The 144,179-nt window shown below is 45.9% G+C and overlaps 1 protein-coding gene and 1 pseudogene across 1 annotated transcript; both read right to left on the bottom strand.

Moving 5' to 3' along the window:
• Positions 1-24,442: 24,442 nt before the first annotated feature.
• On the bottom strand, positions 24,443-121,136 carry NUP50 (nucleoporin 50). Its single transcript, XM_086952742.1, has 8 exons — positions 120,817-121,136; positions 110,430-110,501; positions 89,595-89,678; positions 87,904-88,078; positions 81,938-82,570; positions 57,702-57,786; positions 54,738-54,856; positions 24,443-24,818 (listed from the first exon to the last, which is right to left on the bottom strand). Exons 2-8 carry the CDS (start codon positions 110,496-110,498, stop codon positions 24,604-24,606), a joined length of 1,380 nt encoding a protein of 459 aa, XP_086808868.1. The 5' UTR covers positions 110,499-110,501; positions 120,817-121,136; the 3' UTR covers positions 24,443-24,603.
• An 8,077-nt stretch (positions 121,137-129,213) lies between these two features.
• On the bottom strand, positions 129,214-129,956 carry LOC147733843 (homeobox protein Hox-A3 pseudogene; annotated as a pseudogene).
• Between the last annotated feature and the right edge of the window lie 14,223 nt (positions 129,957-144,179).

Raw genomic sequence — 144,179 nt, 5'->3', positions numbered from 1 at the left:
TTGGCAAAAACATAGCAAATACACGGCCTGTCAATATGGGTGCTCCGCAAGGCTCCATTTTGAGCCCTCGCTCTTTAATGTCTATATATATGACACCTTTGGCCAGAGTGATTAGAGCGTTCGGCTTTGAAGTCCTATCCTACGCAGACGATACCCAAATCCTAGTCACTCTAGGCCCGGACCTTAATGAGACAAAACTCTGCTTCAAAAATTGCATGATCGAGGTCAAGAATTGGATGGGTATCAACCATCTGCAGCTTAACGGCAATAAAACTGAGATCATGCTTTTTGGCAAAGCAGTTGAACACTGGGCTCAAGACTGGTGGCCAGTACAGCTTGGTGACTGTCCAACCCCCAAGGAATAAGTGCGGAACCTGGGTTTCTACATGGAGAACAAACTATCCATGAAGACCCAAACTAACCACATCGTTGGAACCTGTTTTGGACTCATGCGCAGTCTGCGCAAAGTTTAAGTAGTTTCCAGCAGAGGCACGGAAACCCTTAGTGCAGCGTCTAATTATAAACAGGTTAGACTACGGGAATTCACTCCTACTAGCGATAAATGAGCACCCCCTGAAAAGACTACAGGTTCTCCAGAATACTGCAGCGCGGTTGGTTTCAAACCTTCCCCGAGGATCGTCTTCTGCCCCATGCCTCAGAAGCCTCCATTGGCTCCCTGTTAAGTAGCGAATCATGTTTAAAACACTATGTCTGGTTCACAAACATATGTACGGAAATGGCCCAAAATACTAGTCCCATAAGCTTACATGGTACGCACCTAGAAGGCAACTCAGATCTAGTACTGAGTCGTTGCTCACTCCTCTGAGAATACAAACCTCCAGAAATGGGGGTCGTGCTTTTTCCTTTCTTGCCCCCCCCCCCTCTTCCCCCCTTTCTGGAAAAAAATGCCCCTGAACCTGCGCACTACTTCAGAACACAGCTGCTTTCGTAAGAAGACATGGCTTTTTGCAAACTAAGCTGTCCACCTCTCAGAGACATCTGCAGGCGCCATGAGACTCTTTGGATGTGATATGCGCGTGTTACAAATGCCTTGGACTTGACTTTTCATAAAAGTGGAATATATACATATTGCCTTCCTTCCGGTGGTCACCAATAGGTAGTTATAGTTACAACCTAGTTTCCATAGGAAGAGGACATTTTCAGGGTTGTATATCTTTGGCACCGCTTGATAAATCTCCATGAATTTTTCCAAAAGAATTTTCCCAGTACTTCAGATTGAGTCTGGAAGGTTTCAGGGTGATCCGTCAAGCGGGGGAAAAGAATAAAAGGGGGGGGTTACCAAAACATGCTTTCCCCATGCTAATTCCCATAGGACTCCACCACAGGGGAGAAAATTCTACCAGCAAGGCCGAGGGCACAGACATCTGACACTTTCATGAAATCAGGCACAAGAACATTGCGAGTTTAGCAGAGAGGTGTTTGCAAGATATCGGTTTGCTGGCCATAGTTCCAAGACCCTACGCACATTCACATACTATAAAGTAGAATACCTGGGTTGAGGTTGTTTTGACATCCAAATGCCCCTCAGAAGTTTGCATTAGAAAGGGTGTTCGCCAATAGGCTTACCTTCCACTGGAAGGTGCCCTGACAAAATTGCTGATCTGAGAGATCAGTAAGCCAACCCAGAGGTCGCCAGATCAGACAAAAAAATAAATCATAAGATAGCAATCTGCTCCCTTAGGATCAACACTCTGTTACACCAACCACACTATACCGCCAAGCATAGAGTTTATGGGTGTTTGCAGACAAGGCCTGCCTGTTGAAGTCAGCAGCTTGCTGTGAAATTCCTTGTAAATTCCATCTCCATCTGAAACCTTCCATGATACCAACGCGACTTCCTCGCACAATATCAATGAATGAATTCAGCACATTGGGTCCAACAATACATCCTGCCCAGCAGCGATTTTTACTGGTAAAACAAGTCATGGCTAGAATTACAGGGAACCAGGGTTAAGCCCTCCACAACAGTCAATAGATGGATCTCAGTTTTCTGACGTGTGACTTGAGTTAGGACTCAAGGGATCATTATGAAATGCAGGAATGCATAACCCCGGAACCGATACCAGTCCTGGAGAAATGCATCCGTTGCCTGAACCCAGAGATCCAGGCGCCACCTGAAAAAGACTGGCAATTTAGGCAGAATGCAAAAAAATTCCACTTTGAACGGGCCCCACAGGTCGCCGAGGGCGAAGATTTTTAGGTGTAGCCTCCAGTCACCGTAGTCCTTGAGGTAAAAAGAATGCCAACCTGCTACTGTATTCTTGTGACCTGGAAGACATTCTCCAATGATAGAGATCCGATGTTGGAGTCAGAAGTGGCAGAAGTCCTTGGCAAACTCCTCCAAGAACTTGGATTTCATCCTTCCCAGCTTGTTGACATCACACCTTAGATGTTGTCCATATTCAGCAGGATCCAACAGACTGTTCTGGCAGGGACAGGACCCCTATGGCAAAGGAACCCACCAGAAGCTCCAGACAATTGATGTGGAGGCCTATTTCTGACTCAAACCCCCCAGTGGAGACAGGACCACACCTCGCTCCCTAGCCCCATCTGCTGGCATCTATTACTATAATAATTTTTGGGGTGGTGCCGAAATCTCTTTGCCATGCCAGGATTATATGTGGTCTAACCAGGTCTTCTCGGTCCTGGCTTCAACCGACAGGTTGATTTTTACCGAGTACGTCAAACTCTTCCTGAGATGCTGAATCTTTAGTCTCTGCAGGGCCCTGTAATAGAGAGACTCAGGAAAGATGGCCGGAATCAAAGTAGTCAGAAGAGCTACAATCCTAACCATGGATGTCGGGGACAGAGTCTGGCTGCACATAGCAGACCTCAATTTCTTCTTGAGTGTCCTAATTTCCTGAGGGAGAAGAATCAATGGTGTCAGAACTGAGTCTATCTGGAAGCCTAAGAACTCCAAACGTTGAGGGAACCAGGACAGATTTTGTTTGGTTTATGATGAAACAGAGGTCCTGCAAGAGCCGAACGGTCCATGACAGATTAATTAGTACAGTCTGACTTTCCTGTGCCATCAAAATGAGGTTGTCTAAATAAGAGGCACACACCTTGCCCTTAGGGATTTTACCAATTGTCAGTTTGGTCTCTCATTGTCCCCCTGGTGTTTCACCAAAGGACATCGTTTTGATTTAAAGACCACAACTTTGCCAGAGAAATTGCAGAAATCTCGTGTGTATGAAAAATGGGGACTGTCCAGTATGTGTCATTCAGATCTAAAAGGACCTTTCAGTCGCCCTCTTGAAGAATGTCTTTTAATAGGTAAATTCCCTCCATCTTCAAATGACTGGAAATATTCCAAGCACTGAATTCTCTTAATTTCATTGTTAATCGTAAGCCATCCGTTTTCTTTTCTACCAAGTAGATGGGAAAATATGAACCCGCTGGGATGCAGGCCAGCAAAGCTAATGGCCCCTTTCTGTAGGAGCACTTGATTCTTGAAGACTGCTCATTTAAGGAAAAATACATCTTGTGGGAGTGGGTAGGGATATTGTGGGGTTTTGTAAAACTCCACTCTCTACCTCTGGACCAATTCGAGAACCCATGGTTCTTGAGTACTTGGTCGCCAATTATTGATCAACAGACAAATCCTGCCCCCAAAACCAGCTCTGAAAGGGGAATAATTCTCATCTGTAGCGCCAGAGTGTTGGATTGCTCCCTTTTTCCCTGTGATTCCCCCTACAGAAGCGGTATCTGGCTCCTGCAGCATGAGGGGGAAGAACGCTGTTCCAGATGTGTCATACTAACCCCCTCGGCCTCTGGGGTACTATTCTCTTTGGTAACCTTGGAAGGGGCCAGAGCCTTACAAATGCCCCCTGAAATGGCAGGCCCTGCCAAAAAGGGTCAGCCTGAAGACTTTAATGACTAATTATGCCTTATCCAAAGTACTGTAAGTGGATATGAATTATGCGAGATCCTTCACGAACAGAGCCTCAAAAAGACGGCCCTTTGCTACTAGACCGGCTTCAGAGGAGGCTAAATCATTCAGTTTGGGCTCTATATGCATGAGGATAGACCATCTGTACCCAGTCAAAATCGCCAGTTGGTGTTCCCTAAAAGGAGAGGGTCTCTTTGAGCCCATCCCACTGGGACATCTGGATCCACAGAAGAATGTGTCTTTCGAGTGAGCTCTAAGATTTTTGTCAAGGGGTCTGACATGTCTAGTAACTTGTCTTGGCAGTTACGCCACACACTGTCCAAACCCTTTTTAAGATCCTTGGAATACTCCTTCTTGAAGGAGACCATTATAGGATCGACTTCTAGGGTTTCAGCAACTTTTCCTGGGAGGTCAGGTCTAGAACATTTCACGTAGAGTCAAGGCCAGACCTTTCCGAAATGGACAAATGTGTGCTTGCACATAATCAGCCACTTCCTGAAGCTGAACCTAGTTGGTTACGCTGGGGTGAACAATGTCAGTGGGTTCAAAATCCAATGTTTATGAAGACAGAGGTGACACCTATTGCGGAGGTTTGCCTACTTTAGCTAGGCCAAGGTTCATCTTCTAGGGTGCTGTTATTGGACTGGGACAAGGAAGAGGCATTTCTTCCTGATGATGGGATTCAGGGTAGGCAGACCTAAAGCGGAGTATAATTGCATAAATGCTTAGTGAAAGTTCCCAAACACCGGACCAGGGCTTTGACAGATTGCTGGACGCTACAGTCTAAGGCATCAACCATGTCCTTTTACAGTTTGTCCTCAGTCTCTTCCTACTAGGCCTCTATATCCACCTCATAGGGATAATTCAGATGCACAATGAAATGAGCAATATAAGAGGGGACCCAGGCAATACAGTAGGCAAAAAATATATTGGGTGTGGAGGGAGCCGCCCGACAACACTCTAGGCAAACCCTACTGCAGATTTTCACAATCCTGATCAGGGTCATCACTGGGGAGCTGATGAGGGGACAATTGAATTGTAGCGGGAGATTGCGGCTATTTTAGTCATCTCCTTCAGCATATGCGATCTTTCAAGGATTGCGGGTGTTGGCGCACAAGGTGCCTCCATGAAAATAGAAATGCACTCATTGGGCAGTCCGTTCCATTCTACAATACTATAAACAGTGTTACACGCCTATTACGGATTAGGCAGGTGATCATAGAACAATAACTAAACAAGATATTTGAATGTGCAGGGCATAGAAGAGGTTGGGAACCCGCTTGTTCTACAGCAACATAGCGGCCCCAAATAACATACCATATTAACAATTAAAGAAGATGCACCTAACTGGCTGTGCAGCATCCAAGAAAAGGGAAGCAAAATAGTGGCAACAGTACCTAAAGAGCTAGCTTCATGGCTGTACTGTTCACGGGAAATGTAGTTTTAAGTTTTATCGGCCCGAATACACTGCAGTTAAAAAAAAAATGTAATAGAGAAGCATAATAAGAGCCAGACATAGAATTAGCCGCGGGCAGTGGCAACAGGAGTCACGTTATTTGGGGGGAGTCACATGTCACTGATCATAGACTATCTGAAAGAACTCATAAGGCATGACTGATTCAATTGCACTCCTAAATGTTATACTGGACTGGAGAATTATGTACTATGAAAAAGGCCACTAAATAGAAAAATAATCAAACATAATGAAATAGTTTTCAGATTCTTTTTAATAATTTACTGTGCCAACGACATGTTGAAAAGAAGTCAGCCGTCATGGAACAGTAAAGTATGATTAAATAATGAGAAAAAAATACGGCTGCCAAAGCAGTACTCTGCTCAGAAGTGTCGGACTGTAAAAAGAGGCCCATCTGCAGTACACGGAGTGGCCACTCCTTCCCAGAAAAACACAAAAACCTATTAGTGTGTGAAAGTTAAAAAAAAATCCAGTTTTTTTTTTTTTTAAAGGAAATGATAGCCCACCACCCCTGGCCCAACGGGGGCTAATATTTTGGCAATTACGTACATAGTTCACAAGCTAAATAATGCCACTCACAGAGGAGTGCTAGTGGCTAAAGTAGGCGTACTGATTGTCCCATATATCCTGTCCCATAAGAAAAAATTCAATGAACGTTTCACTGACCAATTGATAAAACCTCAGACTTAAAGCCCCTTTCTGTATATTATACAGGTTTTATTTAATTAAAAAAAGGTCTAGAAGGACTAGCTAAAGCGGTCTCAAAGGGCAACTGCTACTGTGCTTGGCTAGCCAAATTAAATTAGCTGTGTTTTCAATATCTTCTTGCAAATTAATTTTTTCTGAAGACTCCGGCAGGTGCATTGAACTGAATTACGACAGAATATGATTTACACTAGTCGCCCAGTTGCTAAAGCAGTAGTTACCATAAGAATAATATTGTGCAAAAAAACTATTCCTCAAGCTTGCATGGCTATCTCAAACGAATAGGTTTCTCAATTAATCAGTCACAAAGCCAGTAAGTCCGCATAGCACAGCAAAGTCCTTATTTGTAAATTTTAAAAAAATATATGGTATAAGAATCCCGCAAGCAGTGTTTATTAAGCAAACCCTAAAAACAGCCTTTGAGGAAAATAAACAATTTCGAAAGAGTTTAGGTTTTATTTTCTCTATCCTTTACACCCTAATTAAATGGTCCAAGTCTTATTTTTAGATTCTAGAATGCAAGCATCTTAAGATTAGACATACTGCTATAGAGTATAGACTACAGTAAAATGTATAAATTGTATTTAATTAAATCTATATTTTAGGCAGACAGCTGAAGGCGACCTGAGGTTTGAGCAATTTCAATCTTGATAAAAGAGCGCTTTAATACCTTAAACTATTTGGAGAAAAAAAAAATAGATGGAGGGATTTATATTATAACAGCAAAGCCAATAAACCGTACGAATCGAAACACACAAACTGTGCAACTGTCAATATAATTTATTTTATTGATTCAGAATTCTGAAAAGAACTGAATATCTACATAAAAACATTACACATTAGCAATTTGCCAACACACAGGATTCACAATTTTCATCCAGATGTTAGTTTTCGGTTTACATTTTTTACATAAATCCACACGACCAAAAATGTACCATGTCAAAATCAATCAATACAATAGTTCAGTCCAAATTTATCTACCAAGATAAAAAGTGAAACATTCAGACTACTGCTCTGTGTTCCAATGCATATTCGACCTTTACGGTCACAATACATAACTGTACAACTTGTTTTACATGCACAACAGGTTAAACATTTTTCACCCATGTACCAGTCAAGCAAAAATGTCCACGTATAGTGTCCTTACGTGCACTTTGTTTTCCAAAACAAGCGTCTCAGAAAATGTGAAAATTAAGCTTAATGCGTGCAAGGTTTGCTTACAAAAAATCATGACCTCACTGCAACATTCACATTTTGTGTAAAACCAAATGTCCCCAGCAAGGATGTGCAGTAGTTGCAAAATGGAATGTTAGCTACATATTCCTAGGCAACACATGCAACAAAGGAGCATTAGAACAGTCATTTTTGGCTCAGTTTATATTGAGTGAGGCAAGAAAATTAAGCGTGTTGTGCTGTATAATCTTCAACTATTAAAGAGAATCATCCAGAAAACCTTCAAGCATGCACTGAATATACATTCATTTTTATTTGACTTTCGATCACTTGACATTCACTCATGTACAAGACGTGTCTATACTAAGCACATTGTAATTAGCAATGACATACTGAAATTACAATATTTACTTTTTGCACACTTTCACGATCGATGGTGCTTCAAGTAACAGGCTTTATCTGTAGGCCACAGGCCGGTAACGTTAAAAGAAATGGTAGATCAAACTACTGATTCCTTAATGATGAAAAGCGACAACTTCGTAAGTAACTGTCACACAAATTAGAAAATAAAGCACAAACATTCTAACAAAAGAATCACTGAACAGGCAGCATGTATATAGAGGTATCAATTTCCATGTTATTCATCAACTTTCATTTGTATGGTCAATAAAAGAGGAATCTATTATAAAGCCCACTTACACATTTGTGAGGAGCACATTTTATTCTTAATGCAGACATTATCAGAAACCTGAAATCTTTGTGTTTGGAATCACGCCTGCAATGGCAATCTGATTAAGACATCTGGTTAAGTGACAATAAAAGCTTAAGAATCGTGTTCTTTTGGGAAACCTGTACAAAACACAGATTCTCCAATAACAAACCGGTTCAACAGTGACATATTTGTGAAAGTTCTATTTCAAAGTTGTTTCAAAGGCGATGCATATAATTTTGCACATGCGAACATGTAAAGTCAGTCACCACTTAACCTTATATAATTTCAATTTCTGAAGTAAAACATCCATCACCACCCAAATTCTTTTAGGATACGATATCTGTCAAGAGTTAAAAAAACAGAGCAGCCTTTTGTATTCAGGTGACTTACTGATTACCTAATTAAACCAATTAGACCATAAAAACACAGCACTGGTAGCATGAAAACTTACAACCTAATTAGCTTATTTTTGTGTATAAGGCACCATTCAAAATGTGTTTGTTTCAATGGCAAGTTTTAACTTAAAACTTACCCTGTAACTTAACCCTGTCTCCACTCCAATGGTGTTTTTATACATTTCTCTATTCCTTACCAACTTGCTAGTATTTTGCAAGGCACCAGCAGTAGGGCACACAGGCAGTCACACATAGAAATCCATGAAAATCTGTTACTCAAACACTACAAACTTCTTCCCTAACCCTTAAATGAAATTTTGATAACTGTAGATGAATTTCATAAGTGTTCTGATTATTGGTACAGGGCAATAGCAAGTCAGACTCTTTGTTCAGCTAGACTTAAGTTACATAGCGCATTGTCTTTGGACAAAGCCCAAACCTTTGAATGTGAGCAGGTCACGCCAACGAGGCAGATGGAAAAGAGTAGTATTTAGCTTCTTGTATGAACTGTACACTTCAATTTTTACAATGCAAAGAAGCCCAGTGTCAATTTAGAACATAACTGAGTTTTCGAATTGTCAAAATTATGCAAAAGTACTTGGCGTTTGAAGCACAATTCATTTTGGGACTCTGCTCAGCATTTACAGGTCTCATAACAGGCCAACTGCAAGTGGTGGTGGTGGGGGGGGGGGAGGGGGGGAGGAGGTGTTGAGGTGTGAAGACAGGAGACCCAACATAATAAAAAAAATAAGTGAAGATTCCTCATAGACACTATTATTCCCTCACCACTGTTAGCCCACGATCTTCAAATCCCAAAATAGCTCTACACAACATAGAAATCCACTCCCCTCACTGCAGCCATCATCAACTCCTGACTCGGAGGGTCCAGTCGTCAGCTTTTGAAAATGTCACAGAAAAGGCTTGCCACAGAAAAAATACACTGCATATTTGCAAAGGTGACCCCTCGCTCCCAACAATGATACTTAAATAGATGGATATGCTTTTACCACATATCAAGCTGGTAATCGTGGTTTTTGTTTAACAAAACAAAACCTATTCCACATCATAAGCAAATTCTCAAAAAGGGAGCACCACTTAGCCACCTGTAATATTGGCTACTGGGTTGGCATTGAAAAAAAGAGTAACCCTCAGGAGTTCTATTACAACTAACACATGGCACCATTACTGATGGCCATTAACGGTATACTATCCAAGAATATTACTGTGGGGCCATCCGTCTAGTTTAGTGAGCAGATACTTCATGGAGTCCACACACCACCTGGCTGTGTAGCTACCCCTACCTGAATAGTCCTAAGGCCACACCCCAGACTTGCTCCTCTCAATATAGTAGTGGGACGCTCTCTGGACTCCAGTGCTGGCACCTCTCTTCCCACTTTGGGTTAATAAGACTTGGAAATTACCAGCCAAAAAAACACTACTTGAGGTTAAACTCAGATACCACTTTCAGCATTCAAGTCCACTGTCAGCAGCATGGCAATGTCATGGTGAAATTTGAGAAATGGATCCTCAGAGAAGGTCTGAATTTCTATCCTCTTGGCTGAGGTAACACCAAATAACATTTCCCTAAGATCCGAAATATAAATTGGCTCAAACACCTTTGAAATGAAGCACATACACACCAGTGGACAAAGACTTTGTCTCCAAGCCTCTTCCCGAAGCAGGTTGTCACACCCAGATGCACTCCTACTGATTCATGTTACAAACCTGCTTTGGCAGAGCTCAGATTTGGAAACAGTTAATGCAGCTTGCTCAGCATCAGATTCTCAGACCACCAGGCACAGAACATTTCCCATTTTAGATCGTATTTAGAGCTGGTAGATTTAGCCATGAAGTTGGCAAGTCCATCCATGCACTTCCAGGACAAGCTCAAAGCCCAAACCCTACCACGCTAAGACGGAGGCATGCTGGGCTGTGATGCAGAATACTGCTATACAGACTCTGGAAGAGACTGGTTACCAGCAACTGACAGCAATGGACACCACAACATGTGAAGCAGCTTGGGGAACAGAATTTGCTTTGCGCAATTCATGGGGTAAAACAGCTGGGATCAAGAAAACAAAATTCCTGAAACCTATAGGCAAAGACACAGGAACTGCTTTTTTGACATGTCACAAAGAGCTTTATCCATCGGACACCCACAGGTGAACAGGACAGCCAATTCCAAGTTTATAGAGATCCCACTTGGGAAACTCAGACAACAGCTCGCTGTATCTTATGCCTATCAGATGTCAATATGTTAGTCCTGTGCTTTTCTGGACAGGGTCAGAGCGCCTGCCACCTTGGTTAAACATGCGTAACAGTTGTATTGTCTGTCGTATTAGAACACTCACAAAACGTACATGAAAAACCTACAGCTCCAGCACATTAATGTGCAGCTTCTTTTCAAGAAGAGACCATAACCTCTCTAGTATAGTACACCTCTAGATATAACGAACAATCACCCCAAAAACATGCCTGCACACAGACTGTCAAATGCTAGATCCACCATTTAAGGGTTGGATTCATTACATAAATCTCATCCTACCAATCCCTGTTGCCTAAGTTATTTTTTAAGCTCTTCCTGCATGCTGGATATGAAACGGTGGTATGCTAGCGTAAGGTGACTTAAGATCTATCAGAGAATAAAGTATTTAGCTGTTACTTTGAGAAGACTCCCATACTGCTAATTGACCTCTCAAGCAAAACAGCAACCAATGTCCACTGATTGTATCCTGCAGCACCTGAAGTCCAGGCGTGCTGAGCAAGAGGACCTCGTAAATGGGTCCATGAGGGACTTCCTAAGTTGACAGCCATTAACCGACACTTTCCCTTCAGTTGCATTTCTGGATGGCTTCCACCAGCCTCCATCGGTCCGCAAGGTAGGGGAGGAGGCAGAAAGCCCTGCCTGAGACGATAAGCCATAATAGGCACCAGCTTTGTCAACACATTTGAGGGCTGTTAACTGCTTATGCCCTCAGACCACTACCCCCGAGGAACCTCAAATGCTTTAAGTGGGTTGGAATGTGGAAGTAGCTGTTTAAGGTTAAATGAGGAAATAGTGTCATTGCATTGCAGATAGAGGTGTACACCCTACCAAAATATTCAATAGCTACTCTTAAATGAACTATTCGACGAAGCAAAGCCTTCATCTTTCTTCGGCACCAGAAAGTGCTAAGAGTAGCGCCTCCAATTTATATTCCTGCACCAGACCTGGTTACTTATCTATGCCGAATGGAGCCTTTACCCCAGATGCCAGCTGAAACACAGACATTAGGGTTTCTAAGATACAAGCTTTGTGGCAAACTACCTATTCTCAGGTCAAACTCATTTATGAGTGCATCATGTTCTTTTCGCTTCACACATGGGTCTGCAATTCTACTCTGCCACAGCACAGTGGTGATCTGTAGCCCTGAGGTTTTCAGATGGCTTTGGGATGGGCTAGAGAAGGTACACTGTTGCAGCAGTGGAAGTGGACGACCTCTAGTTGAGTGAAAAAACTTCCCGGTCTGTGAAAGAAAGATAGGAAACTCCCAGTAGTCTTTGCTATGTTGGCCGTGAGACCGGAGAATCTCACAGGCCCCTGCATGTGACATAAAGGAACAATGTCCAGAGACACTTTCATAGTATTGATGGAGACTAACCTCCTATCTTCCAAGACCTTTTTAGATACATGCAGTTTGTTATAAAAATAAGTAATTTCATCTTCTATTACTCCCAATCATATCTGGAAGCAGAGCCACTTATTAGGGGGAAAAACATCCTGGATAATTCCAACACGTGCCTTCTACCCACCACAAAATCAAACATAGCACCTAAGCAGATTTCAGGACTGTTACCTATTCTTCCTAAAGAGGATCAACAGCACACAAGCAGGGTTCTTGAAGAAAACGTTTCCCTTTTTCCAAATGTGATACAGGAGAGGGGGCAGAAATGTTTTTTCACTTCTTGTACAGTTCAAAGAGGAAGCCTACAGCTTTGGCTATCAAATGCACGTTCAGGCCTAACTCTGCTGATACTCTGGCCAAAAGCTCTAATTAGGACATTATCGTCGAATAGTGATGTGGCCATGGGCAAGAGGATACAGGATGCAGAAGATATGCTGGTCTAGTTTATCAAGGTATGTGTCCTGGGGTAGATTCTCAGACCACACCGGTCAATCTCGTGGGGGTGGGTGGAGGCAAGGTGGATGGAAGAAGGGGATTTGACCACCACATAGAATATATGCTTGTCTAGTTTCCAGAGGTCAGTGTGCGGGGATATATTCTCACAGATCACACCTGTGTGTCTAGTAGGGTGGAGATGTAGGTCAAATGGGTGGAGGCCAGGTAAAGGGAAGGATAGGGGATTTGACAGCCAGTGTCAGATGTCCTAGTTCCTTCTCAAAGGTAAGACTCCCAAGAGTGCAATCCTCCTAGTCCTCAAAGATCTACTTGGATAGTGGTGACCCTTCATCCTGTGTCAAATGTCTTGCTCAAGGGCAGCATCTTACAATCAACTAAGCAGTTTCTTTTTTCTGGAAACACATTCTTTACTTTTGCCAGTCTTTCTGTACCTTTCTGCATCCTCCTGCATGCTTGACACATTTTCAGCCATTAACATTAAAGTTGATGCAGACGTGATTCTGCTGAGACAGCTGTTGAGGAATGCTAGGCTGAGGAGATCTATGGTTTCGATGCTTGTGTGCGATTGTGAAAATGTCAATGCCCCCATCAGAGTAAAGGATCTTGGTCCCTGTAAGATTGACAGAGGATTTGGAGGCATTGAGGGGGGTACAGGGGGTGAAGTGACGTTAGTTTATTTGGACAATTGTTTCTGGCACCAGAGAACGTTCATGAGTAATGGATGAATTTTGGGAAGGCACAAGACAAGAGAAACAATCCTGCCTGGATAGTACTTTCCCTTGGAGGGGCTTCACATGCACACTCAGAAAAGTGCACTACGTTTGATGTTAGTATGAGAAGGAAACTTAACATATTTCTTTTCAAAGTCAGCCTGCTGTTTCTTTCCGTTCTTGTTGTTGAAGAAAAGATCTCGGATATTACACATTCTGTTAAATCACAGCCCAGGTACAGGCAGTAAACAGGTAGATGATGCACATATCCAGATGTTTCAAAGACCACATGGGCATGAACTGCAATCATTTTCTTAGCTTAAATAATACATTGACAAATTCCCTGAGGTGCAGGACGCACCAGAACACCAAATGGAAACTTACAGTCAACTGAACCACTTAATATACTACTAAAAGGTAGGAATCTGAAAAAGGGAGATTTTAGAGGTATCACAGGAGGATCTTACAGGTAACAGTGGGTTAATTAGCATGGAAAGGCAGCCATTTTTGGGGGCTTTGCTTAAAGGTGTGACATGTGCCATGTTTTATTACAACAGGAGTCCCAGTGTGGCGGAGAATATTCAAATGATCAAAGATCTACAGAATATCCAAGGTTTGAGAACTTTAATTACTAATCTTTAATTTTCAGCATAATAGAAAAGCTAGCCATTTCTCAAACTCAACAGTAACTAGATCAACAGCCCGATTGATACATTTCCTGGACAAGGCAGTCCTACGTGGTTAGTGTTCTTTTCCAAGATGGATTCAATTTGGTATAGGACGGCAAAGATCAAACTAGCGTAGGTAGACATAGCGGACTGTATGCTCATGTGTAACAGCGATTCCTGGAAAAGCAGACCAGTATAACATTCTGAAACCTAGGGCTCCATTACACTACCACTGCCAAATCTATGATGAAGCAAGGACTTGTTTTGATCAATTATACTGTGAGGCAATTTGACAACTAAATCTTCAGTTTTAATCACCTCCTATATAACAAAGATATACAGGACAACAGTCACAGGTAAAACCAACTCACAGCTGGTTATGTATTCACTTCCTTTTAAATATCAAACTCACAAGAACCCTTTTTGAATAACACAAAAAGGTAGAAAACCGAGCATAAATTAGCTGCACATTGAGAAATTAACTTTGTCTTCGCAGCCAAACGAGATTGATTCAAAGTAAAATATTCAATTATTTTCTAAATGCTGGCTTCTCATCCACAAATGCATTAATAAGCACTATTTCGGGTATTTGGATTGTCCTAAAAGACATGAAAAGTTTGAATTCTCAATAGATATAACATTTATAAAGCACCTATTTATTACAGGAAAAATACACTTCTATGTACGGTGTCCGAGTAAAAAGAGCCCAAACACTAGGTAGGAATAAACCCATAAGAAAAATCAGGGTACCTTCAAAAAGCTAATTTGAGAAATAGATGTGCGGTGAAATTCTCGTTAAAGCACGTGGTATATAAATGACAGGGCATACTCATTTAAAGGCCATTTCTATTATATACACAAGAGTATATTGTCCGGTGTAAGGTATAGCCCATTTCTCTGCTTTAAGGCTCCAGCTGTAGAAAAATGTGCTTTAATTTAATCTCATTGGGGAACACAACTACATGCAGTCCTAAGGAACTTTAATTCAATGTGTTGTCCAGTGCTCAATGCTTTTCAGCTAACAAATTTACAACTTAGACAAAATAAATACCAAATCAATCGATTAGTACATTATTTTGCAGCCTGGGTTTAACCATTTAAATGATTATATAAAAAAAGGTATAGAAATGTTAGTCAGTGTAATGAACTCAACTCTAAAATAGAACACTTACTAAAGTAGACTCACCAAAAGCTTACTCTAATAATCAGATTACTAACTTGTGCATAATAAGGAGCCAAGGATTAGCTTCATGATAGGTGCAATCTTTTCTGCCACTCAAAGGATCACTCGCTTTAATTCTCCACACACAAGTAAATAAATACCCTTTTCTGCCAGAGTAGAAAGAGATCGGCATAATGTGATATATATATATATATATATATTAAATAAAAATAAAAAAGTCCCCTGTTCCAAAACGACTTTTAAATTCAGTTGAAATAGCATTTATACACACAACACGTCTAAGTCATTATCAGCTTTGAAAATACAACAGATTTTACCCTAAACCAGTGTGATATATTTTGGACCTGAAGGAAGACTTTGAGGTAACCTATGGTGAATGGCACTTTCCTTTAATGTTTTTTGTTTTTAAGTTTTGAAGACCATTTCAATATCTATTTTTGTCTTCCACTGGATTTACCTGAATTATGTAGAAAAGTAAAGATGAGAGTTCTCCGGTCATTTAGTCAGTTTCAAAATACAAGTATATTTTTATTATACTAAAGTCTTCAATGCCCCTGCCTATTTAGGTTTACACTCCACATTGAAGCATCTCATTATAAAGCATCATTCATGGTCTTGATCACCCAATTAAATGTAAACTGATTTACAGGAGGTAAAACCACATTACGACCAACGAGACCGAGGCATACAGATTCTCTCAATCAGTGAAAACAAGTCTACTTCTTATTTGGAAAACAGGAATATGAAAAAGATCACGAATTTCACTTTCAATGCCAACTTATCCAAGTACAAGCTACTGGAGCAGGGACTACTTAAACATCGTACCATCTTTGTTAACATCCTACTGTGGTACATTACTTACAAGTTAGGCATTTAAATTGGTCTCGCATTCCAGCATCTGTTGTCTGTACTGCGAACCACAATCCTGAATCTAGTCCCAGCAAAGCGAACCGGATATGAACAGTTGAAAGTGGTACAAAGGGAGGATGGGCAATGTTTAAATTCAAGCGGACTTCATTCGGTCCTCCTTAACGATTGTGAAGTTGCATTCTGGGATGTTGACAATTTTAAAACAGTCTTTACAGAATTCCGAACACTAAACTTATATCATCCATTAATGTGTCAACTTATGTTTTGCCATTGCAAGTGAACTTTATTAAAATAAAAAGAATTTGAGTTTCTTAAATATGCTATTTAGATCTCACATTTTACACAGTGAACAGCAACCCTAACACAGGATTTTTGGTTGAACCCTCCCCCCCCCCCCCTTACCAACAGAACTCCAATAACCAATAGTTTCTAACCTGTCGGTGTAGTTTTGCAGCCTGAAGATCTTTCTGGATTCACTATGCTGTGCATTATTCAGACCCCCCAGGATATAGCGGCATGGATTGGCAAATTTAGCGGCACAAAAATGAAAATTTAGCGGCATAAAAATGGAAATTTAGCGGCATTTTATTTTGGGTTTTTTGCAACACCAAACACAGATATCTTACTGTTTGGGTTATTTGACAACATGGAGCCTAACCTAGCAGATCTTTACACTTTCTATAACCACCAACTGGGGCTACCATCCTTTTTGTGCATGTTTCCACCACACACAGTCTGCACACCTTCTCCGCCTCTCCCTCTGCTCTACCCCCCCGACTTTCTGCCTTCCTATGTCCCACTTCCATACCCTCCACCCTGTCCTCCCACTACAGACCTCACCTTCCTCTGCCTCAGCCAGAAGTCATAACTTCTATTTTATTCTATGTTTGCACAGATAATTCTCTCTCCGTCTCATCGACAAGTTCTTCCAATCAACATCTCATGACTAATCTCCCTCCATTCTTTATTCCTACATCCACCCCCGCTCCATGCTCTCCCTCTCAAGTTGAAACCCCCCTGAACCCATCGAACAGCCTAACTTTCCGTTTCCAGCTCTTCACTCGGTAGAAAATAAACAGCCATTTAGGGGAGAGCTTTACAAATGCTATCATTCACAACGCTTTGTAGAGTAAAGAAACTGAGGAGTAGGAGTTTATTACCCATGCGTACTCTTGTATTCTTGTTAATTCTATCCAGTAATTCTGGGGTGCCACTGACATTTCTGATTGGTCCCAGAAAGACTAATGCCATAAAGTAATGAATCTCTGACGATGACCCACTACAGGAACACGCGGCTGAAGGCTCTGGAACCAGTCAGGACCTGGGCTGCTTGAAGTGCCCAAAGAAGACAAAGAGCCTTACAGCCAGCATGGAAATAACACTGCTGAGTCACTCAGGGCTTGCAATTAGGGCAGAAGCCTGGACGTTTTACCCGCGACCTTTTACTGCCTATCAGTAAACACGCAGCCCAGGGGGCCAGTCGGCCACATCTCCACTGCCCCCCTCCCACCCGGGCAGCGCTTCTTATTAACGAAGCTGGTTTTACACTCTTAAAACTTGCCTACCTTGCTTATCTCCCTATGTGTGCGGCGGGCCCCCACCAGCTTGAAGGACGGACATACCTCCTGTCTGTGTTCTGTTCGCCGGCCGGCTTTCCTCCTGCTCAGAGTCCACTTCCCTGGTCTCCGAGAAAGAGTCTTCGTGTGTGTCGCTGCCGCTTCGTGCTCTCCCCCTCTTGCTGGTGTGGTGCTCGTCTTCTCCCTCTCGGCTGCTATGGTCTTCTCCCTCTCTCGGCCGCCGTCCTCGACCTCCTGGCTCCTTCTCTACTCAGAAACGGGCGGAAAGACGGCGAACACGGCAAATTTCGCGGGCTTTTGCCAAATATCGCGGCATTTCCAGAGATCGGCCGATTTCGCGATTTTTTTGCAAATCGCGATAAGCTGGAGGGTCTGATTATTCCGCGGTCTAGTGGTTGGGTCCAGAATCGTAGTCTTTGTTTTTTTTCTTTTCTTCATAGCCCAGGTGGGCTTTGACGTCCCGCCTTTTGGTGTCCTTCCTGTGGCGTCGGCAGGCTTCCTGCGAAAGCTCCCACCCTTGGGAACCATCTTCGGATTCTTTTTTCTCGTTTTGTGTTTTGTTTCCGAATCTATGGCAATGTTTAAGTAAGTGATTCACCGCTTTAACCTCCAAGGTGTCTGTTTGTCTTGTCTTTGTTTTTACCACCTTTCTCTCTAGCCTCATTTTTCTGGCGGAGGCGGGTGGGTTCGCTAGTGAATCCAGAAAGATCTTCAAGCTGCAAAACTACACCGACAGGTAAGAAACTATCGTTTTGCAGCGTGAATCTTTCTGGATTCCCTATGCTGTGCATAGACTTTGTAGCAGTTTGTTATATTTGTGGCGGATGGGTGGAAGAGGAGCGTTGGTTGTTGAATATGTGTTGAAGCACTTTGTCCCACTTGTGCTTCCTTGTTCATTTGCATATCCACACAGTAATGCTTTGTGAACGTGTGCACTGAAGCCCATGTTGCCGCCAGGCATAGGTCTTGAATGGGTGCGTTAGCTAGGAATGCTATCGTAGCTCCATTTTTCCTGGTAGAGTGGGTTTGTGTCCCCTCTGCCAGTTCCTGTCCTGCTTGTTTGTGGCACAACTGTATTGTTTGTGCGATCCATCGTGCAATTGTTCCTTTAGTTACTGGTTTTCCCATGAAACTGTTTGCGAAGGACACAAAGAACTGCTTTGTTTTTCTGTGTCCCTTAGTTTTTTCTATGTAGTGCATGACTGCCCTTCTGGCGTCCAGAGTGTGCAGTGCCCTTTCTGCACTTGTGGCTGGTTTCTGGAAGAAACTTGGTATCTGTATTGTCTGGTTAATGTGGAACCTCGACACCACCTTTAGCATAAAGGGTGGGTCCTTTCTCATCACCACCCTATCATTGTGTATCTGGATGTAGGGTTCTTGCAGCGTTAGCGCCTGAGTTCACTCACCCTGTGCAGCGAGGCGATTGCCACTAAGAACGCGGTTTTCATCGTTAGCATTTGGGAGGCCTTGTGAATTGGTTCGAAAGGCTCTTTCATGAGTTAAGTCAGGACTAAATTAAGGTTCCCTGCCAGTGATGGCACCCTCTTTGGTGGTGCGATCTTTTTTGCTCCTTCCAGAAATCTCTATACTATCTGTGATGTGAAGAAGCTCTTGCCTGTTTCTCCTCTAGTGTAAGCGACTATCGCTGCCAGGTGTACCCTTAGTGAGGAGGAGCTCAGGTTTTCCTCGAGCAGGTGCGTGAGGTACTTAAGCACTGTTGAGTTCTTCTGCATCCTCTTGTGCAGTTTTTCCTTTCTGCACCATAGTGTGAACCTCTTCCACTTTGACACATAGCACTTCCGTGTGCTGGGTCTTCTTGCTTCCCGCAGTACCCTCAGGGTGCTCTCCGGTAAGTTCAGTTGAACAAACTATGTCCTCAGGAGCCATGCTACTAGGCGGAGGCCCTCTGGCTCTGGGTGCAGCACCTCTCCGTCTTGCATGGAGAGTAGGTCTTTCCGTCTCCCGAATCTGTGGGGTGCACTCTGTGTCATCTCCATTATCTGTGGGTACCAGGTCTGCCTGGACCACTGCGGTGCGCCCAGTATCAGTCATGTTGCTGGTTCTGCACTTGTTGAATACTTTCTGTATCAGAGGGATCGGCGGAAAAGCGTATGCAAATGTCTTCGACCAGCATATCCATAAGGCATTCCCCAGGGACCCTTCCCCTGGTTGCCTGGATGCAAAATTTTGCATTTTGCATTCTGGCGTGTTGCAAACAAGTCTATTGACAGTGTTCCGCACTTACCGAACAGCTTCTCTGTTTCCTGTGCATAAAGCTCCCACTCGTGGGATGCCGATGTCTGTCTGCTGAGCCAGTCTGCTTCTACATTGTCCTTTCCTGGTAGATATATGGCTTGCAGATCTATCTTGAGTGGGATGGCCCATCTCCACATTTCTTGCGCTAATTTTGAAAGCGGGGCTGATTGTGTCCATCCCTGCTTGTTTATGTAGAACATGGCTGTTGTCTTGTCTGGATCAACACTTTCTGGTTGTACAACTTCGTCTGGAAAGCCTTTATTTCGAGGAAGACTGTCTTTAATTCCAGGTAGTTGATGTGTTTTACCAAATCTGCTGGTGTCCACAGACCCCTCACTCAGAGTTTTCCCATGTGAGCGCCCCATCCCTTCTGGGATGAGTGTGGTGATGGTCCGCGTTGGTGGTGTCAGAGGCTTCCCCCTTCTTATGTTCCATCATGCCATCTCTTATTGCACTGAGTGCGTTACAACCACTAGATCTTCCCAAAGACCTGTAGCTTGTGACCATTGTTCCTGTAGCCATTCTTGGAAAGGTCTCATGTGTAGCCGTACATTTGGCACTAGATGTATGCATGACGCCATCATGCCCATTACTTTGCTCACCATCCTCACTGTCAGTGCTCGCCGTCCTCACTGTCAGAGCTCGCCCCTTCTGGTAGAGTCTCCTTTAGCAGCGCTAGCGTTCTCTTCTCGCTAGGGAACACCTTGTTCTGTAAGGTGTTGATCTGTGCTCCCAAGAAGACTTTTACTTGTTCTGGTTTCATTGAGGATTTCCCCCAGTGGATGGAGAATACTAGGCCCATCAGTGTATCTGTCACTCTTTGTGCGTGCAGCTCGCACGTTCTGTACGAACTTGCTTTTACTAGCCGGTTGTCTAGGTAAGGGTGTACATGTATCCCCTCTCTTCTTAGGTGTGCTGCAACCGCTGCGAGGCACTTTGTGAAGACCCTTGGCGCCGATTTTAGTCCGAGCGCCAGTGTTGTGAACTGGTAGTGGTCTTTGTTGATGACAAATCTGAGTAGATGCTTGTGCCCCCTGTTCATTAGGATGTGCAGGTAGGCATCCTTGAGATCTATGGTAACCATGTAGTCTCCCCCCTGTAATTGAGGAAGTATCTTTTGTAGGTACGTCATCTTGAATTTTTGCGTTCTTATGTACTTGTTTAAGAACCTCAGGTACAGGATGGGTCTCATAGTCTCGTCTACCTTTGGTACAAGGAAGTAGGTGGAGTACACTCCCCTGTTCCTTTCTTTGTAAGGTACTGGTTCAATGGCCTGCTTTTGCAGCAGTTCTTTTGCTTCCTCTTGAAGTAGTTCTAGCTCTTTCCTTGCTAGCGCCCTTCTTTTAGTTTTTTTGTTTGGTGGTCTCCTTTCCAACTCTATGCAGTACCTGAACTGTATGATGTTGAGTACCCACTTGTCTGTGGTTATTTTCTTCCACTCCTGGAAGAAAAGGTTTATTCTTCCTCCCACCGGTGTTACATGTTCGCTGATGTTTAGCTCGCGTACCCCCTTGTTGTTGTATCGGTGCTCCACCCTGGGAGTTTTTGCGTGGGTGGGCACCTGTCTCGTGACAAAGTCACTTAGAGGCGGGTTGTTGACCCACTCTTCTATTTTGTCCACGTCCATTCCCTCTCCCGCGAAAGGACTGGCCTCTTTTTTTGGTACTGCCAGGGTTGTTTTTTTTGCCCTTGCTGTGTCTGGGTGTCGGTCTGATGGGACTGCTGGAACGCCTGGTGCAAAGTTCCTGGCTGGTTTCCTCCCCTCCAGTTGGGGTGGCCCTGAAGTTGTTGGCACGTTAGCCCTCCTCCTTGCCGTAGCTGTAATGATGGGAGTCCGCCGTGACTGATCCCAGAATGTAGGGCGGGTCTTTGGAGGAATGCTTGCACTTCTTTTCTGTCCTGTGTGCGATGGCTTTGCAAGTAGCAGGCTCCTGGAAAGCCCCTCTCCCCTGTACCTTGATGCTTTCGAGCATCGGCAGGAACTGGCTCCTAGTTTGTGTTGGGAGCAGTGTTTCAAGGAGGAAATCTGCCTTCTGCCTTCTCTCGTCGAGCTTTACAACGAAGGCTGTTGCTGCGTTTCTGATGACGGTTGTAAACCCTAATGTCATCAGGCGGCGAGGGACTCGTTATCCTCTGGACTCGGTGTCGAGGTCTTGCCACTCTGTCTTGTGTCTCCGAAGATGCATTGCCCAGGATTGTCCTCTGGTCATCATCCCCCTCCTCCTTGTAGTAGGAGGCTTCTTTTGGATCTTCAGCCCCTCCGGGCTTCCAGACTGTCCTTCGACGTTGTAGTCTTCTTCCTCCGTTATCTCGACAACCTGTGGTCTTGGTTTCGCCGGGATTAAGAAGTCCTTCATCCTGGCGTCGAATTCTCTTTTGCGCTGCAGGATGTTCTTCATTTCGGCTTCGAGCCGTCTTTCTTTTTCATTTCAGCGGCGTGTTTGGCGTCGAATGGATCGGCCGCCCACTTCGGCGGATTGGTCAGTGTCAAGGAGACTTTCGGCACCAAGGCGACTTTCGGCACAGAGCTGGGCTTCGGCCCAGAGCTGGCTTTCGGGTCTTTTAACGGCACCAAAGTGCTCTTCTGGTCCTTTCTTTCGGCGTCGAACGTTCCTTTTCGGGGACGTTTTGCGACGTCTTTTGCTGTTCTCCAGCTTTCGGCGCCAGGGAGTCCCTCTCTGAGAATCCGCTGTGGCTGTATGAAGCCCCGGACGCCGAAGCTTTAGGCGTCTGCGCTTTCGAGGACTTGCCCTCGATTTTTAAAGAGTCTGGATCAGACTGTCGAGTGTCCTTCGGGGCTTTAGGGGCCGTCGAGTCTCCTACCTGTTTAGGAGTCTTCTTATTGGTCTCTACGACCGTGTAGTCGTCGTCTTCTCCGGCGATGTTGTCCTCTACGTCTGTTGAGAGCCCCGGGTCTCGAAGGGATGGTGGCTGGCCCTTGCCCTGCATGCTGGCGTTGGCCATCCTCTGCCTCGCTCTAACTCGAAGAGTTTTCGGCATGAAGGCGGAGCAGGCGTTGCAGTCCTTGCTCTCGTGGTCGACCGGTAAGCAGAGGTTGCAAACCGGGTGCTGGTCCTTCTGCGCGTGCTTGTGGTGGCAGTTACGGCAGAATTTGAATGGTGTGTTGTCCATCTCCTGCGTTCAGGGGGGCCCCTGAGCGTGCATTCTCCAATGGACATCTAAGTTCTGGAAGTTCTCCTGTTCCTTCTTCGTCCCCTTCGATAGTGTAGTCTCTCGTCGTCTTTTCCAATCTTATTTCGTCCAAAAAAAGGCTTTTGGTGTCTTCTTTCTCCAAAAATGTCTGGAGCCCTCTCCAGACCCAACCGTGGAAAAAAGAATCTGAAGATGGCGCCCAAGGGTGGGAGCTTCCGCCGGAAGCATGCCGACATCACAGGAAGGACACAAAAAAAAAAAGACTAAGATTCCGGACCCAACCACTAGACCGCGGAATAATGCACAGCATAGTGAATCTAGACAGATTCACACTGCATAACTGCAAAATACTGCAGCAGTGTAATTACACATCTAAAAAAGCAGGCTAAGGAAATTTCGAAATTCCAACCAAGCGTTGCTGAAAGAGGACCTTTCACCATGTAACAAAGTGCTAGCAACATCACTTTCACAACAGCAGAAAATGTGTAGGCACCTTAGTGACAACTTTTGCACGCATGGATTACAACGTTTTTGCCGTCGCATAGCTTTATCTTAAAGGCACAAACCAGGTGTCGGCACTTTTCATACACCGCATCTGTTCTCTAGGATGCTTTTACAGATGTGCTTGAAACAGATGAATACCTAATATGAAACCCTGTAACTGCAGCAAAGAATTGTACCAAGCCCATCCACCTTCTCTTCACTATTGTAGACTAATCTGGCACTCCACGATAGAAAATAAATGGGAATATTTTTTATTGACAACACCCTTATAACCCTCGAACAATAGAAAAAATAGAAATGCAAAGGAACAAGCCCAAGTGGCTCAAAAAACACGAATAGAAAAAATAGAAATGCAAAGGAACAAGCCCAAGTGGCTCAAACAACACTAATCAACATTACCCAAAACATATAGGGAAACCACTGCAAATTTACTGCACTGCTACTTCGTGAGTTTATTTCTAACAGTTCTCTGTTTTGGCTTAAGACAACATTTAAAGTTTCAGGTTTAACACTGACATTTAATCTCTTGGTCTATGTTCACTAGGTTCAAATGTCAGTGTGTATGTTCCGGCAAGGGTGTATGTGCAGCATAGTTATGTTTTACCATAGTTCAGTACTAGCCTCTTATAGAAATATCATAGGAGCCTGGTGTAAGAAACTGATTGAAATGAAGGTTGGTGTTAACGTATATTTTTAATGATTGCACCCCCACACAATCAAATAGGAAAAGTCACTGCAGTGCCAGACCTACTGCTGAATTGAACAGTCAGTTTGGCACTTATTCAGGTCTACTAATGCAAAGTAGATTTTTTTATTTTTTTTAAAGAAACGAATCACATTCCACTTTCTCATATTAGAAATGTGATTAACACCTCAAAATTCACTTAAAAATAAATAACCTTCCTTAAGATTACTTTCACACTATAGACTGTCCACGAAATTTAAACAAAATTGCAAAATCAATTTTTCATATGAGACAGCATAGGGGTGTTGTGTTAGAAAGCAGAGTAGTTAGACAGGAAATAACATTCTTGTGTTAAGTTAAAAGCTTTTATTGGCCAATAAACCTTTTGTGATACAAAATGTAAAATTCAGAATACCTATAATTTTAACATTGCAAATTGTTCAGCTTTACCAAAAATAAATTTAAAAAGAAATGAGCAGCTTCTTGGCAATTCCGTGAAGTATTTTACTGAGATCCCCATTCCTCCTTTTTCTCCATTAAAATCTTGTGCAGCTCATCAGCATCATCACTGGTTTTCACTCTTATCAACATGGTAACCGGGACGCTGGGATTCTTTTCATCAATGGGAGGGTTTGGTACACATAGAACAATCACGTTATTTTTCCCCGTTCTTGAGCAGGCCATCGAAGGCTGGACCAACACGTTTAACAGAATATTACCTACATTTGCAAAACAAAAAGTAAAAAAGTGCATGTTTTAAAGGAAAAGAAAACAGCCAAGAATTTTAATCTTCAGCATGACAAATAACATTCATTGTGCTACTAGTACAGGCACCTTGTCCAGAAAGGTTGCTTTAGGAAGCTGGCTCTGTATATACGACACCAAAATAAGCTAGTGCGCACAGAATCCAAGGAGTCCCCGGAGGTATAGCAGAGGCTAAATTAGTTAAGTACTAACAGCTCTCTGTGTGGTAGTGCGGGCAAGCAGTTAGGCTTATCCAGAGGGTGTGTTAAGCATTTATTGTATTGACTTCATCTAGGACTGATTAAAACACACTCAAACAGGGAGCTTGAGTCAGGGAGCTCCTCCAAATATTTAAATCGAAATGTGTGGCTATTGGGACCTATGGGGCGGGCATTTGGGGCTGGCAGCAAGTGGAGGCGATACAGCGAATCGAGAATAGGTTCCTGCGATTCATAACCGCTACACTGAGGAGCACTGCTATATATTTCTTACATGTCGAAGTTGCTCTGATTTACATCACGGACATTATAAAACTAGCCCCTGTTTTACTTTGGCATAATGTCTGGACCAACCCTGCCACAGAATTGAATAGATCTATTATAGAGGACTGTTTAAGTTGTGATGGGATGAAAAATATTAAATGGCTTAGGTACATTAAGAACTTTGTCAGTGAGATTGGCCATCCTGAATATTTTACCGACCCAGCCTCACTGGAACAGCTCTCACGATCCACGCTCAAAAAGATCTTGCTGGAACATTTGGAATTGCAAAGGTGGAAGGGTGAAAGGAATAAAAAAAATCTGTCATGAGCCACGATGAAGTGACATCTCAGAGGGGTCCTCAGTTGTATCTTGTAATAGACCACCCCTACAGCATCGTAGGCTCCTGACATACTTCCGCCTGGAAACCTTTTATAGACTTGTATCATTCCCGAATTGCAATGACTGGACGAGAGTAAAACGGCATTGTCTCTGTGATGACAAATCATTCCAATCAAATATACACTGCACTCTTTTCTGCACTTTATATAGCGTTCTAGACGACAAATCTTAAAACCCCTCCGGTTAACCTGGGGCCTAAGGAAAGCAAGAAACGCCTATAATAAACTTAGGTCCTTAGATGATTGTTTTACCATCAGCACAGTGAGCCTCTACTTGAACACAATTTTAAGAGAGAGAAGGACCATCGTCATGGGATAGCAAGATCTAATTAAGTATTTTTAACTACTATGTAATCTAATTGATTGTATTGTTTTATCCTTTAACTTCCTTTTATCAATTTTTAAAAATCTAATTTTAGCAATGTCTAATTCTGAATGAAAAGATGGAATTTTAATTGTGATTTCTATTTGTATACTTTTTATTCAAATTGAATTCACATTTCATAAGTCTTTGAACTTGAACACTCAAAATAAATCCAGACATATTAGGCAAGTATAAAAAAAAAGTATACTGATGTTTTATTTAAGAACAAGTAGGACTTGAGACAGGTAAGTAAAGTAAACTTTTAAATGCAAGACTGTTCAAGGAAATGCAGTTGTGGTTAAATTGGCAATTGTAACAGGTTTGTATCACTTTAGAAATGAGTTTGAATTATACAGTAAGTATGGATTAGTTACTTACCTGTAATCCTAGTTCTCTTCCAGGGGTATACTCATCAAAGTCATAAGCACTGAATAGTCCCGCCCTCGTGCGGGACCCCGGAGCAATAGCCAATAATATGCATATATCTACATATATATATATATACATACATATAAATACACATATAATACTATATATATATCTAGATAATATGCATTATACATATGCAGCCTAAAATAACCATACTAGGCTCAAAAGACTGCCCCCAAAAGCCTGAAACAAATCTTTACATTTGTAAAATAAAGACATATAAATGACATTATATGAAAATGCAAAGAAGAAAGCACTGCCTTTGTTGTCTTTGAAACACACCACCTTTATTTTCAAAGGTAAAACAGGCAGGACCATAGAGGCAGCTTTAGCCTAGATAGGCTGCATTGTAACAATAGGAAAAAAACTGGCGCCGTGCCTTTAAGACCTCCAGGAACCTCCAGGCTCCCATCATGCACCACAGGTGACAGTTAGGTCAGTTCTTTTGGACGGCGTATAACAGTGTAATCACAGCATGGGTAATGCTAAACACAATCAGGTCTGGTATTCGTCCGGGGAGGAGGGTGGGTGTGCTTATGACTTTGATGAGTATACCCCTGGAAGAGAACTAGGATTACAGGTAAGTAACTAATCCTTCTCTTCCAGGGGATACTCATCAATAGTCATAAGCACTGAATAGAGTAGCAAGCCCATCCCATACCCTGCGGACGAACACCAGATCCTCTAGACAGCACACTATTATGTGAATTACCCAAACAAATTTCTCAGTGATGCCTGACCAACTTGGGCATCAGCTTGAGCATCAGAATCGAGGCAGTAATGGCGGGCAAATGTGTGAACCGACCGCCACGTAGCTGCCTTACAAATTTCATGCACAGGAACATTTTTAAGCATTGCTATAGTAGCAGCCTTCCCTCTAGTGGAATGAGCTCTAGGTCTACCCGTGAGCTGCTTTCGTGCCAACTGATAACATAACAGAATGCATGACACAATCCATCTAGAAATGGACCTCTTAGTAGCAGGAAAACCCGTTCTTAGAGGACCGTAGTTCACAAACAGGTGATCAGTCTTTCTGACACTCTTAGTTTTATCAAGGTAAAACTTCAGAACTCTTTTCAAATCCAAAGAGTGCAGAGCTCTTTCTGCTGCAGAGCTCGGAGTAGCAAAAAACGTAGGTAGTGTCACTGATTGATTTATGTGAAAATCCGAGATTACTTTAGGAAGAAATCTCGGATGAGTCCGAAGTACCACTCTATTCGCATGGAAAACGAGATAGGGTTCTGTTGCACAAAAAGCCTGAATCTCGCTCACCCTGCGCGCAGATGTGATAGCTACAAGGAAAGACACTTTCCACGAAAGATGTTGAAGAGAAGCTTTATGGATAGGTTCGAATGGAGGACCCATCAATTTAGACAAAACCACATTAAGCTCCCAAGGAGGTGAGGGGGCCCTCACGGGAGGATATACCTTCCTGAGACCTTCCAGGAAATCCTTTACAACTGGCATTTGAAAAAAAGAACCCTGAGAAGGGGACTTACGATATGCTGTTATTGCTGCCAGATGTACCTTAATAGAAGAATACTGCAAACCTGCTTTAGCCAAAGAAAGTAAGTATGGTAACAGTACCTGTTCCTGACCTCGAATCGGGTCATGACCTTCAGCTGCACACCAAGTGAAAAATCGCTTCCACTTGAAAGCATATGTTCTTCTTGTAGAAGCCCTTCTTGCCTCCTTTAAGATGTACATACAATCCTGAGAAAGACCTAGGTGACCATACTGGACGAACTCAGGTACCATACTGCTAGCTTCAGGGACGGCAGGTTGGGATGGAACACCCTGCCGTTCTCTCTCGTCAACAGATCCGTACGGCAAGGAAGCCTCTTGTGCGGCACTTTGGATAGACACAGGAGATCCGGGTACCACCATTGGCGAGGCCAATCCGGAGCCACCAGAATCATGTCTGTCTTGTACTTGTACAGCCTCTTGATCACCAAGGGAATGAGTGGAATCGGTGGAAAGGCATAGAGCAATGTCTCTGTCCAGTCTATCCACAGAGCATTCCCCTTGGATCCTTGTTGTGGGTACCTGGATGCGAAGACGCGGCATTTTGCGTTTTCTGCGTCTGCAAAGAGATCGATTTCCGGTAACCCCCAGGTTTGAAAAACGTCTTTTATTACTTCGTCTTTTAAGACCCAGTCGTGCGCTTCTGCGAAGTGTCTGCTTAGTTCGTCTGCTTGGACGTTGAGGACACCTGGCAGATGTACAGCTGTAATTTTCATACCCCGAGCCAGAAGCCACTTCCAGATTGCTTGCGCTTCCAGCGACAGAGGTCTGGATCTCGTTCCGCCCTGCTTGTTCAGATAGTACATCGTTGTTGTATTGTCCGTCTGAACAAGCAGAGAGGATGTCTTGAGCACAGGAAAGAAAGCCTTGAGAGCTAGATGGACAGCTCTGAGCTCCAACATGTTGATGTGATACAGCTTTTCTTTCTCCGACCACACTCCTTGAACTTGAAGTGACTCTAGATGAGCGCCCCAACCCTGCAGGGACGCATCTGTCACCAGAGATCGTTTGGGTATGTCCTCCTGAAAAGGTACTCCCACAACCAGATGATTCCGCTGCATCCACCATTGAATGGAGATTCGCACCGCCAGAGACAGTGACAGTTTGTCTTCCCATCGGTTTGAAAACTGGGACCACTGATCCTCTAGTGACTGTTGCAGAGGTCTCATGTGTAACCTGGCGTTTGGAACAAGGAAAATGCAAGACGCCATGGATCCCAGCAGAGACGAGATCTGTCTGGCCGTTGGTCGAAGAGTCCTTAACATTGTTTGGCGCTTGAGGAGAATGGATGATAGTCTCTCCTCCGAAGGATACGCTTTTGCGTCCTTTGAATCCAGAAGTGCGCCCAGGTAGTGGATCCTCTGTGTGGGATTGAGGATAGACTTTTTGAAGTTCACGTGCAGACCTAGTCTTCGCAGCTGATGAATACAGAACGTGAGATTTTGTTGAAGTAGAGCTGGAGATGCACTCTTTAGCAGCCAATCGTCTAGATAGGGATAGACGAAGATATGCCTCTTTCTCAGGAAAGCCGCTACGACTGCCATGCACTTTGAAAAGGTGCGAGGAGCTGACTTTAGCCCGAAGGGCAAGACTGCGAACTGGTAATGATTGGTTTGTATGCAGAACCTCAGAAACTTCCGATGTTTTTGGGCAATGGGGATGTGAAAATACGCATCCTGAAGATCTATGGAGCACATCCAGTCTTTTTGATGCAGAAGTGGGGTTATTTGATGTAACGCCAGCATTCTGAATTTTTCTCGTCGGATAAACTGATTGAGGCGCCTGAGATCTAGTATAGGCCTGTACTCCCTGCTTGGACCTTTCTTTTGAACTAGAAAGTAACGGGAGTAAATTCCTTTTCGACGTTGTGTCCTTGGGACCTCCTCGATGGCTTTCTTTTGGATTAACACCGACACTTCCTTTTTCAAAAGGTGAAGACGATGGAATACAGTCTTTTGAGGAACAATCGAGGGTGGTGGAAACTTGAACCTGATTGCATATCCATTTTGCACAATATTCAGCACCCATGCGTCGTTTGTGATGTTTTTCCACTCCTCCAGGTAAAAATGCACACTTCCCCCCACCGGAGTGGTCAACGGGCTCAGGGGAAGCAAACACTCACTGCTTTTGCTGTTGCTGCTTGTTTCCAGGAGCAGACTGTCTGGAAATTCCGCCTCTTCCTCTACCAGGACGACGCTGGGAGAACTGAGATCTTCCTTGATTTTGTTGTGAAGACCATTGAGGGGTTTGAACCCTCTGCTGGCTCTGTCTCCGATCATAAGGACGGTATTTTTTCTTAAAATTGTCCTTTCTCTTCGAGACCTACAGCTCTCACAGTATCCAACTCTGTCTTCATTTTTGACATCTCGTCGTCAGCATGAGACCCAAAGAGCGTTTTCCCATTAAAAGGCAGGTTTAGAATGCGTTGCTGGGCTTCAGGTTTGAGTCCCGTAAGTCTTAGCCAAGCTGAACGCCTCGCACAAAGACCATGAGCATAGCCATGCGTGGATAGATCGGAAGCATCCGCAGCTGCGCTAATCACCTGATTAGACACTAGCCCACCTTCATGAAGTATTTCCAAGAAGTCATTCTTGTCTTCTTTGGGAAGTTTTTCTGCGAATCTGGATAAGGAATCCCAAAGAGAACGGTCATAGCGACCCAATAAAGCGGAGGAGCTGGCAACCTTCATGTAGGAAGCAGAAGTGGCACACATCTTCTTTCCTACCGAATCCAAAGTCTTGCTATCCTTGTCTGGGGGAACCGACGAGGACGTTGATCCATTCTGATTTTTACGTGCCGCTGAGACGATGACCGAATCAGGTTGCGGCTCCGCTCTTAAAAATAACGGGTCAATGTCCGGAGCCCTGTACTTCTTTGCGATCCGTGAGGGGACCGCTCCCAAAGAAGCCGGTGTTAAGAACTTATGTTCGGCAGGTTCCAAAAGACCTGGAACCAGAGGAAGTAAAGGTCTCGATGATAATCTCTGATGCAAAGTTTCGAAGATAACTGTAGTCTTCGCAGTAGAGACAGGCATCTCTATATTGAGTTTCGCTGCTCCCCGGCAAAGAACCACATTGAAAGTGATTACGTCATCAATCGGCGATATCCTGCTCGGAGGAGTCGAAGATAACGTAGGCGAGTAATATCTCTTCGAATTCGTAGATCTTGTAGAGGATCTCGTATCACGTTTCTTGGATCGGTGATGTGAGGACCTCGGAGAAGGCGTCCGCCTTCTCACGGAAGGAGACTTCCTCTGCGGAGTACGTTGTCGCCTTTCAGGAGACTGGATCACTCGAAGAAGAGGTGACCTTGATCTTGACACGGTTCTTTTCGACTCTGGCGACCTGGACCAAGACTTTGGAAGATTGATTCTCCTAATCTTCCAGTCTCTAAGTTCTCCCAACCATCGAGGAGATATGTTAGCTCCTGTAGGTGATGGAGCTCTTGAAGGCTCTGGAGAGATCTGAACTATATTCAGGTCAGGGGATGAAGAACTCCCAGAAACAGCCACAGAAACCTCAGATCGGCCTTTAGAAACCGTTCTAGGTCGTTTAGCTGCAGGCGACGTGGAACGTGGCCTTTTCAACGTCGATTTTTCCCGAGACGATCTTCTCGGCGGCGACCTCCTCGACGGCGATCTCCTCGGCGGCGGCGACCTCCTCGGCGGCGGCGACCTCCTCGGCGGCGGCGACCTCCTCGGCGGCGGCGTCCTCCTCGGCGGCGGCGTCGTCCTCGGCGGAGCCTTCGACGTCCTCGGAGTCGACCTTCCCGACGTCGAGGGTCTCTTGGGTGATGGAGTCAGGCGCTTCGACGACGAAGTTTTTCTAGGCGTCGTGTGCCTCGACTGATCAGGGCTCTTCGACGTCGAAGCCGCCAATTCCCGGTTCGATGTCGATGTCATAGCGCCTCTTGACGGCGGCCTTGACTGACTTTGAGCCTCTCGACGGCGAACGTCGACGTCGATGAGACGACGTCGAGTCCCGTCCTCTCGTAGTCGTAGGGGAGCCAGACTTGGATCGCCTACGCTCATGGCGTCTCTCACCTCTCATCGACGGCGAATCCTTCTTCGACGGCGACCTCGACGTCGACGGAAGACGTGACGCTGATTTCGACGATTTCGAACATACCGGAACTCTAGAAGAAGATCTGTCCCTCGAACTCGACGGGGAACGATGTTTTCTCTTCTCCCCTCTTCCCTTATGTTCTTTCCGCTGAGGAGAAGGTTTCCTGGAGTGAAGTTCTTCTCTTCCACTCACGGTTTCACCTCTGTCATGCAGGAACTGAAGCCTGCTCTTCTCCCTCTCTCTTAAAGTTCTGTTTGATAACTTGCTGCAATGGTAGCAAAGCTCTGGCTTGTGTGTGGATGGAAGACAAGCCACACAGACCGAATGAGGGTCTGTTTTAGACATTTTTTTTTCCACAGGCCGGACACTTATTAAATAAGGCAGGCATTTTGACTGGAAAAAAAGGTCAAAAAAACCACAAAAATTGTAGAATTAGTCAGGAAAAGACTAAAGATGTCGAGTAATGACAAAAAATTGAAAGAACTACCAGAAAAAAGTGAAAAAGAATCACCAACTGGCGAGCTCAATGCTCCAGGATCCTCACAGAAGGAGCCGGAAAAAAGAACTGACCTAACTGTCACCTGTGGTGCATGATGGGAGCCTGGAGGTTCCTGGAGGTCTTAAAGGCACGGCGCCAGTTTTTTTCCTATTGTTACAATGCAGCCTATCTAGGCTAAAGCTGCCTCTATGGTCCTGCCTGTTTTACCTTTGAAAATAAAGGTGGTGTGTTTCAAAGACAACAAAGGCAGTGCTTTCTTCTTTGCATTTTCATATAATGTCATTTATATGTCTTTATTTTACAAATGTAAAGATTTGTTTCAGGCTTTTGGGGGCAGTCTTTTGAGCCTAGTATGGTTATTTTAGGCTGCATATGTATAATGCATATTATCTAGATATATATATAGTATTATATGTGTATTTATATGTATGTATATATATATATATATATATATATGTAGATATATGCATATTATTGGCTATTGCTCCGGGGTCCCGCACGAGGGCGGGACTATTCAGTGCTTATGACTATTGATGAGTATCCCCTGGAAGAGAATTTCAGGTTACTTTTTAGTTAATTTGGGATTACTTGACGTACTGGGGATGGTATGCCTAGATACCACATCTTTAAGTCATACTTTGCAGTCTAGTTATCTTTTCTCCATACAAACATCAGTTCAACACTTCAGGCACAAAGACTCATGGGTTCCTATGGGAGAAAAATGATTATCGGTATCACAAGTAAGTAAACGTCTTGCAAGATTGAGTTTGAGGTTAGGCCTAAGGTTCTCCAAGGTCCAGATAGGCACTCAAATTGCACCACCAGCGGCAGCACTAGGGGGGGCGGGTGCCATATGCCAATGGGGCACCTCGTTTGGGGGCTGCTCACGGGCAGGCCACTCCCAGCCAAGCTCCTAGGGTTAAGGTCAGGGCAAAGGGGGGTCCCCAGTCTGCGCCAACTCCACACCACCTGCAGCACTATTGCGGCCAGGTGAAGGGTGTTTAGGAGCGGTCGAGAGCCCAATGGAATTTTACGGAGGTTGGCAGTTTTGGATTTTGGCTTCAGGCTCGGTACAGGAAGTCTTCAGGGATGAGCCAAAAGCAGGGCAGGTAAGTTGGAGGACAATGGGACTTCGGTGCACCTCAGGTCCTCTTCTCCATGGTGCAGGTCAGCCAGATGCGGGGTTGCCTTTTGAGGCTGGATTTCACCTTACTGGAACACTTGCGGTTGGGGGTGTCTCCGTGCAGAGGCTGCAGGTGATGTCAAAGGGTCCTGGAGGGGTCAACCCACGGTTGACTCTGGAGCACCGGGGGAATCACGCTGGGAGCGGTGGGCCACTTTGACTCTGGCATAGTTTCTTCTTCCTCAGCAGGCTCAGAGTTAGTCTTTGGAGTTTCTTTTGAACAGAGCTGCTGTTCGCAGGAGATCCGGTCTTTGTTGAAGGAAGTCTGTCCTCCCAGGGCTTTTGGAGGTCGCTGGCTGCAGGACAGGTCGACTTTTGGCGCAGGATCTCTGGAAACTGCAGACGGGCTGGTAGGGCTAGGAGCAAAGTCAGTTCTTCACTGTAGTCTCCTCTGCTGTGCGACTCCTCCCCCATCCTTCTTTGCAGGTTGTAGGAATCTGCTTTCTGGGTGCATAACTACCTCCTAAATACTCTATTTAGGGGTCTTGGGTTAGTAGCCATGAGCTACTGACTTTAGGGTGACTACAACCTTTGTGTGCTCACCCTACATGGGGGAGTGGGCTCAATCCCCAAAACTGACTGGAGGGTGCCTGCCAGAGTGGGCTTCACCTTTCCTCCCCCACCTGAGGGTTGGGTTTAGCAGAGGTTGGCACACCTGAGCTGTTCTAAATTTTTCCCGCCCGTCTTCCTGCCGAAAACGTTGGGATACAGGAAGGGGGCTTGCTCCTGATAGCAGAAGAGGCCGAGTGTCGATTTGCAACGGCGGAAAGGCATTTGAAGCTCCCCCGCCACAGATGGCTCTTCCTGACCTGGGGAGATATGTGAACCCTCCGCCCAGGAATGGCTTTGTTTCTGGGTTCCAGGTGCAAAGGCTCCCACCCGAGGGGTCCAGGGACTGGTCTTGTCGTGGCAGGCTGGTGTGTACCAGTCAAGGAACACACCAGAGGCTGGTTGTTTTTTGGGGAGCATCCCCAAGATGCCCTCTGAGTGCGGTGTAAACTAAATCTCACATTGGCATCAGAGTGGGTTTATTATGCGGAGACATTTGCTACCAAACTTCCCAGAATTCAGTAAAGCCATTATGGTGCTGTGGCGTTCGTAATGACAAACTCCCAGACCATATACTCCTTATGGCTTTACTGCATTACAATGTCTAAGTTTGGACTTGACACTGTAGGGGAAGTGCTCATGCAACTGTACCTCACCAGTGGTATAGTGCACCCAGCTAGAGGGGTGACTTATCTATACCATAGGCAGTGGGTTATAGGCATGCTACACAGGTATATGTGCCATGTAGACTAGTCCCTTTTCTCTGCACCAAAACACGCAGCCTGCAATGGCAGTGTGTATGTGTAAAAGTATAGGACCTCGAAGGGTGGCACAATATTTGGCCTTCCCTGGTCACAGTGCCCATGGTACCTTTTACAAGTGACTTGCATGTGGCCTGAGGGGTGCCAATTGTGGGTACATTTGTGCAGTTTGGAAAAGAACACACTCTGTGAACCTGATTGGCAGAGACCCAGGGCATCAGAAATCTGTCAAAACATGGGGAGGGGGAAGGGGATGGGGGTTTACTGCAACAGAAACTCACTTCGTGCCTGAGTTCGCGCCTGGGGCCAGGCGGGCTGGTCCCCAGTTCTTCTTACCCCAAGTAAGCACTCTATTCTACTCATACCTTAATGTCTCTTAAACCATCTAGGAAATCCGGTCATCACACTTTACCCCCTGACGCCCTTCCTTATCTACACTGTGGTATTTGTCATCCTGCCCACCGTAGGAAATTGAGCGTCAGGACGGCATCCTCGGATACTGGGGTGTCTAAATCTACTCCCTCGGAGAATGAACTAGGCTTTCTTTTTCAATGCAAGATCCCCGATTACAAATAACACCGCCTTCAGGGACTTTGTGTCATTGAGGAAGCCCTCCTGGGTTTTCATTACAGAAACCTGGATCTCGGAATCCTCCGGTCCTGACCTCGTTGGGGCAATTCCCACAGGCTATGCCTTGACTAGGATGGATAGAACTGGGCGAAGAGGTGGCGGACTGGGTATATTACACAAAGGCTCCACTATTTGCCGAATGGAACAGCTCTCTACCCCTGCAGATCCCTTTGAGGCCATGTATTTTTCTATTAACTCCACTCCTACAGTCTCATTTTCGGGCATTTTATTCTATAGACCCCCAGGCCCTAGAACCTCCTTTAATCAAGATCTGTTGAGGCTATTAGAACCCCTGATTGATATACCTAATCTCACTCTTTTGGGTGATTTCAATTTTCATCTAGAAAACTTGACCTCTAGTGATACTCGGTCCTTGATCGAAACTTTGCGCGCCTGTGGCCTGACCCAACTCCTGGATAGCCCCACACACTTAGCAGCTCATACACTTGATGGTGTTTTTTCTAATGATCTCAGATTAAAGACCGGCACTCCAATCCCTTTGGCTTGGTCAGACCATTTGGCAGTGCCTATTGAGCTTAAAATCCATCACAATGTCCCCTTCCGTTCTGACTCCAAGAAATGGAAACTCAGAAGGAACCTTAGGGATATTCATAATGAAGCACTCGCACCGTTTTTGAACAGCCTTAGCCCCCCTGCTAATAATGACACCAATACTGCTGCAACAGAACTCTTTAACATCATCACTGAGGCCTTAGACATCTTAGCCCCGCCAAGCAACATTACTCTGCCAGAAAGAGCCCTTCCGCACCTTGGTTTTCTGACAGACTCAGATGACGGAGACAGGGCTGCAGAAAGCAGGAGAGGCTCTGGCGCGCCCATCTGCATTCCACTGAGAATAAACAACGAAAATTTATTTTAAAAGAATATAAATGAACAATTATTGAGGAAAAAAAAGCGGCCAATTGTCTTAATTTGACCTCCTCATTGAATTCTTCCAGGGATCTTTTTAAGATCATTGATTCCCCCTCTGCCCCCCAGAGGGTGGATTCCATAGTGGAATCCCTGGAGCTCTTTAATGAAATTTCTACTTTCTTCCACTCTAAAATTGCCGACATTTATAGTTCTTTGGAACTCCTCAATCGGGAGTGAGATCCCTTTCCTTTCCCTCCCCCGGCCACCGTAGTGTGTGAACCTGCAGAACCTGGATCTAGCCTCTTTTCCTCTCCTCACCTTAGAGGAGACTAACCGCCTCCTCGACAACATCAAATCAGGTTCCCCTCTGGACCCCTGTCCGTTGAAAATCCTGAAGACCTGCAGGGAGGTGATTCTGCCCACCCTTACCCATTTCCCTTCTACCGGCCCCTGCCAAAATACTGGAAGTCCATCTCAACCACCATCTTACCACCTTTTTGGATGACTCCAATCTGCTGGACATCTCGCAGCATGGTTTGACGAGCCCACAGCACTGAATCCGCCCTTACTGTGGCGACTAATAACATCCGCTTGAAGGTTGACAGGGGCCATATTACCCTCTTGGTCCTACTCGACCTGACGGCAGCCTTCGACACTGCCACCCACTGTCCTGATTTCCAGGCTCAGGGAGATAGGTGTTGATGGTTCTGCCCTCAGTCTTAGCATCCTTTCTTCATCAAATGGGAGCAGAGTGTGAAATTGGGTGATTTTTTGTCCCCTTCTATACCTGTGCAGTGTGGGGTCCCCCAGGGATCTTCCCTAAGTCCCACCCTTTTTAATATCTATGTGGTCCCACTTGCCAGGGTAGTGAGATCCTATGGGTTTGAGGTATTGTCGTATGCCGACGACACACAAATCATGGTCTCCCTAACGGAATTGGTGAATGATTCTGCCCTCAAGTTTAGATCTTGTATGGAGGCAGCATCTCGCTTGATGGTCCAAAACTTCCTAAAACTCAACGGAGAAAAGACAGGTTCTGATCTTCGGGTGGCCAGGACATCTGGTCAAAAGACTAGTGGCCGGACTCCCTTGGGGACTGCCCTCTCCCTTCCCATTACGCCAGGAACCTGGGGGTCCTGATTGATACCGCTCTCTCCTTTGTCTGGCAGGTCAGCAGGACTGTGTCCACCTGCTGTGGTGTCATCAGGATCCTCAGAAAGATTGGACCCTATCTCTCTCCTGAGGCGAGGAAGCAGGCCACTGTGGCTATAGGCTCTTCGAGACTAGATTACTGTAACGTGCTGTATGGGGGCATGAACAAGAGTCTTGTTCACCGCCTACAGATGGTCCAGAACGCTGCAGCCAGATTGGTCCTCAATCTCCCTAAGCTCTCCTCAGCTTCCCTGGCCAGGAAAGACCTTCACTGGCTGCCCGTTCAGTCCAGGATTTCCTTTAAGATTCTTTGCCTTGCCCACGGGGCTATTTATGGCCCTGGATCAGAGGGCATCAGGTCTCGCGTAGTCCCCTACCTCCCCAGTAGAGCCCTTCGGTCATCTACCAAAAATCTTCTAGTTCCTAGATTTGCCAAAGCAAGATGGGGAAGTAGGGCTTTCTCCACCTTGGTTCCTAAGCTCTGGAATTCTCTTCCTCCCGATCTAGTAGGACAACCTTCCTAGGAACGCTTCCGCAAGGATTTGAAAACCTTGCTTTTCCGAGAGGCCTACTCATAGCCATGGACCCGGTGAACTGAGACCTGTTACTTTGATATCTGCATTGTCTGGCGCCTTGATGCCCTTGGGCTAAGTTGCGCGTTACAAATCCTCATTCATTCATTTCCTACAGTCGCGTATAGCTAAAACATATAGACTGCATTTCACGATCTCTTTTCTATCTTCTGTTTAGATGGCATTCTGCTCAAGGGATTCTGGGACATTTTAGGAAAGTGAAGACAACAGGATACCTGACAAGGGTCTAGACTTTTTGAATGTCTACTTGCATGAGATCTGATAGTCTCTCCGGTTATGCCAGGAGTCATACCAGGGTTTGAATTTTAGCTATGCCATGATTTTGTCAACTTTCTGCAAATATACATGACTGGGAGTAGCGGGAAGATGTAGTTTTAGGGTTGGAATGCCCTTTGAGTCTGAGCATGCCTACAAACCTACATGTTTATGGGGTTTTCGCAACTCTTCAGGAGTGTCTCAGGAATTCCTTGATTTCAAGTTATTTGGAACATTAGGAAGGGCCGGACATTTACTCCTGACATGGGCAAAAGTAAAACTTGCCCACGCTCTGCTAGTGCCAGGTTTTGAAGTGGGAAAAACTTTTAGACTTGTCCCCCACATCTGGTATAGGAATTTTCCTTCCTCCCCAGGCTCCAAGAGATCTAGTGCGACTAGGGACTGGTGTCAAGGTCTTAGCAAGTTTGCTGAGGTAGCCCCTATAAAATGTAAGTGGAACAGGGAACCGCTCCGCCCCTCACATCCTGCCAAAACCTTGTTCCCCTTTGTCTCACTGTCTGGGAGGAAGACACAAAGGCCTACTGTCAGCTATTCACATGTGACACAGGCTGAAAATGGGGAGGACAAAAAAATGTTTATAACAGAAGGGAGAGTGAGGGAATTTACATATACAAATGTGAGGTGGGAACTCCTGGTCCCCGGAACTAATAGTAATAACAAATGAAGGAGTGCCCCCTAGTTGAGAGGAAAACAGCAATTAGCTCTCTCCTATTAGGTATGGTTAGGTAAGCACAAAGTGCCCCAAACCCGTTAACTGGACAGTAGTAGTCCTTTAATAAGACCCCTCACTCACCAACCTGGTTGGTGACATGCTTCATCATTGGGGTCCCACCCCATAGGCCGAGTGCCTATAGGGTGTTCTACGACACCTGACTACAGTGGAGCGGGATATTGTTTTTTGTTATATGTGCTAAATTTTAATGAGTGAAGGTATATTAAAAAGGGCCAGTACTACTCCGTTCAAGACTTGATTCCTGAGCGTCTGAACCCTAAATAAAACAAATGTGGCACCTGTGCCCAATTAGGAAGGCGTTGGTGTCTCAAGAAGTGTGATATATTAAAATTATTTTAAAAATAGCTAAGTGTGCTATGTGACAAATTATAAAGTAAACTAGGTCTACATGTTTCAACCAATATAAAAAAATTCTTTGGTTTTCGTCAGGACCGTGTAACTTACAAGGGGAGGTACAAACACGCTAAGGCGCGCCCTGCCCACATGTAATTTGCAGACCACAAATAAGGGTCTGAATGTAAAAGTGTGTTCAATCCTGGATTCAGGAAAAACACTTAAAGCGGTTACTGTCGCTTCCTGGGCTTCGGATGAACCAAGACGGCGATTCTCCGTCACTTTTGAAAGCGGTCATCTGTCGGTGAAACCTACTTGGTTCCCGTTCACGAAGCCCCGATGAGTAGTACTGGCCCTTTTTAATATACCTTCACTCATTAATATTTAGCACATATAACAAAAACAATATCCCGCTCCACTGTAGTCAGGTGTCGTAGCACACCCTATAGGCACTCGGCCTATGGGGTGGGACCCCAATGATGAAGCATGTCACCAACCAGGTTGGTGAGTGAGGGGTCTTATTAAAGGACTACTACTGTCCAGTTAACGGGTTTGGGGCACTTTGTGCTTACCTAACCATACCTAATAGGAGAGAGCTAATTGCTGTTTTCCTCTCAACTAGGGGGCACTCCTTCGTTATTACCCTGAGGACAAAAAAATGCCAGCTTTCTAAAAGTGGCAACTTCAGGATTGGGACTTAAAAATCTGAATTTACGATTAAAAAGGATTTTAAAATTACAATTCTTTTGAGACCAAAACGTGACATTTCTACCAGTTTCCCCCCCCCAAAAACAGATATCACTTACTAAATGTAATAAGGTAATTAATGTTATCCTATGGGAGAGGTAAGACCCCTAGTAATGAAAAACGAATTTGGGATTTTTTCACTAGGAGACATGTAAAAGTACATATCCAATATTTTACATGTACTGCACCCTGACTTATGGGCTGTTTAGAGCCTACCTTAAGGGTGACTTGTGTATAAAAAGGGAGATTTAGTCTTGGAAAAAGGTTTATTTTGCCATGTTAAATGAGCAGTTTAAAAACTGTGCACAGGCTGCAATGGCAGGCCTGAGATGTCTTAAGTTGCTAATTTAATTGGGAGGCACAATAAATGCTGCAGGCCCACTAGTATTATTTAATTTATAGGCCCTGTGTACATGTTGAACAAGTTACTTACCTTCGGTAACGATATATCTGTAAGAAACAGTAGTTAGTATTAGATTCCTTACCTTCGAATATCCCCAGGCGTCAGTCTGGATCCGGAAACTTTCGTAGCAGTACCCCTGCGTGTCGGTAGGCGTCGTCTGCAGGCGTCCCCTGCGGCTCCGCGTGATGACGTCGCTGGAGTATATAGACGCTGCCTCCGCGCGCTGACGTCAGTTCTTTGTACACAGCTTTTCCGCGCCAGAACACGCAGAGCCATGTAAGAACCAACACTGGTGCCATTTGAAACTAGGGCCCCGAAAGGGATGTCCCTAACCCTATGTATCAGTTCGCAGAACGGGGAGGATGGGTGGGGCGGTAAGGAATCTAATACTAACTACTGTTTCTTACAGATATATCATTACCGAAGGTAAGTAACTTGTTCATCTGAAAGAAACAGGTTAGTATTAGATTCCTTACCTTAGAATAGATACCCCAGCAATACTAACCCCGGTGGTGGGTCTGTGAACCAATACAACCTTACACCAGAAAGTCCTGGAGGACAGAACGGCCAAAGAAGCCATCCCTCCGGACTTGACTGTCCAGGCAGTAGTGCCTCGCAAATGTGTGCAGCGAGGCCCACGTAGCCGCCTGTCAAATGTCCTGCAAGGGGACTCCCCGGCCCAGGGCAGTAGTAGCTGCCGTGGCCCGAGTGGAATGGGCCCTCAGCCCAACAGGAGGCTCCTTCTGAGCCAAAGAGTAGCACGCTTTGATGCATACAATGACCCACCGAGAGATGGTCCGTTTATGCACCGCCCGTCCCTTCTTCGCACCCACGTAGCCAACAAACAGTTGGTCATCCACCCGGAACTGGCGTGAGCGATCCATATAAAATGAGAGCGTACGTTTTGGGTCTAGACGATGGAGCCGCTCCTCATCCTTTGAAGGATGGGGAGGCGGGAAGAAGGAGGGTATGGTGATGGACTGCCCAATGTGAAAAGCAGAGACTACTTTGGGCAGGAAAGAAGGTCTAGTTCTCAGAACCACCTTGTCTGGATGAATGGACATGAAAGGAGGTTTGACAGAAAGAGCATGGAGCTCACTCACTCTCCTGGCAGAGGTGATGGCAACCAGGAAGGCCGTCTTTAAAGTCAGGAGACGGAGAGGACAGGAATGAAGTGGCTCAAAGGGAGCACACATCAAGAAGGTTAGAACCAGGTTCAAGTCCCACTGAGGCATCACAAACGGAACAGGTGGATACATGTGTGTGATGCCCTTCGAGAATCTTGTTACAATAGGGGACTTTAACAAAGAAGGTTGATCAGGCAGCCTCAGAAAGGCCGAAAGGGCAGAAAGGTAGCCCTTGATAGTGCCCAGAGCAGAGCCCTGCTGGGCAAGAGAGAGAAGAAAGAGGAGAACCTCGGAAAGAGGGGCAGAAAGAGGGTCCACAGCCTTTGCTGTGCACCATGCCACAAATCTGTTCCACCGGCAGGCGTATACCGACTTAGTGGAGGGACACCTGGCTGCCAGAATCACATCACAGACTTCAGGAGGCAAGTCAAATGGCCTCAACTGTCGCCGCTCAATCTCCACGCATGGAGGTGGAGGCTGGACAGGTTCGGGTGGAGGACCGTTCCCTGCTGCTGCGACAGAAGATCCTCCTGAAGGGGCAGGCGGATCGGGGGACCGACTGACATGCTGAGTAGCTCGGGATACCAGTACCTTCGAGCCCAGTCCAGAGCCACAAGGATGACTTGGGTCCTGTCGCGCCTGATCTTCAGAACTCTGGGCAGAAGTGGTATAGGCGGAAAGGCGTATAACAGACCGCAACTCCACTCGCGCCGAAAGGCGTTGCCGTGCGAGTGCCGTCTTGGAAACTCCAACGCGCAGAACTGATGACATTGCGCGTTCTCTTGTGGCGAATAGATCTAACCAAGGCTCTCCCCATTGCAGAAAGAGGCCTTGCACCACGCCAGAGTTCAGACGCCATGCGTGATCCATCGAGCACCGATGACTGAGTTCGTCCGCCCTGGCGTTCAGAGAACCTGCCAGGTGTTGAACCATCAGTCACGCCCTGATGTTCCAGCCATTGCCAGAGGCGCAGAGCCTCTTGGCAAAGAGTCCACGACCCCACCCCGCCCTGTTTGTTGCAGTACCACATGGCGGTGGTGTGGTCTGTGAACACCTGCACTACACTCCCGCTGACAAAGGGGGAGGAATGCCTTCAGTGCTAGACGAATCGCCCGTAGCTCCAACAGGTTTATATGGAGCCGGGACTCCGCCGGAGACCAGATGCCTCTGATCTCTGCCTCTCCCAAGTGGCCTCCCCAGCCCTGGAGGGACGCGTCCGTCACAACAACATGCTCCGGTTGGGGAAGGGAGAGGGATCTGCCCCTGACCCAATCGCGGTCCGTAAGCCACCACTGCAGTTGTCTCGCAGTGCCCTCCGAGATCAAGACATGGTCGGACAAGTTGCCCTGATGCTGGGCCCACTGAAACTTCAGGTCCCACTGCAGAGCCCGCATCCGCCATCGGGCATGATGCACCAGAAGGATGCAGGAAGCCATCAGCCCCAGCAGCCGCAGCGTCAACCTGACCGAAACCCGGGATAACGGCTGGAAGATGGGAATCAAAGCCTGTATATCCTGGACTCGCCGTTCCGGAGGATAAACCCGAAACTGCGCCGAGTCGAGAACCGCTCTGATGAAAAGGAGCTTTTGAGAGGGACACAGGTGTGATTTCGGCACATTGATGGAAAACCCCAGCTCGTGCAGGAGGTCTGCCGACATCTGAAGGTGGTGGACGACTGTCTGGGGCGAGCCCGCCTTCAACAACCAGTCGTCTAGGTAGGGGAAGACTGAAACCCCTAACTTGCGCAGATGGGCTGCGACCACTGCCATCACCTTTGTGAACACCCGTGGAGCGCTGGTAAGGCCAAAGGGGAGTACGACAAACTGAAAGTGCTCTTGGCCCACCGTGAACCGCAGGTAACGCCGGCAGGACGGGGATGTGAAAATATGCATCCTGCAAGGCCGACGCTACCATCCAGTCTTGCGGGTCCAGAGCAGCCAAGACCTGAGCCAATGTCAACATCTTGAACTTCTCCTTCCGGAGGAAGCCGTTGACGTTCCTTAGGTCCAAGATAGGACGTAGGCCCCCTTTGTCCTTCTTGGGTACCAGAAAGTAGTGGGAATAGCAACCACGCCCTACTTCTGGCCCAGGAACGCACTCGATGGCCCCCTTGGCCAAGAGGGCCGTAACTTCCTCCTTCAGAAGTGTCAAGTGGTCCCCCGACACACGGTGGTTCTGCGGTGGCATGGCTGGAGGAGTGGTCTCGAAGGGGAGGGAGTAGCCCCTTCGGACGATCTGCAGCACCCACCTGTCCGAGGTGATTATGCGCCAGTGGGAGTGGTGATGGCTAACCCTGCCACCCACCGGCGTCACGTGGGCCTGAAAGCACGGACTAGGGGGATTTTGTGGCGGATGCTGCAGGGGGGGGGGGGGGGGGGGGGGGGGGGGGGGGGGAGGAGGGTGGTGGAGGTGTGGTCTGACCTCGCCGGTTGTCCCCGACCGCCTCCACGGCCGCCACCGCGTTGATAACTTTATTGCGGCGCGTGGCTGGCAGCACGTGTGGGACCACCCCTTCCTTGGCCACGAAAGGAGCGAAACGAACCTGTTTGCTGGCGCTGGGTCGAGAGACCCAAGGACTTGCCCGTGACCCTGGAGTCCTTGAAGCGCTCCAGAGCGTGGTCCGCTTTGCCGCCAAAAAGGCGACTGCCATCAAACGGCATGTCCATCGGAGCCGCCCGGAGCCGCGCGGGGACAGCGTCGAGGCAGGAGCACCCGACCCGCAGGCCCAGGAGGAGACAGTTTCCTCATGGCCATGAGGAACTCCTTTATCTCCTCGGGCGCCGCGCCTTGCCCAGGGACCGTAGGGTATGGAGCAGGCCGCGCCGGCGGCTCACGCGGAGCCACCCGAACCCCCGGCCGCGTCGGGGGTACGATGACGACGCCCCGACTTCTTGTGTTTCCTAGGAACCAGAGGAATGGTGACTACTTCCGGAGCGTTCGTGACGGCTCCGTGACCGCTCGCTCGACCGCTCCCTTGACCTCCGGCCGGACCGGGACCTCTCCACGCAGGCCGACACCCGCGGCTCGAGTAGCTTGCGGGACCGCTCCCGCCTAGCTTTACTCGTCAAGGCCCGGCAATAGACACAGGCGTCCACGTCGTGGGCGGGGCCCAGGCACCGGAGGCAGAGTCGGTGATGGTCTGTGACCGACATCGTGCGGTCGCAGTCATCACAGTTCTTAAAACCGGGCATCCTACTGGCACCGTAAGAAGAGTCAAAAAGATCAAAAGATCAAAAACTTTGGTCAAAGACCGGAGTACTGCACTTCTTGGATCTGCGCTAACTGGCGCGGAAAAAAGAAGAACTGACGTCAGCGCGCGGAGGCGGCGTTTATATACTCCAGCGACGTCATCACGGCGCACGACGCCAACGACGGACGCGGAGCCGCAGGGGACGCCTGCAGACGACGCCTACAGACGCGCAGGGGTACTGCTACGCAAAAGTTTCCGGATCCAGACTGACCCCTGGGGATAATCTAAGGTAAGGAATCTAATACTAACCTGTTTCTTTCAGATGTAAATCTTTACTAGGGACATATAAATAAATTAAATGTGTCAGGTGTGGCCCTATTTGAACCATGTTCAGAGAGTAAACACAAGCACTTTGGCACTGGTTAACAGCCCTAAAGTCAACCAGAACAAATTTTAGCAACAACAGGAGGCGAGTAGGCAAAGTGTGGGGAAAGAGACCACCCTAGGGGCAGTCGGGTCTAACAACGATCTAAGAACAATTTCCAGGCCTACTTCTGAAAATCCGGGTGAAAGTTTTAAATCTGTATTAATACAAGGACATATTGCAGAGATACACTTATGCCTAAGGGTTGAGCCCAAAAAATAAATACATTCAACAGTTATTTCAAGTAACTAACTTGCGTGCCCTCCATGCATAGTCAAATATGTCAGTTCAGTTGTCATCAGTAATGTGATCAATCATATCACAGAGCAGGTCATGAGTGTTCTAATATACGAGGTCATAAGCAGTGCATTGCGAGGGTCCAGTTATAGCTACTTGAAATACCTAAAACTATGCCCAACCTCCAGTGGGCTTACAACCTCCCGCCTGCCCCCTTCTACATGGATGCCTGTTTCCTGTTGCCTGTTCACTGCCACTCACAGTAGGCCACACCCCTTTGTTTTCCCCCAAAAGAATTTTGATCTGGCAGGTCTCCCGCAGAAGCCAGGGGGAGGGGGCCCTTATGCTTCTGTGAGAATCTGGGGCCCTGCTGGATCCTGGTTAGAAAAGATTTGTGGAATTAATGCTCAAAGGTTTTTGTTCATCCAGTCTTGGATGATGGTAACCACCAGAAAGCACAAAGCTCCCAGACTGCCATGGTTACGGATATTTATAAGAAAGAAAACCATATGTATTTGTTTAAATATGGAAAAAAGAAGCTGGTCCCGAGTAATGCTCAACACTTGTACAGCGCTAAAAACAACAAGGCATCCAAGACCAAATAGATCCTGCTTAGTAAAATAACTGTGGGATAATAGTAGCTGCAGCTTGAGTCTGTCACAAAATAAACTCGATACATACAGATAAAATGAGTGAGTATATATATATATATATATATATATATATATATATATATATATATATATATATATATATATATATATATATATATATACACACAAACAGATTACATCTACCAAAACACTGCTGGTGAGGCTCAACTTAGAGGTACTGTGCGGACTGCAGCCGAGGGAGTTACCTGGAGGCCCTGGGAGGGGGCGCGGGGCGGGGTGCATGGGACTGATGCACAAAATATTGTTCACAGTGAAATTAGGCAAGAGTTATGGTTTCCAAACCGCAGCAACAGGTTGGAAGAAGTTGCTAACTCTCTTGGTATCTTCCCTAGTGGGTCAGTGCAACAAGTACGTATTTTTTTCATACCGATAGATGTCGATAAAATGTTTAACTTGGAATATAAGGGGCGTAAATGATTACCTTAAATCCAGGCTGGTGCACGCTTACATTACCCGTCATCATATAGATGTCTGCTTTCTCCAAGAACTTCATCTTACTTCCCACATTGGGCCGGGCCTGCGCGCTAGGTGGCATAGCGAAGCATACACCTCGCCGTATTCCAATTACGCAAGGGGGTGGCTATTCGCATACGAAGGGGGCTTCCCTGGCCGCTCAGCAAGGTCACAGCGGACAGGGGCAGGTTTGTTGCCACAGGTACACTATACTCAACAAGCAGTCTACGGCCCAAATATTGGATTCAATCAAGGAGAGATACTGAGTGGGCGGAATCAGTGCTTTCACACTGGAAGACATGGAGGATGTTTCATGACATGGTAGTCTGATTTGGCAGCCTAATTTAGAGTGCCATGTTATATGGGTCCAAGTTCGGCGCAAATTGCGAAGTGGGCCTGGTGTGTACTTCATTGTGCCTAAATGATCTGGGTGCAGGCCAAGGAGCTTTGTGCGCGCTACCTCCAGCGCTTCCCCCATTCCCGCCACTGCTGCCCCAAGCCCCGCCCCTCTTCCCGCACCTGTTCTCCCAGCTGAGCCTACCTCCCCTACATAATGCAGACTGATGGGCCTGGACAGTGCCCAGCGCCAGAAAACCGCGGCCCCCGCGAGTGCCACAATACCAGACTACGCCCACTTCCTCCACGGACTTGAAACTGGCCGATCATCAAGCTGCTTTCAGGCCTGCCCGCCACTCACCCATGAACCCTTCACCTGCCGTGACTGCAGTTTCACCAGCCGCTGAACACCCGATGCACCACCCCCCAGAGCTGAACGCAACCACCTAAGTTGCATACTACTCAACACCCACTCCGTCCACAAACACGCCGAACTCTGGGACCTACTCGACTCAGCCTCCCTGGACGTCACCTTCCCAACAAGAGACTTGGATGAACCCATCCTTGGCACCCAACATCGCCATAGCCATCCCAGATGGATACAAGATCACTAGAAGGGACCGCACCAACAAACCAGGAGGAGGAATCGCCATGTCTACAGAAGTACTCAGAGTCTCGACCTGCACGACAGACACCCCCAGCGCCGCCGAACACCTACACTTTCAGATCCACACCGACCCCAACACCACTCTGAGGCACACTCATCTACAGACCCGCCCCCCCTGAACCACGTTCATCGACGCCATCTCCAACATAGTCAGCACGCACGCCCTTGCGTCTGCAGACTACATCCTCCTCTGTGACCTGAATTTCCACCTCGAGAAAGCAGACAACAGCAACTCCTCCACTCTGCTTGAGAACCTCGGACTCAAACAGCTCGTCACGACCCCTACCCACACCACCGGTCACATCCTCGACCCCATCCTCTCAGCCAGCAACCACCTCACCTTCAGCCACACCAATGAACTCCACTGGACCGACCACCGCTGCATCCACTTCACCTTCAAGAAACCCGCCGTGCACCACCACCCGCCAAGGATCCCCTACCGCAGCTGGAACAACATCACGGGAGACCAGCTCATCACCACCCTCGCGACTCACCGACGAACACCACCGACACAGATACAGCCGCCAGCAACCTCAGGAAATGGATGGATTACTGCGTCAATACGCTCGCCCCGATCAAAAACCCACAAACGGGCGTACCGACAAAAAGGCCAGCTGGTTCACCACCGACCTCCAGGAAACTAAGCGGACTTGCCGAAGACTTGAGAAAAGATGGCACCACGAAAAGACACCGGAAAACCACACGGCCCTTAACGCCATCCGCAAACACCAACAACTCATCGGAGCCACCAAAAAGACTGCCTTCAAGGAATGCAACGCAACGCACAGAACAGCAAAGAGCTCTTCAACATCGTGAAGGAGTGCTTCAACCCCAGCTCCAAATCCAAAGACATCCCGCCGTCGCAAGACCTCTGCAACTCCCTAGCCACCTTCTTTCACCTCAAGATCGCAGACATCCAGAACAGCTTTAACACCCAGACCTTCCCAACACCCACCAACACTGCAGTACCAACGACCCCCAGCCTAACCAACCACCTGCTCTCCTGAATCCACGTAAACGACAAGGGTACCATCAAGACCATGTACACCATCCACTTCGGCTAACCAACCGACCCCTGCCCTTACCACATCTTCAACAAAGCAAGCCGCATCATCGCTCCCCAACTTCGGGACATCATCAACAGCTCCGAGACCGCCACATTCCCAGAAAGCTGGAAGCACGCACAGATCAACACGCTACTCAAGAAACCCAGAGCGGACCCAAAGGACCTCAAGAACTTCCAGCCCTTCTCCCTCATCCCGATCCCTTCGAAAATCATTGAAAAGACAGTCAACAAGCAACTGACCCACTCCCGAGGAGAACATTCTGGACCAGGCCCAATCCGGCTTCCGCAGGAACCACAGCACCAAACCCGCCCTCATCACTGCCACAGACACCAGGACCATACTATACAATGGCAAAACCGCGGCCCTCATTCACCTGGACCTCTCAGCCGCCTTCGACAGTCTGCCACCACACCCTACACGACGCCGGACTACGTGACAAAGCCCTGTACTCGATCACCTCCTTCCTCACCAACAGAACCCAGAGGGTACTCCTCCCGCTCTGAAGCCACCAAGATCATCTGCGGCGTACCCCAAGGATCATCCCTCAGCCCCATCCTCTTAAACGTCTACATGGCTCCACTCGCCAACATCGTCCGCTCGCACAACCTCAACAAAGTCTCCTACACAGACGGCACTAAACTGATCCTCTCTCACTGATCTTTGGCAGTTGGTTAACAGCTAGGTCACAGGGTGCAGAACTGGGGTGGCGATTTCAATATCTCACTTGATGACAGCTAGGACAGGTCAAGTTCTGCGCGATGCACACCCTAGGGCTATGGAAACTCAACACACATGTCTGATCAGGGCCTCCAGGATATTTGAAGGTGGTCCTGCCAGGGGCAACGCGAGGGCACTTGTTTCACAGCTCCACATTGTTCGTGGTCCCGAATAGACTACTGGCTAATTTTGCAGGTCATTAAACTCTGGGACGCCAAAGCAATTCACTTTCACACACGCTCTCCGACCACGCACCGGTCCCGTTAGAATTCACGATCTCCAAACTAGCCCTGAATAACTTTACCTGGTGCCTCCATAGTGGAACACTTCTGTACAGTGAATTCAATGAAGAAATTAGAGCTGAAATATCCATTTCACAACAAATACCACTACTGATTCTTCACCCTCCGTCATCTGGGAAGCATTCAAAGCTGTGAGAAGGGAGGTATGCATCGCCAAGCAGATCAGCATTCTGAAATCAATCTGCTCCCAATTGTCCACACTCTCACAGCAACTGAAAACCCTGGAGGTAGACTACAACAGCTCACACTAACTCGCCACCCTGCTGAGATTAGGGAGAAAATCTCTGAATGTAACACAGAGGCCGAGCGTGAAGTAGAACACCTATCAGGGACGCACAAGCACAGCGCTACAGGTAGGGAGAAAGGCCTGGGAAGACTCTTGCAGGCATCCTAAAGGGCACACATTCCCTCACCTACATATCTGAATTAGAAGACGCGGCACGCTGTGCACAGGATTAACCACATGCCATACTAGATACAATGAAGAAATGCCATGCCACCCTATATACTTCACTGCCAAGTGGAGCTACTGACCTCTATTTAGATTCGATGCAGTTGGACTGGCTGGAGTATTGGCACAGAATTTCCTGATATGCCCCTTTTAACCAAGGAAATGATACAAACCATTAACTCACTTACCTGTGAAAAGGCGCCAGGGCTGGATGGCTTAAACGCCACTTTTTATAAAGAATTCGCAGAATTCTTGGCCCCAACCTCCTGGCAAATGAGGACTCTTCTGAATGGCGTCCCTCCGTTGTGTGAAGCGGTCATCACATCTCTGCTCAAATATGATAAACCGCCGCACAGGTGCAACTCCTCCAGACCACTGCCCCTCATCAACAGAGAATAAAATTCTTGCAACCACCTCCTGCCACTTCTGCCCAAAATGATCAGGCCGGGTTTATCCTGAGGCGATCTACTTCCCGTAATCTGAGAACACGGTTCACAGTGATGCACAATCTTCACCCCGAGGTACAAGCAATTGACGCTCTGTTAGATGCCATCAAGGCATTTGATTCCTTGGCAAGGGATTACTGGTTTATACTTTCACAGTGCTTAGGTCTCAGTTTTACCTCCCTCAGATACATACGACTTCTATACAACCTCCCCACGGCCTGAATATGCCAAAACTGGCTCTTATCCGAGCCAATCCCCATAACATGCGGCACCAGGTAGGGCTGCCCTCTCTCACCCCTCCTGTTCACCATTGCCATGGAGTCCTTGGCCGCTAGGCTCAGGCAGCACCATGTGCAACGTGGCATTGGCTTCCCCTCAAGGGGCCTGATTATATCGATGTACGGCGATGACATAACCCTCTATATATGCTACCTGTGTGAAAACCTTGCCCCCACACCTTTATTCAGGAAATGATTGGGTTGGGTGATTATCCGGCATCAACATTAATTGGAATAAATTCATGACAATCCCTCTTACGGATAACACCTCCCCCTTCCACACAGATGATCCTTTAGCCTGATCCACAGGCCCATTGCGCTACGTGGGCATCTGGGTGAGTCGCGACATCCGGGTCCTATGGGCTGCCAACTATGGTCGCTCTATAGACTGGCTCGAGAACAGGATACCAATCTGGTCTAAACTTCCTCTGTCTCTCACTTAGTGCATTGCTATCACCAAGATGGTCAACTTACCAAAGTTTCTCTCTTTCAGAAAATCCCACTGCCACTTACTCGTGCAGTCTTTCAACAACTCCGGTCTAACCTAATCGCTTTGGTTTGGGCTGGCAAGCAACCCCAAATCTGCTGGGAGGTCCTGACCCTGCCCTTGGTGCGGAATGGACTTGGTGCACCTGATCTGGAGCTATATGCCAAATGCGCTCAAGCCCAATTTTTCCATTTCTGGATATACCTCACTCTATTTCAACAACACTTGGTGATTGAGAAGGAACGTGCAGCCCCACTACTTCTAAACACAGGCCTCTATGCTCCCTATAAAGATCTGTGAGGTGAAATCAACACCGTATAAGGTGTTAGATGGGCCTGGGAAGGGGGTCAAGAAAAAAGTAGGCCTCACACGTATACACCCCATATATCCCGCTCCCCAACAGCCCAATGATGCCGCCTCTCCAAGAAACATACTCTCACAGGAGTGCACAACGACTGCACCGTAGTAAATTCTCAGACATCTATACAGAGTAGGAGGGGGTTATTTAGATAATCCCCCTCATTGACCCACGCCCGGGGAATGCATCAGACAATTATTGTATTACCAAATAGGAGAAAAAGCGTCAAGAGAACAACCCCGCATCTCCAGCTCCGCCCCCAACCCTGCCCTTGCTTGAACAAATACTCAACACCCCCCCTGCTAATCACACTATTCTACATGGGTGGCCAACATATACCCAAGATAGAACTTCGAGTTAAGACGCAATGGGAGTTAGACCTGGGCCCGGACTTGAGAGACACACTGGGAATTCTGTTGCTGTCAATTGGAAAGCTTCTCTCCCAACTACAGACATAGGTTAATACACTTTAGCTTTCTGCACCGCCTCTATCGTACCCCCAAGTAACTTCATAGAATAGGGCTGTTAGACACAGGGAGTTGCCCAAGTTGTAGAGCCCCAGGAGCAGATTTCCTTCAAATGGCATGGGGAGGTCTGGGATTGCTGAGATATTGGTCTGCAGTGTCCTGGGCCATTCAAACCAAGGCAGATTTCCACGTTACGGATACCCCAAAGGAGGGTCTCCTTGTAATGTGAAAGAGGTGCCTCCCACAAGACGTAAACTGGTGGCCCTACTCTTGATCCTAGCAAAAAGAAAAGTGGCTATGGTGTGGGGGTGGTCACCGCGCCCCTAGGGAGCAGTACTGGCTCCTTGATGCAGCGTACTGCAGCAATCAATCTCACTAGTGGGACATGATGCCATCCAAATCTTGCCCCAAGAATATTGGGGAACCCTTTCTTGGTAACCTAAAGGCTAAGGAAGGCCCCAGCGAATTGCCCCACATGCCAACTTCTCCATTCAGGTGGAGAAGATACTCTAGATTACACCCCTTTTATGTCGATTACCCGATTGTGCCCGGTCCGGTCAGGGACAGCAGACAAGTTCACTTATCTGTGTCAAGAAAACTTGATGCCAATATCACTTATTTGCCCTATAGGGAACTACCACAGGAACTGGACCGGTCTCATCTCGCTGGTGACCCCACAGGCAAATATAGTATGACCACCTTACAGACACCTTCCAAAGTATCTCAGTCATTGAGTGATGCCACTTGTGTTGTCACTGGTCGTTTTTCTGTTACTTTCATCTGATTGTTAACTATGTTGCATTGAAGCCATGTATGAAGACCTAACCATTCACATATTCCTACGCTTGGCCCTTTTTAGGCCTCGCACCTGCGACGCATCGCGAAGCGATGTCGCAGCAAGACCTATAGTCGTGGAGTTTGATTTCAAGGAGACAGGAGATGGGCATGCGCAGCATGCCGTAATCGGATCAGGTCGCGCGCGTTCAACATCTCCCGTCTCCCTTGAAAGGCTCCAACACACAACCACCCCCCCTGCTTTCGCTACACACACACACACACACACACACACACACACACACTGAGACACAGCCCCACTCACCGCATCGGCACCCCTCGGGACTTCTGCAGCCTCTGCGGGGCTCGCCCTCGGGCATGGGAGCTCCGCTTCACCCCTGCTTCTCTGGGCTAGCCACGGCGCGGGCTTCTCGCAGAAGACGGAGTCCCGCCCCACGACAGGTTTCGTTAGTGCACGCTCACGTCTAGCAAATACGTTTTTTTTTACTGGGAGTATCTACATTTAAGTAGATACTTGTTTTTCCAGCGTGCAGTCTCTTGTTGCAGCTGTCACGAACATTGCCCTCCCTCTATCGCCCTCGCTCTATCCATCCATCCATTTATCGCCCTCACTCTATCGCATACCCACAGCATCACTCAGCGCCACCACAGCATCAATCTGTGCAACCATTCAACAACTGGTTCAAATATGTTCTCTCAATGTTTCAAGCTTTATTACAAACGTCACAAAAATATGTTAATATTTCACTACTGTTCTTGGATTTGTCACAATAAAATACGCTGAAAATAATCTTCACAAAAGTTATTTACAAAAGTTTAAGCTATTGCCCCTATAAATTACAATAACTTTTAAGTAACAATTTAAAAAAATTAAAAGCCATTGTTATTTGTAATATCAATACATCTAAGTCACGTAAATACAACACATATTGCATTACAAATGCTATAGGTGTCACATTTGCGAAAGTTACAACTATTGGCATTGTAAATGACAAAGCTATTAATTTCGCTATTTTCAAAACCAACACATAAAACATTTGTCATTTACAATACCAATAGCTCAAACTTTCCTAATGCGAGACCTATTGCATTGCAAATGCTGGTTTGTATATGATAAATGCCAATAAATAAATAAAATAAAAACTGAAAAGCTGGAGCGAAGCAATAAAACATTTTGACTGCCATATGAACAGATTAACTTAAGAATATGCCTGCTGCAAATTAGATTACTAAATCCTACAATAAGACAACCATCTGCAAAGACAAATACTATTCATTTTAAACTTGTTACGCATAATCATTCAAAAATCCACAAACTACTGGGTTTACCAGATTCCATATTTTATTTAGAGCATTTGTCAATAACTTCATAGAGACCATTTGATGGCACAATATGCATCCAATCTCCAAATTATAAATACTCACCTAGATTTGTATCTGCCCGCACCAACAACTGGGTCTTCTTATTTCCTACTGGCTTCAAGTGCAGGGTGCCTACTCCCTTCTCTTTGAATTCGTTCTCTTTTTTATAAAACAATTTGCACCTGAAAAAACCCACAAATTTAAGTTCCCGACACGTTTTCGTTTAATGAAATCAAAAGCAATTTCAGTGAGCTGTTTACAGTACAATATGAGGTAAACAACAAGCAAATGAGGAGCTGTTGTGGTAATTTTAGATTAAAACATAAAAATCACAGGACTCAGGACGAAAATCTACATTTGATTTGGAATGGAAACAAGCAGGGTCAGGTAAAGGCTGTAAAGTACATTGACATTTGAGGGGTTCGGCTAAACTAAAAAAAAAAAAACAAGATGAAGCCAAACCCAGAATTTAAGTTTGCACCATTGAAGCAATAAATTTAATCTAAAAAAAATAAGAAAGTATGTTGCATCCACAAACTGCAACTTACATGGAAAAGAATATTTAAAAATAATAATAAAACAGGTGAAAGGTAGGTTATTCATTCTCCAGCTGAGGGATCCTTACATAATTAGGTCTTTATTCACACAGTGATTTTTAAAAAACGTACAGAATAGGTTTTGGCTATATATGCCTTTTCAGGGCAGATCGAGTTACAGCCAAAGCCATATGGGACCACCCGGAAAAGAACAGAGGGGGAGAAAAGTTTCCAAAACAAGTCTCCTTGTAGGATATTTGTAAATTGAGGCATCTGCAGGAACGATCATTCACTAGAAGCTCTCTGTAGGCAGACCCAGAAAGGAGAGTGTCTATACATCATTTCTTGTGGATCTGCTGAATAGGCAAACCAATTTCACATTGATAAAATGGAAGATATATTCATTGAGGAGTGTGAAATAGTCCCAGGATAAAACCAAAACGAGGTTGACTAAGCCCCAGGAACAAAAAACAAATGACAAACAAGCATTTGCAAAGCAATGTCTCGCCTTTGGGACCTTCTATGTATTTAGCTATGCAGCACATTAGCCTGGGTGCTGAAACATCTAATGTTCTTCAACATGTAGGGAAAGTAAGCACCAAGCTGCGCAACACACCAGGTATGGGAACACATGGAGAGAAATGTTGCCTTTCAGCAGGTAATGGTATAGTACAAAGCTAGGTTTTTAATTTTTAAAAAAAATCTGCGTCTTCGGTGATCATATCACTGAAAATACATTCTTTGAAAAAATATTGTAGTCTACGGGTGCTTGTGGAAGACAATTTCTATGGACTGGAATCTAGAGGATGCTAAACTGATTCTAGTATATTGATGACCTCTGATGGTCGTTTTCTATCAAGAAAGTTAAGAGGCAGTTGACAGAAAAAAAAGTTTCAGCTGAAAGTAATTCTGGTATTTTACTGACCTCTGCTGGTCGTTTTCTATTAAGACCGTTAAGAGGCAGATGAACAAAAAAAAAACACCACTAAGCGTAAGCAGACAAGTCCTAGGGCTGATCTCCAGAGCCCACAAAGTTCATACACATAAAAGTATACCCTAAAGCAGTGTTTCCCAAACTGGGGTCTGGGACACATTCCCAGGGGGTCTGCAGGCAACAGTTTTAAAAGCACTGCAAAGTTCCTTGTAGAATTAGAAGTTTTTGAGCAACAATAAAAGTGTCAAGATAACACCAGTGATTAATGTACCTGCTGGAGAGAGAGATGAGGTTTGTCCAGTGGTAAGTATGACTTATCTAATGTAGCACAGAGGTTTAATATGCCTGCTGCAAAAAACGTGTACCATTCATTTTAAAAAACAGTATTTTATGTGCATAGGTCAGCGGTTTACTGCTTTTGTCAGAGATTCTTTTGTTATTCATAAGAGACAATCAATCTAGCACAGCGACCTATGAACTGTCAAAGAGCTGCTTACACACTGCATGGTACAAGTTAGTAACTTATGTTTTTCCCAGCCTTTCATTATCCTGATGCAGGTAAAGGAGTTTATTTGGGTGGAAATACATTTTTATTGTTAGTCAACGCTAACCATTTTGTTATGTTCTGAATCCTGAATTAGTGCTTTTCCAGACCAGGCACTCTTTAAAAATGCCTACCAGTATGAGTGACATGTGAACCCTACACCTTGTAATCCCCTTTACCTTATGTAACATTTTCTCTACACTGATTTACAAGTATGATTCATTGTCTCTATGTGTCTGATGTAAAGTGCTCTGACCCTACACTGGTATGAGAGATGCTATAAAACAAATTGAATTCATGTGTCAGAGGGGCTATGGAGAAATGAGAGGTGCTGTTGAATATGGCCTGCCCCGAGTATATACACGAGGTCTCGAATGCTCGACCCCAAAGAAAAAACATAACAAGGCAGAGGCCAGTGCAGATAACTCCAAGAATAAGCATATTGTTGGTGCTTAGTGCAGATCTGAGAAAGCAGAGTTTCAAATTCTCAGTGCCTTGTAGGTTTAGAGTACCATGTCACTTTAGAGAAATTTCTAGCCAGTTTCTCCTTGCTAAGAGGAGTCTCGAATCCCCCACAGGAGACTGAGTCTGGCAAATACATGGTAGTTTGTGGTGTTGAAGTAGAGTGAAGTATAGGTTAGGAGTATCAGAATTAGAATGTTTCAGGCCTCAAAAAGTAACGGAGGGAAGATAGGAGAGTTATCAGATTGAAGAACGTTGCACCCATGGTGTTTTACAAGCAGCCACAATGTGGCTTTGTGGCATGTCTTTTTGTGAGAGCAAATATTAACAATAAAATTAATCTATCACAGTGGGTAATTCTAGATGCATCCAATAGAAAGCAGGACCTACCAAACCCAGGGGTTTGCTGAATCTTTCGATCCTATATATGTGTATGCATATTGTTAACGTAGCTGCTAAAATGCTAAATGAAACAGTGACAATCTCATTCATCTTTGTAAAATATCCTTACTGATTATCAGTTTAGACATGGGTCCTTGTGCAATACCTACTTCTTTGAGTAGAAGGCATCTTCTTCCTTCACTTCATTCACTACTGCTTTGGGTGGCTCCTCACTTTCTTCATTGCCTTCTTTATCTGTCATAAAAAAAAGTGTTTTTAGCACTGTGAAAGCACCATGTGTTCTGAAACCGATCGCAGGGATGAACAAGAAATTAAGTATACTTTTTTCATAGCAGAGTGGATCATTCATTACGAAACGTGGTGGTGCAGAAAGGATTGCGTCATCGCATGGTTGTGGTGTTCTGTAGTGAACAACCTAATTAGGTTGTCAGGATCAACAGAGGTCATCTGAGGTGTCATTGTGGGAAGCACAAGCCCTTACACACCAAAAGGTGTCATGCATCATCATTGGGATGGGGCTGTAATGCCCAAAGGGCCCCACGAAGTGGCTCTTTGCTGGTGATGATTTCTATTGCCTCAGTCTGGTGTCAGAGGCCGATGTCCTTCAAATTTGGTGGTGGTGGGGGGCGGAGGAGGAGACAGGGAGGAAGAGGAAGGATATCATGTGAAGGGCAGATCGCGAAGTGGAAGGTTAAAACTAAAGGTTTCCCAAACCACTATTCCTAAACTCAGTATCCTGGGCTCATTTGAAAAATGTATAGGCTTCATTCATAACCATTCTTCATTCATTAAATTTTACTATATGAATTGATGCATGGTCGGTACACCATGAAACTTAATACGCTGCAGCTCGGCTGTTAGCTTTGGGTACAGAGTATCCTTGAAAAACCAACAGACGCTAAATATCTTCAAGACCAGGACACTAATTGACATAACCGTATATTACTTACGTAAATCTGTAATTAGGGCAAACAAAAATAACAGATAAAAACCTTGTCACCCATTTATATTTTCCTCATTTTCATTTACTTTTTGATTTCAACAAATAGTTTCTTTAGGAAAAAACTATCGAACTAAACAGCTGACCCCCTCTTAAATTCAGAATGTTGTCAACTTTTCAGAAAATGCATCTCTTCAGGTTCACCCATGGGTTTCACACTTGTTTCCACCAAAACTGCAAGTTGGAACATCCCACAAAAATAGGAAAACTAGATAACCACTTAGCAAATTGAGGTTGTTGAATCAGGGGTTAAATGTTGCACACAACGACATGTTTTCATATTGCAACCACTGTTTTTAAGGCACTCCCAGTAATGCAAACGGAGTTCTCAGCAGAACAGTAAAGGCTTTGCATGAATGAATCATATACAAGTTTGAACAGCTTATACATATGGATACAAATCCTGCCTTAGTTAGACAATCCTCTTGGACAGATGATTCATCCTGTTGGCTGCTTATCCAGTGGATAAAAAAAATAATCCACAATCTTACGTATAAATTTAGCTGCAGACGTTATTGATTTAAGCAGACCAAAACCCTCAATTTCACTTAGGTTACTTATTCCTAGGACAATACATTCTCATTTTGTAACCACCATGTTAGCAGAAGTTACATCTCCTTTGTAGTATTCATCTTGAACCAGTTTGGGTATACTCCTCATCATCCAATGTCACTCAGATGGCATTTCTTTGAGAGACACTTTTTCAAGGTCTCTTAAGTATACAGAACGATATAGCCATTTTAAAATACTTTCGCAGTTTTATTTTTGGAAAATGCTTAAGGCATGTGAGAAATGACCCTACTTTAGTTATTCATTAGAAAGAGTGAATAGTATGTGACGACTCCACCAATAGTTCTAGCCTTGTTCACTATCCTAATTGTGAGATAGTCAACTCTTGAGTAAGGTTGCTGAAAAGGAATTAAACAATATTAATGAACAACCGTGTGCCCAACATAATAGGCATACAAGGGGCGGTATAAGGAGAGGCACAGATGTTTCTGTATCACACAAGCAAATCCCTGCAGCTACCTCCTTAAGCCACTTCATATTTAATTATTCTTAATGATGTCCCATCTCGCCAGCCCAATTAGCCCGAAAATGTGTCTATTTTAAGAACTTCGGCGCCGATTGAGTCCGCCCACCATAGTAGCGGGATAGGGACCGCCCATCTCACACCCCTATTTATGATGCGATCGCCTAAGTGGCGGTCGCATCTAGCAATTTAACATTGCGGTGGGCGATGCTGGCTGCAGCACCCGCCGCAATATTAAATGGCCAGTTGTGCATTCACCTGCACAACGTGGCAGACACTGCACGGTGCCTGCCACCTTGTGCATGTAAATCTTGGGGGGTACCATGCACAACTGCCCTCCCCGTCCATGAGGGGGCGCGTAACGGGCCCCCCAAAGCCAGCTGACGCCAGCTTTTCCATGGCGGTTCAACCGCCATGGAAAGGCTGGCAGACGCCAGCATTGTGATTGGGCGGGTGGAGCCTGCTAGGCACCGCCACCATATCCCGGTCAGCTTCGCCCCGCCAGGCAATCGCAACGATTGCCTGTGGCGGAAGCGTGGCGGGTGTCTTTGCGCCGCACACGCTTGTGGCACGATTCCCCCCGCCATCCTAATGTGTTGGGGGAGGAATGGGAGCCAGATGGTGGAGGGACTGCCACCGCCGGCCCGGTGGTGTCTCCGAAATCATAATGAGTCCCTAAGATCGTTCGCTGGCTTGCTATGAGGGTGGGGAACACACAACACCTGTTTAATGAAATGCTAATGGTAAGAAAAGTTCCATGGGCAGGAAGTCACAAAAATCCTGCAATAGCGACTGTGCAGTGGTCAATTTTGGTAATCATAACTATGCAGGCCACATTCTAAGTAGCTTAAGCCTCTCGGCCCAACATTTCAGTAGGATTAAGGCTGTCCCAATAATCTTTTTTTGTTTATATACACCTGAGGATGTTTGAAAATTAACTGAGGCGCACTTGAAAAGGTAGTCACTAAGGGGGTAACAAGACTCAATAGAATGTGATTACCCATAATCGTTTTGACCTTCTTGGTCCACTTAAAGAAAATAGATTGATGCATACCAAGGCATACTTTGAAATATATTCTGTCCCACCTCCAGAAAGCGCAGCGGTTGATATTAGTGTCCCAAATGTAGTCAGTACATCAGATGAAATCCCTTCTACTAATAGTTAAGTCCGATGGGAAAGACCAGCTAAGGGAAATGTAAGGTTGGCATCATGTACTGTTGCTGGGGTTCAAAATAAGCTTACTACTTGCAACTAGGTAATCAGTATCTCAGGGTTTAAGGTTGTTTGTATACAAGAAACCTGAGCAGTTAAATTTACTGTGGATGGGTATACACCTTACCACACTGCAGCAACACCTTCTAGTTCAGGGAGAGGAAAAGGCAATCTAGTTATTCTCCCATCACCCCTGCCCTCAGTTTTTGTGTCTGGGTATTGTTGAGCTAGGGTTATGAATAATTAATTTTACAACAACTGGTCTGGCAATCAATGTGGGTGAAGCCCTTGAAAGTGACCTGGGGAAATACTTATCAAGTAGAGAATATATTTATGTTGCTTGAGATGGGGACTTTAATGCCCATTTATGCTGTATTCCCTCAAAGGTGGTCTGTGAAATAGAGGATAATTGGACCACTCATTTTGTATTTACTTATGCGACAAGGTAGTAAATTGATCAAATGTTGGAGTCCGTGGCTACACAGTCATTCCAAAGTGCCTGAGCTATCATAACCAGATTGTGGTAGAACTATGTATAGCTCTTTTTTTGTTTAAATTTGTTCATTGGGTTTTAGGTTGCAGTTTACAATCATCATGACATTAATTACGCATTACAGTTGTATATGTGCATAGGCATACAGTATCAGTACACTCCAACTAGCCTTCCACCTACAGTGTTCAAGTACTGATCAGTCTATTCAAGTTGGTCGGTCCGTTAGTGTTCCCCAATTTAGTCCCCTGCAATGTCAGGAGCTCGCCCCTGAGGCAAGCAGAGACTATCCGAGTTGAATGACCTACTGCGTTTAACATGGTAATGACCCTGTGTTATGTTGGTCCTTACTCAGTCTTTCCCACTAGTGCCGACGAGGCGGGCATGATGCACATCTGCATGTGTAGTCATGGCATTCTGGTCTATAGGGCTTTCCAATAAACTATTGGTAGGGGGGTGGGTATATCCCCTCTAGTCTAAACTTCGAACTGTTTTAACCTGTGGGGTGAACCTGGTGAGGTGGGAGGGTCTAGGGGGCGGGTGGTGGTCCGTTGTACTGTGGTGGGGCTGCATCTTTTTGAGAGCGCATAGCATTATATCATGCGGGGAGTCAGTAGCGTGCGCTGAATGGCAAGGGTCTCGGGGTGTGGAGCCCTGTGGCATTTAGAAATATTGTGACTGTCATTAGGGTGTGGGGACTGGAGTAGCTGTTCGGTTCTGGGACAGCGAGGTCGTCCGAGACTTTGGTGAACTTGTCGCCCGTGTGAATTTGTGCAGTAACTGGGCCCATACTAAGGATATAGGGTGTTTGCGGTGCCCTTTCACTTCCTCCTCCCGGAGTATCTTCTCCTCCGCTTTACCCCATTTATGGACAGCGCCTATCCAGGCTGCCGGTGGTCCCGCGGGGACCATCCAATGCGTGGCTATCCCCTCTTTGCCAAGAGGATGGCCAGTGATAGAAAGCGATACTGTACTTTATCGGTCTTCCGCCTGCAGAAGATTCCGAGCGCGCATGCTTCCCATGTTGACATGGTGGTGATGGCAGTCATCTCCCCGAGGGTCCGATGGACTGTATTCCAAAACCCTTGGAGTGTGGGGCAGTCCCAGAACATGTATTTAAAATTTGCTTCCGGGGTTTGACAGCGGGGGCAAGCAAAGTGTGTAGATCATATTGCTCCATCATTTGATTGTATGTTTTCAACTGTCTCTCTTCGAAGAATGATCATACAGGTGCAAGCTATGGATAACTGTACGGGTCGAGTACGTATGGGTTTGGTACCTGGGAGTACCATCCGGTGGATTACTGGTTATGGCGTGGGGCAGTGATGGTTTCTCCCATGTGTCACCCTGCTGTCCAATATGACAACCATTGGAGCTGGGCCACCAAGAAGTATGCTTCAAAGGCCGGCGCTCCTAACCCTCCTTCCGTGGAGGGGAGGTAAAGAGTTGAAAACGCAACTAGTCGTCCCCCGCCCCACACCAACTCCGTGAGGAGACTGTCCAGTTCCTTAAAGAAGGAACGCGGTGGAACTACTGGGAGGTCGACGAAAATATACAGTAGTCTGGGGACCATGATCATTCTCAAAGGTGGTCTGTGAAATAGAGGATAATCACCTGGCCTATGGGTGCTAATGGTAGCGTTTTCCAAAAGCCCACTGCTGATCGTAGCCCGGCCAAGGTTTTACGATGATTTCCTTCATATAGATCCACCGTGGTGTGGTACAACCGCACTCCCAGATAGCAGGGGGGCCTCTGCATTCCATGTCAATAATTGCGTGCCTATTCAGGCCTCGAATGGGGCCATATCGGGGCTTAGCGGGTACAACTAGGATTTCTCCCAGTTGACCTTGAGGTCCGAGACGGTCGCGAAGTCCTCCAGTGTCCGCCAGATACTGGTCAGGTCGTTGGTAGCGTCCCGAACATATATTATGAGGTCGTCCGCGTATAAGGACACAGTGCCTCACATGCGTCAAAGAGATTCCCCATTCCTCGCCTTCTTGTCTCAGGAGTATCGCTAGGGGTTCGACCGCTAGGGCGAATAGCAGGGGTGACAGTGGGCACCCTGGTCTTGTCCCTCTCTCCACCGCAAACTCTGACGAGATGTAACTGCCCATCCTGACTCGGGACGTGGGGCTCGTGTATAGGAGCCTTGTGTAAGCTGATAAGCTTGGGCCAAATTTTGTACTTCCTAATGACCTCGAATAAGTATGGCCATAAGAGGGAGTCGAACGCCTTCTCGAGGTCTAATAAGAGGCCAGCTGCATTGGGGAACCGCTCTCGTGCCATGTCCTGGACATGAAATCTACGGAGGTTGTGGGACGTGTTACGGTTTGGAAAAAACCCACATTGATCGGGGTGGACTAACAGAGTTATGATTTGGGTGTATATCTCTGCTAATATTTTGCCTAAGATTTTGCAGTCCGTATTAAGTAACGTGATCGGTCTATAAGACAACGGGAGTGTGGAGTCCCTGTGTGGTTTCAGAAATTAACTATTATCGACTCTATAAGGGATCGTGGCAACACCCCGCCTCGAGCGCGTCATTGAACATGGTGACCATTCGTGGGGTCAGGTGAGTTTAGAAAGTACCATAGTATTCGAGGGGAAGCCGTCCATCCCAGGGGCCTCGTTTCTGGCTAAAGCTCAGATTGCCTTTCTCACCTCAGTTGGGCCTATCTTTCTCTAGTTCTTTCTTATCCTATGAGATTTGGGGGGGATGGTCAGAGTGTGGAAAATCCATCTAGCGCTTGGGGGCCTCCCTGACGTGGGGCCTTATATATGCAAGAGTAGTATGTGTAGAAGACTTAAGATTGCAAGTTGAGCGGTGTGGAGCGGACCATTCTGATCCCTAATGTCTGTGACTTGTTTCAGATAGGGGTCCTGCTGAGCGCGCCAGGCTAACAGTGTACACCCCCTAATTGCCTTCCCGGTGTACCTTGGCTGCGTAGACACCAAAGTTGTATTTGCGGAGATCTCAGTGTTTCCGCGTACCTTGTTTTGGCTTCGGCTACGCATTCCGGGGTGGCCTCCCCCTCGGTCGTCCGCTTTTAGTAGGGATGCTAGAGTGCATTCGGAATCCTGCAGTGTTCGCTGTAGGAGCCTGCGCACACCCACCACCCGCTGTATATAATAACCCCTCGCAGCCGCTTTATGAGCATCCCATTCTATGAGCCCAGAGGATGCAGTCCCAGCATTAAGCGTAAAGTGTTCCTGCAGGTGTCCCCCAAGATCATGTGTGAATACCTGGTCCGTAAGACACTCCCGAGGGAGTTTCCATGTAGGCACTGGAGGGTGTGGCGGTTTCCACCTCACCGTCAGTGAGTGGGCATCGTGGTCCAATAGCACTCGTCCCAGGTAGTCCGCATGTTGTACCTTAGTATGTATTGCCGCCAAGCAAAGGAATCAATCCAGGTGCACTCGGAGGTCATGAGGTATGGAACGAAAGGAGTATAATTTTGTGGTAGGGTGTAGTGCCCGCCATGTGTCGATCACTGTCTTGGGTCCGCATCTGTGTCTCGGCAACTTTTGGGGGCACCGGAAGAGTCCCCTGGAGCCCTTCACTGGATCAGCATGGATGTCGGCTGGGTCGTGGCTGTCTGTGCGGTGTTAGGTAGCAGTGTTGCGGGCAGCCGACCGGAGCACTAGGGAAGTGCGTCCGCCATCTTGGCTGGCTCGGACACGCCCCCTAATCCAGAGAACTATGTAAGCTCTTATCAAGATTAATGCCCCTGAACTCCTGGAAAATGAGACTGTCCGGCCTAATAAGGTCTTAATTCAATGATCTGGACTCAATCCCGCAAAGTTCCCGTCAACATTAGTTCTCCTCACAATAAATGCTATTTTGGCATGTCTTGAGGATAATGTGAGGGTGCCCAAGATCAGAGCTTCTTCTATATCAGTTTATGCGTCTTATCAAAGACCAGTTCAACAAATGCAAAGATGTTAGTAAGGGTCAATTTTGAGGTTGGTTTGATCTAAATTGTAGACTGGCACAAACATTTAAAGGATGCCTTGAATTTAATTCCAAGGCATAAAGTCCTGGTCTGAACTTGCACATCAAGGTATAAACAAGCATTACAAACCAGGAAAATAAATATCAGAGCTTAAGTGTGGAATAACTTAGTTAGGGCAAGCATTTTCAAAGACAATACATTATTTCTCTGTATTTTGCAGAGTGAACAGCACCTTAATGGATTTATACCAGCAACGCTCTGGGTTAAACATTATAGCAATACCTTGATCCCAGACAAAGATGGGAATGACACAACAGCACGCCACAGCATAGGTTTAAGCATAGATACAAGGTGCTTACTGCTTCAACTATCTAATGTCTGTTCAGCCATGAAGAGCAGCCTTGGGAAGGAGGCAGGTCCAGACATGTCTGGACATTTATAAGAAAAGGACAACAGTCTGGTCACCGATCTAACCAATGTCTTAATGTCTGTAGGGGGTGGGGATTTTCCTTCTACTTGGTTCAAATCAATATTTATCCCTTTTTTTTTTTTTAAGGAAGATACCGACCCAATAAGGAATCGCTTGACTGACTCCTTGGTGGACTTGGCCCTTTTTGCAGGGTCTTCCCTGAACTTTTTGCCTTCTTCCTGTATTTTGTCTGACCTGTTTGTCGGTTTTATGACTTTGGGCACTTTACCACTGCTGTGCTGCTGTCTGCAGAACCAGTCGCTAACAAGGTCCAACAGAGTGGAAGCAGGGAGTGAGTGAGAGACCGCACCTTCACCGGCAATGGCGGCAGCACAGTAAAACGCCAGAGTCGCGGTGGTCTCGGGCAGGGCAAGAAAAACTTATCTATGTGAAATTAAGCTGCAGCGACGGAGCTGGACCGAAAACGCTCGCTGAGAGGCGGAAGGGAACCCTTTGTGAATATAGACTGACTCACGGTAAATACCGCGGAATAAATGAACGGCAGGAGAGCGTCCTGAATCATTTGGAAAGATTTTTAGAAGCTGAACTGAATCTTGGAGATATTTGGGGAGCTGTGACAGGCGAGGAAAGGCAAACTGGGTACTTCAGGCAAGGAACTAAATGGCTTCATTAACTGCACAGGAGCCAAGTAAAACCCGGACTGGACTTTTAAAACTTTGCTACGGAAGATACTGGTGAGGAAAGCAGTAAATAAGAAGAGGTGCAGAGTGGAGACAGGGAGGTGAGGAGGCGTCTGGTTGATGCTGGGAAGCGCTGCTGTAAGCAAAGTATAAGGGGGGAGATTTTACCTGCTTGGGGTCACCGCTTCAGCCCTCAAGAGGTCCACGACCAGCGTTGTTCGCCCCCACCGCCGCAACACACCCGCGGCCGCTGAGAGGGGCGGACGGGCTGCGAACTGCAGACTACATTTACCAGCGTCCCCTGTATGACGGGGACGCCGCCTGCCAGCCACCAGCCACACTTCCACCCGGAGGCGCACAAAGCACAGCATTTCCTCCCGCGTCGCTCAGTCCGGGCAGAGGGCGGGCCATCTGTGGCCATCAGGCGCCAGAAGAGGCCGGGCAGGGCCACCCCCCTAAGGAAATGGGTAAGCGGAAACAAGTCTATAATGATGGGCCTGGCGGGCCAGAAAGCCAGGGTTTCCAGAAAAGCAGAGACAATAATCTCCTACCCGACTTCAGCTTTGGGAGGGATTAGTAAGGATATCGCCAACACTGAAAAAGAGCTAGGCATGCCACCTTCAGCAGGGGGAGTTATTGACCCTGGTGATGAGGGAGTAATACAAGAAATTGAGCCCCCACAGCCGGGCCCCGCGGTTGACCCTGGTTCTTCACTAATTTCAGTCCCTGAAACGAGTGCAGGTATCCAGGCATCGTTGCCCCACAAGGACACCCAAAGCATATCTGGGCAACAAGGAAAAGGGGGCAGGGCCGCGAAGAAATGCCAAAGGAAGACTAAGCACTCCAATAACTGTCTCCCAGATATGGACGATGAGTTAACAAATAGACCGAGTCTGAAAATTGAAGGTCTAATTGATTCACACCTGGAGCCTGTTTTGACAAGTATCGCGAAAGATATAGTGGACACGTTAAACACATGTATAGCGGGACTATTGAAGAGATGAGAGGCAATAGATATGTTCATTCAAGAATTTCGCAGGTCCTAGAGCCCAGCACCCACTATACAGAACCCCATAATTACCAATCCCAGTCGGACAAACATCGCTGCGACTTGTGTTCTGGGTAATCTGCCCAAAATGTTAACACTCCGGTTGTAGATAAGGCAACCACTGTAAATGGTAAACAATCTCTTCCTAGGGCACTTATACCAGAAAAGGCCAACAGGCATAGCCCAGTAGTCTTGTATCAGCCTGTTAAAGAGTCATCCCTCGTTCCCTGCCAATCTAAGTTGCATCTTCCACCTCAGGCCGCACCCTTAGTGGCGGTCCTAACAGGGGTACCTCCTCTAAAATCGAATGCAGTAGAAAGTACCCAGGAACTAATGAGAACAACAAGGAATTGGTGTACTCAGTATTCTAGTGGGGAAGCTGACATAGCTGATTCTATAAGTATGGTTTAGACGAGTGGGGTGGGTGGGTGGGTCCCAGAGAGAAAACATTGAAAGGTTACTGTGTTGTCATTAAGTTTAAGACACAGGACATGGCGAACCGACTCTTTTGGGATGGGTCAGAATTGACAATTTCCGGTATTAGGCCGCTTCCCCTGGGATTTTTCTATCCACCTCCCACACGAAGGGGGCGGAATTTGGATGTTCAGGCAATTAGACCCCCCCATACTCCCCTTTAACGCCCCATGTTACCCACAGCATAACTTAGCAGGGAACTCACTGCGGGCTCTAGAGACCCCCAGTAATTTGGGTATGCCATTATCCAATTGTTTTTCTCCCTAATCGGGAATGGATGAAAACGACTGACTAAATGGTAACAGATATTGCAACCCATACAATGAAACAAGTCCTGGCCTGCAGAATCGTAAGCTGGAACGTAGCAGGTGTAAGGGCAAAAATGGGGGATGAAAAATGGGTGGTGTTCCTAAAAACATTTGACATAATTTCACTTCAGGAGACCTGGGACCCAACGAACTGTTTCTCCTTAGATGGCTATCAACATTTTTCCATCCCAGCTCAACGTAGTAGGGTGGGTAGAGCTAGGGGGGGGGGGGGGGGGTGGGGTGGTGGTGGGGGGAATTGGCTCACAAGCATGTTCTCCTTAGAACTAAAGGGATCGTTTACCCAACTCGATATGGGTTCCGATAACAGTCTTAATAGTAGAATTGTCAGTATCGGGGACAAGTAAAATACTATTTATACATTTTTATAACTATGGATAGCGAAGACAATAATTTAGTGCTATTAGAAAAGTTTTACATTGTATTCTTTAAAGTCAAATACAATTCGAGATCATATTCATGGGAGACCTCAATACACACCCCTGAGATAAATTGTGTGGTTCTTAAGGCTGTGAGGGTCCCTCGCTTTCAGTCCTGTCTCATTTTGAACACTCAAAGCAGGGTGAGGACCTTGAGTTATATCTAGCTAGCTGGAACCTTTATGAGTCCAGCTGCGTGAAGGCTAGTACTAGGATGCCAACTTTTAAGGGGAGAGACATAGGGACAATCATAGACTATATTTTTCTAACATCTTTTATGCTGTGTAGAGTTTTGTTATTTTACGTTGGTCTCTGCCTATAGTGATCACAATCCTGTGATACTAGAGATGGAACCGGGAGACCTCCTTTGTTTTAAGGACGCGCTGCTAATGGGGGGGAAAGATGTGACCTTGAAACACCAAGGTAGAAGACTGAGATGGTCTAAAGTGGTCCCCGAAAGCTTTTTAGGTGAGGTTTTACCAAAAGGTGGAAAGGGAGGTTAATATATGTCTGGATACTGAGTCACAGGGTGCACATACGATCAACGCCTTTGGTATCATCTGTCAACAAATTAATATGTTTACAGAGAGAGGGAAGGCAGACAAGTCATACTGGTAAGAGGTGGTTCAATAGCAGTTGCACCAGAGCCCATGCTGCCCTCCTTAAAGCACTAAAATCCTCTCCAAAGGACAGGGGGGTCATAGCTAGCCTCAGAGCAGCTTATAAACAGGCATTAAAGGAGGAGGCCTGGACTAAACTTCTATCTCCCGAAGTGTTGCGAGACAGCGGGAAATTCTGGGCCACCATAAACCAACCTCGGTTCTCAAATGATGTGTCTGGATTACTCATTTTGAGAATATCTATAAGCTGCCAGGAGACTATTATAGGACAGACAATTGTCTCCTGGCGAATGTTACCCCCGCGGTGGTATTTGACGTCACCGAAGTGGAAAGGGCCATAGGAGAAATGTCACAGAATAAGGCCCGGGCCCTGACTGGGTTCCTGCTGATTTATTTAAAGTTGCTCCACATTTTTGGTCCAAAATTTTGTTAAATGTGTTTAATTCTCTGGGACCAAATAGCATCCAAGCTACCTGGGCCACCTCAATTATGATTCCAGTTTTTAAGAAGGGGAACTAGACCGGACCCGTCCTGTTACAGGCCAATTTCCCTTATTGATTAGTCTGTAAAAATATTGGGCAGGGTGGTCCTACGTAAAATAACAGATTGGTGGTCTGAAAGAGGGGTCCTGTCCAATGCACAATACGGTTTTAGAGCCAAAAGCAGTACCCTTGACCAATGTCTTAACCTTCAACTTTTAATCAGCAAGTACACTATAGCTAAGGAGGGGTCACTTTATATGGGGTTTATGGACCTCTCCTCAGCATTTGACCTAGTTAATAGGTCAAAGCTGTGGCAAATATTATTAAACATTGGTATTGACCCCCCCATTAGTACACTTTTTAGCAGACTTGCATTCAGGTCTTTTAGTTGTAATTAGAGTAAATACTGAGTGGGCGATGTACAAGTCCTTTTAGGTTTAGGTTCACACTATACATTAACGCCCTGGAGCTCGCTTTGGAGGACGTGTCACACGATCTACCGCGTATTGGGGAACTGGTTATTCCAGTTCTCCTGTACGCGGATGACGCGGTCCTCCTGGCACGCACAGGGGTGGGTCTGCAAAAACTGTTAGATGCTTTTGGGAGCTTCATGGAGGAATTAGACTTGAAAATTAATACAAAAAAGTCTCAAGTCATGATTACAGGAAAGGCCCGTAGGGACTCTGAGTCAAAACCTTCTACTGCTGTGGAGAGGTAGTTCGTAGGGTTCCCACATTCCCATACCTGGGAGTTCTTTTTGATGAAGGTGGTAACTGGGGCCCGGAAAAAAACAGCTGTAGTATGGCTTTCGCTAGAACCACATCTGCACTTATGGGCTTCTCAAAAAAGCTAGAGGCTAGGCCGATATAAGCCATTATTAAGGTTTATAAAGCCAAATACCTAGCGGTAGCGACATATGGCTGTCAGATATGGGGCTGCTCGCCGCAAGTGAAAATCCAGACCATTGAGAATAAATTCTTCAGATCAGTTCTGACTGTCCCTCACTCTTCTCCAACATTCTCTATCCATACTGAGCTGGGGCTTGGATATGTAACAGACCAAATTAAAATAGCCCCGCTAATATGTTGGTTGAAACTTGGTTGAACCAAGAAATTACTTTGAACCACACTATACTGTTAGACTGTTTAAAGCTGGATAAGTTAATAAAATTCCTTTGTTGACCTATATAAAATCGGGTTTTCACAAGTTGGAACTTACTCTCTCTAGAGCGGGAGGAGGCAGAGTTGATAAAACCAACCGTCAGAACTAATTATGCCCTAATTAGCTCCCCAGGCCCTGAACCTTACCTCACCATAGTTAATCACCCCTTTCATCGGGACCTTCTAACAAGATTTCGTTTTAATCTGATTCATTTTTCTCTTGGTTGCTTTAAAAATTGGTATCCCCCAGAGCGGGCTGATCCTTGTCAATGTGATGATTTCTCAAACCAGGACACCCTACATTTTATTATGTTCTGTGAATACTATCGCGAAATAAGAAAGAAATTCTTGTTCCCAATTCTGAGGGAGGTGGGTTTTATACAGGTTAGGCCAGCCCTTCTGTATTTACAACAATTAAACTTCTCACGTAAAATATTTCATGTTGCTAGTTTTCTAGTTGCTGCTACTCGGATAAGGAATAAGTTTGCCAAGGTCACACCTATCCCTGTCGATATCCTATGAATTAGATTGTCTGGTTTTTTTATTTCCATGATTCTATTATAGGACAAAAGCCCTTGTATCTTTTTATCATATTTTTAGACATATTTATATTGTATAATATTTACACGGACAATGAATTTTTTGTCTATGTTGTTTTTTCTGTGTAATCATTTGTGGTATTGTACTATGTCTTTTTATGATATTTATTTATCGAATAAAGTATTTGACTGACACTGCTGATCAGTGCTAAATTGATGTATGGATTAGTGACTCCATGATTGGCTTATTTGATTTACTGTCAGACTCTAGTACAGTGCACTGCGGTGCCCAGGGCTGGTAAATCAAATGCCGCTGGTGGGCTTGCAGCACTGGTTGTGCCACCAACAGAAGCAGCCTGTAAAGTGTGTCTCAGGTCTGCCATTGCAGAGCCTGTGTGCAGTCTGGTGCAGCCATATTGACTGGGCAAGTGCACCCACTTGCCAGTCCTTAAACCTTCCCTTTTCTACATATTAGTCACCCCTATTGTAGGCCCAAGGGCAGGGTGCATTGTAGGTAAAAGGTAGGATATGCCCTGATGTATGTGACATGTCCGGATAGTGAATTACAGCCATTAGTTTTTTCACTATAGCAAGGCTACCTGTTCCCCAAAGGCCAGAATAGTCAGTTTGATTAGAACAGTTATAATCCTAACTGACTCCGGGAACTAGGTAGAAATTAAAGTTTAGAATGCCAGAACTCAGAATGATAAATTACATATTTAAGTGAAGTTGGTTTTAACATGATGTGTTTGAAAATGCCACGTTTAGAAAGTTTGAGTGACAGGGGCTGGGGGATTCCAGGAGACAAGGTGAATCAGCACAGGGCTGAATAGATCTATCTGCATGTAGATGGGAGGGAGGAGTTGCACCTGGGACCTGAATAGGGATGTGCCTGCCTTCCACAATGCTGGCTTCACCTCCTGTGGTGCGTCTGATGTCCCTGGCCCACACCCTCAAAGGAAAGTAGGAGTCTTGTCAACAAAGTGCTCCAGGACTGCACAGAACTGGTTTGGACTAGGCACAGATTTGCTAGTATAAATATGGGGACACAGACCCCAGAACTTTAGACCACTTTTGGGAAACAAGAAGAACCATTGCTGAGGAGAGGAACCAGAGAAACTGAAGAAACTATCCCTAAGCGGAGTGATGTTTGGGGGATTGGCCTGCAGGTGTTGCCTGACTGCCAAAGAAAGGACTTTGTGCTACTTTGACATCAACTTGTAAAGGATCTCCCAGGGCTTCAGATAGAGCTTGCCTCCTGCTGTAGTCTCAGGGACAGACTTCACCAACCAGCTCCTCTGCCTTCCCTTGCTGGGAATTGAAGTGCCTGCTGTTGAGCTGGGCCTTCTGTGAGACTGCGTATCACAGGGAGCTGGAAGCACGACTCATGACTAAGAAGCGTGTCGCTGCCGTGGTCATCACATCACCGGAGAAGAGTGTCGCCGTCGCAGCAGACGCCGTCCCATTACCGGAGAAGCATGCCACTGTATGTGTTCACAAATGCTTTACACTCTGCCTCGGAGATAAGCGTGCCTGCTCGTGCCAACCTACCGAGGGGGTGAGCAGCGGCTATTTTAGGAGTATACCCCCTTACCCAGACTAGTCGCAAGGGTCCCTATTTGGCCCAAAGTACCTACCTCTGCCATCTAGAGACACCCCGAATCGAACACTCAGTTAAATTGCCAGGAAGAATTTTACTAGAGTAATTGGAAACATGGGCCAAGAAAGATTCTAGTTTTGTCCGACACACAATTTGGGTTGAATCTTTTAATTGGAAAATACACCAGGGCCAAGAAAGGCTTTACATAGGAGTTTTATTAACCTCATAAATGCATTAGACTGTGATTCAGGCCAAACTGTGGCATACAAAAAGTACTTCAGAGTAGATTAAGCCATTATCAATCTCTTAAACCAACTGTATGAGAATGCCACTTCTAAAGTTAATTACATGCCCAACAGGATGGTACAAATCCCTTTATGGTTAATAGCTGTATCAGTCAAGGGCATGTTCTGGGCCCTTTTATAATTTACCCCATTTTTTAATGGTCTAGAAAAACTCCTAGCGAAAGAATGCTTCAACATGCCGTTGGTAGCAACAAGATTCTCACCTTATATGGGGACAACGCTGTCCTGATGCCTAGAAGAGCTAATGGTTTACAAAAGATTGTAGATGCATTTACTTTTTTTAGGGAACCCTAAGACTTAAATTGAAAGTTAAGCAAACCTTTTACAATGATCTATTGTAAAGAAGTAGCCAAAACATGCCCTCATTCAATGAATGTTGTTGAGATCGCAAGAGTGAATATCATCTTATTCTTGGGTATACAATTTGAATCCACAGGAAATTGTGTACTTAAGGAAAAGAACAATTGTTACTTACCTGTAAACAGGTGGTTCTCCAGAGATTCACATGCTTGAATATTCCCAGTCGTCGAAGTGGGAGTCCCACGGTAAATATCATAGCAATAAGATACTAATAACACAAGTATGTAAAAACATAACACATACAAATACACAGTAGAAATGCATAGAAATACCAAGACATAATTCCTACATAGGAATACATTGCAGAGAGAAAAAAAACACTTGCAACATATCCATGCCATTATGTTAGTCCAAACTGCAGCCAAACAGGTGCACGCACCCCTCCAGAACCTTCTCAGAGCTCAGTCCCTCAGATTTTCGTAGCACAGGAGTGACAATAGAGTCTATGAGAAGAGAGCCTTTGAGGGGAGGAGGGTGGGTCGCATGTGAATCTATGAAAGACACCAATACGAACCACCTGTTTACAGGTAAGTAACAATTGTTCTTCTCCAGTATTGGGGTGTCTTTCATAGATTCACATGCTTGAATAGAATAATGAGCAGTAGTAGCCGAAAAAGGCTCGAAGAAACATGGAAGAAAACTCCATAGACTATAATAAAGTCATGCAAGTAATAACCATAAGCAAAATAACCATGATGTACGAGGGAAGACCGAGGCTCACCTTCGTTAAAAAGATTGCAAAGCACTGCCTGTCCCACTGCCGTATCTGTGTCATTGATGGCATCCAGGCAATAGTGTTTTGTGAAAGTATGCCTGCTGGACCACGTGGCCGCTCTGCAGATTTGATGAAGCGGCACACCTGCAAACAGGGCATTAGAAGATGACATCGCCCTGGTGGAATGGGCCCTCACAGAAGACTGAAGAGGCCTGCCGGCTTGCTGATGGCAGAAAGCAATTTCTGAAGAAATCCAACATGCAATAGTTGGCTTGGTAACAGGACGTCCCTTGCACATGCGTCCATAGACAATGAATAGTTGATCAGACTTGCGCAAAGGTGCCGTCCTATTGATGTAAAATTTAAGACATCTTTTAATGTCCAAGGAATGTAGGCGTTGCTCTGCTGAAGATTGGGATTGGCAAAGAAAGTTTTTAAGAAAACAGGTTAGTTAATGTAAAAGTCAGTAGGTACTTAGGAAGGAAAGTAGGGATGGTGCGAAGCACTACACAGTCTGGTTTGAATAAGAGAAATGGAGGTTTAAAGTGAAAGCGTGAATATCGCTTACTCTTCGAGAGGATATCAGAGCAAGGAGAAGGGCTCCCTTCCAGGTGAGAATTTTAAGTTCGTTCTGTGGATGGGCTCGAGTGGTGCTTTCATTAGTGGAGCCAGTACGACATTAAGATGCCAAGTGGGAGGAGGCCGCCGAAGGGACGGAAACTTCCGGAATAATCCCTTGAAAAACTGGCAAATGACTCTGGGAGGAGCAGAGCGAGGTGGAACCATCTTGACGGTAGCGGGAAATCGCTGCCAAGAAGACTCAAGGTGGAATGTGAAAGTCCTGATTGAGCCAGTTGCAGAAAGAACGTAAGAAGCTGATCCGGAGTGGAATGAAGAGGATGAATATTGGCATCTGGGCACCAATGACAAAAAATCTTCCACTTGAGTTTGTATGTTTTGACTGTAGACGGAGCTCTTGCCTGAGCAAGAATGTCCCTGCATGCTGGTGAAATATTTAAATGGGCAAATTCAAGGTGCTCAGGTTCCATGGCGATAATTTCAGAGACTAGGGGTTCGGATGACATACTTGACCCCCGTCCATCGTGAGGAGATCCGCTCGAGGATGCAGAAGTATGGGCTCGCACTGGGAGAGGAGAAGTAGCTCCGAGAACCATGCTTGTCGCGGCCATCTGGGAGCGATCAGGAGGATGTGGCAAGGTTGTCTCGGTATTTTCCACATCACGCGAGGAACTAGTGGAATTGGAGGGAAAGTGTAGGCGAATAGATTGCACCAATTCATCAAAAGGGCATTCCCGCACGATCCGGGGTGAGGATGCACACTTGCGTAAGACGGGCATTTCCGGTTCTCCGGTGTTGCAAAGAGATCCAAGGGTGGACGACCCCACCGTCCAAAGACTAGGTTGAGTGTTGGTTATAACTGCCACTCGTGGGTGGAAGACGTGGATCTGCTGAGGGAATCCACTAGGATGTTGGAGGCTCCTGGCAGATGAACGGTAGTCAGGGTGATGTGGTGACTGATTGCCCAATCCCAGATAGACTGTGCCAGACGAGACAAGAGGAGATTTGCATCCGCCCTGCTTGTTGACATAGTGCATACTGGTCGTGTTGTCCGTTTGGATAAGGACTGACTCCCCCCTTGATCAAAGGATAAAACTACTTGAGGGCTAGAAAGATGGCCATCAATTCCAGCCAGTTGATGTGCCAAGAGCGCTGAGGAAGAGTCCATTTGCCCTTGCTCGACAGACCTTGAAGGTGAGCACCCCACCCTTCTAAGGATGCGTCCATCGTCAGCGTGAGTTCCGGAGTGGTGGTGAGGAAAGTAACCCCTTCCGCGATGCTGGTCTGTTACACCCACCACTGGAGAGCCACTTTCATGCGAACGGTAACACAGACTACGTCGTTGAAGGATCCGGTGACTTGACGCCATTGCCCATCCAGTTCTTCCTGAATAGTGCGAGTTTTCAATCTGCAATTCAGGATCAGAGAAATGCATGACGATGCCAACCCCAGAAAGGACTTCAAGATCCGGACTGAAACTGACTGTTTTGCGCAAATACGAGCCACGAGGTAGAGTATCTTCAGCTGACGCTCGTGAGACACGAACGCTTTGGCTACGGAAGTGTCCAGGGTAGCGCCCAGTAAGGTTATGCAGAGAGCCGGGACTTCGACATTGATGAAGAGGCCGAGGGAGCGGAAGACCTCCTGACACCGCTGAGTGTCCCGAACCAACTGGCTGCAAGATGGAGATTTGAAAAGGCAATCGTCCAGGTATGGAAAAATTTGGACGCCCTGGAGACGCAGGTAGGCCATCACAGGAGCTAACACTTTCGTGAAGACACAAGGGGCGGAGCGTCGGCCGAAAGGCAGCACCCGGAACTGGAAACCTCTGCGTCCCACTCGGAAGCGCAAGTACTTTCGACGACGTGGAAGAATTGGCACATGAAAGTAAGCGTCCTGGAGGTCGATGGTGGTCATGTAGTCTTGGGAGAGAAGATGCAAAATGTCTAGGAGCGTGAGCATACGAAAAGATTGGGATTTGAGATATTTGTTCAGCGCTTGTAAATCCAGAATCAGACGCCAGTCTCCTGATTTCTGGAGGATAAGGAAAAAACGGGAATAGAACCCCCTTCCTCTTTGGAACCACTTCGATGGCGCCCTTCGTAATCATAATCCGAATTTGTTGGAACAATTCCTTGAGATGAGGTGGAGGCGGGCCAGATGGAGGAGTGGGAGGAGGAATCTTGACGAACTCCAAAGCATGGCCCTTTGCTACAATGTCCAGAACCAAGCGGTCTGAGGTGATGGAGGACCACTGAACAGGAGATTCGACGTCCAACTTTTGGGGGGAAAAGCAAGTCATTGTCGTTTAGAGGAAGATACTCTATATGCAGACTTTCCTCGACAGGATTTGGAGGAATGCTGCTGCTGGGAAGAGTAGCGCCGATTGCCCTGGTTATAGGAGTATGTTTGACGAGATCCTCCACGAAAATTGGAGGTAGTTGCGCGTCGACGTGCGCCACAAAAAGGTTGTTTTCGGAACTGTAAGGTCCCTACAGAGCGAGCAGTGTCGTGTCCTTTTTAATGGCTTGAAGAGCCTCATCAACATGTGCCCCAAAGAGGGACTCTCGATCGTACGGCATATCAAGGATCTTTGCCTGTACCTCTTGACGAAATGAAGCGGAGCAATCCCTATCGCCGCAACACAGCTGCCCCTGCAAGCTGGTGGAAACCAGCTGCTCTCTCTACGTCCTGTAAAATTTTCAAGGCTTCAGCCGGGATGAGGGCTACAAGGTCAGCCATGTTAGACCACATCTGACGATCGTATCGCCCGAGAATAGCTAAAGCATTCGCTGCTCTCACCGTGGTAGAGGCCATTGATGAAAATTTCCACCCAATGGCATCCAGGCGACTACCCTCCCAATCTGGAGGAGCTGTAATAGGTGAGGCTGTTCTCCTTGGGAGGAGGCACTACAGGCACAGGTGCTGCTGGTACTGGCGAACCCTGATAGGATGGGGAAATCACCCGTTATAATCCTCCAACATATATTGTAGGTTAGTAAGAAGAGACAGAGGCAGTGTCGCTGTTGGAACTTGTACCGCTTGTTCTTCATCCTGAAAATAATTTCCTTCGGGTTCCTCACCATAGTCCTGGCACTTAATGACTAATTCTGAAGGACTGTGTGCAGCCCCAAAAGAGCCACCATCTTCCTCTTCTGAACCAGAGTCCTCTTCAGAGCCAGTGGCAAACAATGGCGAAGGTGGCTGCTCGTCGCCTTGAATAGACAACTGGTGTACCGGAACCTGGCGACGCTGGTGTAGTGGGCCGGCAGTGGAAAGACCAGAACCGGACGTTGAAAGTGGCAGCAATGGCAACGATGCAAAAGAGGAGGTAGTCACCGTCGACTTAAGTGATGACGACGGCAGAAGCGGCAGATGAGGACTCAGTCGTTGACAGTGTCACAGTCGGTGGCGCAGTAGTCGACTGGTGTGGTGTCGACAAGGTCTTCAACGTCGAATCAACGATGGTGATGCAGCAGTCGACGAAGCACTAGTCGACGGGATCGACGAAGATTGAACAGCTCTCGTCGATGAAGTTGTCGACGAGGGAGTTCTGTTTTTTTCATCGACGAGAGGATAGGAATAGTCAACGAGATAGGTCTAGAGCCCATAGACACCTTTGTAGACATAGATGACATCGACGTAACCGTCGTCAATGTGCCAGCAGCAGATGTCGTCACAGTCACCATCGACAAGACGGAGACAGCAGATCTCGTCGTCTGGGCAATCGTCAATGCTCCCGTCGACGATTTTACATGTTTCTTGGTGGAAACATGACTGGAAGAAGCAGAAGACACCTGAGAGTCATATCTCGTGGGCGAAGCAGGAGGAGGTGAAGACACCACAGGAGCCATAGAAAGAGCTGCTTTTTCTTTAAAAATGGAAAAGGCAAATCCTGCACACTGCTACGCTTACTGGCTGCTTTAGAAGTACTAGACATAAGGCTGTCTGCGTCAGAAAGCGGGTTATCCTTGTCTTTAAGTAACTGCAACCAGATGAGGAGACGACCTTCCCGGTCTTTAAGGATCTTAGTAGAAAAGGTCCTGCAAAATTTACATTTGCTCACCTCATGGTTCGGGTAAAGACCATATATGCACTTGCTGTGGGGATCTTCAGAGTATAAGCGCAGCTTCCCACAGGATGAACAGGGTCTAAATAAAGACTTCTTACTTGAAGACATGGCAAACACTGGAAACCAGAAGAAAAGTTGAGAAAAACTGAGCAGAGCTCAGGGAGACTCCCTTCACACGACGTGCGGTAGAAAATCTGAGGGACTGAGCTCTGAGGAGAAGGTTCTGGAGGGGTGCTTGCGCCCGATTGGCTGCAGTTTGGACTAACATGATATGTTTCAAGTGTTTTTTCTCTCTGCCATGTATTCCTATGTAGGAATTATGTCTTGGTATTTCTACTGTGTATTTTTATGTGTTGTTTTTACATACTTATGTTATTAGCATCTTATTGCTATGATATTTACAGTGGGACTCCCACTTCGACGACGGGGAATATTCAAGCATGTGAATCTATGAAAGACACCAGAATACTGCAGAACACAATTTCCCAAACCACAGTCCATGTAAGAAATATGGCAGGATGTTGCTTTAATATCATAAAATCTTTGAAGAAATGTTTTGATTTTCTCCCTATCGAAGCCAGAAAGTCTGTTGCAGTCTCTCATACTTTCTCGCCTTGAATATTGCAACAGGCTGATGGCAGTGGTAAAGAAACAAACGCTAAAGAAGTTACTGAGCGCCCAGCATGCGGCAGCTCTGCTGGTGCTTAAACGTCTTGGGTAAGCGCCAACATCTGCAGCTCTTAGAACTCTGCATTGGCTCCCGATCCATAAAAGAATTCCTTAAGATTTTACTGACCATTTTTAGAGCTCTAAATGACATCAGACCAAGTTATCTAATAAATAGGTTTACCCGCTACAATCCCACCAGAGCTTGGAGGTCAGCAGGGCACAATCTTGCTAACATCCCGAAATTTCTTCTCAAAAACGAAAGGAGGCAAAACACTAGGTGTTTAGGCCTCCAAGGCCTGGAATTTGATGCCAAATGATCTTAGAATGCAGACCACGGAGGCAGTTTTCAGAAAGGGGCTTAAAACTTGGCTATATAACTTGACAGACACCTATGTACTGAACATCTAGTGCTTCCTCACAGTGCTTCTCTACCTTTTCACAGCGCCAGGATGCTCCTTTCGGAGCGACAGTATCGCGCTCTATGAATACTATATAACATAACAGTCACTATTTAGATTTGCAACTTAGCTGGGATCGAAACATACCAGGGTGTTGGGTACTATTTATAAAACGATCAGCTGCAACTTATGGTGCAGGTCTACGGGGTCATATTGAGGACGGCGAATTACAAAAGAAAGAAAATACCTTTAAGTAAACTGGTAGCCGTTCCTCACAGTACTACTAGTTCTACTTAAATGTGTTCTAGTCGTTTTGGCGTATATTAAAGACACCATAAAAACATGACCTACATAGTTATGGCTTTACGTCCGGTTTAAATCGGAGGCTACACTCATATTTGACTGTTTCTCCTTCGATTAGGTTTTTTAATATTCTTTGGCTTGATTTTTCTTTTTTAAACAACGTTAACATTTCTTGATGAATCGCTGTATTTTGAAGGTCCTTCTACTGTCAATTTATATTCTAAATTAAAATGTCTGCTAAATCAAGCCAAAGATTAAGAGAGATCACAGAATCTAGAAAACCTACAGTTTGTGGCCATATTTTTAAAAACATTACTAAATTTTTGCATACTATAGACTGCCACTTATTTTCCTCCAATCATTAGAATTATTGTCTACCTGTAGTGAGTTATGGACCGATGGCCATTAGATGGAGCTAATATACACTAATAGTAACCATTAAATGTATTCCACTTTTTATTTTTATATAAAGATTTTATGTGTTTTATCGTATTTTTACACAATCTTTTATGGCTTGTGTCACAAACCAAATAAACATTCATTAATAATCATTTCAACTATCATCTTCTTTAAAAAAAGATTTAATTACTATAATTATTTTCTTGAAGCAGGATCCATCTGAATTTGCCAGTGGTAGGAAACCTGTTGCATAACAAGGAATAATGGTAGCATTCAGTTACTACTCATTCATTTTCTGGTTACAGATACTTAAAGTTAAAGATGGATAACAGACAAACCCAACCTACAGTTCTCATAGGGTCCCTTGGAAGTTATCCTATTTGAAGTACTAGAAAGTCTTACAAAAGTAGTTTCTCCCCTCCTGCTACAGGCTAACAAGCCGGGGAGGGAGTGGTTCAGAGCTGCATCTGCAAAAGTGCACAAAGAATCCAGAAATGGGGTAGCGCCATTCTCCTCTGCACAGCTATCTTTTGTTCATTTAGGACAGCATTATATACTGCATTCTTATGAACTAGAGATTATCTCTGGGACTTAAGGCTTACATACTTTGAGAAGCTGGACCTCCATGTTACATAACTTGCAATTGGCAATAAAACCAACACCCAGCCACCGTTGCGCATGTCCGACAGCAGATGACTAGATGCACTTTCTCTGCAACAAAGGCAGGTACTGAAATTGCCAGTAGCAGCTACGAGTCAAAATTTGAACCAGTGACAAGTTCCAAACTTTTGCTTGGTTGAAGTGCAAATATTACAAACAAGGTGCCACGAGGACATATGGGAAGGCACTGGAGTTTCTGTATAAAACAGTGAGCATACATTATAGTACGGGTTTAGATTACTTCCTTCAAAGCTTCATGCTAATGTTTCTGGTCCTACTTTTTAGCATTCGGGGAACATAAAGAAAGACAATAGTGAATGGTTATACGATTAGTCAGTGCTATTAAAAAAAGTGCAGCAGCGGTTTATAAAAAATATTTTTAAAGCCATCTTTGGACACATGGAATGGCAAACCATTTACTTGGATTTCTAATTAAATGGATATATATTCATAGTTACCCTGATCAACTGTAGCACTCTCGCCTTGAGATCCTGGGACTTTCATTGAAAACTTTGGAGTGACCGGTTCAGGTTGATCCCCTGATGAGAAAGAGAAAGGAGTTGGAGGACCTGAAGCAAGTGAACTCAAAACTGAACTGTCAACTTTCTGGCCAAAGTTAAATGAAATCTTTGATGACGTTCCTAAACACTCTGCTTTCTTCTCAGGTATTGGTTGAAATTGTTTGATTGAAGAATTTTCTTTGCTGAATGAAAAAGTTGACCCCTGCTCAGTCTGAGATGTGCTAAATGCAGCAATGGATTTTGCCTTTACAGACTGGTTACCACCATCACTTTCAGAACCACTTTCAGTACTGCTTCCATATTTTTGATCAATACTAGCCAAATATTTTTCATAGTCTCTGAAAATAGGTGTAAGATCACAAAGTGGATTTGTGTCCACATGTTTCACAATCCAGTCCCGTACAGAGAAGTTTAATGCTGCCAACTGTTTGTTGTAATCATTACTGTTGCTGTTTTTTCTTTCACAAAAGGGGGCTATTGCAGCCTGTTGTCTTTCACAATTAGTTCTTGTACAGCCAGCATTTTCTTCAACCAATGTTGAGGTAGTACCGTTAGTAGTAAGGGATCCCGCTGAAAAATAAATACCCATTAAATATACTTTTGAAAGATATTCAAACATTGTACACAGGAATAAAAAGTAATTCTTTCAAAATGTATAATTCACAGTGCATCCTTAGGCAACAAGAATTAGAATGGACACCATGGACTACTAGTCTTCCAATCGCACTACACAATCAGTTTATTTGGACTGCAATTTTACGCAACTTTTACCATTAAAGCCCACAGCTCATCGTATTGATCTAGGAACACATCACTTTGCAAGTCATTTTTTACATATAGTCTAGGGCAGCTGCACAGCATGCAACAAGACCTAGGTCAAGGAATGGCACAATATGTGCAGGAATAAAGCTTGTAGGCTCAGACACTGCCATCAAATAATCTCTGATCAAGCTAGAGCAACTGTAATGAATTCTCACATGCTGGACTAGATAAAACCCACTTTCTTGTGGCCTGCAATGAGAGAGTCTTATGGTGGCTCCCTATCGGGTACTGCAGTAAAGCGCTTGTTTCTGTGATACGAAATTGCATCAATCTCAGAGTTAAAATGTACAACCATTAGCTGTTTTGGAAAATTGTAGTTGAAAAATATGACCATTTGTCTCTTCTCAAAGGGCCTGAATATGAAATTGATCTCTTTGGTGACCCCATCTCATCTGAGAATAGCTGGCCAACAGATGTAGGACACATCCATGCATTATCGTTACAATGCATTCATTACTTAGTTTGAATCGAAAATTGTTATTTTATATATTACTGTAGGTATAGTTAGGATGAAGTTTCAATACGAAAAACATTTTTTGGACTGCCTATAGCGCTAGCGTCGTTTGACGAATCTTCATGACATTTTTCCCAAGAAAGTGCCCTAGTGATTCTTGTTGTGCATGGAACGTTTCGAGATGGTCAGTCAAGCGGGGAGCCGGGAAAAAAAAAAAAAGGGCGTCATAAAATTGTTTCCCCAGGTTTAGTAGGAACTTTAGACAAACCTACAGCCTGAACTGCTGAACGGAATGACACCAAATTTGGCGGGATGGTAGATGTTGGTCCAGGGAAGTGCCTTTTGTGATTTGGAGTAAATACCTTCCAAAAAAGCGGAGTTATTTAAAGCTGTAGATCTGTGGACGTAGAGGATCTGAAACCCCTCCTGATCTCGTGCTCAGATCAGATTGGCTGCCAATATTTCAAACCAGGAAGTGTCTGTAGCCATCTTGTGACTTGGCTTGAATGGAGTCACAGAATCGGTGGCCGGGTAGAAACCTCCTGATACCCCATGTCCCCCGGCCCGCACCCCGCTGCCAACCCCAGGGCCAAAGAAGCATTAAATAACATTTAAGAAGCAAAGGCGCTTTCCGTCCGTTATTAATCGCAATCCAGTTGGGCCAGGTCTCGGAACATTTAAATAATAAAGGGAGGGGTGGGGGTGCAATGGACGCCCCCTCCATCCCAGATGCTTTTTAATGAAAAAAAATGCAGGGATGCCTGTATGGCTTTCCCCGCTGCCCACCACCTTCCCGAGGAATTTTTTTTCTCAAATTAGAAGTGGGGGTTGGGGTGGCCCTCTTGGGCCCCCTCCTGCCTCTGGGTCTGCCACCCCCGGGCTTTGTTAAAAAATGTGTGGGGGCTTAAGTAATGCAGGGGCGTATAACTTGCGCCCCTGCAATGCACTGCTTAGGACCTCACACATTACATTACTCATGACAAGGTAAGTTACGTCTCAAATATCAGTAAGACTCTCCTGGAGGTCAAGTCAAAATAAAGTTTATTTAAACCATCTGGTCTTTAAACCACAACACATACATTATCATTTAAAAAAAGTCTACACATTACAAAGTCATTTTCTTAAGCAATAAAAACCATCATATCCTTAAAAACTAAATTCCTACCAAATTTAAAACCACTAATTTCATTTAAGATTACAAGGCACCTCGCTTCTCTTAAGCCTCTATTGGACCAGGGAACCTATAGACACCCTGCATAAGTTTCCCAATAGCTATCGCGATATCTAAATGTTCCACATCTGTGAGACGCTCCCATGCTTGTGAACGTGCCCTAACAACATACTTTAAAAAGATTTGACAAAGTATTAATTTACGTAAATGTAAACATTTCCGACAGTCCAATAAAATGTAAAATGCTACATTTCATCCCTATATTACACATACATTTGCCATCTTGTTGAATTAGGCCAGATTTTATTGCACTATTTATTACAGCCGGGGTTAATAGAGATTCTAATCCTAAGTACATCCATTCTTAACCAACGATTCGTAATGTGTTGTGTCTAGGTAGGGATAGCTTAAGTCTTTCTCCCAGCCATTACTTATACATTTTACGGTCTTTCATACTCAAATACTTTCTGTCTACTGCTCGTGACAATTCTTTACCCTGCATTCTAAGTACACTCTGTTACATTGATTGGCAATGTCTTCGGGTCTGTTTCCACGTTCAGGTGATCACAAATGGTCTTAAGTTTGCATCTTGTGGCTTTAGCCCACTTTCGCTCACTAGATTGGATCTTTCATGCACCAACGCGACACCTTTGTGACCTCCCCAAGACCCAAACTATTCCAAAATCTAAGTAAATTTAGTTGCACCTGAATGTTCCACGCAGTCAGGCCGAGTTCCAGTCTAATTGCCTGGATCATTGCAGAGCTGGGGAGAGAGTGCATTTCCCTTCATCTTTATCCCAGGAACTTTTACCATCAATACATAAGATTTCTGAACCATATTGGAGTTGCGGAGGAATCATTGCTTTATAGGCCGTCAATAGAGGTTATGGGACATATCACCATAACTGTGTTTAAATCTTTTCAGCCCACATACCGCTAAGTGTGCTTTTACTTTCTGCGCCTCCAGGTGCATACCCCACTTCAAAGAATCTGTAAACCATATCCCGAGGTACTTGTATTAATTTACGATGTCTAGTTTTGTTTGGCCCAGGTACCAATTAAACTTCAGATTTCTCTTCCGAAACATAATATTTTTGTTTTGTCCAGGTTTACTGTAAGTCGTTTTGCCCTACAGTATTCATCTGGAGGTGGTTAACGACTGAGGTAAGCCCGCCTTCAGCAACCAGTTATCAAGGGACGGAAAGGCTGGTATTTCCAATCTCTTAAGATGGGCAATGACATCATGAACACTTTTCTATACACCAGAGGGTTACTGATAAGGCCGAAATGTAGCCCAGCAAACTGAAAAGGTTTCTCGCCTACCTGAAACCGCAGGTACACTGTGGGACTGCATGATGGGAATGTGGAAATAAGCATTCAGCCACCTGGATCCAGCGCAGAGAGAACTTGGGCCAGGATGAGCATATTGAACTTGTCTGTCTAAATATGAAAATGTTCAAATGGTAGAGGCCCAAAATCGGACAAAGACCGCATTCTCATCGGTACCAGAAAGTAGCAGCAGATCGTAACCTCTAAGGTTGGTACCCACTCTAATGTTCCCTTCTCAAAGACAGCTTGAACTTCTCTTTGAAGAATGGACAAGCGGTCTTCCAGAAGTCATTGTGGTGTATGTAGTATGTTCGAAAGGGTGGAACCCGAAACTGCGGAACAAATTCCGCCACAAGACTTTTAATGAGTGGGTGGGGCCGCGTCGGCCAGGGGACATGCTCAGCACTAGCCAGGTAGTGCTCGAGATGGCCGTCGCACGCAAGGCCCGCGTTAAAAGGGAGGAGTGGTGATGAGGCGCTCAGCCTGGGAAGCAGCACCTCCATGGGTACATTAGTTTTTACCTCCACCAAGGGGAGCTGAAGGTCAAGCACTTCTGCCACCCTTCTAAACACCATGGCAAACTAGGCAGGCTGCTCCGTAGAGGGGTTACGTGGTTATCAAGTCCACTGGCCTCTTGGAAGGTTAGAAATAGTGTCTCATAGTCATATAGATGAGACATGGCCGTCATTGTCGCTCCAGATCTGTAAATCTGTGATGCAATGGACACTTATAAGAATCAGAGTAGGGTTGTACTAGTGGTTGAGGTTGGCAAGAGTTCGAAAGCGGTCTCTGAGGATTTGTTTCAGAGTCCGAGAGGACTACAAAGTCTTCTTCCCATGGCATCTACATATGGGGTTCAGGCACAGTTCTTGCCACAGGTGTAAGTCAGAGCTGTAACGGGGTCAAGAGGCGCAGTCTGAGACGATGCAGCCAACAAGAGGCCTCCTCTGACCCAGATTTCTAGGTGTCCCTCCGGGCCCCATGGAAGGGTACCAAAGTTCAGCAACATAGCCCCTTGAAGCCATGAAGCTGCTGATGCGTCACTGATGGCCCTCTGAATTTGGGCTGGATCAAGACTAGAGAGAGGAACGGTTCTGAAGTAGAGGACAGAGACCCGGAGGTACTCAGACATCTGTACGACTTCCCCTGATAAGCCCCAAGAAGAGATGGGGCCATGTTTCACCTTTTTGTACTTCATTTCAGACGTGCCTAAAAACCTGGAATGTGAGGACTACCTCTCACTACAACCTTGAGATGGAGAACGTTCTTCTGTGTTTGACTTCGAGCAAGGCCTGACTTTGAGCTTTCCTGTGGAGCTCGGTGACAAAGTTTGGCCTCCATGTCCCGAGTAACATTTGGGGTCAACCGGGCACATCTGTTACACAAGGTTGAGTAATGCAAGGAGCCCAGATAATAGAGACAGACCTGAGGTTCCATCACTGACATTGTGGCAATCGCTGCAGGACCCATGTCCTGGGCACAGTGGAAAGCATTTTTTTAAAGTATATAGTAGGTGTACATAGAAAACAGTCCATAAGTGTAAAAGTGAAGCGTCATCAAAACCTAAAATACAGTCATGCAACCAATCAAATGCCCAAAATCTAAAATGTTAGAAAAAAAAAAAAAAAAGAATACTAAAAAGCATGCTAGTGTTCAGACATTTCAACATCTAAGGCATCTATAAAAATGCTGACTAAAAGGGGTGTGGGAAACATTTCATGGAAAGGACTACCATTTCAAGGACAGAGGATCATCTGACACCTTTAAAGTTCCATGATACAAAGTAGGCATCGAAGAGATTGGTTACAACAACTACATACTGGATTTGACTGATTATACTTGCACTGAAATAGGAGAAACCATTGACACAATGGGCTTGAAAGGAGAAAACAATTATAGCATAAAAGTACATTTTGTGGCTTTAGCGGACATGCCAGTGTATGATTGATGCAGAATAAGGTAAGAAGATATTTCCATCACCCAGCTGACAGTTGGTTAGCACACTAAACATGGCTTTACTTCTATTTATATAACATGCCATGTGGCGTAGGTTGCACAGATTCTGCTGGTTTAAGCCTTGTACACCAACTACTTGGACAATAACAAACCAGAATTGTTCCAACTTACCAAGTGCCATCTTTGTTTCTGTGGTTGATTTTAGATTTGTAAACAGATTATTAGACGTGCTATTATTTCCATTAGCTAACGGTTTAACTCCAGTGCTTGCACCAAATCCAGAAAATCCACCTCCAGTTGGCAAAACCAAACCTTTAAAACCTTTAAAAGCGCCACCACTTTCAGACTACAATAAAGAGAAACACAAGGGTCAATAACAGGTGAACAGTACCACTTTAACAATTAGTATTCTTGAAAGCATTACACATCCTGCTTAAGGACAACAGTTTTTAATCAGACACAAAAACAACAAAAAGATGGATGCCATAAAAACCCCCCAAAACTAGTCTCCATTATATGAATGTTTAAACAAAAGGATGTGGTGTTTCAGGCACAGTACAGATCAAGATTTTATGGTTATTATAGGGAGATATCACAATTCAAATGCTCCCCCATGGGGCCTCGGGTGTCAGGGAATCACTACTCTGCCCCTTACAACACATTTTTAATTATTAATTACAGGACAGGAGACTAAGTTCCTGAGTCCTGTAATAGCTGTCAGCAACATTTTCTCATGTTGATGGCAGTAATCGGTGCACTTGCTCAGAGACTGCTCCAGGGAAAAAAAGCTCCCTCTGCCAACCAGAACGCTCTATTTTTAAACTGCCGTTTTGGACGTGTCTACCGAGACTATTGTGGACCCAACCGTCCAGATATACAATTATTTTTCAACCTTAATTTCTCGCAAACTACTGAACGGATTTAAACCAAATCATAAAAAGAACAATCAGAAGTCTAAGCTAGGCTCATGCCATAGTTGGTGCAGTTCTGTTCAGCTGTTTTTGCTGAAACCCTGCCTAAACTAAACAGGTCTATAGAAAAGGCATGGAGATTTTGTGCTTTGGGACCCCTTTTTTCCTCTGCCCCCGCTTGACTGATAACCCCAAAACTTTCTAGGAAGGAGCGGAGCTGGATGACCTTTTTTGGTAGCAAACCAACATTTTGCCTTTCTATGGAAAAGCAGACGCAACTATACCTACCTAGTGGAGACTAGAGAGGGGGAGAATATACATACACATATATACACCAGGAAAGAACACCATTTTATGTTTCAGGGGTGTAGTTCTGTACAGAAAGGAGAAATACACATTCTTCCACTGATTAATATGGTACCATCAATAGGGTATCTTAGGGCAACTAACCAAGACACAAACACCAATTAAAATCAAAACGGCCAAAGACGGCTTTGGGCATATTTTTTAGTTTGCGCAACAGCATAGTCTTCGCCTCATTGCAAGTGGTAAAGTCTGACAGTAAAGAACCTTACCAAAGAAGGTGCTCTTTTTTCCATTCAGCCGTAATATTTTTTCTGAGGACCAGGTTTATATATTTTCTTTGAAATGTTCCTATAAAGTGACAAAGCCAAGGCTGATAATATAAAGTACAACTCACCTGCCACTGAATATCGTTGTGTACCTATACAGGGTGCTGGTAACTCCCTACCGCAGGGGTGTTAGCACTGCCACCAACAGATGTCATATCCAAGGACTTTTTGAAAGTGTGAGGAATGGGATTTATAGTCTATGCCAAAGGTTTATTGCAGAAAACATTTAATTGATGCCAGGGCATAAAAAGGATTTATTATCTTAATAAAGTCAATTTGATGACAGACCCAGCTAAATCCAAATTGCATTTGTACTTACTTCAGATCCAAGATTTCTGCGTTTTGCTTTTTTGATCGCTCGACCTTTCAGTACATCTTCACTTGCCACAGAGAAAGTTCCTGCCTATATAGAATAGAAAAATACTTTCTGAAATTCATGCAGATCTACAAACTGTAGAACTCTTATCCAAGATAAACATGCAACAGCTACTCCTAGATAACTGCCACTCAAGAGTAGTTATGAGTGTCTTTCAGTAGTTTCACAGAACTAGAAAAGATGGATTATCCTTCAACTTAAAGCAGAAATATTCACAAAACCTGTCATGTACAATAGAGTGAAACTGCAGTAGCAAGTAGTAGAACTATAAAATAGGTAAGTACCACCCGCCGTATATTACAATGATATTGCATGTAACCAACCTTCCAGAGAAACAAAGTTGATGGCAGAGTTCAGTTATATGGTTATTGAACTCCAACTTGCAATGTCCTTATAATGTACACTAGGGGTACTTTATCGCTTATAATACATGGTCACACCATCACCTTTCCCACAAACCACTTAAAAACTTGGTGCGTAGTTCTTCCATATAAAAGAGAGAGCATGCTTACAAACCTGAAGAATAAAAATAGAACCTCTAGGTCAAAATTAAACACAGCAAAACCAGTTGGATATTTGTTACAAAAAAATGTTAGAAACAGTTCTTACGAGTCCAGATTAAAAACAACTGTAGACAGTTTCTAACTTTTCTATAATTATCTATGGGATAATAATTGTAAGCTAGAAAAATGAAGCAGAAGAAAGAAAAGTAGTGTTTAATTTGTGTTGCTTTTAAAAGCAACATCAGCAGGTTTTGTGATGTCAGAACTCCACTGCAATAACTTATTACAGGTGGGTTCTGACGCCTTTTCTTTAAAATCGGCGACTGAGCGGCACTTGTCGCCAATTATAAATAAGTTACTGGCATTTATACAGGAAATGCAGTATCCCACGAAAAATAATGGTACAATGTTTGCTCTAACAATCTTACAGTAGCTTCTAATTGATCGCTTCAGTATAAAGAAATGCTAAACGAGTCCAACAAAACTGTATTAATTGCTTAGAAAATTAAACCTGTGTGCCCCGAATTCTTATAAGGGACAGCTCTCACACCCTAATGTGACCTTAGGAGCCTTGATTCGATAGGCACAAATTCATTACCCTGCTGGAAATACCCCAAAGGTACAATGTTCTCAACAATTTGAGTAGACTAAAGGCACACAGTATACATTTTGAAAAGTATGCTACTTATTTAAGGCTCTAAACAAAAACCTTTAACAAGTATTACACCCACACTATAAATCTATACAAGCCTTTGAGGAACATTTCATGGCACTATAGAAATAACTTGACAGCAAGAATACTAACCAAAGAGAGGAGGCTCTACATTGGAAATTTCAGTTTGAACTATTTGAGCACAGCCGCTGCACTGGGCAATCATTAAGGTGAGCACTTGCAGGCAGCAATGGTCTCACAGACTCTGTACATGCTATGTTAATGCCTTAAAAGGGGAAGGGAGATCTATTCCACGACGACATATCATTTTTTTCCTTATGCACCGTTAAACAAATTGTGCCAGGATAAAGTAAAAGTAATGATACTTGGAAACTAAATGTCAGTGAATCGATCACAATGTTTACTTATCACCATGAAATGACTAATTTAGCTAGCCCGATCTCCCTCAACATAAACGTGTTAATTGATCTAGAGATAGGTCTACTGAAATTCTACAGTTTTGCGTCTGAGGAAATTTCTGTATTAACTATGGATTTACCGCACTTGCCACAGATTGTACCATCTACTGTATTTTGAAGTCAAACATTTACAGCTCATTTGCATATATGGATAAAATAAAAAGCACCACACTAGTGCAGCACAATACCAAACCGTTTGCAAATGTTACCTATTCACCCATCGAATGCAGATTGTGCAAGCTACTGTATTCATGATTTAAGCTTGTAGTAAGGAGTGTAGCCTTTGTCTAGAATATTAACCCCTAAACTGATGGGGTTATCTCCTTCAGTATAGGGCCTGTTTTTGGCTACGTGGGGCTGTTCATGCTATGGGCTCCATAGCTTTTTCCACATAAGGTATGCATGCCAAATTGGCATCCTTTTTTTCCTAACATCTTGGGGTTTCTACAGGTTCCTGGGGTTTGTAGATAACCCGGGAGGAGAACGAGAAAATAGCCAGAATGCAGCTAAATTGTAGGGTTTGGGAGGAAAAATAGGGGGAAAGTGTCTGCTTTTTCTCCCAATAATGCATTCAACAAAAAGTTTGCTGTGCTACAGTAATTACCGGACGCTGACACCCACACAAGTGAGGAACTATTATTACCATTTTTTTTTTATAAATCGTCAGACCTGGAGAACAGTGTGGTAAAAAATGTGCGGCTCCCCGCAGATTCCCAAAGCTTTTCTCATGAAAATGTGAGGAAAATGTGTTTAGTCAAAGTTTGAGGATTGTGTGGCAGTGTGGGTAAGAAAATGGTGTGGTATTCATACGAAGCACACCACCCTTGACTCCCCCTGATAACCAGTTTTCAGAAATAGTCTGTTAAGTTTTTCCAGGTGGCCTGACCCAAGCACAAAAGCATTTGCAATGCAATAGGTCTCGCATTCACAGAAGTTTGAGCTATTGACAATGCAAATGACAATGCCTTATTTTTGTTTTCCTTTTTAAAACAAATAAAAGGCTTTGCCATTTAGAATGACAATAGCTTAAACTCGTAAATGCGAGATCTATTAAATGCTTGTTAAATTTCATGTTGGGTGGGAACGCAGCTGCACAGAGGGAAGGCTAATTTAGAGAGACAAAGAGACAGATATACATATATACATATATACATATATACACATATACATATATACACATATACATATATACACATATACATATATATACATATATACACATATACATATATAACACACACACACACACACACACACATTACCTACTGGCGGTTGCCAGTAGGAAGATATAGTTAGGACCTAGTTTCCATAGGAAATCCACAACATTCTATTTGGAATAACTTTGGCACCGGTCGACTAATACATGCAAAATTCTCCAAGAAAATGGCCTGCTCCGCTCCATCCCAGAAAGTTTGGGGGTGATACGTCAAGTGGGGGCTGTGAAAAAAAAAAAAGGGGGGCCAAAACATGTTTTCCCCATGCAATTTTCCATAGGGATATTTAAGTGAGGCGACAGCCCGAACTGAGGAACGGAATTACACCAAATTTGGCAAAAAGGTAAGAGTTCGGTTCGCAGATTACGCTTTTTGTTAAATGGTGTAAATCCGTTCAGTAGTTCCTTATAAAATCAAAAGTCAAACCATGGATATATCTACAGACGAAGTATTGTACGCATACCGTCCGAGGACTGAACGCGTCCCATTACGAGCTGCATGCTAATTGGCTGAACACTGTCAACACTGCAAACCAGGAAGTGTTGGCAGTCATCTTGTGTCTCGGTAGAACAGAGGAACAAGAAAAGTGATAAACAAGTGCGCAAAAGACGCAAAGGGGACAGGATATAAAGACCCTGACCCCCCTAGGCCTGCTCAGGGGGTCCAACAAGGACCCCCAAAACCCCCAAAATTATTATTTTTTTTAAATCGCAGGATACGGGTAGGTTGCGCGTACCCTGTCGATCCCCCCCACCCCCCCAAAAAATTAATGCACCACTCTGCAAACGCGCCCCCTGGAGACGTGTAATGAGGCCACGCCCCTTTTTAAACCTCTGCAACGCAGCCCCCTGGCGTGTACTGGAGGTTCCTGGTGGGCTAGTTGGCCCCCAGGGACTCCCAGTATGCAAGGGGACTTAATCCCCCCCAACTAAGAACGCTCTACGGGGCGTGTTTGCACAGTGGTGAAGGTAGGGGGCAAGGAACCTCCTGAGTTTCCGCAAGAAACTTAAAACTCTTTTATTCAATCAATAGCTGATTCACCCCTCCTTTTTCTTTTCTGAGCACTGATGGTAATTTTGGCGCCTGGACGCCTCAGGGCAGCTGCTAGCGCTTAATAAATATGCTTTTCATTTCATATGCGTGTAAACACGACCTGCTTTGGCACCTTGAAAGCTGAGGAAATTTCTTCCTCTCCTTCTGAAAACTGCTAAAGGGACGGCTGTTCGTGCCTTGATTCTGTCACGCCTGGATTATGCTAATGCACTCTATGTGGGCCTAACCGGCTACCTCCTGAACAAACTACAGGTTATCCAAAATTCGACAATTGGATATGGCACACAATTTGGGGCTAAAGCCCAGGCAGGGGAAAAGAAAAATACGTTCATTCAAGCAAGTCTAACAGCACAACGGCAGGCAGGCTGGGTTCCATGCTGTGAAGCACAACTAATAAAATGTGCAAACTGTGGGCTTTAGATAGTCTTGGCCCAAAGCCCGATTGATCTGGATGTACTATATCAGGTAGGAGTGCTTGGTAAATATTTTCAATGAAAGCTGCGGTAGGAGTTGCATTGGTTTGCTGGTTTTTCAGATTAGTATGGTTACCATGATTGCCTCTTGGGGTAGTTCACCAGATGCCAGCAAAGCCTCAAACATGACTTGCCAGTGGGGAATCAGCAGGGCAGCATACTCCTTGTAAAAAGAGGTCATTAGCCATCCAGGCCCAGCACCATATCACTTGGCGTTTTTTTTTTTATGAACTGCAGTACGTCCTCCTCTGTAAAGAGGGAGCCCAGGAATGAGCAGGGTGAGTGATCAAGCCACTGCAGCTGTATTGTATCATGGTACACTGTAGGCTCCCCTATGCCCAGAGTCACAGTAGCCCGGTAGATTTGGGCGTAGTAGGAGGTAATTGTGTGCAACATGTCATTTGGCATGAAGTGCAGTCTTTGCTGAACCTCCATCTGTTATACTACGTATTCTGAGGCCCACGGCCAGCGAAGCACGTTGGCAAGAATTCTACACGGTCACTCTCCCTCACCATATCGGTGGCTACCGCATTGCAAGTTAGGAAGCTCAGTTCCTGCGATGCCTCGTTATTGTACTCGATAAGCATTTCATGGAAAGTCGCCATAGCAGTGGGGGGGGGGGGATTTAGAAGCATAGTATTCCAACTCAGGTGCCCGGACATGACTCCCCAATGCGGTCAGCCGCGTTATCACTTTAAGGAAGTCAGCCTGTTTTGCAATGCCTGCCCCACAAATCACAACTTTAAAAAGCCTCCCATAGCACAAATGGTGAGGAGATAGAGCTTTTATTTAATTCAAAGAATTCTACAATAGCAGTATGGACCTCAGCACGAAACACTGGGGTGTGATCAGAGAGAGTTTCGCGGGGGGGGGGGCGGGGGTGTTAGACCGAAGTTGTCCATGTGAGTACATCTTGGGTAATAAGCCAATAACCTATGAGTGACCATGTTTCAATGCAATGCATGTACCCTCCTCGCTTTGCCCAGCCATCCACCCCCGCCATCCACCCCCCAGACGCCCAAGAGGCAGTTATTCATCAGGGTGTGCAGTTGTGCCGCGTGTTGGGGTGAGGGTGGCAGGGTGTGTCCAAGCGGTGTATAGCTGGGTCCAAATCCACGTTAAAGTTGCCCCCATACCACCACATTAGCAATTTTACGCCACACGCCCGCAAATAACCGAGGGCATTGTTGTTTGGTCCATAAACGGAGACAAATATGACGGAGTGTCAGTGCAGTATGCCAGCAATATAACATACCATAATTCTGTGTCGCTGACAGTTTGGGTTGAGTGATATGGTAAACCTCCATGTATCAGTATGACGGCCCCTCACGCATAACTGGAAAAAAAGGCCACATGCATGTCTGCACACCAACCTTCATTAAGGCAGTGGGATGTCGATATAGTATGGTGAAGCTCTTTGAGAATGCATACATCAACGCGATGTCCTACTATATAGGCATGCACTAATCTGTCTTTGCGCTGGTCATATAGACCCCTTACGTTCCAAGAGAAGCATCTAATAGTAGGTGTTACACCTTCTAGGGGTAAGGTCTGCAGTAGGATGCCAAAGGCTTCAGAGTCCCAGGTTTGCACTCTGCAAGGGTGTAAAACGTGGGCCCGTCTCCAAATGTGAAAAATCTGGTCAAATGTCCAGGGTGTATTCATTAGTCAGCATAAGGAGTGCTTTGATGTCAGAAGTCATGAGCATGGTCTGCTCAAGGGAAAAACAAGAACATTTATGTATCTTCCCACCTCCACCCACTTCCGGCCCCAAACATGGTGGTGTTAGACCTAGGGGTATCCTAGCCAACACGTGGATAGCCTGGCACAGAGGGGAAGACTAATTCCAAAGGCTTAATATGTGTTAAGCTTGCGTAATAACCTCAGGAACTCAGCGCCCATCCATTCCAAAAATGACTACACCTAGTTAGGAAAATACGGTTCGCGCTTTATAAAAATAGACTCTGTTCTCTATTTTCGATAGTGTTTTTGTCACATTAGTACATCACTTTTTAAATTAGTTCAGTTTCAGCTCTTAATACACTTTATCAGGTTTCACATGTGCCTCCTTTTCCTTAGAAAATTAAGTACATTACAGTTACAACAATAGACTTAATGAGCGTGGCGATTTTCACAGTGACTCAGTGTATACTTTACCCCTAGACATGCAGGGACACCCCGATTCTAGTCTCACTGACTTGTAATTGTTTGCCACTAATCTGCACAGTTGTAACACTAGAAGAGAATAGGTAAATTAGTAACACATTTCATTGAATCACTAGCAAAATCCCTTCATTCTGTAAAGGAACTCTTGTAAGCTCTAGAGCACACTTTTCGGGGTGATGGGACTCTGGTTACACTCTACCCCTTTTCTCAAACTCAGACTTTGGTTCTCCGTGAAGTTGGTCTGTTTCGTTTATTAAAGTCTTACTCCCTCCCAGCTCACACTACCCCACCACCATAGAATCGGCAGTACAAGTGTGTCGACCCCCAAGCTCTTGAATTATTAAATAAAGTGGGGCAGTTCAAGCGTCTGGGGGATCTGGCTGGTCGGTCGGTCCACTGTGGAGTTCACTCTGCACCCCCTGAGGCACAGCTTCTCCCAAAACTGTCTCCGCCCTTCTCCTGTGAGAGAACCCACTTACTTTGTTCTCCGCCGGTATCTTCCCTCAGGCGAGGGCCAGTTCCATTCAGCAGCCTCTCTTCTGGGGTGGCGCCCAGGTCACTCAGCTGTACCTCTGTCAGCAGCGACGTCAGAACACGACCCGGCCTCACACGACCTCTTCACTCAGGCTGGCGCTGCTCCTCCAGCGTAGGACCGCCTTCTCTGTTGATGCCGGGCTCACCTCCGGAAGCTCTTCCGCCGCCCCGCCTTCACTGGGTCGACGATGCAGGTCAGCTCCACGCGATCCTCTCCTTCGGCGCAGGTCCGCCTCTTCCCGCGACGTCACCACTGCAGCTGGGCCTCACCTCCTCTGAGGCCGCATCCGCAACACCGTACGGGGCAACCGCTTTCCTGATGGGAAGACGATCCGATTGTCACCACTCCTCACACAGTGAGTTCGCCTTCCGTGGCGCTTACTGCGCTATCATGGATATTCCCTCAGCATGCCCTTTTTTCCTGTAGCGCTGCGCCAAGGGGGTGATCCGGTCCAATACTGTCAAAGGTTATCTTTAGGAACGGCGAGCCCTCGTGGTTTGCTGTAATTACACCGCTAAGATCTCGGATGGTTTAAAAGGGCAAAAACAGGTTTCTGGTGCACAGATGGTCTGCTGACTCAGCGAGGCTTGGAGGCTACACAAAATGGCTCCCTGGTCACTGGCCTTATATAGTCTCGCCTCAGTTCATTAGAACCCACTAGAGGGTTCTAGAAACTTCCACATAGTACCCAATGGTCCTACCTGCCTAGAGTGACCGTTATGTCAGTTGATGGACTCCATTTTAGGTTCCTATTCTGCCCTAAATTTTCAGGAGGATGACTAGGCCTCGGGGGGCGGGGGGGGGGGGGGGGGAGGGGCGGTGGGTGAGGCGAGGTAAGGTACAAGGAACACCTAGCCCCCCTGTCAATGCTAACAACAAAAGTTCCGGGAGCAGATAGGTCTAACACACGTCCCCCCCAGCTGAAGGTGGGGAGAGCTACCCAACCCCTTGGGAGTTCTCATCACTAAGGTGGAAATACCTAGAGAGACCGTCTGCATTGGCGTGGTCCTCTCCAAGCCGATGTTCCACCCGGAAGTCCATTCCCTGTAGGGAGATGGACCACCTCAACAACTTGGGATTTTCCCCCGTCATCTGCATCAGCAAACGAAGGGGGCGGTGGTCGGTCTTAACTAGGAAGTGCGAGCCAAACAGGTAGGGACGCAACTTCTTCAGAGCCCAAACCACCGCAAAGGCTTCCCGCTCGATGGTACTCCACCTCTGTTCCCGGGGAAGTAGTCTCCTGGACAGGAAGACCACAGGTTGATCCAAGCCCTCATCATTTAGTTGCGATAACACTGCCCCAATGCCATGTTCTGATGCATCTCTTTGGACAATGAATTCTCTTGAGAAATCAGGGGCCCGAGTATTGGAGCAGTACACAATGCTTGTTTCAAAGTCACAAAGGCTCGCTGACAAGCCTCCGTCCAGACTATCCGGCGGGGTTGTTTCTTTGAGGTAAGTTCAGTGAGGGGTGCCACAATGGCGCCATACCCTTTCATGAAGCGACAGTAGTATCCAGTGAGGCCCAGGAAGGCTCGGACCTCGGTTTGAGTCTTGGGGGGCTCCCAGGCCATGATAGCCTCGATCTTCGCCTGGTGGGGCTGCACCATCCCTCTGCCCACCAAGTGGCCTAGGTACACCACCGACCCCTGCCAGATCTGACACTTGCTGGCCTTGATTGTCAAGCCAGCCTGTTGCAGGGCCTGGAGAACAGCTTGCAAGTGTTGCAAATGATCATCCCAACTACTACTGAAGACAGCAATGTCATCCAGATAAGCAGCAGAAAAAGCTTCCATACCCGAGAGGACCTTGGTCACCAGCCGCTGGAAAGTGGCAGGGGCGTTCTTGAGCCCAAAGGGCATCACGCAGAATTGGTAGTGACCCTGAGGCGTGGAGAAGGCTGACCATTCCTTTGCTCCATCAGTAAGGTAAATCTGCCAGTACCCTGAAGTAAGGTCAAAAGGTACTAAAGTATTGGGCAGCTCCCAGCCGGTCAATGAGTTCATCCGCCCTTGGGATCGGATGAGCATCAGTCTTCGTTACTGAATTTAGTCCTCGGTAATCCACACAGAATCTCAATTCAGGTGTGGCGCCCGGCGGGGCAGCTTTTGGTACCAAAACCACCGGACTGGACCAAGGGCTACAAGAAGGTTCAATCACTCCTAGCTCCAGCATCTTAGCGACTTCACCATGATGCTGGCCTTCACCTTGTCTGACAGCCGGTAGATCTTAGACTTCACAGGTGGGCTGTCTCCTGTGTCCTGTGTCCACATCATGGGTACACAGGTGGGTTCTTCCCGGGACAAGGGAGAACAGTGAGGAAAATTGCTCCAGGATCTGGCGGCAATCTCTCTGCTGTTCAGGAGTCAGGGATGGTGAGAGAATCACTCCCTCCACCGACCCATCCTTTTCTTGAGACGAGAAAAGATCAGGGAGAGGCTCGCTTTCCTCTTCCTCTGCTCCATCAGTCACCATCATTAAGACGACCTCGGGCCTCTCATGGTGTGGCTTGAGGCGATTGGCATGAAGCACCCAGTGGGGCTGTCTCAGGGTCTTAACGACCACCAAGTAGGTGGCCTTACCCGTTTTCTCCAATACCTCAAAGGGGCCTGTCCCACGATCCTGGAGGGCATTTAGCTCTCCAGGTTCCATCACCCACACTTTTTGTCCAGGCTGCAATTCCACTGGGTGAGCATTGTGGTCATACCACTCCTTCATTACTGCTTGGCTGGCTTCCAAGTTGTCAGAAGCTTGCTTCCACAACTTGGCCATTTGGCTCCGGAAGGCCAGCATGTAGCACACCACATCCTGGGGAAGCTTCCTGGGAGTCTTTTCCCATCCGTCCTTCACCAGGTTGAGAGGGCCGCGTACAGGGTGCCCATACAGAAGCTCGAAGGGGCTGAAGCCCACTCCCTTCTGTGGCACTTCCCTGTAGGAAAACAAGACACAGGGTAGAGGACGTCCCATTTCCTCCGCAGGCAGACTTCTTATCATGCCTTTCAAGGTTTTATTAAACCTTTCCACAAGACCATTGGTCTGTGGGTGATAAGGAGTGGTAAACCGGTAGGTAACACCACACTCCTTCCACATAGCCCGCATGTAAGCTGACAGGAAGTTGGTCCCCCTGTCGGACACAACGTCCTTGGGGAAACCCACTCGGGTGAAGATCCCCATCAGGGCCCTTGCCACTGCAGGTGCAGTAATGGTCCTCAGAGGAATTGCCTCTGGGTACCGTGTACATGATCCACCAGAACCAGGATAAACCTGTGACCAGCTGAAGTTGGTGAATCCAATGGCCCTACAATGTCGATGCCCACCCTTTCAAAGGGGGTGCTAACGACCGGTAGTGGTTCCAGGGGAGCTTTCAGCTTCACCCCTGTTTTCCCACTGGCTTGGCAAGACACACACGTCCGACAGTAGGTATCAGACACCACTCATCCGAGGCCAGTAAAAGTGGGGGACAAGCCGGGCAAAGGTCTTGTCCTGACCCAAGTGTCCTGCCAAGGGTATCTCATGAGCCAGTTCTAGAAGAAAGGCTCTATAACATTGAGGGACCACCAAGGCCCGGGATGAACCATGTCCGGGTGCCTTGGGTTCACTGTAGAGTAGTCCATCCTCCCAGTAAATCTGGTAGTTCCCTACAACGTTCCCTGCTGCCTGGGCTTTGGCCTGTCGCCGCAGTCCCTCAAGAGTAGGACACTCCTTCTGAGCCTCGCAGAATTCCTCCCTGGAAGGACCTCTCTCCACATGCCACTCAGCAGGGATGGGTAGGTTCTCCAATGGAGTAACATTCTCCTCAGTGGACTCCAGATCCACCTCCGCAGGTGGCCTATCTATCTCACGAGGTAGAGATGTTGAGGCAGGTTCCTCCTGCCTACTGTCCTTCTCTTCTCTGGCAGCTGGCTGGGCCATTGCTCCAGCGTAAGCGAACTCCCCCTCCGGGTAGTCGCGGACCTTCTGCTGACACAGGCCCAGTCAGGTGTACCCAGCATCTCCGAATGAGTCCGGTATTCCACCTCCCTCCAAGCATTGTGCTCGGAGGGATTGTCTGTTTCCCAACAGACAATCAACAGGCACGGCAGGGCTTACGGCAACTCGAAGTGAACCTGCAACCCCTCCCCACTCAAAGGGAACCTCGGCCACTGGATAGTGACCCAATCTGCTGTCAGCCATCACAGTGGGGTGGAGTACATTTGGAAGTACCTGCTCTGGAGACACCAGATGACTCCTTACCAAAGTCATACTGGCTCATGTGTCTCTCAGAGCCTCCCCTCTGTGGCCATTGATAGTGACCCATTGCTCATACTTGGCATTATTTGGGGGCAACTGGGTCTTTGGTACCATCTCCTTATCTCCCAGGGACACTAAAGTGACACCCGCCCGCTCCCCCCCCCCCCTTATCCAAGGGCATCTCCTCCCCGAGCACTACACTAGATATTCCCGGGGCTTTTCCTCCAGTGGCTGCTGGCTTTGGCCAGGATTAGGGAGGAATCCTCTGCCCCTTCCTTGAGAAGTATTTTGTGGACCTTTTGAGAACTCCCTCTTGTTATCTCCCCCCTCTTTCTTCTGGGGGTGCCCTGTCCAGACCTCTGGGAATCCCCTCCAGTCCCCTTCGAGGATACCCGGGTACTAGCCCAGATGTCCGCCTCCTCTGCAAGCTTCCTGGGGCTGGTCAGCTTGCTGTCCACCAGATGTTGTCGCAGCTCGGGAAAGCATTTCTCGAGTAGGTGTTCCTTGAGTATGAGGTCATATAAACCTTCATAGTCCCCTACCTCACTGCCCTTCACCCAACCCTCCAAGGCTTTCTTCGCGTAGTCAAGATATCCACTCAATTTTGTGTGCTTAATTTGTGACTTCCCCTAAATTTCGGGCGGTATTTTTCTGGGGTTAGTCCAAACTTCTTTAAAAGCGCCACTTTCATTGTAGGGTAGTGAGTTTGCTCATCCCGCTCCAGGGCCAACAATGTATCCCTACCAGCAGGCGGCATGTACTTATACAGTCCACCCCCCCAGTGGGTTTCCAATATCCCATGGGCCCTTAAGGAGACCTCATAGGCGGCTAGCCACTTGGCGATATCATCACCTGGGCTATAGCTAGCAATAACATCCCTGGGTAAGTAGGGTCTGGGTTCTCTGGTGAGCTTTGTTTTCGCTGCCACCATTGTTAGGATTGGGGGACCCTAATGTTAAGGCTTTGAGGTCTAGCTCCTTCAATGTTAGTTCGTGGGCCAACCTCCTGTCCTCCCTCTCCAACTCCAATCTAGCTAACTCCAATTTCAGTTTCCTCTCTTCCCTCCTGTCTTCCAGTTCAGCTTCAGTAAAACTCCTCACTGAGACACTGCTGCCCTCCCTTGAAAGTGTCCTGGGACCTGTCAGCAGGTTCCCCCCTTCAGTTTGGTACAACAGCCCTGCCCCAAGGACAGTGTCTCTATCACTCTCTTCTGTTTCCCGTTCCTCCTCTGTATGAGCTTCCACCCATGCCCTCAAGCTTGTTTGCAACTCGCTTTTCTTGGCACCTTTCTTATAGAACACCCCATTCCGTTGACACCACTCCCCGAGTTGGGCCACAGTGTAGGTCTCCATTTCTTCAAGATTAAATTCCATTTTTCAAATATGTATCAAATGGGCACTCGGGAGATAACTAGGAAGTGTGTAATGTGAGGACAACCTCCACCCACCACCAGCAGTAAATTTGGAAAATAAAAATGTAAATTTGGGAGTCCGCTTGGAGAAAACTCCAGGTGTAGGCCTATGGTGCACCCTGAGTTACTGCAAGGTATACGCAAGCACAAGTTGCATCCTACCGCTGAAACACCAATATGTTAGACCTAGGGGTATCCTAGCCAACACGTGGATAGCCTGGCACAGAGGGGAAGACTAATTCCAAAGGCTTAATATGTGTTAAGCTTGCGTAATAACCTCTCAGGAACTCAGCGCCCTTCCATTCCAAAAATGACACACCTTGTTAGGAAAATACGGCTCGTGCTTTATAAAAATAGACTGTTCTCTATTTTCGATAGTGTTTTTATCACATTAGTACATCACTTTTTAAATTACTTCAGTTTCAGCTCTTAATACACTTTCACATCATGTTTCACGAATAATTCACATGTCCCTCCTTTTCCTTAGAAAATCAAGTACATTACAGTTACAACAATAGACTTAATGAGCTTGGCGATTTTCACAATGACTCAGTGTATACTTTACCCCTAGACATGCAGGGACACCCAGATTCTAGTCTCACTGACTTGTAATGGTTTGCCACTAATCTGCACTGTTGTAACACTAGAAGACAATAGGTAAATTAGTAACACATTTCATTGAATCACTAGCAAAATCCCTTTGTTCTGTAAAGGAACTCTTGTAAGCTCTAGAGCACACTTTTCAGGGTGATGGGACTCTGGTTACACTCTACCCCTTTTCTCAAACTCAGACTTTGGTTCTCCGTGAAGTTGGTCTGTTTCGTTTATTAAAGTCTTACTCCCTCCCAGCTCACACTACCCCACCACAATAGAATCGGCAGTACAAGTGTGTCGACCCCCAAGCTCTTGAATTATTAAATAAAGTGGGGCAGTTCAAACGTCTGGGGGGGATCTGGCTGGTCGGTCCACTGTGGAGTTCACTCGGCACCCCCTGAGGCACAGCTTCTCACAAAACTGTCTAAGCCCTTCTCCCGTGAAAGTACCCGCTTACTTTGTTCTCCGCCGGTATCTTCCCTCATGCGAGGGACAGTTCCATTCAGCAGCCTCTCTTCTGGGGTGGCGCCCAGGTCACTCAGCTGTACCTCTGTCAGCAGCGACGTCAGGACACGACCCTGCCTCACACGACCTCTTCACTCAGGCTGGCGCTGCTCCTCCTCCAGCGTAGGACCGCCTTCTCTGTTGACGCCGGGCTCACCTCCGGAAGCTCTTCCGCTGCCCCGCCTTCACTGGGTCGACGATGCAGGTCAGCTCCACACCATCCTCTCCTTCGGCGCAGGTCCGCCTCTTCCAGCGACGTCACCACTGCAGCTGGGCCTCACCTCCTCTGAGGCCGCATCCGCAACACCGTACGGGGCAACCGCTTTCCTGATGGGGAGACGCTCAGATTGTCATCACTCCGCACACAGTGAGTACGCCTTCCGTGACGCTTACTGCGCTATCATGGCTATTCCCTCAGCATGCCTTTTTTTCCCTGTAACGCTGCGCCAAGGGGGTGATCCGGTCCAATACTGTCAAAGGTTATCTTTAGGAACGGCGAGCCCTCGTGGTTTGCTGTAATTACACCGCTAAGATCTCTGGTGGTTTAAAAGGGCAAAAACAGGTTTCTGGTGCACAGATGGTCTGCTGACTCAGCGAGGCTTGGTCATCTCCAGGGTGGTCACATCCAGATAGGGAACAGCCGGCCCACAAGTCGATCGTGCTCCTATTGGTGCAAAGCTCTCCTCCTGTAGTCGCCTCCCTCTACGCCGGTCAAGGCTACACAAAATGGCTCCCTGGCCATATAGTCTCGCTCAGTTCATTATAACCCACTAGAGGGTTCAAGAAACTTCCACATAGTACCCAATGGTCCTGCCTGCCTAGAGTGACCGTTATGTCAGTTGATGGACTCCATTTTAGGTTCCTATTCTGTCCTAAATTTTCAGGAGGATGACTAGGCCTCGAGGGGGGGGGGGGGGGGGGGTGAAACGTCTTACTCGAGGAACACCTGGCCCCCTGTCAATGCTAACAAAAATTCCGGGTGGACATAAAAAAAAAACTAGTAACACTCAGAGGCCAAAGGGGACAAAATAAATCATAATTGTGAGGGGACTCACAGGAGCAGACAGGTCTAACGGGTGGTAATTCAAATCCCGTCCCCTCCCATAACCAGTTTTCCTAGTGAAACAGATTGCACAGGAGTCATCCCTGGAGGCGGTGTCAAGCCAGGCGAACTGCCCAATCGGACTCCAAATAAGTGGCTGAAGGGCATAAATACCCCATGGATACATCTAGGGGCTTCGGCTTAATAAGAGCAGCTAATGCACCAACCCTGGTAGCGTCCGGATGCGGTCACATCAGCACAACAAAGGATCAATTATATCATCTCTCATTCCACAAATGGCGGCGCCTCTTGCCAGCAGGCCAGTAGGTCCAATAGTGTCAATTAATACCATCCATGCGGTCTTCCTCTCCGTTGTCAGGGGACGCGCAACTCGATCCTGTCTCCTTTGCTATGCTTTTAGCAAATGAGGACTGCTTTCGGGTCAGGGAAGTGAGAAGCCTTCACACCATATGGAATGCGTACTTTAGCGGGGTATAAAGGAGCAGAATTAATGTTCAGTTGTTGAAAGATTATCTTGGCGGGTAGGAATTCCCTGCGTGCAGCATGCACCGAGGGGGGTGAAGTCTAGACAGACGGAGAGTGTGTTTCCCTGATAGTGCACTACCTACATTCACAGGCCTAGTAAAGTACCACTTCTTGATATATGTGATTTAGCAAGCAGGCTACTATGTGTCTCCACGATACAAAACTGGAGATAAGACTTCTCCAAATAGCTCACGAAGCATGGCTTCTATGTGGTCTTCCAATTTATCTATATTGGTGGACTCTGGGACACCGGTTATTCGGAGATTGTTGTGCACAACGAGCAAGCCTCCAAGTCTTTATTCTTTGCTTTAAGAAACTAAAGGACTTTCTCCATGCACAGGAGGTGCTCCCTGGTCGTAGCATGCCTATCAACCACCTCCAAGACCCTGGCCTCCAGGTGGTCTATTCTATCCCCATGCTTGTCAACCATCTTTTTCATGCGGGCCAATCGACTAAACATTGGGTCTAATTTGGCACCAGTGGCTTGTAGGCTGGATTTAACACACAAGAATTTCCATTAGGTCCTCTTTGTGTCCACCAGCGCCCACTGGTTTGTCAATTTGTTCTTCTTGTGAAGGGCCCTTGCTCGCATATCTGGTGTGTCTTTTGCCCTTGAATGCGAGTTTTGATTTGGGTGCATCTTGTTTTTCCATTGTGTTCCTGAGTGGAGTTCAGCCAGCAAATACAATGTGGATGAAAGGGACTCACTATCTATCCTGTTCAGCAGTGCCAGTGAGATTAGTGAATCAAATCTAGCTAGGGGTCTCCAGTACTCTGCAATGGTCTCTTCCACAAGGGCACCCCTACTAGGGGCACAGACAGGGGCTAGGGGAGGTGTGGGGGGGAGCAGGTGACAAATATTAAAGTACAGTTCTGCCTTCTTGTTCCAACCAATTCGCATGCCATCTGACAGATGAGAGTAGAGTCAGGGAACCAGTGTCGGCTCCTCCGCTAAGGCAGAGAAGCGTCACTCCACTGCTTCGCAGAAGTGAAGGGAAACAAAAATGATAACTCATGTTATCATTTTAGGTTTCCTTCTGATGCAGCTTTGCGAATGGGGCGGGCTGCTCCGACCACAGGGGATGAGTGGTTTGCCCACTCCTAGGTGCACATGATTGTTTGGCCAGCCCAAGAGGGCTGGGCAAACAGTCATGCACATCTTCTCCATGCAGGCTGCATTACAGCATGCGTGGAGAACATGCCCAGGCCCCCATTCCCTGGCTGAGTGCCGATCCGTGGCACAGACTCAAAAAAAGAATTCTTCAGAACAGAACTGGATAACGCTAAAAATAGACTTCGCAAATTATTTGAGTTGGTCAAACACCAATCCAACAAGCTAGCTAAATCTTCCAAAGATACCTCTATATCTCCAAACCCATGCGAGCAATTCTCCGCCTTCTTCTGTGATAAAATCTCTGCCCTTGGAAAGGAACTCCTGTCTGCTACCTATTCCCAAACCCCTCTGGTTCTTCCTCCATACTCCACGCTGCCCTCCCAGACCGCCCTCAAAAACCAAGCGCTATGGTCCAACTTCAAAGTCTATGATGAACATTCGTTCTCAAAAATCCTTTCCTCTTAAAGCCCCGCAACCACTTCAACTACCCTCTCCAGTCAAACTGCCTTACCGCTGCCTTTCAGGCCATCATCCCCTCTTGGACGACAAAAATCAACTCCTCCCTCCTACAGGGAACGATTCCTGATTCTCTCAAAGCTGACTAAGTTGTCCCCATCTTAAATAAACCTACACTAGATCTGGCTTCTCCTGACAACTACAGACCTATCTCAAACATCCCTCTCGTAGCTAAAGTGCTGGGAAAATGTGTACAACAGCTGAGCCAACACATCACCAACTTCCACCTTCTAGACAACTTGCAATCTGGTTTCAGACCTAGGCACAGCACATAAACCACACTCCTCCACATTGTGGATGATGCTCTTCAAGCCCTTGACCAAGGCAAAACCTGTCTCTTTATCCTCCTTTACCTATCCTCGGCTTTTGACACGATTAACCACAGAATTCTCCTGAATAGCCTCAAACTGAGGATGGTCCTGGATGGCACCGTTCTGGAGTGGTTTAGGTCCTTCCTCCAGAACCTACTCACAGAGTCCTGATCAACAGCAACCTATCTGCGTCCTCTCCAATCACAGTTGGAGTACCTCAAGGATCAACCCTTTCCCCTACCCTCTTCAATCTCTACCTTGAACTGCTCTCAGAGGTGCTGCGGATATCTCCTACCACACGTATGCCGACGACACAGCTCTACATCAAAATCTCTTCCCCAGAGGACATCTGCTCCCTGAATGAGGCCCTGAAGCTGACTGTTCACTGGCTCACATCACCAGCTTAAACTCAATGGCAAAAAAATGGAGTTCCTCTTAATCCACCATCTAACGCCAATATAGACATTCAAGTTTGGATCAAGGCTATCACAGCGCTAAACTGCTCTCCTACCATTGCGGACTCTGCTAAATCCCTAGGAATTACCTTAGACGGCAACCTGAACATGCGAGCCATATCACCACGATGGCCAAAACTGCCAGATTTCATTTGAACTACCTGAGAAACCGGAAATCTTTCCTTGACACCCCCTGCCAGATCTAAAATCAGCAATTCAGGCTACAATCATCTCTAGGCTAGAATATGGTTGCTCCACCCTCGCAGGCCTACCCAAGGCCTCTCTGGCACCCTTGAAAGCCTGCCTCAACGCCGCTGCCAGACTTCAAACTGGGTCTAAGAAGTTCGACCATATCTCGCCCCACCTTAAAGCTCTGAACTGGCTTCCTCTTGAGGCCAGAATCCAATTTAGGCTGGCATGCATCACCCACAAGGCTCTCTACTCCAAGTCCCCTGCTTTTCTCACACAGAAACTTGTTTTTTCCGGAGGAGCCAGAAACTCCTGGTCTGCCAGTCCTTTTACTCCAACCTGCACGCTTCCAGGAAAAAAAAAAAAAAAAAAAAATGTACAATCGGGCTTTCTCCGGGGCCGCACCAAGAATATGGAACTCACTCCCACCCGCCATCAGAGAATACAGTCTCTAACTTGATTCAAAAAGGAGACCAAAACTTTCCTAATGGGCAAATACCTCTCCTAATGCTCACGTTGCATTCACCTCTGTAACCTGACTTTACCTATTTGTTACGGGATTATCCCATGGCTCCCTCTCTTTATGTTACCCACTCGGCTCTTCTGAACAATCTTCCAGGGTGCTGAGACTGCTTTACCAGCTTCTTGTATCATTTTGTTCCTATCCCAATAGGCAGTTGGATATTATGATGGTTTGTCTTGCCATGTACTGTATCTTTCAATTTTTTCCCTATCCCTTCTGCTCTCCTCCCCCTTTGTCCGGTTATCCCACCTGATACTACTGTTAAGCGCCCCGATACGTTCACGGGTCTGGTTCGCGCTCTATAAAACACTAAATAAATAAAATAAAAAAATCACAATGCTGAATTGCAGCGTTGTGATTGGCTATCAGGAGGCTGGGAGCCGGGTGCTTCCTACTGGTTTCTACATCCTGTTGCAGGACCGAAAGCAGGAAGAAGGAGGAGAGGCGGCAGCCAGCCATCACAGGCAAGTGTTTTGTTTAACTTTTTTCGTCGCCCCCGCCCCACCACCTGGGTTTGGTAGCAGTAGCAACTGCAGGGAACATTTCCCAGTAGCAATCTGTATGTGTTACCTTGCCACTCCCTAGGAATGAATATCGAAGCCAGTCCAGAGTGACCAGCAGTGTGGCCCCAAATTAAAAGGCGATGCCCCATGCGGGTCCCAGCGCAGCAAGCATCAGGCATGCACCCGCACTGTTTATGTCGCAATCAATCAAAAGGGACGATGGGCCAAAGCTTGTTGGGAAAGCCCGGGGCTCTGCAGGAGCATCAAAACTATTCCATATGTAGGACCAGTGACTGTCGAGGCAAGGAGCGTCTCCACGACAGCAGCGCCATCAAGGACACCCCTCCACGGCAGGGGCCCAAAATGAAAGGGGCAGACCCAAGCAAGGTGCAAAATATCTTTGGCTGCAGCTAGATAAGCCACAGTCAGGCGTCTGCACCAGAGCACTCTAGCTCGTCAGGGTAGATGCCAGTCGCCCATTCAGGAGTCTCCCAGGCCCTAACCCCACCCCCCCACCTCTGATGGGGTCAATAGGAAGGCGACTCCATCACAGTTCCGGAGCCCGACCCCTGGGCCGCCTCCAACCACACGGGACCCAGCTATAGTTGACAAGGTAGCAGCCTCTCTCGTGTCTCCGTCAGCCGGCATCACAGTCTGGTTGTCGACGTCGCGCCCCACCCCCCTATATCACCAGTTCTATGGGGAAGGATTTGTCGGGGTCCCACCTGCACAGCTCCTCGCAGCAGTGGTGAACCCCAGCCGGGTAACCTTATCTGCACTACTACGGAAGACCCCCCCTCTCCCTTGTATAGCATCCAGATGTGCCCAGGCCGTGCAACCCCCCTGTATAGCATCCAGATGTGCCCAGGCCGTGCACAGACCAGGCACTCTCTCTCTGCTCCCCGCCAGAGCTCACAGTCAGCCCATAAAGGCTTCCAGCAATCTGGGCTAGACATACAGGTGCTTAATTGACATGGATGAGCCAACTAGAAGGATAAATGTTGGACATTGTTTTTGGCCAGCAGATTCCTCTTTTTAGTATGACCTTAATGCTGCATGGAAAGGCTCTGCTACGGTCAACACCCACACTTAAACGTATACCAATACTACAGTGCCAAAGAGGGAAGAAAAAGATGCTTTTATTAATGTAAATGCATGTGTCGCCTTAGTAATTGAATAAAAACTAAAATATAATGGACTGTTCTTTTCCGAAGCAAAATAGTTCTTATGCATCTCAAAGGAGGCAAAGGATACACACAAACAGCAAATAGAAAGACAGCAAGACTAAAGTAGGTCAATAGCTGAAAGATCATGAGCCAACGAATGTGGCTGACCTAAAGCTATGAGTAAACAGAAGATCTTAAGCAAATGCTAAACCTACAAAATAAAGGCCCAATATAATGCATGGCAGAAATGGACTCACTGTGAGGCTTTATGCCATATCAAAAAATTATTGAAAAATTACAAGAATTTTCTTAAGCTATAAAGTTGTTAGACCCAGAATACATTCGATTAGCATACATATCCAAAATTGGTGCCCACAATTGGTCAACCTTGCATATCGTTCTACACAAGTTTATTTTTGTAATCCGTAAATTGTTGAAGTCCACAATTTTATACCACTTTGTTAGAAAAGACTACAAATGTTGTTGATTCACATTTCATGAAACAAAACAAAACCAGATATGGCGTTTGGCCTGTTTAATCACGTGTACATTTCTGCATAGCTGTAACACTATTTAGCACAGAGCAATAAATAGATTACCTCTTCAGTGTCTTCCTCCTGGTCCCAATTTCGGTCCGTAAGTTCCTTCTCAGCAATTCTCTTTGCCATTTTCTATATTCAAAGGAAATAGACCATGGCAATTTTTTAATGGCTAATATCCCTTCAATGTGTCACATTACTACAAATTGGCGAAACTCAAAATGTGTGAACTCTAAATTCTATTTTGCAAAAAAAAAAGAAAAAAAAAAAAAAAAGGGGACAGCACTTCCTGTACTAAACCGTTAGCATCATTTTAGTCTAATACAAACTCACATTATGCTTTTTGTACTTAGTTAACTCTAAAGAAACGAAGAGCCCTAAATCAAATCATGGCATGCCTCTCCTCAACTACAATGTTTAATTCAAATCTTCCTTCCTGTAACCAGTTATGGTTTGCCCCTCTCACTAACCACACACATAGTACACTGTATTCTACAACAGGTGTTCCTGTATGAAGACAGTGAATAAATACACAATGGCCATTATAGCGGAATAGAGCAATTAAACTGATTATTTCAGTGACAGACCTTTAAATATTAATCTCATGGCCATGTTAGGGACTACAGAGAAATTAGCCACATCAACTAAGGCTTAGAAGTGAAACACACATTTATGTTGACAAGAATGTTTCTCCTTAAAGTGCCATTTGATGAACCAGGGAAAAGTAGTTTTTCCAATGATAAAAGACTGCTTCATGTTTAAAACCAGTAAATGGGGAATTTTCCTTATGGGAGACAACAAAACCAACCTGTAGTAGTAAGTCTTTATTCAGTTTTAAAAACCAAAACCATAAAAGCACAGACCTGAATAAAAATAATAATTTGAGAACACCTGTATACACAATACAACATCAAAATACAGTACTTCATAATCAAAATTAAAGTGCTTATTGTGCTTTGCATTTCCTGGAATACAAACGTTCTCAAAAAAGTATCAGTACAATTGACCATTGATTTAAAATCTGAACATACTGTGCATCATCTACGATATTACTACTAATACAATGACATTTAGACTGAAATTACAAATCAGTATCAGCATGTAGCAAATACATTCTCTAGCTGTGATTATGTACACTTACACTGTAGCCGCCATGCATATAACAAATATCTTGACACACCAAAAATTAACCATTCTGTAGTAGCACTTCTAAGAATCAAAGTTCTACTCCTCAGACAGATAGCTAAGGTACAACAAATCATAATTAGCCAGCTTCTCCTTAGATCAGTACATCTAAGACAGAATAATAAAAAAGGTTCTCCGTTTCGGAATTGGCAGACCAAGACAGACAATTTGGGAGAACAAAGCAACTATTCCATTTGCTGAGAAAGTCATTAACTGACAGAATGCAGTATCTTAATTGCCAACCTAAAGATCTCGCTTGAGGGGGTTCCATACATTTCAGACAATTCTAACAATGCAAGTCATCTTCAAAATCTAAAAAATCTTTCAGTCAACCTCCCCAACAGCACTATGGTTCAACTTAACACTACTATATGATACCAAGATCTGTAAGGTGTTTATCTGAATACACTCGGGATTCGTCCAAAGCTCACACATGCCATGTCTATAAAACGATGACTTGACATATTAGAGCCATGGTATATACTCCCTTTGGTATCAAGTGTGATCACTTCAAGAAAAGACTGTCTCAGAGGCAGCTGAGAATTATTATACCAAACTCGAAAATAATAGGCTATGGTTCTCAATGCTGCCATATGGGCTATATTTTTTAGCCCAAGATCCAAGCGATTGAGGGTTTAGGGCGCATTCCGAGGAAAACCAAAAATAGATCTCATGATATTCTTAATTTTTTCAATAGCCCCTATGTTACTCAATCCCCTAATCTCAGTTCCATATATTGCAGCTCCGCATTCCCATAACCTAACAGATTTCAATAGTCGGGGTAATTGGCAGATAGATAGATGTTTCCAATTTTGTGACCAGAGCAGACCTTACATGCAGCAAAATTAACTAGCTTTTAGCGATTTGAGGAAGCCACAATAAAGTATTTATCAACCTTACCCCCAGGTAATCAAATTGCTAGACATGTTCAAATAGTGCTTAACCCAGTTTAACCTTACCTCTGAAGCACTTTTGAGAGTTAAACGGCATGAACGTAGTCTTCGACGTTAACCTCTAACCCAAGTTTCTCACAGGATACAGAAAATCGATCCAGTGAATTCTGTTGTCCCATCAGAGTCTTAGCAATAGGAATAGTATCGTCAGAAAATAGGAGGGGCGCAAGTTGTGTGTTCCGCAATCTTGGGAGGGGGGGGGGGGGGCTTCAAACTTACAATTAACGTGACAGTCAATCAGCCCATTGATGTAGAGGGCGAACAGTGTTTGTGCCAGTACAAACCCTTGCAACACCCCTATACCACCAATATACGCTCTGTTAATTGCCCATTTCATCCCCATCTTATTTGGGTGCAGTTGCTCCTGCAGTATTTTGCTTCAGGGTTAAGTACTAATATCGCAAGATGATTTTTGGGCGAAAGTCTCTTCTTAGGCCCCGGCAGCCCATATACCAGTTTTGCCAGAATTCCAGAAGTAGGAGCAAACAAAGTCCTGCTCCAAGAGCAAGCGGCAAAGCGAATAGGTTTGAAAAATTGCCCTCACCCACAAATTTGTGGCATGCTTCATCATTGGGCTGCTAAACAACCACCCTGCGAACACCAAGGCAATAGGGAGGGAAACAATACAACCATAAAGAAGAGTAGGAATCAAGCAAAGAGAATTATATGTGCAGAAAGTAGACTCTAAAACTTGCCAAGGAATATCCACTTCCCCATTTTATTCCCAGATTCCCAGGCCAGTATTAAAACTTAAGTGGAGGATTGTGGCAATAGGGTTGATCTCGCCTTGGTGGGACTCCGATACAGTGAACCCCTTTTTAATGTCTTCCGAGAGTGTGCAAACCAATTCTTCCATAGATGCTGGCGGAGCCCCCCCTCCCCTCCCCCTGGGGTCTTCAGAGCCTGTTTCGGCTGTCCCTGGCTCACTTCCACCCCACTGATCGGGTGTGGTAACCCTGCAGGCATCGGCATCCCCCCAGCTCCTGTATGATCCTGTCCCGGACTACTATAAAGGAACTAGAATTGCTTGAAAGAAGTAGATATAGAAGGGAGGATTATCCCTCCCGGACCTGCGGTACTACGCCTGGGCTTTCCAATTGTCCCACTACAGAATGCTGTTTAAATCACCTGAATGCTGTTAAAATCACCAGATCGCGCTGGGGTACGGGTTCTCAGCAATGTAAAAGGGTGCTAATTTGGTCCAGGAGGGCTTTATGTTTAAGTATGGAGATTCTACGTTTTTTAAAAGATAAGACTAAAAGGTGCTTATGGGGATGGGCAAGAATTAGATGGTTGCCAGGCCTTAGCTATTTCAATAATCTTGCCCCTCTTTGGTGTGGTGGCAGACTGTGTCAAAGGCAGCCGAGAGGTACAGGAGGATGAGGACCGGGGTTTCGCCGTTGTCCAATAGGGTCCTGATGTCAGTGGCAGCGATTAGGGCGGTTTCGGGCTGTGGAAGCCGGATTGGGTGGTGTCCAGGATGTTCTCCTCCAGGAAGTGGGTTAGTTTCTGGAGGTCTTCTCAATGACTTTTGCCAGGAATGGGAGTAAGGAGATGGGTCGAAAGTTCTTGATGTCCTTTGGGTTCGCCTTAGGTTTTTGAACAGGGCGTTTATCTTGGGGTGTTTCCATTTCTCCGGAAAGGTGGCGCCTCAAAGGAGCGGTTGATTATCTTTCAGAGTTGTGGTGAGATGATGGAGCTTGCTTTGTTAAAGATGTGGTGGGGGCAGAAAGGAGAACCGGAGTGGATGGTGTTCATGATTTTGATGGTGTCTTCATTGTTGACGTGGTTCCAGGAGAGCATGAGGTCGGTGTGTGTTGGGTCTGGGTGTCGAAGCCATTGTGGAAGTCTGCGATCTTGCGGTGGAATAAGGTGGCCAGGGAGTCGCAGAGTTCTTGTGACGGCTGGATGTTATTTGAACCGGAGCTGGGGGAGGAAAGTTTTTCACGATGCTGAAGAGCTCTTTGCTGTTGTTTGCGTTGATGTCGATGCGTTCCATGAAGGAGGTCCTTTTGGATGATCGGGTGAGTTGGTGGTGCTTGCTTCTGGCGTTCTTGTGGGATGCCTGGTTGTCTGGTCTTGGCGCCACTACTTCTCGATTCTCCGCCAGGATTGTTTGGAAGACTGGAGGTCGGCGTTAAACCAGGTGGCTCTCGTCAGTGCGCCTGTTGAGGGGTTTCTTGATTGGGGCGAGGGTGTTGGTGCAGTCGTCGATCCATTGTCTGAAGTTGTGGGCCGCTGCACTCGTGTCAGAGGGTCTCGGGCGAGGGTGGTAAGGAGCTGGTCTTCAGCAACTTTGTTCCAGCTGCGGTGTGGGATTTGTTGCAGTTGGATGTGCGTGGTGTGTTTCTCGAAGGAGAAGTGGATGCAGCGGTGGCCGGTCCAGTGGCGTTTCGTGGTGTGGCTGCAGGCGATGTGGTTGCTGGCAGAGAAGATGGGGTCGAGCGTGTTTCCGGCAGAGTGGGCGGGTGTCATGACGTGCTGTTGGAGTCCGAGGTGGGCGGATCAGGGTTGTGGAGTTACTGTCAATGAGGTTCTCGAAGTGGAAGTTCAGGTCTCCGAGGAGGATGTAGTCTGTGGAGGCGAGGGTGTGCGTGCTGATGAGGTCGGCGATGGAGTCGCTGAACTGTGTTCAGGGTCCCGGGGGTCTGTAGACATGGGTCCCTCTGAGGGTGATCGACGTGGATTTGGAAGTGTAGGTTTTTGGCTATGCTGAGGGAGTCTTCGATGTTGGTTGAAATTCTGATGGTGTTTCTGTGGAAGATGGCGATCCTTCTCCCGGATTGTTGCTTCGGTCCATGCGGGTGATCTTGTAGCTGTCCGCTATGGCTATGTCGGGCTCCAAGGAGGCGTCCATCCAGGTTTTCGCCAGGAAGGTGACGTCCGGGGGCGCTGAATCGAGAAGGTCCCAGAGTTCGATAGCGTGCTTGTGGACTGAGCGGGTGTTTAGTAGGCTCGAACCCTGTATGGTGGGAGGACTGTGCTGGCACGGTGGACAGAGCGGCTGAGCTGCTGGGGAGGGTGCTGGCCTTGTCCTGGAGGGCAAGGTTTCACGCTCGCTCCCGGCAGCGGTCGACATATATAGGGGAGGGGGAGGGAGCAGAGATCGCGAGCGGGGAGCAGGGGCGGGAAAAGGCGAGGGGAGTAAACAAACACTAGAGAACAGTGGCAGGGGGAAAGTAATGAACCAAAACACTAAATTAAATAGCCCAGAAGAACAAAACAGTGCAGGCAATGCAGGGGCAGAGAAAAACTGACACAGAGCAGACAATGCGAGACCTGACGAACAGCAGGCTCAAACACTGTACAGCGGGAGGACTCCGTGCTCGCGAGGCAGGAGAAGCGAGGATTGTTCCATGTATAAGCAGCCCTTCGCTGCAGGTAAAAAAAGAAAAAGGTGAAGGAAAAGCTGGTGACTGGAGGGCTAACACCGTCTGCTAACGTGGCAGATATTACCATTTGAGGATTTGGATCTGTACCATATGGGGATCGTATACCCCTGACGAATAGGTCTCTTTTTGTGACTGAGAGTTTGTACAAGACCACAGATATTTTGTAATCTTGTCCTTAAGAAGCCAAAAGAAATTGTGGGCTAAAAAACGACCTAATCGACAGATATATGAGGAGTTCAATGAATTTGGCTTCAGATTGTAGGCCCACACCAGTAAATAAGAGAGAGGTGTGATACCTCTGGCGCTAAGAGGACTACCTCAGAATGTATCACCCGGAATAAGGAGTGTACATTAGTATATGTATATTTTAGGGTTTTGTATAGGTTGTATATATTCCAGTGTCATGAGAGGCCTATTAAAGCCAGGGTCACTGGAATTATGCGACAGGGGAGGACCAAATCATGTGGCAGGGTTGACTAAATTATGTGGCAAGAAAAGGAACATTATGTGGGGTTATACAGAACATTGTTATGCATCTACTTTTTTACTTTGTCATTTAGTAAAAACTATCTGGACATTGATTTCACCTCATTAATGCTGGTTTAATATCCAAATATAGCAAAAAGCAAAGGTAAGGTGACCAGTCAAGCTTTGCGAAGGACGTTTCACAGAGAGATGAGAGCACCATTACTGCGAAAAGATGTAGGCAGCACTTTGGAGCTCATTATTTCTAAAAGGGAGGAGTTGTCCTAATGGCAAGAGCATCCTACTTTGGAACCTAGTTCAGGTCCTCCTGTCAGCTCAACTCAAATCACTTAATAGTCTGGTGCCTAAAATGAAAAAATATATATAATAAATTAATATGAACTTGTGTAATGTAAATGGAACTTATTTAAAGTTTCCCAATGCCCTTGGGACGAGTCCTCCCTACGTTAAACCAAAAAAAGGGCCTGATTTTACACACAACTGCCCTTGATAATGATTTATAGCGCCTGGAAACCACCTCCAGTTCAGCGCTGCTGGCACAAGTGGGCAGGTGAAAACTCATGGCTAATAGCCGCGTTCTCCAAGTTACACACATTATGGCAAAATATTTGAGTAAGTTAATGTGCCTGCTGCTAAGAGCTGTATAAAACCTGTGGGTTAGAGCTATTTTGGAAAGACTAACCCTGGATTAAAATGCAAACGGTGTGCATTTGCTTCCTACTTTATGGTTTGAGCGCAATACTTGCCTACGTCTGCTGCTATTAGTCATTAACATAAAATGTGCTATTTGTTTTATACATGTCCTCCTTGCATGGACCAAGTAGTGTGTGCTCCCCTCTGGGTATAGACCCCACCACCCACTCACTCATCTTCATTTCCTGACATGCCCGTGACTACTGAACTTTGTCTTGGTCTTCTGAATTTTCTATTTTGCAAATTTTTAACACAACGGGGCTGTGCAAGCAGTGATTGCTTTTCAGTCTTTTATCTAGTCCTGCGCACTCAGACACATCCAGCAGCTCCCTCCTTATGTGCGCCACAGATTGTTGTGAACCAAACCTCTTGTTAGTTTGCACAGTGTCACCCAATAGTCCATGGATATTGTTGTCTAATATGTGTCACTACTATGAATGTCCTGTTTGAACAAGCCAGGTTTTGTGTGCGTCCCGGACTAGAATGATGCAAAACAAATGGACTGCTGAAGCATCGTAAATTGAAATGTACATTAATTAATGCAGTGCAGTTCACTTATTGAATCATAAGATAGTTTGCACAATTGAAATCAGCCTCTCCAATCATGCAGCTGTTGGTCCTGGGTTAGACTCTAAGCAGGCAGCACTGTGCTCACATGAATATCGAGGTCGATCTTTGATTCGCTTAAGCTGCCTGCTCTGTATTCTCAGTGGAAATGATTTAGCAATGCTTATTGTGCAGTGTAGGACACAGGGCATGGTGGGACACTGATAGCAGGACATGATCGCCGCAATAATCAGAACAGCAAAACTTTAAGTACTAAGTCAGCAGGCAGAAGCCTGCTCCAGATTCCAGGTCTGTCCGTGCACACCATTATGCTGCCAATGCACATTCCAGATCTGCCAATACATATCACAGGGCTTCCAGTGCACATTTCTGGGATGGCAGTGCCAATCATAGTGGTATCAGAGCCAATGCATGCCAAAGAGCCCTTAGTGCGCAATCCAGTTCTTCTGGTGCGTCCAAGGAATATAAGCGTTTCTTTGCCCTGCCCTCTGCATGATCCGAGTGCCCCTTGTTTGGTAAAGTGCAGCCATGTGCACTTCATTCTACACATATCCATTGTGCTTTACCGCCACAAATAATGAAACACACAATAGCTGCACTCTTACACCTAGAGATCTTAAAAAAGATGCCAATGATAATTATTTCTTTCGGCCTCGCCCATCTCCGCCTCCATTTGGTTCCCAGGAATGAGTCCCACATCTATGATTATTATACCTTCATCGGTGCCATCCCAATTATTTTCAGGGAGAGAAATGGAAGTTCTCCAGCGGCTTGGCTTGCATCCTCCCACCCGCCAAAAAAAAGGGCTTAATGGGGAGCCGAGGCCAATGGGCAATAGATCAAGGGAGCCGCAAGTCAAAAAAGTTTGGGAACCACTGCTGTAGCCCTTTGAGTTCAATGGAGTTGTGCGCCTGGAGCTGTGGGTCCCGCCAGTAATTGCATGTGAAAGGTCCTCTTCCCCCCCCTCCTCCTACACGTCCCATAAATCATTGGTTCAAGTCCCATGAGCCCTCATACCTTGCGCTGTTCTTCACAGTGAGATGTTGTTACACCCTGTCTGCCGTTCCCCCTCGCCCCCCAGCAGGGAGGCACAGAGATGCCCTCCCATGAGAGAGGAAGAAGGAAGAACACGCAGAGAGATACTGACCCCCTCGCCCCATGAGAGAGGCACAGAAAAGGTGGGTGGAAGAATGATGGGTGGATGGATGGATGAAAGGGTGGATGGATGTATGGATTCAAGAATGAAAGGGTGGATGGACGGATGGATGTAAGGATAAAAGGGTGGATGGATGAAGGATGGATGTATGGATGTAAGGATGAAAGGGTGGATGGATGGAAAGAAGGATGAAAGGGCGGATGGATGTAAGGGCGGATGGATGAAGGATGGATGTGTGAAAAGGTGGGTGGATGAATGATAAGTGGATGGGTAGATGGATGGATGGATGAAAGGGTGGATGGATGAAAGGGTGGATGGATGAAAGGGTGGATGGATGAAGGGGTGGATGGATGAAGGATGTATGTATGGAAGGATGAAAGGGTGGACGGATGAAGGATGGATATATGGATGGATAAAAGGTTGCATGGATGAATGTGTGAAAAGGTGGGGGGGATGAATGATGGGTGGATGGATGGACGAAAGGGTGGATGGATGAAGGATGGATATATGGATTGAAGGATGAAAGGGTGGATGGACGATGGATGGATGTATGGATGGATAAAAGGTTGCATGGAGAATGATGGATGGATGTGTGAAGAGATGGGTGGATGAATGAATGGAAGGGTGGATGGGTAATGGAAGGGTGGATGGGTAAAGGATGGATGGATGTATGGAAGGATAAAAGGGTGGATGGAAGGATAAAAGGGTGGATGGATGTATGAATGGAAGGATAAAAGGGTGGATGGATGAAGGGTGGATGGGATGAGGTCTAACAGGCGCATTTATGGTTGTTGATGATGAGGAGTACCAGTTTCTAGAAACTTTTGTCGGAAGGGGGTCCTTGCGCCTAAAAAGGTTTTCCAAGGGGGTCTCGGCATAAAAAATATTTGGAAGACCTGTCCTAGAGGGACTCCCATCTATCATCTGAACAGAGGTCTGACAGGAGAGGCCAGTAACATTCACACACCATACTAATCACATCTGTCATTTGAGCAGTATGAAAGGAGGCCAGCCATTCTCCATTCACTGCTACCCGTGTTTTTTTTTTTTTTATTAGCTCACCTAACTCTATGAAGGAAAGACCAGCCACCATTCACAGAAATCGCAGAATACTGAGGTTGACTTACTTTACGTCCAAAACCTGCAAAGATGTTTAGGCAGCAGCCCTTCAGTCACTCGCCAATGCAATTTAAGTTACCCTCGCTTGTGGTGGTATCGCAGCCCCAAGGCCAACAAACAAGAAACCAGTTTGCTATAAAAATGTAAAAAAAAAACCCGCACACCACACAAAATGACTGTGCGCCATCGAACACAGGAGAGGGCACCGCTTTTACCAATATAACCCTATGGCGTTAACAACGAGGCGACACAAGACATCTCAGACCCACCAAACATTTGACAATGACAAGGATGAAATAAAAAGCTTGCATTCACAATCTTTACTACTTACAATCATTTCTTCGGGAACGTACTCGGAAAATATTCACACAGCCTCCTAAAAACGAACATCGAGAAACGGGTTCTGACGAACAGACCAAAGAATCGTAGCGGAAAGACAAATAAAATGCACTCAAGTGAGAATTGCGCAAATAGATGTAAACATCAGCCATCACACGGAGGCAGCCCGTTCTCCCGCGTATTGTACAAAAAACGCGCCATCCACGTTTGCGCGAAACGCAGCACATCAGAATGCAGATACAGTGAAGACAGGAACGGAAGGGAAGACACGTTCTCGAAATCCTTTCGTCTTAACAATTCAAAGCCGACCAACTCTTTCATACTGCGAACGGGCAGCAAAAATGTTGGGTCATGTAACCGGCATTGCTTTGGGCCTGGTGCCAGCAGCCTTGTCAGGAAGAGCCGGCTTCGGCTCCACACTGACAGCCAGCTGGCAAAACATTGGGATACATCACGGTACCGGTGCGGGTGGGAGACGAGACCACCGCTACCAGCGGTGTGCGCAGGTCGCCTTGTACCGCTCTTCCTGACAGAAGTGCATTTGGCTCACAACGTACCTGATGCGTTTCCGGGATTTGGGTACTTTCTCTCAGTTAACAGAGTCCAGACCCCAGCAGCTGGAAGAACCCTGTGGCCCGGCCATGCGAAGAGGATCGCAGTTAGCGAGGAGAGTGTGCCCCTCGAAGCACTTTCCAGAGCTCCGCGGCTCTAAGGAGTACACTTCCGGCGGCAAAGCGCCAAACGGTCGGCACCTTTGCGTCAAAGCGTGTCGCTTCCTGTGACGCCCCGTCAGCAGGCGCTTGCCCTCAGACGCACGCTCAGGAGGAGGAGACTGAAGAGTCTGGGTGGCTCTCAGCGCGACTCTCCTATTGGCTACAGCTGGGAATGTGAGCGGCCCCCCTAAAATACGCCCATCACTTTTCAAAAGGAAGTTTAAGTGTCAGCTCGCGGACTTTCGAAGAATTGGAAGCGGTGAACGTTTTTTTCTTTGCTCTAAATGAATGAATCCAGCAGCAAACGATTATAAATAAGGCGATATTGAGTATTGAGTGGTAGGCAAGGGGAAATAGGCCAATGCGGAAGGAAATGGAGAGATTTAATTATAGTGTCCAGATGAAAGACGAATCGTGAGGAGTCGGGACCGAGAGACAGAAACGAAGACAAACTTTACGCGTGCAAGTGATGAGCCCAAGTGAAACTAGTGAAACACACTTTGGCAAAACCAATAGGTCTGGTCTGGACAAGTCTATGTAAAGAAAAAGACGACAGCAGGTTGCAGTAATAACTGGTTTATTACAGGAATTGTCAACACACAGCATGGGGTGGGTGAGAAAGAGGGGACAGGAGACGAGCGTCTGGAGTGGCAGGTCATCATCTGGCGTATGTCAACATTCCAGAACGCTCAGCTGATGACAGGGGAAGAGGAGGGCAGGGGCGGCTGGTGACATTTGAAAGTGGTGAGGCGTAAATACTGCACTGTGGCGAGCGCGTGCAGCGAGCGCGGCCCAAACACCTATGGGGGATTCGGGGTTCTCCCACGAGAACATTTTGAAAAAAGAGTGGGCAAATGGTGCATTCTTAAGCACCCTGGACTCACACAGGCACACTGCTCACCCTGCGCTTACACAGACATCAACAACCCTGCACTGTCACAGACATCCCTCACCCTGGACTCACACAGGCACACTGCTCACCCTGCGCTCACACAGACATCACCGACCCTGCACTGTCACAGACATCACTCACCCTGGACTCACACCGGCACACTGCTCACCCTGCGCTCACACAGACATCACCGACCCTGCACTGTCACAGACATCTCTCACAGGCACACTGCTGACCCTGCGCTCACACAGACATCACTCACCCAGGACTCACACAGGCACACTGCTCACCCTATACTCACACAGACATCACTCACCCAGGACTCACACAGGCACACTGCTCACCCTATACTCACACAGACATCACTCACCCAGGACTCAATTTTGTTCACTCTCCCTTGCTCTTTAAAATGGTGGTGCCTGTGCATACATTAGTGCAGACGCAGTGTGTCAAGTTTGGCCACCCTAACTACGCAGCCTCCTTTCAGCTGCTTGGCGAGCTTGGGAGCGGCCTGACGCAACAGAAGGCCTGTTTATGCCAGCCACCACTGGCGAGTCAGACTATGATATTACCAAATCCATACAATGCTCATCCTTTAGAGATGCCACAGTCTGCTCAACATCTCGGCATTTTGCTCAAGTTGCCACTCCACACTGTTTGTGAGGCCTGTCTGCATGAAACGCTGGAGCCAGTAGGTTTCCATATTGAAAACATAATGCAATGCCACATAGAAGCGACAGTAGCAAAACTCTACTAAAGCACTGCGGCATGACAAAATGAACAATAGACACATTCTGAACTGAAAACTGGCTAGCTCATCAATATACATACAACTGTGATGAGCAAAAAACACGGAGCATGTATATGTTTCACTTTTTAACAATCATTGTTGCTTAGATTTAGGTGACCGTTTTGACCAATAATTGGTAATTGTCCACAGTTACACAACGTTGTGTTTCATCTATCCCTAAAAGAGAATAATATTCATAATGTGTTTAGAACCGTTCACAAAGCGACTCGTCAAATGGATGGTGATGTTTACGTCAGAGTGGATGACGTAGGACTGCTAGGGTTCGAACCTGGTATTGCTGCAGCAAAGGCTTAACCCATGGAACTATCCTACCAGTTGGAAGTCATCTAGAATAGACACTCTCGCTCAGTTCTGCTACTGATGACAATTGTTTGACATGCATCAACTTCAAGGTCGGAAACAGAGCAATGATGTTATAGCGCTATGCATTATCTATGTGAAGAGGTCAAGAGATGAACGCATGAACACTTTAACAAACTGACAAATCAATGCAGTACTCGTGAGGAGGGTTGGCGGGGGGAGGGGGTCGCAGTGGGGGGTGCGCCAAGGGAGATAACATTAAGAAAACTTACCTGACCGCCTCTACTCCTGGTCCGCGTTGGTGCCTCATCTCCAAACAGGAACCGGAACAGGAACAGCAGCACCGAGTGGCAACCCCTAAGCCAATCTGCAGCGCCAGGGCACAGTTAATCCTCGCCCACAGCACGCCCATTAGGAGACCTAATGGGCATGCGCTAACAAGTTAAAACACAAGTGCGCATGCGTGGGCACGGTGCGAAAATTCGCCCTCCGTCCCCACTCATGCGCACTTGTGTTGTGCTGCTGCCCCATGTCTGACAATGCATGTCAGTCAACATGACGCGCGGTCTAACGTCATGCTGGCTGGCATGCATTGTCAGTTCTCCCTCGGCGTTGGTCTTTGAACTTAAGTAAACTATTCCGTTTATCCAAAAATTATTTTTAAACACAGCGCCCCCTTCCAAAGTCACTTCCAGGTGCGACTGCAACAGTTGCACTGCCCTAAAGCCATTCCTGCTCCCAGCAATGGGGCAGGACAAGCATTTCCAAAAATGGGGTCAGAGCTAACCTTCTAGCCAATATATGAGGAAATGATCTATGTAAGTGGTGGGGAGTTATACTTCCCCCAAATTCCAACAAGCAAAACAATTTAACAGATTTCTTGTACGTGGTTTAAGGGAGAGTAGACTTCTCACCTGAGAATTTTTTAAAACTTTTGGGATCAAATTTCTAAAATGCAGAAGACCCTATGGGACATTCATTAAATATTCCAGTACTTTCATGGTGCACCAGGGCAGCCTGGCTTTTCCTAGGAGTAAATCAGATTTTTTTAATGTCGTAAGTCAGAAATAGCTTTCACTACACTCATTTTTCATGGGTGAATCCCTTGTGAATGAGTACATTCAATATGCCAATGCCAAAAATGTACCATGTATACTGGAGCCACAGTCATGGGTACCTCTAAAAATTCACTCCGGTATAGAAGGGTTAGAATTTTGCCATTGACACTCCTGATGAAATGATTACAGGAAATGTTATGACAAAAGTTACGTCAAATATTAGTTCCAACATTTTGCTATGGATCTACCCCATATGCTAAGAGTTACATGCATCATGTCAGGGCCTTCGGCCAGGTGTGGTTACGCGTGTTCTGTGTCCCTGCCGCTGGATATGACTGGGTTGGCGGCTTTCTCAGTTAGACTATTCGAGACCCCACAGCCAATGATGGTGTCTTCATAGAAGTATGTCAGGGCCTGCAGATTTCCATAGGTAACACCCCCATCCATACGTTGCCCTTGTCCATAGGCAAGATTAACCTCCAGTATGCCAGACCAGCACCACACTTGCACTCATAACAACCATGCACACACATTTTCACTATATCTCTTGCACTCTTTCTTACCTTTGTACTCTGTCACACACACACTGACAGACACACTTCCATTAGTAAATTTGCTATAATTGTGTCAGAGAAGCTTGCCCTGATGCTTTACCTGCCTTGCCTTTTAGTGAAACTTAATAAAGAACAGATTCTCTATGTTTTTCAAAATAATATTATATTATCTTGTCAATGTTTGTTACAAGCATGATGTGAATGAAAAATGCACTTCCTTAAAATAGCTGTGTGGGGCTTATAGTTGGGTTCATGTGTGGATCAAGCAGTTACAGTATTGGAAATTAACGAATACACATTCTAACATGTAGCATCACAGCATCCAACTGACCCGATGAAATGCTTGACTTCTTCGGCAACCATGGATTTCATCTAGTAACACATTACATTTTGGAGTTTTTGAGAGTCAACTTGCAATGTAAAAGAAAACTACATGTCTCGTGATGAAGCATTGTGGTGAATGGAAAGCCAGCAATGGCTGAATCTGACACACGTTCGTCAATCTACCACCGTATCCCAAAGCCTCCGCCCTAGTCTCCTTCTTCGCGCCATCCCACATTCTCAGTCCACTCTCCCTTCTTGCACCAATCCTGTTGTTGCAGATGGAATTAAGTATGATTCTAGTACCACGGAAAGAACAGGTATTTTTATGGGTGCCTTTTTAGAAATGTGTAGATTCATGAGAGTTGAGCAATTTTTATATGTGCACAGTAATAGGTGTGCTCATGTAAGTGCTGGATGATGGTGAATAGCGTGAGGGAATGCAGAATGAGTGATGCGAGTGCAGGGTGTAAAATGTGGTAATGTGAGTGTCGGGTGAACCGCATGAATGCACCGTGAGAGGAGGGCCCATGTGACTGCCAAGTAAGAGGAGTGCATGCAGAGTGAGCGGAGCAAGTTCAAGATGGTGTGGGCTGTGTTAATGCAGGGTGAGTGGTGTGCCTGTGTGTGGTGCATGGTGAATGGCAAGAATGAAGAGGTGATCTGTGAGAGTGACTGGTGAGAGGAGTTAGTGGCGTGTTCCTATGAGTTCCGACAGACTGTTGTCCCTGTGTGCAGGCAGGGTGAACATGGTGTCTGTATGAATGCAGGCTGAAGAGTTTGTTCGTGTGAGTGCAAGGTGAAAGGAGGAAGTGAAGAGTAAATGGTATGACTCCTAGGTGAGTGCTGTGCTTGTTTGTGTGATATGAGTGCAGGGTGAGTGTTGCACCCATGTGAGTTGAAGATTTGTGTGAATATGTGAGTCAAGTGTGAGCTGTGTGAGTGTCAGGAGTGCCTATTTAAATGCACCATGAGAGGAGTGACTGTAGGGTTAGTGATGTGACATATGAGTTTGGGTGTGGGTAAAAGTACAGAGTGAGAGAAATTAATGCATGGTGAGAAATGTGCTTGCTTGAGGGAGACTGCAAAGTGAGCAGTGAGAGGGACAGGTGAGTAAAGTGGCACATGAGTACAGGGTGAGTGATGAGCTTGTGTAAGTGCAGGGTGAAAAACGTGAGTGCATGGTGAGTGGTGTGAGTGCGGTGTGATCACTGTGAGTGCAGGGTGAGGAGTGTGCTGATGTGATTAAAGGGGAAGTAGAGGGAGAACGGCATGAGTTCATGGCGAGGGACGAGTGCATTGTGGTTGCTGTGAGTTCAAGGTGTGCTTGTGTGAGCGCAGGATAAGAGGAAGAAGAACGTGTGAGTGTGCCAGCTCCAGACCCTGTAGCCCCTGCACTAGACAACTGCAAAGCTGAAGAGGAGTTCAAGCATCAATTGCAAGATGGTCACCACTGTGGTAAACTACAAGAACATGGATTCGGGTTCACATCTGCCCAGCTGCAGCCTAGGAAAATCTTTGGTCTACAAAGTTTTCCACTTTGAATTTACAAAATGCAAGCCTTGCTGGTAACAGATATCAGCTACATAAAACGTGCTGCACATAACTGAACCTAATCAAACTCGTTTCAATGAAGAATGTACCATATGTCTATACCTGCTGGCCAAAATATTTTCTGGTTTTGTAGATTTTTTTAACAGTACACACACATGCTTGAGGTCACTTCTGAGCAATTACCAACGAGTCCATGGACATTTTAGGACTCAAGACCCCGCCAAGCCGGGAATTAAACCCTGGTCCCGGGCTAACCTCTGCTTCCAGGTCTGCCTCCTCTAACCAGTGAGCCACACTTCTCCACATAATTACAGAAGCTGTCAAGTTTCTCACCCCAAGATTCTAAACTTTGAGACCGATGAGCTATCCTACATTATTTCAAAATATTGGGGTATTGCCAGAAATGCATTGGCCAGGGTATGATCTTCAAGCTGCAAATCCCACAGAGAATGCCCCACAGCCCTTAAACCGGATTTACTATAAGGCACTGAACACCAACATAAAATGTGGCAGCCGTGTGCATGTGGAAGAACAGGCGCTTCAACAGCTGAGCACTGATTTTGAGGCTACGCAATAATGGTCACAGTATTCAAGTGCAACAAAAGCTTGTACATTTCTAAAACAGTTAAAATTGCACTCAACGCTTCAAAATTAATGCCTTCATTGAAAAATAGTTGTTAAGGTTTAAAAGATTCCAACAAAGCAGTATGTCATAGCTCTGGGAAACCAACATTAACGACTAAATTACAACACAAATGAAAATTAAGTAACAATATATTCTTAACAAAATGTTCTCTTGCAGACTCTGTGAACATAAACAATTGGGGAAGTGTGTAGTTCCTACTTGTGAGATGCCATTTCACTACATGCATTCCCCCACTGCGGCAGTAAAAATGAAATAAAAAGTAAGAAATATCGAATAGGCAGAGTGGGGACACATGGGATACTGGAATCAGTCAACAAAACAACAAACTCTCCTTAACCAGTTCCAAAGGAACGTAAATGCGCTTTTGAAGACCTGTGAAAAATGTGTGTGTGTGTTGGAGATAAGACGCTGCCCGGGATCAGACACAGGACGGAGGAGGAATGGGAGGGGCAGGGGTGTTAAATTCCTTTTAGCCCCGTCAAGCGTGCAGCCTGATCACAGGTATCTGGAGGCAAGTCACAGGGCAAGTGCAGGTTCATCATTATGCATAGCGCTTTCATGCGCTAATGGCCCTGTTAATCACTGTAGGGCAGTGTTCTTCAATCTGTGGGGCGCGCCCCCCAGGGGGGGGGGCGCCACCATCCCAGGGGGGGCGCGGACTCCGCTCAAAAATCTTCCCTTTGTTTCTTGTTTTCCTCTGTCCCACGCCAATGTTCTCACCCATTTCAAATGGGGATTTTTGATTGGCTGCTGCTCCCGTTTTCTCCAATCAGCACGCAGGGGAGGGGGGGAGGTGTTGGGCTGATAATCGGCCATAACGGAGGTTTTGATCATTATGCGTGCCTTGTAAAAGCCTCCTAGCACACAGCAATTTATCTGTGCATTGCTGCACTGCAGGGAAGCACTTTAGTCTGTCTGCAGGTGACCTCGTGACCTCGTTAGTATTCATACATATGGCAATCACACCAAACGCAAACAAATCACCCGCACACACACCTATGTAAGGTTTTCAATATGCTTTTATTCTGGGTGGCGTGGCCTTCATTAGTGGAGCTTCCTTTTGCATTGCCATGTTTTGTTTCCCTTTCTCTTTCTGAACGACGCGTAAGTAATTTACCGAGTGCTCACTCATGGAAGAATGGACTGCTTGGTGGAGACAATTGGGAGGTTATGGAGGATATTTACGTGGCAAAACGGATCGGGTAATAGTTCGCCCTCCAAATGTAAGTGCCTCAAGACGTAGCTGCGCAAGGCAGGTGGAGTTGGACGGGGGCTGGCACTTATGTCCTGGATGCTACAGGGCCGCCCTGCAATGTGGTTATCATTCACCCACTCTGGAACCCTTCTGTGCTGTCGGATTTCAGTGCTGGGCTGCACTGTTTCAGTCGCACGGTTTGCAAAGGGATGGTGTGAAGCTGGCAATGATGTTGGTTTTTCCTTTTTTTTTTCGTTTTCTTTTTGTTTTTTTATTGCAATATTAATACAGAAGCGGACTGTATTTGAAATAAAAATGTCCTAGTATTTCCAATATGCAGTTTATCACCAGGCCCAACACTCTGTCTCCATACTATCCAGAATGCCGTTTCATTTTGCTTATAAATATGACAGGTTGGGGATAAATAATATTTTAACATGTATGATTATTTCATGTTAGAAATGGAGGGTCAACAATAAATACGTCCGAGTGATCACCAGAGTACAAACTTTGCAGGAAGTCACACAACCGATGCCCTGGGATACCCTGTTCCAACGCCCATTTGTGTCTTTTTTTGCAATTTAAAAAGAAGTGCAATAAAATTAATAAATTGCTTCCCTGTTTGTGCGAACAGCTTTACGTTGGAGATCCTTTTTAAACAATCTGCACACATACCCTGTTATCATAAAAATAATCCTGAAAGGTAAAATATGAAAACTGGTGACAAATACAGTCACATGGCTACAGTTCAAAAAACATAGGGGGCACGAATAAAAGAGCAATTTAAGCAACATATTTTGCTATGTCACAAAAAAACGATTTAAAATGCATTGACAAAGAATTTTTAAAAAACTGAATAAAACGGAGTTGTTGGACGATAAGTACATGAAGAGAGTCTTGGGACAGTCCTTCACAGGTGAGTCAGTTTGGGGGCCTATTGCATTCTTCCCTGAGAAGGCTGGTGAGAGGACAGGTCTGTGTATGTGGGGTGAGAGTGAGGGTCGCACTGTCCATGGTGGTGGCTGGAGGCCATGGACCCAGGGCCACCATAGTCCATGCTGGCCGAGGAAGGGTGGGAGAGATAGGTTAAACCAAAAATGGAGGGCCCCGAGTTAGTCATGCTTTCCACATAGCTGTTGCCCACGTAGACGGGGCTTCCCTGTAAATGCGGATTTCCATAGCCATTGTTGCCCTGCAGTGAGTGGGCCTCGTACTCCGGCGTGACAGCTGCCGTCCCCGAGTACCTCTTCTGGGGAGGCGGGCAGTTGTTGAGGGGAGGCGGATATGACGTGTGCAGGTTATAGGCGTTCTGGTGCGACTTGGTGAAGGACGGGGGCGACTGGGGTTCATAGGGCACGCTGTTCACCAGGGAGTGCATGGAGTTCAGGTACCCCCCGCCCATCGACTGGGGCAGCGGGCTCCTGCTGGGGGACTGCCCCCCGATGACGTCATCATCCCCTTGCCCTTCTGGTCCTTTTTGTATTTCATCCGCCGGTTCTGGAACCAGATCTTGATCTGCCTCTCGGTGAGACTGAGCAGGCTGGCCATCTACACCCGCCGGGGCCGGCACAGGTACCGAGATATGCGGGTGGCGGTCAATTGTGAGTGTACCAGATTCCAGAAATTTCTGTCAGGTGAAGGGGGGCCCGACATTTCAAGAAATTCAGCTGGGGGGGCTCAACCTACAAAAGTTTGAAGACCTCTGCTGTAGGGAGAGGAGAAATTCCTTTGTCCCCTCGTCCCCCCACTCTTGTCCCCCGCACTCCAAACTCTGGGGGATATATCCCCCTCGTCCACCACACTTCCTACGTCGATGCTTGGTGTGATTGATCATGAACCTCAGACTCTGTGTGCAGGCAGGGTGAACATGGTGTCTGTATGAATGCAGGCTGAAGAGTTTGTTCGTGTGAGTGAAAGGAGGAAGTGAAGAGTAAATGGTATGACTCCTAGGTGAGTGCTGTGCTTGTTTGTGTGATATGAGTGCAGGGTGAGTGTTGCACCCATGTGAGTTGAAGATTCGTGTGAATATGTGAGTCAAGTGTGAGCTGTGTGAGTGTCAGGAGTGCCTATTTAAATGCACCATGAGAGGAGTGACTGTAGGGTTAGTGATGTGACATATGAGTTTGGGTGTGGGTAAAAGTGCAGAGTGAGAGAAATTAATGCATGGTGAGAAATGTGCTTGCTTGAGGGAGACTGCAAAGTGAGCAGTGAGAGGGACAGGTGAGTAAAGTGGCACATGAGTACAGGGTGAGTGATGAGCTTGTGTAAGTACAGGGTGAAAAACGTGAGTGCATGGTGAGTGGTGTGAGTGCGGTGTGATCACTGTCAGTGCAGGGTGATTAGTGTGCTGATGTGATTAAAGAGGAAGTAGAGGGAGAACGGCATGAGTTCATGGCAAGGGCAGTGCATTGTGGTTGCTGTGAGTTCAAGGTGTGCTTGTGTGAGCGCAGGATAAGAGGAAGAAGAACGTGTGAGTGTGCCAGCTCCAGACCCTGTAGCCCCTGCACTAGACAACTGCAAAGCTGAAGAGGAGTTCAAGCATCAATTGCAAGATGGTCACCACTGTGGTAAACTACAAGAACATGGATTCGGGTTCACATCTGCCCAGCTGCAGCCTAGGAAAATCTTTGGTCTACAAAGTTTTCCACTTTGAATTTACAAAATGCAAGCCTTGCTGGCAACAGATATCAGCTACATAAAATGTGCTGCACATAACTGAACCTAATCAAACTCGTTTCAATGAAGAATGTACCATATATCTATACCTGCTGGCCAAAATATTTTCTGGTTTTTAACAGTACACACACATGCTTGAGGTCACTTCTGAGCAATTACCAACAACAAAGTGTGACTGAAATTAAAAAATACCTAACCGTAACAGAGTTCAACAATATGAGAAATTATTCAGATTTTAGCTCATATAATTGTAAATGTAAATGTACAGGAATTTATAGAGCGCAAATCACCAACCGGTTTCTAAGCCCTTGCTTAGGGAACCCATCCTGGTATTCCCCTGTGAGATAACCCCGGCAGGGTATCCGCTAGGTGAAAGCCAGGCATCCCGCCGCGAGGGGCCGTTGTGGAGATTAAGCAAGCTATTGCCCAGAGTCGCAGAGTGTGACCACGTGAATCGAGTAGGCACCGGAACGAGAATTGTCGAGTCCATGGACATTTTAGGACTCAAGACCCCGCCAAGCCGGCAATTAAACCCTGGTCCCGGGCTAACCTCTGCTTCCAGGTCTGCCTCCTCTAACCAGTGAGCCACACTTCTCCACATAATTACAGAAGCTGTCAAGTTTCTCACCCCAAGATTCTAAACTTTGAGACCGATGAGCTATCCTACATTATTTCAAAATATTGGGGTATTGCCAGAAATGCATTGGCCAGGGTATGATCTTCAAGCTGCAAATCCCACAGAGAATGCCCCACAGCCCTTAAACCGGATTTACTATAAGGCACTAAACACCAACATAAAATGTGGCAGCCGTGTGCATGTGGAAGAACAGGCGCTTCAACAGCTGAGCACTGATTTTGAGGCTACGCAATAATGGTCACAGTATTCAAGTGCAACAAAAGCTTGTACATTTCTAAAACAGTTAAAATTGCACTCAACGCTTCAAAATTAATGCCCTCATTGAAAAATAGTTGTTAAGGTTTAAAAGATTCCAACAAAGCAGTATGTCATAGCTCTGGGAAACCAACATTAACGACTAAATTACAACAAAAATGAAAATTTAGTAACAATATATTCTTAACAAAATGTTCTCTTGCAGACTCTGTGAACATAAACAATTGGGAAAGTGTGTAGTTCCTACTTGTGAGATGCCATTTCACTACATGCATTCCCCCACTGCGGCAGTAAAAATGAAATAAAAAGTAAGAAATATCGAATAGGCAGAGTGGGGACAAATGGGATACTGGAATCAGTCAACAAAACAACAAACTCTCCTTAACCAGTTCCAAAGGAACGTAAATGCGCTTTTGAAGACCTGTGAAAAATGTGTGTGTGTGTTGGAGATAAGACGCTGCCCGAGATCAGACACAGGACGGAGGAGGAATGGGAGGGGCAGGGGTGTTAAATTCCTTTTAGCCCCGTCAAGCGTGCAGCCTGATCACAGGTATCTGGAGGCAAGTCACAGGGCAAGTGCAGGGTCATCATTATGCATAGCGCTTTCACGCGCTAATGGCCCTGTTAATCACTGTAGGGAGAGGAGAAATTCCTTTGTCCCCTCATCCCCCCACTCTTGTCCCCCGCACTCCAAACTCTGGGGGATATATCCCCCTCGTCCACCACACTTCCTACGTCGATGCTTGGTGTGATTGATCATGAACCTCAGACTCTGTAATAAAGACATCGTCATTTGAAGATGATGAGCCACCAACTCCGGGCTCTGCGCCATGATTAGAATGTCGGCAAGATAAATAATCATGTGCACTCCCTGCTCCCGCAGGGGGGACACTACTGGTTTCATCACCTTGGTGATCCACCAAGGAGCCGAGGAAAGCCCGAAAGGAAGGGCCGAATACTCATACCACCGACCTTTCCATTGAAATTGCAGGAAACAGCGGGCGGAGGGAAAATGGGAATGGACAGGTAGGCATCCTTGAGATCCAACCTGACCATCCAGTCCCCCTGCTTTAGTAGGTCAGTCAGAAAATGGACCTCTTCCATTTTGAAATGTTTGTGAGTGAGGTACTGATTGAACTCCCTCCAATTCAAAACCAGTCTGTGACCACCACCTTTCTTTTGGACTAAAAAGACATTGCTGCAAAAGCGGTGAGGCCTGCCATCGCAAGGCGTAATCGCGTGTTGTTGCAGCAATTCTGCTATTCTGGAGTCTATAAAAATGTTCTCTTTTTGGGAAAAATGGAGAGGTTTGGGCAAACTGTCCTGACGTGGTGTGTCGTAGAACTCCAGATGGAAACCCTGAACCTTCTGAATTACCCACGCATCCTGCGTTATGATACGACAAAGATCTGAGTTCGACCCCCCCAATGGTAGTATAGATACGTCTGATAAGCCTACCTAAGGAATTCTGTGCCTGGAAACCAGCTCTGTTTCCACCTCAGTGGAAACAGCTTCTGTTGAAGCATCGACGAGTAGGGTAGAAGGTGCCCCCTCTTGTTGAGTCCCATTCTCCTCGTCCACAATCATAATCACCTCTGAGGGGACCTTGGTTATAGCCACAGCCTGACGAGCGACCCCTGCCTCGTCCGGCCCTGTTAAAAAGGCCTTGCTGGAAGATGCACTTGATACCTGACTGCGCCTTATCCAGGGAGGTGAATGGTACTTCGATACATCCTTTACGAAGCGGTCTCCGAAGAGATTACCTTCGGCCAGGGGGCCGGGTTCCGCAGCAGCGAGATCTGTAAGGTTGGTGTCCATGCACATAAGCAAAGACTTATGCCTTTTGGTGGGTATGACATTGCCTAATAGGCAAATCGCCCCCCTGGGTCCAACCTGCTAGGATATCCGGGTCTACTGGGGTTGCTGCTTCTTTGGCCACCAGGGCCATTTCCAGAATTTTTGCTAGCTGTCCCACAACGTCAAGGAGCTTATCTTGGCACCTGCGCCAAGCGCGGTCGATCCCCTTCTTGGGATCCTTAGCAAACTTTTTCAGAAAGGTGAGGAGACTGACGTCTATCTCCGGGGGGAACAGCCATGACAACGCAGGGATTACCCTGCACTGCCATTACAACGCAGGCATTACAACGAAAGTCGTTACAACGACTTTCGCTGGAGGGCGCTGTTGGATAGGGAATAGTTGAATTTTCTATCCAACACCTTCCCTACTGTTAACGTGGGCCGGAGTTGGAATAGAAAATTAAACTAGTCCACTATCTAGCGCCCTCCAGCGAAAGTCTTTGTAACGACTTTCGTTTTAATCCCAGAGTTGTAATGGCATGCGTGGTAATACCACGCGTTGTCATGACATACAACCATCTCCGGGGTCTCTGCCACCTTATCTGGTACCTCAGGCTGAGGATATTCGGACCTAAGCCGGTTTCGAACCTCCTTGTCAAAACCTTTACGAAGGTTCTCATGAAGGTATTCAGTAACTTCTGAAGCCGGGGACCAATCCGAGGATCTGGGATGCACAATATCACTAGGATTGAAAGTGAACGGAGTATTGGGTGCACCTTCAGGGGCGGCGGAAGTCGCCGTCTTTGCTTTGTTTTTGGGAGGGAGTGGTAGTATCCCTATCAGTATCGGGATAAACTTCTCTTTACTCTTTGCCTTGCCACCAATAGAATATCCATGCTTCCCCAGGGAGGCAGGGGGTAGGTAGTTTAATGCGCTGGCATGCAGCCATTGACTTTCCAGCGCTGCGCCTACAGTTGGTGGAGTACCTTTTGCTTTATCCTTAGTGAACGCATGCCTTTTAGCAAAGCTTTCAAGTTGCTTAGTGATAGGTTTAAGTGCAGCAGCTAGAGCTTGTTGCACAGTGTTTGGTACTGTGCTCTCAATAGCCTTATTGACTGAGGATTGAACGTACAGAGCGTCCACAATATTATCTTCAAGTACAGTCTCTTGCTGTCCTTCATAATACACCTCCTCTAGGCCATCTTCATATGTCACCCAGTCATCCATGATTCCTTAAAGACTGTGGTGTAATATACAGAGTATTACTTAAAGGCAATCTGCATAACTATATATCCAATTAATAATGAGAAGTAAAGGAGGGGGCAGCCCACGTTGCACACAATCACTGATGACCAACAAAGTTTGTACCAGACCCCCTCAGCAAAGCTGTAGTCAATTGTTCTTGCAACCCCCAAAGAGGTGTAGGAGCCAAAATATAACTTTTCTGGAGCGTTTGCTCACTCCTCCAGGCAGATATTCTTCCAGCTGACCCAGGCGTCACCTCCACCAACTATTTAGCCTGAAAATGCGGGGATTTATTGACTCTCTGCACGAGCACGGCTTGCGCCGCCCAAAGTGAGCCCTAAACAGCCCAAAACTAGCCCAATGGGATCTCTTGAGCAGCGCACGCCCGCCGTGAACCACCCAGCTCCAGCGTCATGCTTGGGCAAGTAGGGAAGCCCAGAGCACCTCAGCGCTTAACGCGCAGCCGAGAGAACGGCCCGAAGTGACCATGATAAGTAGTCTGGTACCTGCGCGGTTAAGACGCTTGTCAAAGCAGAAAAGGAACAACTACCAGCAAAGCTGAACATAAAGGACAAAGTCCCGTTGCAGCGCGCCAAAGCCCAAAAGCGACGAAGCACACTCAAAATTGAAACAAAACCTTAAATAAATATAGCGACGGCAATTATGCATCAATAAAACATAAGCAAGTCAAAATCAACACATAATTTATAATAAAAGCAGATAAAACATCAGCACATAAGGAACACTAGATGGTCACTCATCTCTTCTGTGAGCAGCAAAGAAAGAGGATGATGGGATTGGACTCAGGGCTCTTATGGAGGGCCAAGGAGGCGTTACCATTGCAAAGCATCATGGGCAACGTTGTTTGTAATAACTAATTGAATGTTTTAATTGGCTGCTGTGTTTATACAGTAAAGAAAGAAATAGCATAATCCGAAGCCTCCGGTCCTGTAATAGAATCCCAACACTTCTTCCTCCTTAAGGAAGAACAAAGAATGGTTGAACTAATAGTTACAAATAAAGTCTTTGAGTCTGCTTGGTGGCACAACACTGCGTCCACACCCCTTTCTCGTTGGTTCAACACTCTCACTCTCCTGTGCAGGCTCACTGCAGCCCTCAGTATCTGTCCCTGCGGCGTTCTTGTCTGATAAACTCTCACTGTGTCTAGAGGAGGCAGAATCATGTGTTTCCTGTGCCACATCCATTTTGTCTTAATCATCATCCCATGAATCTATTCTACACCCTCCAATGGCTCTGCGTACATCCACATCACCACCACTGATGCTGCTGCACTTGCCAGGGGCTAATCTCGAGAAATGCCACTCTCTACAATCGCTGAGTAAAGCCGATTTACAGAAGACTTTCTCAACCTTAAGTGGTTGTGAATATCTATTCTGCCCCTTGGCCATGAGTCTGCTATATTTCACACAAACTATATCACCAGTAGACACTTGTACAGGTTTGCTGCTATGTTTTCTGTCGTAGTGGTTCTTACTGTCTACCTGTGTCTTTTGAAAATGTAGTTTGACCGTGTCGGGTGACTAGTCTGCTCTCTTGGCGGTGGTTTGCCAGCCCACATTGTCCTTAGACATAGGTGCCCTTCCTCTCATTAGCTCAAATGGGCTGTGCCCTGTACTATTGTATGGTGTTATGCGATAAGCCCACAATGTCTTGCCTATTTAATTTCTCCACGATAGGTTGTTGGTGGTGGCAGGCTGCAAAATTCCGTTGATGACCCGGTTGAACCTCTCTACGGCACCATTGCCTGCAGGATGGTACACTGAAGTGGTTTTGTGTGCAATCTTATTTCTCTTCAAGTAGTTACCAAACATCTCTGAGAAAACTAGGGGCTGTTGTCACTGACAATGCATTCGGGCAGCCCTTCCTTAATGAATACCTCATCGAGAAATCGCAGAACACTCTGGGTATCGGTTTTGTTCACGAATCCCGCTTTAGGTCATTTTGAGAAGTGACCGATGATCACCATGGCATAGACCTGTTCGCCTTGATCAGCGATGGGTCCCATGATGTCTATGCTTAGGGTGACGTGGGGGCCTGTACGTGACCTGGGACTTGTCTGATTTGTTGCACTGCAAGCAGTCACTCACAACTCTTTCAGTTGCTAGATCCACACCTGGACACCAGTACAAATTCCCGATCCTGCTTTTGGTCTTGCCTATGCCCAGGTGTCCTTCAGGGCATAATTCAAGAATGGCACAACTTAAGGTGGTTGGGGGTATTACCTTGCCACTCCTTAAGAGTAGCCCCTCTTCAAGTCAAAGTTCATCCTTCACTTCCCAGTAGGGCAACACTTCCGTCTTCACATTTTTTTAATGGCCATCCACTCATAACTATGTCACACACAGTGCTCAAAGTCTTGTCTTTACTAAGTTCATTCATCCATTTTTCTAGTAAAATGGCGTGTAGTTCCTCATGCACACTGGCAACCCAGAATTTCTCATCTGATTCCTCACTAGTTTCTTGGGCTAAAATTGGTATTCTACTCAAGAAATCCGCCACAACATTCTTCACACCAAGTAGTCTTGGGGATGCAACATAAAGTCCCTTGGCGGTCAAGACCTTGGTGAGGGGTTTGTGGTCACTTCTCAAACTTACCTTACTCCCCCACACCAACTGTCGGAAGTGTTCCAGTCCCCACACATGCCAAGATTTCACGCTCTTCTGTTGGTGTGAGTGAGCCTGTACCCTTCAAGTCTATTTGAGTTAGCACAGCGCCCAAACCCCTACCACTTGCGTCAGTTGTCACTATACTTTTCAATGATGGGTCAAATTCTTGCAAGGGTGGGGCGGCGCAAATATCGTATTTTAGCATGCAGAAGGCTTTCTGGCATTCTTCTGTCCATATAAATTTGTTTTTGTTTCTTAGTAACTGTCTCAGTTCAAATGTTTTTGATGAAAACCTCTCAGCGAACTTGGAGTAAAATTCTATGAGCCCCAAGAAGCAGCGAAGTTCGTCTTTGTTTTTAGGTTCGGGTGCACTGGAAATTGCATCAAGAAGTTCTTTTTTAGGTTTGATCCCATATCTGAGATCGAGTGCCCCAGATAAGTGACTTCTGTGCGTGCGAATTTGCATTTGTTGTATTCGGCTGTAAGACACTTGTTCTCCAGGATTTCTAGCACTTGCATCAATTTTATGTTGTGTTCTTCTTTATTCTTGCCCATGGCAAGTATGTCATCTTGGAATATTAGAATGCCATCCACCCCCTTGAATGTCTTGTGCATCAGTCTTTGGAACATGGTGGCAGCCAATGCCAATCCAAAAGGGACTCTTTTAAAACAGAAACACCCGAAGGGGGTGACAAAGGTGGTTAGGCTTCTGCTCTCAGGGTGTAAGAGTATCTGGTGATAAGCTGCCTTCAAGTCTATTGTCGAGAAATACATGATATCCTTAGTGCAGGCCAGCATCTCATTGATTTGTGGGAGTGAATATTGATCCACTAGGATGCTTTCATTAAGATCGCGGAGATCGATGCACCGTCTCAACCGTCCATTGGGGCATTTAACCACGACCATGGGAGACACCCATTCAGCGGATTCAGCTTTCTCTATTATGTCGTCTTGTAGTAATTTCTCCAAATGTTCTTTCACACCCTCTCTAATGGAGAATGGAATGTTTCTAACTTTATGTATCACAAGGATGGCATCCTTTTTTACGCAAATTTTATGTTCAAATCCTACAAAATGACCAATTGATTCAGTAAATACCTGGGGGAATCTGCGTTTGACTTCCCTGCCAATTCCTTCTTCACTCTCTACACTGAGGACTGGCTCTTCACTATTCGGGTTGAGTACAATGCCCTGCTTCCCTTGATCTAGCCACCCCAGAACTGATGGCCCAGACCAGGATACGTAAAGCTTGCCTAAAGTTTCTCTCCCCTTGAACATTGACTTTAGTCTGCTAAATCCCTCTGATTTGATGGGTTCACCTTTGAATGTTTTCATGGAGACATCAGGGGGGTTCCAATTGTTCACCCAGCTCGGGGAGAAACTCCTCTTTCCATACCTTGGCATTCACTATGGTATATGGTGAGCCTGAGTCTGCCACAATTGACACCTTCACACCACCAATACACACATTACATATGGGTTGTTTCTTAACCAATCCCTCATCATTTCCTTCAACATCTAAAACACAGACTTCATCTATGTTGAGTACAAACATGTCCATCTCATCTGAATGATGAAAACTGGTTTCATTCTCCATAAATTTCACTATCTTAGGTGATCTTTTGTGACATACTTTTTGAAAATGGCCCACGACACCACAAAAGGAATATCTGTACTTTTTAGCGGGGCAATTTCTGTCATTGGCTAAATAATTAGAGCTGCTGCATCTACAACATTTCCTATTGGTGTTGCTCATGCTTCCTATGTTACTGTCATTTTTGGGTTTGTCCTTGTAAAAGGGTTGACCTGCCATGGGTTTCCTCAACCCCACTCTGGCTACAATGTTTTCCTCTTTCTTTTCTTTACTTTCTGCTATGACAGCTTTTGCACATCTGCCAGTCAGTTCCGCTCTTCTGACAATATTGATTATGTTTTGTAGGGGATACTCTCCTTTGGCCCACAAGTTGTCTTGTATGTCAGCATTAGAGCCCTGCATTACAATTTGGTCGCGGATGAATTTGTCGTGTAAATCACCAAATCGGCATGTAATGGCTAGGTTTTTTAGTGCTGCTACATAGTCATCTACGGACTCATTCTGGCCTTTCTTCCTTTGGAGGAACCTATACCTGTCCACACCTACACAAACAGTAGGTTTGTAATAGCAATTTAGATCATCAATGGTGTTAATATACACATCACTCTCATCAGCTGCTCTCGCCTTTTTGTTGATTCGCTTAAAAACTTTTATTCCACCTGCACCCAAACAATGCATCAACAGTTTGTATTTCCTTTCTGCCTTTAAGTCTTCTTCATCCTCTATAGTTTTGATCAAATTTGTGAAGTGTTCTCTCCATTCCTCCCATTTGACAGGAGATTCTCCCTCCCAGCCAGGAATGATGCAAGTGGTGCCAAGTTTAATAAGTATCCTGTTGCCATTTTTCCAGCATGAGGGATTATGTGTCAGAAGTGCTTCACTGTATTGTGTGAAAACAGAGCGTGGGGGCGCTGAGTTATGTGGGAAATAACAAGTACTGTATGCTTGTTTGCTGTGCCAATCAGCGCGGATTGCCACGAATGGAAACTTCCTATTAAGTTTCAATTGCTCAGTTCAATTGTCGTGTAGGTCAGAAACTTCTAGAAGAGCAAGCGGTGTGTAAAGGCTTCCGATCGATATGAGGAGATTGGTTTAAACAGCTTGACTGCAACTTGGGTGTCACGTGGTTGCGCCGGGAGGAGTGGAGCGTGATATTGACAGTGCATAGTAAATAATGCACCTAAGATGGCCGGCGACGTCGTTGACGCGCTGCATCACGATCAGCTGACGGTTTCAGAATGATGCCGAGGACAGCTGACAGTTGCTTGGTGACAGTTGATGCTGGCGGTTGATGTTTCGTCAGTGATGTGCTCTGTCAATAGTCCCAGTGTGAAGCCGTTAAAAAGTGACGGTTGCAGTGACAGTTTACACAGGGCAGATGCGATTTCATTCAGAAGTGCTCTTCCTAAAGTATGCTAGTTGACGCTGAATCAGTTTCTTGCACAGTGTCAATCATGCTTGATTTCCTAGTGCGCATTCAATCAGTTAAGGAGCGCCGAGTCAAATCTTATATTAACAAAGGAGCTGAGTTGAATTAAACTCGTTCAGTGCACATAACGGCTGTTATTCCTGTGTATTCATACGTTTCAAAATTCACTCCCTCTCAAAGTTTTTATCTGACCTCGTATTTTCAGTCTGAATGTCCCTCGAAGGTTTTTCCTTTCAGCGGTTGACAGTAGTAGTGTCACAGAAAGTTGTACGTTGGTTCTGCTGTGTTGGCCCTCATCGCCAACTTGTAAAGAATAAGATGACAGCTGGTTGCAGTAATAGCTGGTTTATTACAATTCAATCGGGGCCGCCAACAACAGTTCAACCGTGCACCTCCTCAACAAGAATATATGAACACACGGAGCAAACAATATTGGAGACCAGCAAATTACCTGTCATAAATATATCCAGTAAGAATCTCAGTAATGTTGAAATAGAAATTTTGAGTAGAGGCTTCAGCTTTGTTCCATCCACATCCTTAGATAAATTCCAACTGGAAAAAGACCTTCGATCATTTTTTAGAAAAATCAGACTCAAACGATTTTTTGAAAATAGAGATAGTAGAGTCCAGGAAAATATATCCGGTTTAAAACCCAAATCCACTTTTACACCAACTCTTGGCATGGTGGGTATAAACATTGAGTCCTTTGAGCTGGCAGTGGAAAGCGGTATAGATAAACTTCTTGACAACAACAAGAAGCCGCTTTCGTTCAATATCACAAAGAATGAGAGAGAAGCTTTAGACAAATTAAGGAATGACAATTCCCTTACAATCAAGCCGGCAGATAAGGGTGGAGGAGTTGTTATCTTTGATACTGTTAATTATGAAGAAAGAATGCTTAAGTTATTAGAAGTAAAAGAACATTACGTTCATACCAATGCTAGCTGCCTTGCCAAGATGTCACGAGATTGTATAACCCTTCTCACCAATGCGAAAGATGAGGGTTATATTTGTGAAGAAGAGTTCAAATTTTTAAATAATCTGGAACCAAAAAATCCCTGCAATTTACGGCCTTCCAAAGGTACATAAGCACACACTAGACCCCCCTTTGAGACCCATTGTGAGCAGTATTGACTCCTTATTAGAGCCATTAAGCAAATACGTCAATCATTTTTTTGAGGCCCCTGGTGTGTGGCCTTAAGTCATATGTAAGAGACTCTGCACACATCATATCTTTGGTTGAGGGATTACCATTCTGTGAGGAGACTCAATGTCTAGTTACTCTAGACATTGAGTCTCTTTACACAAATATCCCCCAGGCAGATACAGTCAAAGTTATTGATGACCTTCTTTCCAACCAAGACCTTGGTGGTGCCAACAAAGATTTTATTGTGGACTGTGTGCGTTTGATTCTTACAAACAATATTTTTTTGTTTAAGAATCAATACTTCAAACAACTCAAGGGGACCAGCATGGGGGCCACACGTGCCCCCAGTCTGGCCTGTTTGTATGTAGGGAACTTTGAGGCTAAACATATTGATAATGAGCTGGCCCCATTTTTTGAAAATGTAGCGGGCTGGTACCGCTACATCGATGATATTTTCTTTATCTGGGAAGGGACCATCGAATTGCTGGAACAATTCCTAAGTTGGATCAATCTGGGAGACCCGAATTTGAAGTTCACTTCGTCCTATAGTAGAACTAAAGTGGACTTTCTTGATATCTCGATTAAAAGTTCGGAGGGGGTGATTTTATGATCGTGATGCCCTAATTCAGAAAACAAAGAAAGTTAAAGAACCACTTAACAAAGTGGTTTTTGTCAGTAAATTTTCCCACATAAGTAATCAAATCAAAAATGTGGTGAACAAACACTGGCACATTCTGAATCATGACGAAGAGACATTCCTGGAGAAACCCCTTTTTGCTTTTAAAAAGAATAAAAATCTGCGTGACCTTCTGGTGCATACATACAAAGATGAAATAGTCGATCATCAGAGAACATTAGATAACACAAGAGTAGTTGGAACCACTAAATGTGGGATGTGCAATATCTGTGATCAATGTATAGTGGCTGCGGAAATAACCTGCAACAAGAAACTGATTAAATGCAAAACTCATAACAATTGCAGGAGTAGAAACATTATTTACCTTCTAGAATGCCCGTGTGAGCTCTACTATGTGGGCGAAACAGGAAGGGAAGCGCAAATTAGACTGCAAGAACATAGATCAGCTATCAAAACCAAAAAGATAACAGCTCCAATTGTAACACACTTTTTGGAAATGAAGCATGGAAAACACAATTTCAAATGGTTCATATTGGAGAGGGTAAAGATTGGAAAAAGAGGTGGGAACATTGTTAATGCCCGCAAACAAAGAGAACAGTGGTATATTTCTTATTTAGATACTGTGAGAAATGGACTCAACTCACGCAAAGAGTGGGAAAGAATAGTCAGTGGCACATAGATCTCCCTCAGTATCTCTATCTGTTTATATACCCTTTACATTCTTCTAAATTTATCCTTGGTGCTGTAAATGGCGCCGTCTGTGACCATATCTGAAAGAATCAAATATTTGTTTATTCACCCCATCTTTCCGCAATATAAGAAAGGAACCTTATAGGTCTAGAATGTGCATAATTCGTAATTCGCAATTTTGTGTTGAAGGCTCGTAATATTTTGTAATGCTTAACTCTCTATTAGTCTTCTTTTCTCTAATAGTTTTGTTTTAGTGTCTTAGTGGATCATTAGACAATAAAGGGAACATCTAGAACGATCTTTGGACGTGTGTTTTCCTTTGTGCTATTTCTCATCTATCTCGAATATAAGCCATAACCCCAATTGAGATAGCTCAGTTAATCTCTGAGTATCAGGGATAGTATCTCGACTATATATATATATTTTTTTTTCGCGATCTATATTATTTATATATATTTTTTGTTTCAAACATTAAAGACTAATGATGATAGTTGTGGGAAACTTCGGCAGTATTTCCTCTATATTTACCGCGAACGCTGAGAATCTTGCCTCCAGTTGTTGTTTCTACAAACTCTGACGCTAATATACGTGGGTGGCAACCGTATTTAAATGCGCGTATCTTGCGTTTTGCCGCTACATTTATATTGGATATATTTGAGTTATTTTATGTCTCCAACTTTAAAGATCAAGTAATCCATTGGTAGTACCTCTTCTATACTTATCGTGTACGTTGAGAACTTTGTCCCTTGTTGCTGTTGTTGCAACTTTGACGGGCGGCAACTATTTCCGTTTGTATTTAAATGCGCGGTTTCATTGTATCGCGTCTCTCCTTTGAAGAAAACTGCTTGGATTGCACGCGGGACGCTTCAAGCTACAACGTGAAAGGTATTTTTGAATCCTAGTCGAGTCTAGTTGGATACTTTAGCTCACTCTTTTTAAAAAAACTTCAGCATCTAATTTCTAATACTTATATTTTCTTAAAAATATTTTTTTATAGAAGCTGAGGCTATAAATCAACACAGAACGCAGATAATGGATCTAGTACCTATCTATTGAAGCTCTCTGAACGTGAGTTAATTTATCGCCAGCCTAGAGCATTAATATCTCTATAGTAGTAGTAACATTTATCACAAAATCGCTA

This window comes from Lissotriton vulgaris, chromosome 1_2, assembly GCF_964263255.1.
Source record: "Lissotriton vulgaris chromosome 1_2, aLisVul1.2, whole genome shotgun sequence".
Lineage (NCBI taxonomy): Eukaryota > Metazoa > Chordata > Amphibia > Caudata > Salamandridae > Lissotriton > Lissotriton vulgaris.
This window is presented reverse-complemented; position numbering and strand designations above follow the sequence as displayed.

What these genes read in the sequence shown, in the direction of transcription:
- NUP50 (XM_086952742.1), bottom strand. Translation starts at nt 110,498, where the DNA reads ATGGCAAAGAGAATTGCTGAGAAGGAACTTACGGACCGAAATTGGGAC. An exon ending in AGAAACAAAGATGGCACTTG is followed by an intron (nt 82,571 to 87,903) that starts GTAAGTTGGAAC and finishes TTTATTTTTCAG; the next exon opens with CGGGATCCCTTACTACTAAC. An exon ending in GCGGGCAGATACAAATCTAG is followed by an intron (nt 24,819 to 54,737) that starts GTGAGTATTTAT and finishes TTGCAAATGTAG; the next exon opens with GTAATATTCTGTTAAACGTG.